This window comes from Lasioglossum baleicum, chromosome 17, assembly GCF_051020765.1.
Source record: "Lasioglossum baleicum chromosome 17, iyLasBale1, whole genome shotgun sequence".
NCBI lineage: Eukaryota > Metazoa > Arthropoda > Insecta > Hymenoptera > Halictidae > Lasioglossum > Lasioglossum baleicum.
Window position 1 is genome coordinate 5274716 of NC_134945.1, and position 144179 is coordinate 5418894.

The window sequence follows — 144179 nt, forward strand, 5'->3', positions numbered from 1 at the left end:
AATCGAAACGTCAAAATAAGTTGAAGTTTGCTAAACAAACTTGTGTTACTAGCCTCGACATTCGCGATTTAATAGAACGGGAAAGGAGTATTCAGCTGCGGTCAGATGGGACGTGAAAGTATTATGATTTGAGGTGATATTATAAGGGCTCTTTCGGAATAAGGGAATAAAATAAGAGTCCAGGAATAAAATAGGTAACACGTGTATTCGCTTCAAACGTCCGACAAAAAGTGCCGATCGCGCCTTCGCCGTCGTCGCTCTGTCGTTTTAGACAAGCGACGATCGGTCTCCGTTGCCAACAGCGTGGTCGTTCTTTACCGCACGCTGCCACCAACCTTACAGTTCGGCCAATCCTGACCTAGGTCCGCCCTCGGACCGATGACTGATACAAAATAACTATAGCGCACACACAGGGCACATATAAAATAAGTATAAAGTAATTGTAACGTAAATACAAGGCACACAGAGTAAATATAAAGTAATTATAACCTAAATCTAGGGCACACAGAGTAAACATACAGTAATTATAACATAACTAAAAGGCACGCAGAGTAAATATACAGTAATTATAATTTGCTGACAATAATATGTAATATAATAATTTTAACCTTTTCTTATTCGTAACTAATTGCGCGCCACGGTCGCATATTGCACGGTTCCCACGTACCTTGATAGGCTCTCTGAGAATGTTGGAATCCGGCTATATCTGCGACTACATATCGGTTATTTCTTAACGCTCTCTTTATAACGAAAGGTCCTTTAAACTGAGGTATCCATTTCCTAGGCGCGCCCGGGGTACAATCGAAATTACGGATCATGACGAGATCCCCTTCTTTATAACTATGCGGCTCTTTTCTTCTCCGGTTTGTTTGTTTTTCATTCCACTTTTGAGTCGCAACAATTTTTTCGGATGCCTTCGCACGAACCGCCTCTATGCTCGGTATCGGTTGTCTATTCTCGCTTTCTAAATATTCGGCTACTGTATCTTGTACCTTTCCGCGCTGATTAATTCCAAACAATAACTTACTCGGCGTTTCGCCGGTGCTCTTATTTGTACTGTTATTAATAGAAAATTCAATTTCCTGTAATATGTGATACCAGTACCTTCCGCTATCATTATCCACCGACTTGGCTAACATTGGAGTGAGTACGCGATTTACCCGCTCCACCTGTCCATTCGCTTGCGGTGATCCCGTGGCTATCAGTATGTGCTGAATATTATTGTTCTCGGTAAAATCGCGAAATTCCTGTGAAGTAAACGAGGAACCCCTATCTGAAATTAATATTCGTGGCCGACTAAAATTTCTAAAATAATCGTTTAAACAATTTATGGCCTCCGCACTTTTGGTTGTTTTGGTGGCATATAATTTTACGTATTTTGTAAACGCATCCACTATCAAAAATACATATTGTTTCGCCGCTCGTTTTCTATCTACCGGGCCGTAATGGTCGACATGTATGGTATGAAATGGAACATCCCCCTTCGGTATGCTTTGCAATAAACCCTCTTTTCTCCCTGTGTTCGGCGAAAATGAGATGCATTTCAGGCAGTTTTTTATGTGGTTTTCTACCTTCGTTTTTAATTGCGGAAACCAGTAATTCTTTGTGATATTATTCACTGTCTTTTCTACCCCCAAATGCCCCATTTCATCGTGATTTTTATGTAATACATGGTTCTTCATGGAAACGGGCACATAGAATAATATTTCCGAATTTTTCTTTCGATACACTAACCCATTTCTCATTTCGTAGAATGGGTGCTCCCGTTCCTCTAATTTTTTCCGTAATTCCCTAATTACGGGATCTCCATTTTGGCATATTGACAAATTTACTTCTAACGCGTTATCCTCGACATCTAATATATTTGTCATTCTACTAAGCGCATCCACATGCTGCATCCGCTTACCGGGTCGATGCTCCACTTCATAGTCATAACATTGTAATTCTAAAGCCCATCTTGCGATACTTAACATCCTTTTTCTATAGCGCAAGCTTTAAGGATTCGCAATCGGTAACTATCTTAAATTTTAATCCGTATAAATAAACTCTGAAACGGCGCAGCGCATAAATTATCGCAAGTGTCTCCAGCTCGAAACTGTGGTAACGACTCTCAACCTCGGTAGTGCGCTTCGAAAAATAGAAAACCGGATGAAATTTCATGTCCTATTTCCGTTGTAAAAGTACTGCTCCGAACCCTACGGCACTAGCATCGCAGTGTAATTCTATTGGGTCGTTCGGACTATAAATAGCAAGTACCGGGGATGAGATTAATTTTCTTTTGATTTCCTCAAACGCCTCCAACTCTTTTAAACCGAAATGGAATGGAACTTCATTCTTTAGGAGATCGTAAAGTGGTTTAGCGATTATAGAAAATTTCTCGATAAATTTACGAAAATAAGAGCTCAATCCCACAAAACTTTGTATGTCCTTTGCGTTTTGAGGTATGGGGAATTTTTCTACCGCGGCGATACCGTTTTCCGTCGGCCGTATCCCGCTCTCTCCAATAACATAACCTAAATATTCTAATTTAGTTGCCATAAATTCGCACTTGTCCATCCTCAGTTCCATCCTATTTTGCACGAGTAAGCGGAAAACTTTCTTTAAAATTTTCAAATGGTGCTCGATTGTGTGTGACATAATAAGAATATCGTCTAAATAAACCGTGATATCGCCGGAGGCAATTTGCTCGTGGGAAACCTCCTGTACGAATCGTTGGAAAGTTGAAGGACCCACCTTTAACCCAACTGGCATTTTTAGATATTCAAAATGCCCCAACGGAGTCACAAAGGCCGTAAATTTAACCGACTCCGGTGCCACTTTAATGTGATAAAAGCCGTTTTTTAAATCTAATCGTGTAAAATATTTTTTTCTGTCTAAAATCATTAGCTGGTCCTCTATCACGGGTAATGGATAGTTGTCCCGAGCCAATACTTTGTTTAGCGCCCGGTAGTCTACACACAACCGAATTTCACCATTCTTTTTGTGCGTTAATACGATCGGCGACGCGTATTCGGAACTGCTACGCTGAATTATTTTCTTACTCACTAAATCATCTAATATTACCTTAAGCTTTTCCTTTTCAACACACGACAAGCGTCGCGGTTGGAAATGAAATGGTTCCGCGCTATTTACGATTAACTTTAACTCCGTTTTGACCGTTGGTGTTTCCGGCCGTTCCGGTAGTAGATACTGTCTTACAACTAATTGCTTCGCCTCTTCCTGAATATCGAAAGCTAACTCGGTATTAATTTTAATTGTATCTACTATGCTGTCCTTCTCCGTTTCTATCTCAATATTCATAATGTCGGGAATCGGTTCGTCTTTGTCCCTCCTCGCACGATCCACGAAACCTAGCTGGAACGACTGTAGCGCATCCCGACCTGGCACAACGCACGCAGACATTGTATCGTCCGGCACCACGCGCAACTCGATCTCTTTCTCCGCCTTCCCGTACAACGAAACCGTCGCTTTCACGAGACCCGTAACGACTAATTCAGACCTATATATTAATCCCGCAATATCTATTTCGATTATTCTCAACCGGACGAACCTTTATTTTTTTCACAAATTTCTGTTTAATAAAACTGATCGGGCTACCCGTGTCTAATAGAGTCATCAGCGATAAAATGTACTTAACTTCACCGTCGTGGATCTGGTAGGTGAGTTCCCGCTGGAACTCGTCGCTTTCTGCTGCTTCCTCGAGATTTCCGACATCCGTTCTGCGAATTGGTTCCTTTTTCGGGCAGTTCCTACTCAAATGCCCAAATTCGCCGCAACTGTAACAGGACCCTTTTTCCCGTCTTGGTAGCCGACATTCCGATACGCCGTGGCCAATCTGGTTACAGTTGTAACACCGAACGACCTTCCGGGTGTATCCCTCTCGTACGGTCCCCTCTTCCTTCTTCTTGGTCTCGCTCTTTTCCGCGTCTTGTCTCGGTTGGACCTTCGCTGGTTGCTTTGTCGCTCCTTCCGCTTTCGTCGGTAGAACGACGTTTTTGAACGCACCCAACAAAGCCGACGTACTTCCAAAATTCTGCATGTACGCCTGGTTTCTCAGCTGAAGATTTGGAATGCCACTGATAACATAATGCATTAACTCGTCACTCGGAACTGGCACTCTGTTTGCTTTCATCACTTTATCGTGGAAATAATCACTAAATGTTTCATCGCCCTGCCACTTGCGATCTTCAAATTGTTTCCGTAACGCGCATTTATCCGGCCGATGATTATACATCTTTTCCATCTCCCTCAATAGCTCGTTCAAGCTCAAGCTCACTAGTTCCTGTTTCGATTGCAGCCATGCCTGCACTTTTCTTTTCGCCCGCGTCCCGATCAACACCTTCGCGTGGTTGTCGTCGAGCTCATACGTCGCACATAACAACCGTAAATGTTTTTCCCACACTTCAAAGTCCTCATTTTCCCCATTAAACTCACTCAATAACTCTCGGAGAGAATTCATATTAACACGTGGCTTAACGGCTTCTCTCGATGGCGTCGAATAAGATGGCGTCGACCGCAACGACTCGTTCTCCCGCCGTAGCCATTGCAACTCTTGCTGCATAAGAGCCATTTCTCGTTGCCTGAGCTCTGCTTCTCTGCGGTTCAGCTCAATTAGGGCCATTTCCGGACTTCTCGGATCCGATCTCTCCTCGGTATCAAAAAACGGTTCCGGTCGGTCCTCCTCCTCGTCATCGGTGGCCGGAATATTTGTTGGTATTTTTCTCCACTCTTCCGAGGGATCTGCTGCATTTAACCTTGCGATCAACTCGGCCTTCCTCCCTTGCGTCGACAGACCTTTCTGCTGTAAAATCGCTTTCAATTCCACTGCTCTCAGCTCACGATCCATGGCAACTTTTCTTTATTTAAAATAAAACTCTGCTTGGAATAAAATACGTTTTCCTTAACACCGCACTGATTCTAATCACGGTTTCAATCCCACTTCTGAATTTATAAGGGCTCTTTCGGAATAAGGGAATAAAATAAGAGTCCAGGAATAAAATAGGTAACACGTGTATTCGCTTCAAACGTCCGACAAAAAGTGCCGATCGCGCCCAGTGATGCCAAGGCTGTGGTACTGTGGTACCAGTGCTGCCAGATGAGGGGAATCACGCCGATATGAGGTACCCCCTCTCTGATGATCAGAGTAATATGTGACACGTTGCGCGTGTGCGACGGGGATTGAGTGAGGCAAATGGGAGACACGTTGAGCGTGCGCGATGGGGACGCAACAATGGCATGACATTTCGCAGGTTTTAGGTTATTGCCGCGTAAAATTCACCCATTTACTTATTTCACATACTATGTAATTATTGATCCCTTTATGCCTATGTTGTGAGTTGTATTTCTTTAAAATATAACGTTACAAATAAAACGTAATTTGTCAATTTATCGTGTAGAAGAAAAATGAGTGAATTTATTATCCCAGTCTCTTTTATGCAACTATTTTTGAGAAGCGTATGAGGGTTAACAGTGTTAAAATATATTATGATTTATTGATTTTACTGGAATGTAACTCAGTACTACATACATACAGATTTCAAAATTTTTTCAATTGTACATATAAAAGAAAGCATTCATACTTCGCTTCACGACTGAAACTCCCACATGTTACAATTCATTTTATTTATTATATAATAAAGAATGTTTACAATGTCTATTTAGAACGAACCATATGATTTATTTCATTAAGTACGTATATGTCATGTCATCTCATCTGTCATCGTTGCGTCCCCATCGCGCACGCGCAATGTGTCTCCCATTTGCCCCACTCAATCCTAAAGCGATGGAATAGGATAGTGGAAGGGGAAAAGGAGGAGAGTACCTGGTTGCAATCTTACAACCATCTGGCAGCACTGTGTGGTACTAAACCATACCCCCACCATAGCCTACTATTGCCCCTACGTTGTTTTCCAACGCGCCCGCGCGCTACACTCACCAGCGTACCTCTACTGTATCCATAGAGGTACGCTGGTGAGTGTAGCGCGCGGGCGTGTTGGAAAGGATACGTAGGGGCAATAGTAGGCTATGGTGGGGGTATGGTTTAGTACCACAGTACCACAGTCTTGGTATCAGTGATCGCGCCTTCGCCGTCGTCGCTCTGTCGTTTTAGACAAGCGACGATCGGTCTCCGTTGCCAACAGCGTGGTCGTTCTTTACCGCACGCTGCCACCAACCTTACAATATTGGATATCACGAGGCGACAGACATAAAATTTTTTCATCAAAAATTAAATAGTAGAAGTTACATTGAAATTATAGACGATGAAACAAACAAATATGCAACAACAACAGAAATGAACTCAAATTCGTCGTAAATATCTGAAAAAATTATTTAAGTCGTTACCCAAGCGCATGTAGGATGTTGTGTGAAACCAACGCGTAGATGTAAAACATATCAAAAATATAGTTTTATCAATTTTTAAAGAAGTGTTGTCGATATTTTATTTCTGTAAGTACATATTGTTCTTATAAATCAGATTATTACTTTCAACTTTTTATAGCGATAGGTTGCATTTTTCAATTATAAATAGAGTATATGCAGCACTAAAAACTCAGTACTCCACTGCGTTAAAATTACGAAGACATTAAATCAATCAGGTGTGCCACCTTTTTGTCGCAGAGTGTCCGTATATCTTATTATTATTATTCAGTTAGCTTATACATATGTAGAGTAGTTCGAGGCATATCTGCATGAAAAAGTGTTAAAAATTCTTTTGAAACCCCTTCATTTGACTATTTAATCAAACATAATGAAAAATAAAGGAGTTTTGTAATTGGATTAGTAGTGGTTCACACCGATATATCCGAGCCGAGATCAGATTACGCGGCATCTTTATACTGCTCGAAGACCGAGGCAGCTCGAGCTTCGTGGCCCCTTGCGATGTTCCCTACAGTCGAGTGGGTAGGCATAGGGCCAATTTTTCGTGGAGACTCGTAGTGATAAATATCGCGACTTTACGTAATTAGTAATAGCGAAAATTTCAATAACGTCGTATAACATTTCCATAGGTGATAAGTTAGGTAAGAATATCTGCACAATGGAAAATTGTTTTTATAAATTAAACGTGATGTAAGTAAAATAACAGCATATAAACTTCAGAAAAACTCTACTTTCCTTTCTGGTATATGCTGAAGTATTTCATCTTGAACGACGCGAGCGTGTTAACTTTTTATAGGGAATGTCGTTGTAATTTCTAATATAAAACACATTCGAAATAACTTGTCACTTTAATTGAAGGTTCTATGACTAATTAAACCTTAGCACTTGAGTAGTGACTCACCAGAGTCGCCCCTAAAGATTGCTATACCATTATTTAAAATATTGTTTAGATTATTAAATATGTTGGTATCTCATCAATCACTAAACTATTTAATTATTGTATCAGGTATAATATCAATTTTATAGTAACACTAAATCTACCACGGGAGGTCAAATGACCCATTTTATAATAGATTTTTTATTTGATAATTATTGAAATTGTAAAGGTGTTTTTATGGGAATTTATTGAATATATTTTCTGACTCCAGTATATATGGGGTGTCTCAAAATGACCTGACATTTTTAATTGCACGCCATTTTTTTTGTGGCGGACATAGAGTACTAATCTTTGACAATTGGCATCAGGAAATATAGAGGTTTAATCATGGAGAATTGCACGATCGAGGAATGCATAGAAATTGTGAAAATTCACTACAAAAATGGCGAAAATTTTGCAGAGACAGTTCTAAAAGTCTTTTGGTCATGATAACGCATCATCTCGAAACACTGTGGTGCATTTAATCACAAAATTCGTCAGTTTTGTTTATTTTTTTTGTTTATTGTATATTTACGTAGCCACTAAGTTGAAAATGCGCCTCATCGCAGAAGATGATTTTCTTCGAAAAATCACCATCAATTTGTTGATGCTCCAATATCCAATTGGCGAATGTACGGCGCTGCGCATGGTCTGCTGGCTGCAGGTCTTGTATCAATTGGATCTTGTAAGCATGCAAATTCAGATCTTTCATCAAAATTTGCTGCTCAGAGCATCTTGAAATGTTCAATTGCCGAGCACGACGGCGAATCGAGGTGGAAGGACTTTCGTCAACACTTGTACTCACTGCGGCTGTTTTCATTCGACCGACCGACCGGTACGAGGACGGCCACTGCTTTTCGCGGTTAGAATTGATTATGATGATCAAAAGACGTGCGCGGACTTTTCGAACCGTCTCTGAAAAATTTTCACCATTTTTTGTAGTGAATCTTCACAATTTCTATGCATTGCTCGATCGCGTAATTCTCCATGACTAAACCTCAATACTTCCTGATGCCAGTTGTCAAAGATTAGTACTTAATGTTCACCACAAAAAAATGGCACGTAATTTAAACTTTCAGGTTATTTTTTGAGGCACCATATATTATATGATAGTAAAAATCACACTAACTATAAATAAATTTAACCTTGTTATTTCCATAATACTATACACATCAGTCACTTTTGATAATCGGTAGGTTTAGTGTTAATACAAAGAAGAAAATTAATATAGTATGGAATTATTCTAGTTCGAAATAAATGTTTAATTTCCGAGTTGAAGTAGCTCCGAGTGCACAAGTTTAAAAGTAAATCAACAGTAACGATATTCGTACCTTATCCGTCTGGCAGAGAGTGTTTCCATCTTGTCATTCAAAACAAAAATGACTACGTTAACTTGTGTCTTCAACTATTTCTTCGTATATTTTCCTGTATTTAAACAGATCCGTACTCGAACAACTCCGAACGACGACTGTGGCTCTTGGAGTCACAGCAACATACCCCCACTTCCGCAAGTGTATTCATCGATTGTCAATAACCGCGCAAGTGCCTTTTCACACGAAAAGTGAAAATACGAGAGATATCAGAAATCCGAGGATTATGACTGACAATAGCCTTTTGTACTTCAACCCTGTCTTTGCAATTTGCTTCCTGGAATCGGTAATCGTTTTCAAATTGTTCGAAGGTACTTGACGCGTGTATAGACGTTCGCCAGCATTTACCACGTGAAACTACCTCTTGGTAAAATTTATGGGATATCGGAAATTATAGGTTGCAATCTTAAAGAGAGAACGCGATTTCATCTATAGAGTGGGGTGAAAATGGATAAGCGAGTCTCCTCGCAACAGTTGTGTCCCACCGTCCGTTCATGAATGGATGTCTTCAAGACTAAGTATTTCAAGTACTGCCGGTTGCAGCTGTTGTTCGTTGGTATGTGGCCATACCAAAACAAGTTAGCTGCAATGTCCATAAAAATGGGTATAATGGTACTGACAGCAGTTTTTATAAACGGCGAGGTACAATTGAAGTTTATATGAACATGTAGTGAGAAACACATTGGAAGACTGAGTAATGTACTCATTGTCAGTGATAACTGAATTTGTTGCAAGAAGGAATACTTAAATAACCGTTTTTATTAATAATCTCACTCGTTCATCGAATCGTAACTACAATATTTGTGTCTAGCAATATTTTTAAATAATAGAGATAACGTGAAATGTTTTCTTTAGAATAAGTTTCAACAGATATATTCGGAAGAATGCTGCAGTTGTATGAAAGGATTAGTGGACGATTAAGTATTCTGCGAATGTAAAAAGATTCATGATTTATTCACAACTAGTAAATGCAATTGTGGCTTTTATAGAATAAAATCAATTAGCCCACATTTAGTAATGTTGATTGATGAAATCGTCATTGTCAATTTACTGTGAACAGATTCAACGCATCATCAAAACAAGGAACCAACTTCGACTATTTATAGAGCCCATACCTTATCTTCTGACAGCATGTGGGATTGGCATAAAATATTTAACCATCTGGATCCGTTCCGGAACTGTAAATTTATTTCACCTCTATAGTGCATTCAATCCTCCTGTAAGACGGTTCATTCGTTCCGTGGTGTACCGCAACCGTGTGGAGCGAAACTTATATGCGGAGAGTATCGTATTACAAAAGGATTGTTGTTATTTTTGCACCGTGTTATAGGAGGGTTGGGTATACATTAGGATGGCTCTTATTTATACTCTTGACGAAAATTCTTTTAAAAATTTCTTTTACGTCACTCCCAGGATCGTTCCAAAATTTTGTTTAATTATTTGGAACAATCCTGGGGGTGCAGTAAAAGAAATTCAAAACTTGAAAGTAAGAGCCACCCTAGTGTGCGTTCTTGAAAATTTTAATGTCAATAGCAGTTTGGATGCTTTACCGATTTATTTGTATCTAATTTTGTTACACCCATGTTTCAGATGAGGAAAACGATGAATAGAATACAATACGATTGGCATAACGCGGCACTAAACAACGAGGATCACATTCTCAAAGCTAACGCCGAAAAGGGGTGGAGTTTTTGTAAGCTGTACATACGTAAGCAAACAATTATGCTTGGAACCTGAGACAGATGGGTTTGGGGGAAAATTCGTAGGTAGTTGAACCCCTTATTCAAACATTCGCCGTTTTATAACGAGATAGAGGAATGAAAATGGTGATGCAGAGGGGAAAGGGGAGAGGGAAAATATCCGATTGATTCACTCTATGTTCAGAATACAGTAATGTCGCGTTATGTTGCAAACGGTTGTGTTCTGCACAGTGGGTAAGGATGGGGTCGATAGGTTCAATATGTACTCGCGAATACGAGTCAAGTTCAATAATCAAATTTCATTTCATGGGTTTCGATTACTACTAAAAAGCAATAAAAGTGTCAATGATTATACTTGAAAAGTATTCATTGTATACAAGTAGTTATCGAACCTCGGAATGAGTACAAACAAGTTTCGAAAAGATACTTATAAGTACTTCGATGTTGAAAGTAATTGAAACTTTCACAAGTAGTGCTCGAATCTTGGAAATCAGAACTGCATCGTAGGTTTTAAGCACTTTCTTTATTAAATTCGTAACTATTTTAGAATAATATTTCATTTACAATACTTCGTTTTATCCTATTTCTTTTCGTATCCATGATATTTCCTACTTTTGAAAATACTCTTTCTGAAGGTACAGAAGTGGCCATTATACAAAAACAGTCATGTGCAATTTTTGATAAAATGGGGTAGTTGATTGAATTTTCACGCCAAAATAATAACGAGTCTTCTTTGCGTTCTATATATTGTGATTTTAGATAATTTTCCACTTCTAACACAGCAGACGATGTGATAGGTATCGTATTATTTGTAATTGCTATTTCATTGTCAAAGGATGACCAAATTGATAATTTGCTATTGTGCCGATTTTCAGGCATCTGCGTCTGTGAACTATCACATGTTGTAGATGAATTATCATTATTCATATAATTAGTGGCTATTTCAGTCAAGGCATCCCGTGCTCTAGGGATAGATTCATCTTTAGAAAAAGCTAATGTTTTGAATCGTGGATCCAATAATGCAGTTAACATATACAAATGATTGTTCTCGACATCACCTAGATAATGTTCGATACATTATCTCAGTTTTTGTCGCAAAGTACATTCCAAACTAAAATCATCGTTAGAAGCATGTAAAATTATGAGACCCCGTTTTTTCTCTCATCTCTACAGCGTGTTTACAGAAAAAGTAAACAGACGCCGCGCCGGAACAGCCTTACGTTGCCACGGAGTGTGCAAGAATACGGAAATTCATAACGATATTCATAAAAATTTCGAACGTTTCGAAATTGTTCGACCAAGATTCGAGTATACTTGCAAGTATTATTTATGTTGACCACAGTACTTATAGAGAGTTCGAATTCCATCAATTAAGGTTCGAAAGTTCGAACCTGTTTGCGAGGTATTTACTTGATCCCATCCCTAACAGTGGGAAAGAAGAAAGGAAAAAAAGTTGGGAGAAAAGAAAATTTGGTAATTATACAGAACTGTACTGCCCACTCCGATTTTGATAAAATTTAAATATGTTATAGATATTGTCATTTTGAACAACTTTTTCCGTTTCCAATATAGGGGGGTCGCTTTTAGTTTTCAAGATATTTGCAAAAAACTATCGCGAATACTGTATTGAATTTTTCGTATTCCTGCACGCTCCGCTGCAACGTAAACCTGTTTCGGTGCGGCGTTTGTTTACATTTTGACTCTGTAGAGATGAGGTAGAAAACGGGAGGGTGGAAAGAACCGGCCTGACACCGGCTAGATTTGCAGGAGAATTGGCTATACATACTAGTCGGTACCCTTACTCCGCCGCGGTAATTAGCACCGCGTCACGCTGGTACCTGCGCCACCTTCTTTAGCTGCTGATAAAACAATAAACGACATGTAATCCAGTGGTATTGTTTAAAATACTATATACGTTTATACTAAATGCTTATATTTCGATAAAACAAGCCAGAATTCCCCCACACGCCAGGTGCAAGACTATATTCCATTATGCATAATTATTGTTAAATGGCAAAAAAAAAGAAAATCCTGAAACATGTATCCCCTATTTTGGATTAAAGATCACGCACCCAAGTTTACATTAAAATCAACTAACAATAAATAAGAGAAACTACAAAAAGAAATCAAATTTTTAATATATTGTTTAAACAAAAAATTTTTGTTAAAATCTTCTTGCGCGACTACATTGCCCATTGAAAAACACACAATTTAAAGAAAAATTCAAATTTTTTCGATCTCTGGTTTCCGAGATATCTCAAAAAGTATGGTTTTGACCCCCAACTTTGAGGGCTGTTTTCAACCCTTCAAAGTGGATGGTTGCCGATAAAAAAAAATACGTGTCAAATATTTTTCAAAGAACTATAAATTCCCAAAGTTTTATCAAAATCCGAATTTCGTATCTGAATATGTTCCCTTGTTAGTGTGTTCCCCTTCCATACGTCCGATCTGCTCTGAGAGCATACGGGGAGCAACTTGGGAGCACGGGAGCTGCTCTGAGAGCAAAGAGCTGTGCATGCCTGCTGTACATACTGTATATACAACCTTATCGATTTTTTATGTATTAATTGTTTTAGCGCTGGTTAGTTGTGTCTAGCCACCAGTATTTTTTTGTGTTGTTTCTATGATCGTCTTCTGTGTCGTATTTTGTGAGCTTATAGTGGAATCGTATGTCTGGATCATCTATTCTTATGTTGTTGTCGTATGTTATTGCTTTATTGTGCTTTTTTCTGTTGAAGTGGTATATTATTGAGTGTCCGTGCTTGTCTTGAATGAGTCCTGCGTTGTCTAAGTGAATGAATGATTCTGGTGGTGTGTAGCCTGTGTGTCTTGTTTTTCTAGGTATAACGGGTTGGGGTAGGTTGAACTGAATGTTAGACTATTGTTCTGTATGTTTCTAATGTTAGCCCAGTGGTTTCTGGTTAGCTTTAGCATAAAAATGTCTATTCTAGTTATTTTTGCTTTTTTTAATAGGTTGTGGTTACTGATGTTTTTCGTGTAGTTTGATTCGGGGGTTCGGTATGCGCTTAAACAAGCTCTAAGGCACCTTCGTTCGAACAAACAAATTTTCTCCATTGTGCTGGCGCTGATATTAAACCATATGGGAATGCCATATGTTAGTATCGGTCTTATTAATAGCTTAAAACAAAGTAGTTTCACTTCTGAGTCAAGGTCTTTGGAGTAAAAGAGTCGCTTGTTCGCCGCACATGCCTTTTGCGCTTTGTCTAGTTGGATGGTTACGTGTTCATTGTAATTTAACTTAAAATCTAGGTGTACGCCTAAATAACGAACAACCTTTTTGTGTGGGATTTTAATGTTTCTGTCTTTGTTGTCCTGTAATTGAAAGTGTCTAGCGTTTTTTTGTACGTCCCTGTTTGCGTCGGATTTCTTTGTGATTGATGGTCTGAATAAAATTGTTTCGCATTTGTTAATGTTTATTTTTAGTTTCCATGTGAAAAAGTAGTTTTGTAATTTGTCGAAAAGGTCTTGTAATTATGTATTTATTATTGACGGTTTATTGCCGCTTATATAGATGAGAAGGTCGTCGGCGTAGGCTATTGCACCTTTATGGTTGTCGTCATTTAGGTCGTACAATGATAATAAATCACTTATATATAGACTAAATAGGATGGGGGAATTGACCGCTCCTTGTTGTAAACCATTTCCGCCCTGAAGGTTCTGGGGGAGGTGTTTTGTCCTTCTGTGACCTGGAACTTTTTGTTGTGAACAATGCACCAAATCATTTTGATGAGGTGAGAGGGAAACTTCTTTTTGAGTAATTTAAAGAAGAGGCCATCCAGCCAAACTGTGTCGAAGGCCTTTTCGAGGTCAATGAAGATTGCCCCGACGCAGTCACCCGCATTTCTTGCCCAGCAGATATCTGCGGTGAATTTTGATATTGCGTGTACTGTTGAGTGCCTTCGTCTAAATCCGAATTGAGTTTCGGGTATGAGGTTGTTGAGAGAACAAAAAGACTCTATTGAATTGTTAATGACTATTTCGAAGACTTTACTGATGTTCGGAAGGAGACTAATAGGACGGTAGCTGGCTGGATCGTTGCTGTTTTTGCCTTTTTTCTTTAGTGCAATTAGTTTAGCCGTTTTCCATGCTGTGGGAAAATACATTCTGTTTAGGCAGTTGTTGATTAATATGGAATAATTGTATATGTAGAGAGGGGGTAGGTGTTTCAGTATGATATTAGGTATGTTGTCGAAGCTGGATGATTTTTTGTTATTTAGATTTTTTAGAATGTATCCTAGATTGTATACGGAGGTGAAGTAGTTTTGCGGGGATTCGGCGGTGTTAGGATTTTCAGCTCTGTTTACGTTGGAGAAAACGCAAACTGTCTTGTCGTTTTGTCTGTCTTCGTCTATTTCAGATTTTAGTGAGTTTATTTTTTGATCGATTATGTTTGAGAGTTGCTGATTACCCATGTGATTGTTTTGAGTGTGGGCTTTTTCGAAGTGTGCCCCAAGGATGTTTAATTTATCATTTATGTCTGTTATTAGTAGGTTGTTATCTTTGTCTGTGTGTATGTTGTCGGGGTTTATGTCGGCGGTTGTGATAATTTCTGTGTTTGAGTTGTGAATTTTTAATGTATCTATTGTGTTATGATCTTTTGGGCGGAATATTGTCGTTATTGAAGGGAATAGGTCTTTTGGTTTATGTGTTGATATGTTGGCAATTTTGTTTTTCCAGTGTGTGCTGACTGATTTGCAGAATTCCTTTTTGATTTTTTGCCTTATTTTTTTAAAGAGGTATTTTAATAGTGTTATATGTGTATCGTTTGCATGTGTGTAATTGTTTGCTGTGGACAGTCTGTTGAGTCTTGTTTGAAGCGCTCCTTTTGTCTTTCTTAGGTTTGTTATTGTCTGTGTGATGTATCTGTCAGTTGAGTTGTAGTCGTTTGAAATGCTGGGTATTTTACGGGCTATGGCTGTGTTGATGTTTGTGTTTAGTTTATCTATGTAGTTGTCGATTTCCTGTATTGTTAGGTTTATGTTGTTAGGAATTACTGTGTCGTCTATATTTATTAATTCTGTTTGGAATTCTTGCCAGTCTGTCTTGGAGAAATTGTATCTGGCTGTGGAGGTAGGCATTTCTATTTCTAATGGTTCATCTGTGTCAAGAGAGATTATCATCTCTAGCGCTCTGTGGTCACTGTCATACTCGTATGTGTTTAGTCTACCGGGGGCGGGAAGTCTGTGGAAATTCAGTCTATCGTCAGTCAGGCAGATATCAATGAATGAACCGCTAGCTGGGAAGGATGGTTCTGCGGAGTTTAGGAGGGTAACTCTGTATTGGATTTCGTTATTGTGCAGCCAGTTTTTTAGGGTGGTACCTCTATTGTTATTGTTGTGGTTGTGCCAGTCCGTGTGTTTCGCGTTTAGGTCACCGGCTATTATGTAATAATTGCTAGTTTTATGTAGGTCTAGTTTACTGAAAATTGCTGTTAGGTCTGGGGTGAAATCTTTATGTTTGCTGCCTGGCGCGTATGCTGCTATTAAGTAGAGATTTTTTTGGTTTATTTTGAGCTGAACTATAGTTGTTTCTAGTGCTGTGTTGTGGGCACAGTTTGGCTGGATTCTCTTGAATTTCATGGTTCGTTTTAATAAAATGCCAGTCCCCCCACCCTGTTTAGAGTTTGGTCTGTCGGACCTTATAAAATTGTAATTTTTAAAACTAACGTTGTGCCTATGGTTTAACTTCGTTTCGCAAAGGAGGACCGCATCCGGGTTGTGCTCTTCCAGAAATTCGGTTAGTGCTGCTCGTTTGTCGTTTGAAATGAGTGAATTTGCGTTTATTTCTAAGATCTTTAAGCTTTGTTGTGGTGTTGTGCCTGTGATGTGTGTGTTTGTAGGACTATTGATTGAGGAGTTGTTAAATGTGTATGGATTCATTTAAATGTTTATGTTATATGATTGTGCTATTTTGTTGATGTTATTGCTATTTAGTTGTATCAGTGATAACAAGTGTTCGTTTTGTGTTTTTATTGATGATTCTATTTGTTTTAATTGTGTTAATAACGTGTTTTGAGTTTGTGTTTGCTCGTTTGTATGGATTTGTGGTGTGTTTTTTTGGTTTGTGTGTATTTGAGTGTTGTTTTCTATATTTGCTGTGTTATTTGATAATATTTGACTGAATGAAATGCCTGCCTTTGTGAAATTTGAATTAAATTTGTGTTTTAAGTCTTTTTTTTCTTGAGTTTCTATTTTTCTAGCTTCTATTAGCTCTTTGAACTCTTTGAGTTTTGGGCAGCCTCTATATGAAGCCGGGTGCCCGTAGTTTTTGCAATTTACGCAATATGGTTGTGTCTTTTCTATCTCGGATGGGGACGCGGTGGATCTAGGACATTCGCCCGGGTTGTGATCATTTTCACATTTGACGCATCTGTACTTTAAATTGCAGTTTACTGCTACATGGCCTATTCTTTGACATCTCACACACTGGATGCGGTCTCTCTTTGTTATTGTTTCCCATTTCACAATCGTATGTAAAATAGATTTTACCTGACTCAGATTCTTAATAATACTACACGCCGATAATTGCACTAAAAATATAGGTAGACTTCTGCCTTCATCCGTTGCTCTTTTCGTCGTGAATCTCTTTACCGACATGAAAGTTAAACCTTCTGTATTTGACTTTCTCAAAGCATCAAGGATTTCTTCCGATTCATAGTTACCTTCTATGTTTTTTAGAATTACTGTAATATTTTTTCGGTTTTAGGTGTGTAGGTGAAAAATTGGACTTGAAGGTGTTTTAGTGTGTCATATGCTGTCTTGTAATCGTCTAAAGAGTGTGTTTGTAGTATCTGTTTGTTGGAGTTTATCCGTTTAATGTTGAAATCGCTTATTGAATTAGAGAGTTGTGCTACAATGTTTTTTGTTGTGTTTGTGTGGAGTGTTATTGGGGGCGGTTTTGAATTTTTCGCGGATGAAGGCAGACTCTGAGTATTTTTATTTATGACTAACGGTTGGTGAGGATTACCTGGTCCCTTGTTCTGAGAGAGCATTGGGTATGCGTGGGAGCTGCTGGGTCCTGCTATGTGTTGGGGTGTGAGGTTTCCTTGCTTGTCCTTTGAGTTGATGCCTGCTGTATTGTTCTGTGTCGGGTGTTTTCGAGGTTGGTCTTACAAGGAGAACCCCCGCTCTGTCCCGCACGGATTTTGTTCAGACTCTACAGAGTTATAGATCTCGTTCTCCTGATTACGAAAATACCCCATTATAGGCGCAGACGCTCAATAGTTTTCGAGATATTTGCAATTAAAGTTTCATAACAGTAAAATATCAGTTTTGTTCAGATTTTTACCAAGCAGTGGTCTGGTGTAACAGCAGTGAGCTGAACTGTTACGCCGCAGGCCCGGGTTCGAAACTCTTCGAGGTAGATTATTTTTAATTGTTTTTTTTCATGGAAAAAGCATTTTCAATGTTAAACAAGTTTTAAATAAAATATTTTTATTCGCTAAAGGACTAATTGAAAATGATACTTATTATTTTATAGAAGAAACACTAGATCTATTACTACATATTTACATATACAAAAGATAATAATTATAAAACAATAATAATAATAATAATAATAAATAATACATAATACACAAACAACAAATATAAGAACAACACATACAAAACACAAAATGGAATAAATATGAAAAATACAAAACACTAAATGCTACGACTATAAAAAGAAACTGACTGACGAACGAGATATGCATTTGGAATTTGAAAGATGCAAGAGGCAGAGCTAGTATCAAATCTCACGATAACGTCAACAGTTTACAGAAAGTTCTAAAGAGCGCAAGCCCCATAACTCGTTGCCAGATCGTAGCCAATAGATCTCTACACCGAAATCTTCGTCGACTAACATTACTGTCTTTTACAATAAATACCATTGTTGCACATAACAAAAATTATAAGTATTTGATTTCTATATTTACTCTACGTAACGTATATTGTTTATATTATACAAGCTACAGGAAGCGTGATGGCAAGCCACATTAACCGCTCTGATTACTATTCATTGCATTTATTCTATTTTGTATTTGTATTCATATTTATATTTGTTGTTTCTGTGTGTTATGTATTATTTTAATATTATTATTGTTTTATAATTATTATCTTTTGTATATGTAGTAATAGATCTGGTGTTTCTTCTATAAAATGATAAGTATCATTTTCAATTAGTCCTTTAGCGAATAAAAATATTTTATTTAAAATTTGTTTAACATTGAAAATGCATTTTCCATGAAAAAAAAAATAAAAAATAACACTGTCCAACAAATTTCAACTTTTTTTTGTGATTTCAATATACTGTTGGGTCCTTCTTATAGAGTTTTTTGCGCTGATTCCGAATCTGGTTTTAATTTTTTTCCTATACGTCCAGTTTTTGAAAATCATGGCTTTGAAAAAAAAACATATTTTTCAACTTTAAACAAATATTGTGATGTTATTATAAAAGATATTGAATTGTTGTTTACAGCAAACGATTCTGTAGACTTTCCTGAATACAGTGACATCCAATATTAATACATTATGATTGTTTAAACATGTTTAAACAATGATTAAAGACGGAGATGCACCACTTTTGCACCAATTTTTGCGGATATTTTCGAATTTATCTCAAAAAATAAGGGTCCAGCGAAAAATTGAACTATACCACGCGAAAGAGCAGACTTTTATCTTGAGAAACCCCCCTGTGAAGTTTGCATGGTCGACGTTTTTACCGAACCAGAAAGCAAAATATCTTCGCCCGACATGCGTTGACGCCAGTGGTGCTCTTCCACTAGCGCGGTCGTTCGTCGGGATACGGCGCGGCGCGCTGCGGTGAAACGGCGCGTGGCTATAAGCGCGCAATTATGTCAGCTTACTTAAATGTAATATTTTATTAAATGTTATACTATTGTTATTTATTATATATTAGTATATTTATTCTGTATAAATTATTTTATGTATTTTTTAATGTTAGTCTCTCGTTTATAGTATATTTAATACAAAAAATACCTTTTGTAACAAAAAAATAATTTATTCACACACTACACTATTACACTATTTACAATGCTAATATATATGTGTACACTATTCAGATATAATACACTACTAAAATACATATATTATATACAGAACAACTAAAATACTATAAATAACTATAAATGTTTTTTATGAAGTTTTATACGTAGCAATGCAGATTTGAAATGCTTGACACGACTGATGTCAACAAACACAAAGCCGAAACTGAACTCTGGCATCAGTTTTCTTTGGAACCAACACGATATTTTGAAATAAATGACGGTCTACGGACAACGGAATACATACAATGTAAGGAAAGTCTGCAATGCGGTGACTGAAAAATTTTATTTTCAGTAATTGTCGTCTTATCTATGTATTGTAATTATAGTGCCAATAAACACTCGAGATTCTTCCGAGTAAAATAAGTCCAAACACAATATAAACGGGACTATTTTTATTGACTTAAATACATAATTAAAATAGTTTGCTCCATATTAAATCGATATAGTGTATTATATCTGAATAGTGTACACATATATATTAGCATTGTAAATAGTGTAATAGTGTAGTGTGTGAATAAATTATTTTTTTGTTACAAAAGGTATTTTTTGTATTAAATATACTATAAACGAGAGACTAACATTAAAAAATACAAAAATAATTTATACAGAATAAATATACTAATAAATAATAAATAACAATAATATAACATTTAATAAAATATTACATTTAAGTAAGCTGACATAATTGCGCGCTTATAGCCACGCGCCGTTTCATCGCAGCGCGCCGCGCCGTATCCCGACGAACGACCGCGCTAGTGGAAGAGCACCACTGGCGTCAACGCATGTCGGGCGAAGATATTTTGCTTTCTGGTTCGGTAAAAACGTCGACCATGCAAACTTCACAGGGGGGTTTCTCAAGATAAAAGTCTGCTCTTTCGCGTGGTATAGTTCAATTTTTCGCTGGACCCTTATTTTTTGAGATAAATTCGAAAATATCCGCAAAAATTGGTGCAAAAGTGGTGCATCTCCGTCTTTAATCATTGTTTAAACATGTTTAAACAATCATAATGTATTAATATTGGATATCACTGTATTCGGGAAAGTCTACAGAATCTTTTGCTGTAAACAACAATTCAATATCTTTTATAATAACATCGCAATATTTGTTTAAAGTTGAAAAATATGTCTTTTTTTAAAACTCCATTTTCTCAAAAACTGGACGTATAGGAAAAAAATTAAAACCAGATTCGGAATCAGCGCAAAAAACTCTATAAGAAGGACCCAACAGTATATTGAAATCAAATTTGGTGTTGGACAGTGTAATTTACCACGAATGGATTCGAACCCGGGCCTGCAGGGTAACAGTTCAGCTCGCTGCTGTTACGCCATACCATTGCTTGGTAAAAATTTGAACTAAACTGTATATATTTTACGGTTATGAAACTTTAATTGCAAATATCTCGAAAACTATTGAGCGTCTGCGCCTATAATGGGGTATTTTCGTAATCAGGGGAACGAGATCTATAACTCTGTAAAGTCTGAACAAAATCCGTGAGGGACAGAGCGGGGGTTCTCCTTGTTAGCTGTATTTGTTTCCGATGTGTCCTGATTTTTTATTGGGGTTTGACTGTCCTTGCTTGGACAGGGTCTCTTTTGACCTGCTATTGTGAAGTCCTTTGGTTTATTACGGTCTTTGGCTGTTGATGTTGATGTCGTTGGCTGAGGGGCTGGATCTTCCATGTCCGTGTCTAGCACTGCGAATCTGTTTTTCGTGTCAATTATGCTTGGAGTGTTGGTGCGGTTTTTTTTCTTTCCTCTTCCAGTTCTTGGGTGAGTTTTAATATTATTTTGTTTAATTCATCAATTGTTTCTAAGAGCTTATCTAATTTCTTCTCGTTCTCCATATTTTTTTTGCTTCCTCTGATGTTTGTGCGTCGTTTGATTGTTTTTTTTTTTATTTTACCCATCTCTTGGGCATTTGTGGGTGATTTCACATTCGCGACTCCTCTTTTTATTAAGTTCGGAACAGGGTTGATACGTTTAGCTTGTTTGTTGATTTTTATCAGCTGATTTAACCGCTGTGCGGTTTGGGTTTCTATAGAATTATTGTCTATGTCGATGCATTTTGAAATGAGACACTTTGTGGGAACTGTAGTGGACTGTATTTGTTTATCACTTGCTGCTGTTGTAATTAATGGGATCGATGTGATTTTATCATCTTTGGTTTGATGACTCTTTTCTATTTCTGATGAAACGGGGGCTTCAGCCCCGCTTTTCGAGGCACTTTCGTGCTTAATTGTTTCGGAATTTGACAATCACTCAATATGAATTTTTGGTTTTTCTTGGTATCACTAGCGTCTTACACTGTATAATCACTCTGGTGTTTATCGCGCGTTTCGGCACTTAACGAAAACTTAGGGGTGGGTTATTTTTGGTACCCGAGACGCAGGCAGCAAACCGAGCACGTCTTACCCCTGCGAAGGTTCAGTGAGAACTGCGACTCTTTAGCCGATTGGCCCACCGACGATCTTATAAAACCATCGAAAATTTTGGTATACATATGTATCGCAAAGAATGACTCTCGTATAGCTTCTGGGCGATAGGCATACGCACGCAAAAACTGCAGCGACACCAACGCCGCCTGTGTCCCGAGACCGAAAAATAGTGGTCGAGCTATTTCCATTACAGCTTAAGCCCCCTGGTCACTGCTCTGAGAGCACACGGGAGTAACTTGGGAGCACGGGAGATGCTCTGAGAGCAAAGAGCTGTGCATGCCTGCTCTACAGCGTCAAAATGTAAACAAACGTCGCACCGAAACAGACTTACGTTGCAGCGCAGCGTGCAGGAATACGAAAAATTCAGTACAGTATTCGCGATAGTTTTTTGCAAATATCTCGAAAACTAAAAGCGACCCCGCTATATTGGAAAAGGAAAAAGCTGTTCAGAATGTGTTGCTGCATAACATATTTAAATTTCATCAAAATCGGAGTGGGCAGTACTTTTTTGTATAATTACCGAAAATTTACCTTCACCTCACCTTGGAGTGTCCACCGGGAAAAGTAGAAGTCCCACCACATAATGTCCCCCTCGGTACTGTAATTGTTGCGTATAATCAATATTTTTAGAGATATTCGTCTGTAACGCATTATAATGTTCACCCTGTATATGGATACACTGTATGCAGGGTCATCGCGTTAAATTATGTCACCATTTTTTAAGCATTTTCGGTAGTGAAATTAAAAAATGTTTTAAACAAAAGTTTATCAGTACTTGTTGAGCTACATGTTCGCAAAACAATCCTATGACGTCCAAAACATAAGTTGCCATTTAAAAAAATCAAGGTAACCTTCACTTTTTTATGTGAAAAGCATTTTCTCAGATTTAAGAATATGCGAACATGTAGCTCACCAATTACTGATAAGCTTTTGTTGAAAACATTTTTTAATTGTACCACTGGAAATACCTAAAAAATGGTAACGTTAAGTAGACCCTGTACAAAAAACTGATGAAAGGATTTTCTTTCTGACGAGTTTAATAAGAGATAAGATGAGATTGTTCTTTCATTTGTTTCAGTAACTAATTACGTGTATCTGTCTTGCGTATTAAGCTTTCAAATCATACCAGAGGTCTTGAACATGTCGATATCAAACAGCATCACTCGTTTTGTATATCATATTCGAGGTGAACTTTTTCTCGACCAGGATAAATATTATCCACTTATCTTATCATATTTGATTGTGATATTCATTTATGGAATGGTTGTGGTTACCGCCATGACTCTGCAGTGGATTATGATCATTAATCACGCATGCGGAATGTTCGCTATCTTTGGGTCAGTATTCAGGTGTATGTAAAACTACCTGTTATGCATTAAAGTAGCATGATTGTACCGATTCTTCCGTAGATATCGTTTGGAGCACGTGTTCCACGTCAGTTCGAGAAAACGTGACAGAAACGACAGTGTAAAAAAAATTCTCGTTCACACGGTCGAGTATCATAAACAGATAATTAAGTTAGTATGTCGGCGTTCTAATAGTTGTAAACAAAGTAAACAAATATTGCAAACAAACAAATATTGTGCGCATAATACCGCACGACCGAAGTGGAAACTTCTATGGCGATTGCACGCCTATTTCTTTCTCGCTCCGAGTTTACGCAAATAGCGTTTCACGCCGGAGCGTGACAAATCAGACTCATTCACATCACACCGATTGTATACGCGTTGCGTGCCTAAGGGTGCGCCTACAGTGCATCCTACGACCGACAGACATGGTGACGTCAGAGCCGTCTGGCAGACATTTCAAATGTGTGGGTAGGCCCAGGTAGGCCCGTCTGTGAGGCCCTTCTAGTTTCGTCCTGCATCAACCGACAGGACGGCCCTCACGCCATATATTTCGGTGCAGCGTTCACTTCAAATAATTTTCATGTCGCCAATTTTGAAGTATCCGTATTTTTAAAAACGGGTCCGTAAAGAGGACACTTGGGGCTATATTATTATTATTTTTTAAATTTTCTGGTGCTTTCATAGCAATGCACCTGTTTAAAACAATTGCAAAATAAACTATGAAAACAAATATTTTCAGAACTGAAATAATTTTTATTAAATACTCTAATGGTTTCACTATGAGTACCCAAAACTAAGTTTCATCAATTTGCTAGTTTAGCCGTTATAATTTAATGATAAACTTGTGACACACACCTCATATTACACGTCTGTAAAACCAACAGTTTTCAAGATTTCAAAGAATTCTTCGAGATACGTCTATATTTTGCTAAAGACTGCAACATATTCAAATTTGAACAAAATTCGAAACAGTAGTCCTATCTCGCATGGAAAGATTCATGTGCACTAATTGTATACATATAGATCAACTCTCATGGAAGTATGGATACTCGAAAATAATTAAAAATTAAAACAATTAGAAGAAACTGCGATTTACATAGATCAATCGTAAGCAAAAAAATTCAAATTGCAATTTTTGAGAGAAAACCTCTTTTAAATCCATTTAGTTCCTCATTACTTTATTGTCGGAGCCGCGAAGAAAGACTCAGACATCTCTCTATATCTCAATAGCAATTATGTGCTATAAACCTTGCAGACCTCCACGGTCAGTTTTGGGCTGCAGCTAATCATCTTGGGGTTTCCCGTCAAACCCGCACACCATGTGCAGTGACTCTTTTATCTGTCTTCCACCTGGAAGACACTTTTGGCCAAGTTGAGATGGGACACCTTTCATGTAGTGAAAAAACATTTTCAATTTGTTTATGTCCAACAAGTAGTCCAATACAATGCCCGTACGAAGCGATAGCGGAACAGCAGTGGGTTCAAAGTTGTGCAGAATTACAATTGAATTACTCGAGGAATCAGAATTATTAGGCCGAAACGAAAATTCTCGCGGTTTTAATTAAAATCAAAATAACAAAAACCGTAAGGACTTTCTCTCCGACCTAATACAAACTAATTGATTACATTGTAATTCAGTCATATTGTAATTTATAATTCATATCTTCATTCAATTAAAGTACAATGTAATTCGTAATTGCAATTGGAGTACAATTATAAAATAGCGGTACGTATTCTGAAGGAGGACGAGGAATAGAAACTACACCGCATGGACAGCAAACAAGAGCATAAGAAAGAAAAACATAAAAATATATCCGCACTTCTTCAAAGTTCTGACTATAATTTGGAGAGCTGTAGTTTAATGTAATATGTAATTCAGTGATGACGTAGATGAATTACTATATAATTGATATACAATGTAATTCAATTGTGTAATTGAATTAGGAAAACTCTGAGTGGGTTAAGATATTACACCGTTACCCGCCCACTACTACGCGATTGTCGGGGGTGGCAAGACGCCATCTCGTATGGGTCCGAACTGGTGACATTGTATTGATGCGAGCGTGAGAAGAAGGTTACCAGGCAGGACTACGGTGACGTGTCTCTAGGAACGAATGAGCGGCCGATTGGATCAGAGCGGAGGAGGCAGACCTCTTTTCACACGCATTTTCGGCTGTCGACGAAATATTGGCTACAGCGGCCACACATACCATGTAGAGTGCAACCTCGAAGTCAAAGCATTGGGATTGGGACTACGGGCGCGGCTGTGGTGGGGATAGGCAGACCTAGCGATCATAGGCTCGACTTGTTTATGTGCCGTTCCCGGGGCTGTTCTCTATGGAGAGGTTTATGACAGGTCATTACTATTGAGCTGGAAGTCGACACTTTCTCGGACAACTCGTGTTGACTTGTGTTAACTTAAAAATTACTTTACAGTAAAACATTATGAACAGGACGCGCTAAAAACAGCTTTCTGAAAAATAGCTTCGCTGTCGATCGCCCAATAATCGTACGTCGCACAGTGGTGCAAAATCCCCAAGGCATGGCAATAATTCGTTTATTATGTCATTTTTAAAAATCTATGTGTATTGAAATACATTACAGTATTAATGCATCGATCATAGATTGTAATAGAACCTAACCCAAACACTGACATTGGAAAGAACTGTGACATACATTTGAAGGAAAAAATTTTGTCTCATTTCTTTGTTGTTTTTGTGTATATGCACTCCTTGATTTTCGAAAGTTTCATAGTGCAGATATTATTCAGTGCGGTGAGTACATTACTTTAAATTATAAAAAATATAAAGCTAATTATTAATTTTTTTGTATGTTATTGAGTCTCCGAGTCCCACCGATTTTTATTTGTTTATAATCCAAAAGTTCGCGACTTTTTGTGACTTTCCGACAAAATAAAGTCACGATGGTTTTGGAAAGAGCGAGGTAAACGATTATTTCGAATCTACATTTATTAAGATTAAGATTTTTAAAACTAAGAAAATATGAAAACACTATCCGAATACCCAAAGTCACAAGTTTTTCATTAAATTATATCATAGTGTAACCATAAGAGTATTTAATAAAAATGATTTCAGTTGAAAAAATATTTGTTTTCATAGTTTATTTTGCAATTGTTTTAAACAGATACATAGCTATCATAGTACCAGAAAATTGAAAAAAAAAATTATGATAATATAGCCCCAAGTGTCCTCTTTACGGCCCCGTTTTTAAAAATACGGATACTTCAAAATTGGCGACATGAAAATTATTTGAAGTGAACGCTGTTTCGTCCTACGCCGGACGAAAATCAAAATTATTTGATTTTCCTCCTACGTCATCAGACGTCGAGGCCCCATGGGGTTTGTCCATTGTTACCCTTCTCGAAGTACCTGAAAAAGTTTCGGCTCCCCGTGATTTTGACCATTTCGTCAGACGACGGGCCCACTGTAAGCACATTTTCCGGCAAAGTCGGCCGTACTGGCACCAACACATGCCTCTCGAGGCGCTCGAAACTCTCGTCTGTGTGGTCGGTTGTAGGACGAAGGACGAAAACGGCTCCACTGTAGGCGCCACCCTAAGGAAGTTTTCACTTCAATAATACTCTACTGTTCTAGCTATGATTTTTACAGGTATATTGCTACAGTGAACTCTAATTATACAGTTTATTATGTGCCCCTCATGATCGTGGCAATTATTGTTCTCAGCACATTCTTAATTCAAGTAAGTTGATTTGAGTGTAATAACTACTCTGCGGATTTTATGCATTTATGACAAAAACGAATACATTGGATGTATCCAAGCAAGAAAAACATCTGAACAATCTAAAAATGTTATTGCAAATGTAAGAAAGTAATGTTACTACTTCCAACTCACGAAAGTTATTAAAGCTCCAAAGAAATGTTGTATGTAGCTCATGTATCTTACAATTAGTTTCGATAATTTTTATTTTGTAACTTATTAACATTCCAATGAAAAAGTTACGTCATTTAAGGTGGTATACACCCTGTAAGCCTGATAAAATGGAGTAACACTGTTTCTACATATAACGATATTGTAAAAAAAAGATTTTGGTAATTGTTTAGAAAGAGGGTTTCCTCTCAGATTTGGATGAAATTTAAGTATGTTATAGATTTCGACGTTTTGAACAACTTTTTCCTATACACGTTACCGCCGCTCGATTTTAGTTTTCGAGATATTAGCAAAAAACTATCGCTTATACAGTATTGAATTTTTCATATTGCTGCATGCTCCGCAGCAACGTAAGGCTATCCCGGCACGGCGTTTGTTTACATTTTGCTTCTAAACACGCTGCGGAGATGAGAAAGAAAACACAGTGTCATTCTAGTCATATACAGAGTGAGTGTACAAAGTATTCGTACACCTTTTAAAAACTAATAACTTTTTTATAATTGTACCAAACGACCTGATTTTTTATAATAAATTAGAAGCATTAGTTTACGAACTGATATGCAAAACAGATTTTCCAAAAATTACAATTTACAAAGTTGAATGCAAAAATGAAAAAGGCATTTTTTTAAACTTTTTTATTTGGGCCCTTAATGTGAAAATTTTAAATATTTGTTTTCTAGATCTATGTTCTTTATACACATGTTGAAAATTTCATCGAAATCGATTGACGCAGAAAAAAACAACAGGCATCGAAGGATGTACAATTCTGCGGATTTTAAGCAGAAACTGATCAAAAGACGTGGAAAACTACGATTTTCACCATTTTCAACTGCTTGTAGATCGTGTGTATGCTAATCGATTTCAATGAAATTTTCAGAATGTGTTTGACTAACATAGATCCACAAAAGATATATTTTAAATTTTCGTTAAGGACCCAAATAAAATAGTTTGAAAAAATGCCTTTTTAACTTCCCGATTTTATAGGGAAGTTATTGTAATGACCCCGAAAATCGAAAATCGATTTTTTATGTGTGTGTGATTTTTGTGTGTGTGTGTGCGTATGACCGTTTGTATGTTATCAAATTTTTCGTTAACGTTTTCAGAAAAAGTAACAACGCGATCAGGATGATGAATGATGCAATCGATGTGCCCCGCTGTAACTTAGAGCTAATTAGATTTTGGTCCATTTTGGTCAAGTAGTTTTTTAGTTTTTTTAGTTCGTTTTAGTTAGTTTTTTTCGAAAGAAGTTCATTCAACAATGCAATTTATACGAGAGAACGGAAAGTTTCCACCGAAGAAACAAACGTAATTACACAAAAAATTTTTTTTGTACCTTATGGTGATGTTTCCGCTTACAATAATCGAAAATTATCCCAATGCAAGTGTGAGTTAATCGTCTCTACTCCCGAGAATACATTTTCAAAGAATATCGATGAAAGTACAAAAAAAATTTATATTACAATCTTTAAAAAAACAATCAGTTCAAAACGAATTATTAACTGAGATTAAATTGAAAATTATTATAATATAAACTATATGATAATTATTAATAACATTGATGTTGAAAACGGATTGGTTAATGGAGCACACACATGCGGAATATTAAAATTTATTACTTTTCAAGAAAATACTAAAATTCCGTCTATATTGTGGTTAGATTTTCAATTGGCCAGAGTAGGAGTGAAAGTAAGAACTCGTTATCGTGATTATATGAAAAATGCAAATATTGATCAAAATTTAACACCAATAATAAAAATATCGAATCAAGTAAATATGTCGAGTGAGGAAAAATATCAAATCACACGTAGTCAATTTCCAGTGGTTCCTGCTGAAGCGATTACGATTCATAAAAGTCAGGGACAAACATACGAGAAAGTATGTTTGGATTTTAAAAAATCAGAAAGGCGAACTTTACCAATGTTGTATGTAGCACTGAGCAGAGTTTCAAAATTGAGCGCGGTTTATACATATATTTTGGGACAATTTAAATTAACAGTATCGAAGAAAACCAAGATCAATACTGCAAACCCGGATAATGAGGAGTTGTATCGTTTGCGAAAAACTAATTAAGACAATTTATTTTGCAACATTAGTATGCTATAACAAGGAACCAAGCGAGCAACGAGCCTGCGATGTTCGTTTAATGCGACGCCATATAGCAAACATTTTGATAAGTAGAAAACTATTGAATTTCCTTGAAAACGTATAATCTTCTTAAAACGTACACTTAATAATGATAATAATATACTGCAACTAACGAATCGGGAAGTTCTTTGTGTGGCTCGTGGAGAGTCACACACCAAATCAAAAAAAAACATTAATAGCTATAGGTACTACTAGCCATGCGTACCACTAACCCTTTCGCAAGAGCAGTCCTATATCTGCGAGCTCGCGAAGCGAGCGAGCAAAAACAAACCTACTCGCGAGCGAGCGAAGCGAGCGAGCAACAATAACCCTCTAGTTCATTTTTGCATTTAACCTTGTAAATTATAATTTTTGGAAATTCTTTTTTGCATATCATTTCGTAAACCAATGCTTCTAATTGATTATAAAAAATCAGGTTGTTTGATACAATTATGATATAAAAAAGTTATTAGTTTTTAAAAAGTGTACGAATACTTTATACACCCACTGTATATACATATAGGGTGCTTCTGGATTTTCATATGCCTGGTCGGACCGGCCTGACGGCCAGCCCTCTCCGCCCCCCACCGCCTAGTAGTAGTAGTAGTAGTAGTAGTAGTCGTGGTAATTGCCGGGGAAAGGCGGGTCGGCCGCCCCTCGCTTCCTTAGGGCACACCGGATCTTAAAGGTCGTTGCCCACTATGACTGCCCCTCTGTATACCTGCGCCATCGCTCCGTCCCCGTTTTGGGTCTCTTCTGTGTATTTCAATGGGACTGCACCTACTATACCTGCCATGGCGCAGCAATAGCGCAGCCCCAGCGTGCCTACTCGTCGCCCCGGAAAAAGTGCACCCACTAGACTCTAGCGCGGATTGACCGCTCTGCTGCACCTCGCCGTTTTGGGTCTCTTCTGTGTATTTCAATGGGACTGCGCCTACTGTACCTGCAACGGCGCAGCAATAGCGCGCCTCGACAGAAGGAACATTCTCGGCGAGAATGTTTAGCTCGCCAGCACCGTTATTTCAAGGTTTATAATATTATATTGTTATAGTTTGTTGAATTCGTCTCGATACCAGTTAGAATATTATGAAATAAAAAATATATGTTAATGTTTAAAAAATTGAGGTAACCTTCAGTTTTTTATAAAAAAAAATTTACTTTTAATTTTTGATATCGAGATTTGTACAAAAGTGAATACTGATCAACTTTTGTTGGAAACATTTTTGCAGACACCATAAACAATAGTCTCTTTTTAATTTAATAAAAAATATCATTTGTAAAAAGTTTATATTTTATCACAAGGAATGCAGTAATCGTTGACTTTCATAGAAATTATTCGGGAAATCTAGTTTATTAAAAATATTAATTTGCATATGTTCTAGTTACAAATAATCATTATCGATGATGATCTGACTTGGACCTTATCGATGATAATTTGACTTAGACCTAATCTGACTCTCGCATGATCAGTAGCACAAATAAATTTCTGTCCTCGACAATGCGATTACTAATACTAATAGCCAAAAATTATTTCCATCATCGATAACGGCTCCTTATGACCACAAAGAATTGTTGTCGTTTATAACGGATATTTATCAGTCAAAGATAGTCTGTCATCGATAATAATTATTTGTAAGTAGAACATATGCAAATTAATATTTTAAAACAGTGGTCGGCACGGAGGAGACTCTGCAGGCCGGTCTCGGCTCGCGCCGCCTCCTTCTCCCACCGCACGTCTCGCTCTCCGTAACGGCCCTAGTCCTCAGGCCCGTACATATCCCAGACTGTATGAACTGCGCGTGGCGCATTAGGGTGACACCCGTATCAATAGGTTTCCACATTACCGTTGAGGTACTATTGTCAATGCGTTTTTTTTATGTGGTTTCCCCTGTAGGCCTATTCCACTCTGCTGCATGACAATTTCTGAAACTAACTTTGAACAATAAATGCGGAAGAGAGAGAGAGAGAGAGAGAGAGAGAGAGAGAGAGAGAGAGAGAGAGAGAGAGAGAGAGAGAGAGAGAGAGAGAGAGAGAGAGAGAGAGAGAGAGAGAGAGAGAGAGAGAGAGAGAGAGAGAACTACTTCTTAATTCCATTGCCAAAATCTTAAACAGTCATTCAGACAAACTTCTTCGTGGACGTTTAGATGTACTCGGAATATCAGATATATCAAATGAAAGATTAGATGTCGCGGCTCGCATCGCAGACGATAAAGAAGCGTCATTCAACCGGGTGCGCTTTTCCGATTTAATATTCCGCATTTTATAAAACGAACATACGCACAGATATGTCGATCCGAACATTGAAAAAATTCTCAGTGCGAAATTTCTGAGGAGAGGATATCTTGATTCATTTAATATTTTAAAAAATTCGACACTGTTTTCTTCCCTAGTCTTCAGAGGAACTTTTTGATGAAAATGGCGAAGTTCCTCTTGATACTCGGAAGCTTGTTCTTCGATTATGGCCGCGAGGGGGTTCTGAAATAGTCTGAAATCATTTTTAAGGGAATCGAAATCAGTGAAACGGTTATCGAAGTATTTGTCAAAGTTTTATATATATATATATATATATATATATATATATATATCTCTTTTCCGTGTTTATTGTTCAAAGTTCAAAGTTTATTGTTCAAATTAGTTTCAGAAATTGTCATGCAACAGAGTGGAATAGGCCTACAGGGGAAACCACATAAAAAAACGCATTTACAATAGTACCTCAATGGTAATGTGGAAACCTATTGATACGGGTGTCGCCCTAATGCGCCACGCGCAGTTCATACGGTCTGGGATAGGTACGGGCCTGAGCTGCCTCGAGGACTAGGGCCGTTACGGGGAATGGGACGTGCGGTCGGTGAAAAGAGGCGGCGCGAGCCGAAAACGGCCTGCAGAGTCTCCTCCGTGCCGACCACTGTTTTAAAACAACTAGATTTTCCGAATAATTTCTGTGAAATTCAACGATACTGCCTTCCTTGCGATATAATAATATGAACTTTTTACAAATGATTTTTTTTTTATTAAATTAAAAATAACTATTGTTTATGGTGTCTGGATAACAATTATCGCAAAATTGGCAGTATATTTTAAGTTATGTGAATACAATTTCTTTTATAAGTATTTAAAATTTGAAAATTAGTATAACTAAAATGGTCATTGACTGACAAATATACGAAATCGACGAACCAATTCTAGTGTTTGCGATCTTCATTTTAGTCGTTTTTACGAATCGTTAAGATCGTCTCTCGCATACCGTACGAACAGCACATTCAGCAACCGGCAAAACATTCTCGCCGAGAATGTCCCTTCTGTTGATGGAAAATTGCGGGAAAAAAATAAGATACGAAAACCGCGGGAATTTATTACACAACCCAATAGTTGCAAATAATCATTATCGATGATAGACGTTATCTTTGACTGGTAAACAACCATTATAAATGACAACAATTCTTTTTGGTCATAAGGAACCGTTATCGATGATGGAAATAATTTTTGGCTATTAGTAGTAGTAACCATTGTCGAGGACAGAAATTTTATTGGGCTACTAATTATGCGAGAGTCAGAATAGATCCAAGTCAAAATCATGTTTGTGGATATATCCGAAATAGCACGTTGATGTGGAAAACAAAGGAAGGACTCGCGCGAGCTTCGAAAATTTTCTTTTCGTCCCTCTAATGAAATCGTAGTCGTTACAGTTGTAACAGACCTGCAACGGGCAGGCCTGTTACTAGTAGAACCGGGTATCAAGGCGCACCGAAGGGAACCGAACCGAGCCGAAAGAAACCGATCCGAACCGGCGCGCACCACCGATACGCGTCACGCGCTACGCGACGACCGCACGACGAAACAGTACCGACGGGAGGACGAAAAACGGTTGTCTAGCACGCGGACGAGAACAGTCAAGAAGATTCGCGAAGTTTAGCGCCGCACCGCCGCCCGGCCCCGCCGAACGAATAGTGATAAAAGCTGCGACGCGACCGCGGGAGCGGCTTCTCCATCGAGACTCGAGTCGTATCGGTTCATTCCAGTAAGTATCCCTTGCAGTGCCGAACTACGTAGACAGAATACGGCGCACCGCCATCTTGTTAACCAACGTTCCTGTCCCATGGAGGTATCCCGACGGTGACGAACTACGTTCCACCAAGGTAGAGTAAGGCGTACCGCCCCTCGGAACGAGTCAAGGTGTAGCCCCGGCTACCTCGTCACGACGTACCGTCGACGGGAACGAACGTCGAGCACGATGAACCATCGCTCGTCGCGGTAGAATCCCCTGAGAGGACGTAAACGCACGGCGTCCCGCCACGTTGAAATCCAACCGACCAGACTCAGGCCGGGAGCCCTCCTCCTTCCTGAAAACGCCCTGTTTCCTGTAGCACAGCCAGAGCACGACGTACCGTCACTCTTTCTCTTGCCAAGGTGCACCACTGGCGAGCCCGTTAAGGTGTACCGCCGACGGGAACGAACGACGAGCATGACGAACCGTCACTCGTCGCCGTAGACCCGCCCGAGAGGATTATGGCGCATGGCGAACCGCCACGTCGCATATCCGAATGCCCAGACTCGGGCAGGGAATTTCCATGCTGTCCTGATTTCCCAGTTACCGGTCCCGAAATACGTGCGCGTCGTACCCGAGAAAGTAACGCGTCCTGTACCTGAAAACCGCGACGTACGCGCCCGAGAAAATAACGCGTACCCGTACCCGAACGCCGCGGTTACCGAGTGAACCGTCGCGAAAACGCGATTCCGAAAACCCGCGAGCGCGGACTCGCCGGCAGCGAGCATGTCAGTGAAAACGCCGGTGTCGTTATTTTGAACCCGTGTACCACGTCCAGTTCCCCATCGACATTTTCCTCTCGTCGAACATCGAACTCTGGATCGGCGAGCTATATTGACGAAGCAGGACATCTCCGACGTGACGACGGAAAACAGGTTGTTACACAGTAAAATAAGAAGCGATTGTGTAGGCAGTGCTAAGTGCTAATGTTCGCCACTCGAAAGTAACTGCGCCCAAACCCCGGTAATCCGCAATAACCAAATCACTTCAGCGTGTCTTTAGAATACATTAACTATCGCCAGAAAACTCCGAAAAAGTCCACGATGTCACCGGTCATAAAGCAATAAAAACTCGACCGTACGCCCCAACATTATTACTATTGTCGGACTCGCACCTGGACCGTCTACCTGCGTATAGTGAACTGGTGCCCTACCGTCGAACCTACAGAGGTGTCTTGGCAAAATATCTTCGCTCGACACGAGTTGCCGCCAGCGCAGTGGTGTTCACCACTAGAACGGTCTGGATTAGCTCGTTCGACGGGTTACGGCGCGACGAACGACCGCGCTAGTGGTGAGCGTCACTGAAAGTTCTGGCGCGGTGCTGGCGCGGTGCTAGAGCAGTCTAGTAGGCGGAAAAACTACCAGCGCAGCGTCAACTTGCGGACGGAGCGATGGCGCAGGTATACAGAGGGGCAGTCATAGTGGGCAACGACCTTAAAGGTCTTTGCCTACTAGACGCCTCCTCTGCCTACCTGCGCCATCGCTCCGTTCCCGTTTTGGGTTTCTTCTGTGTATTTCAATGGGACTGCGCCTACTATACCTGCGCCTGCAGGTATATGGCGCCATTGCAGGTATAGCAGGCGCAGTCCCATTGAAATACACAGAAGAGACCCAAAACGATACAGAGGGGGCGTCCTAGTGGGCAAAGACCCTTAATCACCAGTATCACAATTGGCGCTGCCGGCACTCGGCCCTTTTGCGGGTTGCAGTTATCCACGTTTTTCAGCCGTCCCCTCTGTTTTATTCGGCCCGGGCCATTTTCAGAGTCGTCGACCTACTAGACAGGTCGGTCATCATTGATGAGACGGGCCATGCTACCTAATTTGTCAGTTTTTGAGCTGTTTTACGGCTCGGTATGAACGTCGGGCCCCCTCACCTTCAGACCTGCAGGGTGTTTCGCCTGCCCTTTCAGACTCCCCCCACTTCACCATATTTTCATGTCGAATGTGTCAAGTTTTGAAGCCCGTCCCTACTCTGTTTCCGGATAGTCCAGAAACCTGCCCACACCCTTCCCTAGGGCTAATCCCTCCGCCTGTGCTATGAGTCTATTGGGAGTACAAGTGCAGAGGACCGCGTATTATTTGACCATTGGGAAGAAGTTACTGCTACTTCGGATCCAATCCGACTTCATCGAAATCACGGCTGGGCCGAGATATCAATTCCATTCGGTCTTCACCTGCCGAACCTATTTCGCGATGGGGTTGAGAAGAAAGGGTTCACCAACTTCACCGAAATCTGTCTCCTGAGAGATTTTGATATAAGGTTCATCGAGATCTTCCTTCTTGGGTGGGCTTGACACATCCTAGAAAATATGGCTGATTGTTTGGATGTGACCATCATCCTCGGTTCTGGTCGGTGTTCAGCTATTAGCTCCGTCCACCCACCTTTCCCTTAAAGGTTCTTAATTCCGTTTGCGTTTCTTGATTCCATTTTTTAGTAGGGTCCGTGCCCAGTTTCCACAGTGGTACCACCATTTGTTCGCTGACCACCCCCCTTTCCTTACTCTATTCCCCAAACAGGGGAGATTGAGCAGCGGCGGGTGGGTACCCGTAAGGGTTTATGAGGCGGGATGGCCAACTTGGGCTTCCAACAGTTCACCGATTCCCTGGATGAAGGGGAAATTGTTGCCATTGGTTGCCCTATGACCCCGACAGTAGGTACTGAGCCCGTAGCAGGAGAAAAAACCACCTTGGAAATTTATGCCACACCCGAGAATCGAACCCTGGCCTTCCTGCTACGATCAGACACTCTACCACCTGAGCCACTGACCCGCCTCCCCCTAACTAATTCTGATCTCATGATTTTTCTATTGCTAGTTCAAATTCTGTATGACGGCTATATAGAATGAAAAAAATTATGCGATCAGAATTAGTTAGGGCTAGGCAGTGGGGGGCGGAGAAGGCCGGCCGTCGGGCCGGCCCGACCACGCATACGGAAATGTATTAGTAGTCTTTCAAAATTGAAAGCTCGCCCTATACAGGGTGTCCCAAATGTGGTATACTTAATTGAAATGGGAGGTTCCTGAGACCATTCTAAGAGACATTTTCCTTTGCACCAATGTCAACTGCGGCTTTGTTTAGGAGTTATTAACGAAAAACACGGACCAATCAGAGCGCGCCCTAGACGCGCGATGGCACGTTCAGCCCGGCGCGCCGGGAGACGAGCGCGGTGTAACGCCGCGATGCCGTAACGAACAAGAGTTTCTCGAGATTATGTGAATCTTCCCCGATTTGGATGAGCTTTGGATATGTTGTCAAGACCATGATTCTGAACAACATTTCCCTTTACAGTTTTTGTCGGCCGGCTTTAGTTTATGCGATAAGTAACTTGTAATTGTAAATCGATCGATGTACTATCTGAACTATCTCCTCTCCGATTTCGATGAGCCTTGAATATGTTGTCAAGACCATGATTCTGAACAACATTACCCTTTACAGTTTTTGTCGGTCGGAAGAACTTTACTTGTCAATTCATATGGGTGGATCTCTTTACCCTACTTACGGCAACTTTACCCGAACGAGGGAAAAAGCAGAAACTGATTGTATTAAAACCTCACTTATTCAGCCGTAAATCCATTTGCTGCTTCGAAATGTGTGTCACTGGGTCACTCGGTGACGAACTGCACAGATGTCTTCAGGTATACGACAGTACCGAAAGCTAAGGGACGTACGGCCAGGTCGACGAACTGCACAGCCGGTGGTAAAAGGCCTAAGGGATGCGCGGTCAAGTCGACGATCCAGAATTTCACTTTCACTTTCGAATCGATAAATAATTCGTATGTTTATTTCACACAGATGCCTTGAAATTTTTCCACACTCACAATCACTGTTCACATTTGTCAACACATAGTTATGCACTAATAGTAATTGCCATATCCCTTGTACTGCTGCACAAATCACAACAATCAGGTAATGCAATCACTAGACTGCGGATTTCATGCATTTGCAGCAAACATGAGTAGGTGCATTTTAAGACAGTAGAGAGATTAAAATAATTTCAAAACACCATAGTATTATTTTCAACTTCTTAAAATGATCACAGTGAGAATCAAATATCTGTCTGGCTCCTGTCCCTTGTAATAGCGGCAGCCAACATTAATGTTGCATAAAGATCCGTAGTCTAGTGATTAGTTTAAATATTACTATCAAAAACACAGCTAATAGCAACCGTTAGCTTTGAATTGACAAGTCTTTGGAGATGTTCTCTCTATCGCGGCTCGAACGACACTGATTTTCCGCAAGATTTTTCTAAAGAATTTAGGAAGGGCATTTAGAGTGTCGAAATTCGAAATGTGCACGCTGTAGCACGAGAACGACGGGACGGTTATACGAAAAACAGAATGCGAGAAGGACCGCTGTAAGCTTTGTGGCAAACACATGTTTAGTTTTTCCTGCAGGTTGGTACGCAGAGTCGATGGGTAACTGTTCGAAAACGTCATCCGTCCTTTTAGCCAGCAAGGGGTAAAAATGTCAGGTCAGCGTAGCATCCCTATTGTCCTATACCTTCCTTAAGAAACTTTCTAAGAGAAGGACAGACGACGTTTTCGAACGGTTACCCATCGACTCTGCGTACCAATCTACAGGAGAAACTAAACATGTGATTGCCAGCGGTCCTTCTCGTATCCTGTTTTTCGTCCAACCGTCCCGTCGTTCTCGTGCTACAGCGTGCATTTCGAATTTCGACACTCTAAATGCCCTCCCTAAATTCTTTAGAAAAATCTTGCGGAAAATCAGTGTCGTTCGAGCCGCGGTAGAGAGAACATCTCCAAAGACTTGTCAATTCAAAGCTAACGGTTGCTATTAGCTGTGTTTTTGATAGTAATATTTAAACTAATCACTAGACTACGGATCTTTATGCAACATTAATGTTGGCTGCCGCTATTACAAGGGACAGGAGCCAGACAGATATTTGATTCTCACTGTGATCATTTTAAGAAGTTGAAAATAATACTATGGTGTTTTGAAATTATTTTAATCTCTCTACTGTATTAAAATGCAACTACTCATGCTTGCTACAAATACATGAAATCCGCGGTCTAGTGATTGCATTACCTGATTGTTGTGATTTGTGCAGCAGTACAAGGGATATGGCAATTATTATTAGTGCATAACTATGTGTTGACAAATGTGAACAATGATTGTGAGTGTGGAGAAATTTCAAGACACACATTTCGAAGCAGCAAATGGATTTACGGCTGAATACGTGAGTTTTTAATACAATCAGTTTCTGTGCTTCTTCTCTTTTTTTACGATAATCTCGTAAACTAAAGCCGATCGCCAAAAAGTCTAAAGAGAAATGTTGTTCAGAATAATGATCTTGACCACATATCCAAAGCTCATTGAAATCGGAGAGCATTCACATAATCGAGAAACTCTTGTTCGTTGCGATGTCACGGCGTACCACCGACACTCGCTTGTCGGCGCGGTGTGGCGCGGCCGTCCAGGGCGCGCTCTGATTGGTCCGTGTTTTTCGTTAATAACTCCTAAACAAAGCCGCAGTTGACATTGGTGCAAAGGAAAATGTCTCTTAGAATGGTCTCAGGAACCTCCCATTTCAATTAAGTACACCACATTTGGGACACCCTGTATATGTGTAGGATTTAAATCGTAAATTGAATAATACGTTCGTAAACTCGAAATGTTTTAATACGAAATTTGAATTATAACAAATACAACTAATTAAATTATCCCGTCTGAATCTCCGTCTGAGATCAAACACGTCTTTTCGTTTTCGTACGTCGAACCGGAATGACAAAGAAATCGCATATTACAAATATGAATAACGAAATCGATAAACATAATAACAGATATCGAATCGTCGCGTCGTTACAGTTACTAACGTCGTGACATTCAACGGAATTCTCGCCGCTCAGAGATGGTATCTCCCTACATATGTATACATCGATACGGCGAGACAATCATGTTCCTTCACGGTGCATACGATCACCATTTAAAAATCGCGAACAAGTGATACACAAAGATCTGATCGTGAAATGAGTTAATGAAAATAATAATGGATGAATTAGTAAGCAGACTTCATTCCAATTTAGTTCATCTACTAAAAACATTGATGTTTAGGTGTATATTGCGATCAACGGCACTTCATGTTTTCAAGAAGTATTTCTACTCGCAACGTATTTTGCTATATGTCTATGCTATATTTTCGTCGATGCTGTTGTGGCGCAGAAGCTCATAGACGCCAGCTCCAATGTTTTTCGTCAAATGTGAGTACATAATTAACCAATTTGCTTTGATTTTTTTTCATACGAACCTTATTATACAGGGTGTCCCAAAATTCGTGAAAATCCCGGAAGGGGGTGGTTCCTAAGACCATTTCAAGCGACATTTTCCTTTTGCAAAAATGTTATCCGCGGCTTTGTTTAGGAGTTATTAACGAAAAACACGGACCAATCTGAGCGCGACCTAGAAGCGAGTTGCCACAGTCGGCCAATAGACATTTGTCGCTCCGGGCCACTGTGGCAACTCGCTTCTAGGTCGCGCTCTGATTGGTCCGTGTTTTTCGTTAATAACTCCTAAACAAAGCCGCGGATAACATTTTTGCAAAAGGAAAATGTCGCTTGAAGTGGTCTCAGGAACCACCCCCTTTCGGGATTTTCACGAATTTTGGGACACCCTGTATATAGTATAAAAATTGTGTAATGCGGCTGCATAATTATTTGTCTAGTACAGTAAAGTTCCATTTTAAGTTAATACTCGGTTGTGTTGTGACATAGATCGGGACCGGACACTATTTTTTGTGGCTTCGTCGACCGCGCCGAATGTAGAAAAGAACAGCATGTTAAAACGGCAAATAACTACGTAAAAAACTTCTTTATTTTTTACTTGTTTTTAATGAAATTTTACCAATATATTTGCGACATTTTTCTGATTAAAATGACACCAAACAAGACACAATTTAGCCCATATTTACTGTACATGTAAAGCATAACTTACAATTTGTCTTAACATCTTGAAAATTATGTTCTCAAAGAATTAGACTAAGAATTTTGCAAATTAACGGAGTTACGGCCCGTAGGAGGTTTTTAAACGACTCATTTTAATCAGGAAAATTATTAAAAATAAAAATAAATTTTTAAAAAATACCGCGTTTTTAAAACGGACTAAAAAGTATAAAATAAATTTTTAAAAAATGGACTAAAAAGTATAAAATAATTTTTTATAGCCCCATACAGATTCCTAACCCCGTACAGATATAGTCCTGAAAATTTGTGATTGTGAATTTTTAGTAGCTATGAAAATACTTGTAAGATTTAAAACGAAAAACGTGGGGCGCATGAAATAGATAATTGATGCATGAACACCTAAATCACTAACAATTCTAATGCACTGCAAATGATATGAACTGTTGTGCGAGTTTTCTCAGCGGTAGCTACTTTCTATACTCCTTATTATGTATGTATTATCTTGCGCTCCACGTTTTTCGTTTTAAATCTTACAAGTATTTTCATAGCTACTAAAAATTCACAATCACTTTTCAGGACTATCTGTACGGGGTTAGGAATCTGTATGGGGCTAGAAAAAATTATTTTATACTTTTTAGTCCGTTTTTTAAAAACTTATTTTATACATTTTAGTCTGTTTTAAAAACGTGGTATTTTTTAAAAATTTATTTTTATTTTTAATAATTTATATCTCCTAAACGCATAGGCTTTAAAAAAATTTTTTTTTTAATATTGCATTGTCATCCAGTTCTGAGCTATGTTTAAAATTTCAAGCCTCTAGCTCATCGAGAAGTTAGTTTAAAACATAGACATATAGAGATAGACTGCGCGGCCTGAACGAAGCGCTGAAGCCCACAATGGCGGCGTGCGAGAGAGAGAGAGCATTAGCCGGGGTCCATAGCGCTTTCTTTCTAATTGATGTGTCGACACATCATATAGAAAGAGAGCGCTATGGACCCCGGCTAATGCTCTCTCTCTCACTCTTTGTACCGCGCGCCGCCATTGTGGGCTTCAACTCGCCCATAAGACGGCGCAGTCTATCTCTATATGTCTATGGTTTAAAATCAATTGCAAAATTTGCCACCGAACAGACAAACAGAAAAACAGACAAACAAGAAAGCGAGCTAATAAAAACGTGGCAAAATGTGACAAATATCTGGAGAAAGGTTGTAAAAGAAGAAAGTAAAAATAAAAAAGTTAGCATCGCATTGGTATTTTAAACAATATAATAAGTTTTGAATTTTTGCCGAACGTCTTGGTCGCTGTTTCTATTTCTTTTTCACTCGCCATCCTCTTCTATGTCCTAAAGTTACTCTATACAGTCGATTAAACCACTAAATACAGTTGAAATTATATCGTCTTTAGTGTCATTCTAATCGAAAAAATGCCACAAACAAGTTGGTGGAAGCCCCATAGAAATATAAAGAAGTTTTGTATTAGATTCCGCGGCATGTTTACACTGCTCGGTGACCGAGGCAGCTCGAGCTTCTTAGCCCCTCGCGGGATATGCACCCCAGTGGAAGGGGTAGGCGAAGTGACTTAGAACAGCCATCTCCGTCGTGCTTAGATAGCGACTTTACTGTAGTAGTACCTATATTACTGTAGTGTAATAAAGACAAAATAACGATACATGTCTCAGTTACTACGGTGAATGGTACAATGCATCGATCTCAGACCAAAAGACGTTGCTGCTCATTATGCAAAATTGTATGGAACCAATCACCATCACAACCGCCAACATTCTAACAGTATCGATGGAGAAGTTCGGCATGGTAAGAGATACCGCATAATTAGTCGTGCTGTTGACTACATAACATTGTTAAATACATTACGTCTTTATTTATTGAAGGTTGTCAGAGTTTCGATGTCCTGTTTCACGATGCTCTACTCACTTTCATGATCACTAGTTGACCATTGGAGATGTCAAAGTTCTTGGGTTTCGATAGGATACATGTTGTACTATGCTATTACGGGTGAAATAAAAGAAACCAAACGGTAGCAAACGTTAACGATGCGACGATACAGCCATCGTTCCAGGCTTATCGCCGCCCAGCATGCTTACTCTAAATTTTGTGTCATTATATTGATGCATGAACTATATCGTTTTTTTTACTTTGTATTCGTCTTATCTGATGTATTATTATTTCATGATTTTTAGTATAAGCAAATTCAACTATTGCCCAGTAAGCAAACATGGTCGATTTTGGATGGACATCTACGCGCGCATAAGTAACGCATTCTGTCGGCAGAAAAACCGGGCATCGGCCCGCAGCTTGTGCCGGCTAGAAGACAGGACCGAGCGGCCAGAATTGTACCCAATCAGCTTCTCTGCTTTCTACCCGGTCTTTTTAGTGTCTAGTTAGTTTGGGACAGGCTCCGTCCGGCACCAAACTAACTAGACCTTCACCCGGCTTATGCGCGCGTAGATACCCGTCCGAAATCGAACATTTTGCTTACTGGATAGGAGACAATTTCATATCTATAACACTGTCCAACAAATTTCAACTTTTTTTGTGATTTCAATATACTGTTGGGTCCTTCTTATAGAGTTTTTTGCGCTGATTCCAAATCTGCTTTTAATTTTTTCCCTATACGTACAGTTTTTGAAAATCATGGCTTTGAAAAAAAAACATATTTTTCAACTTTAAACAAATATTGTGATGTTATTATAAAAGATATTGAATTGTTCTTTACAGCAAAAGATTCTGTAGACTTTCCCGAATACAATGATATCCAATATTAATACATTATGATTGTTTAAACATGTTTAAACAATGATTAAAGACGGAGATGCACCACTTTTGCACCAATTTTTGCGGATATTTTCGAATTTATCTCAAAAAATAAGGGTCCAGCGAAAAATTGAACTATACCACGCGAAAGAGCTGACTTTTATCTTGAGAAACCTCCGTGTGAAGTTTGCATGGCCGACGTTTTTACCGAACCAGAAAGCAAAATATCTTCGCCCGACATGCGTTGACGCCAGTGGTGCTCTTCCACTAGCGCGGTCGTTCGTCGGGATACGGCGCGGCGCGCTGCGGTGAAACGGCGCGTGGCTATAAGCGCGCAATTATGTCAGCTTACTGAAATGTAATATTTTATTAAATGTTATACTATTGTTATTTATTATTAATTAGTATATTTATTCTGTATAAATTATTTTATGTATTTTTTAATGTTAGTCTATCGTTTATAGTATATTTAATACAAAAAATACCTTTTGTAACAAAAAAATAATTTATTGACACACTACACTATTACACTATTTACAATGCTAAAATATATGTACACTATTAAGATATAATACACTATATCGATTTAATATGGAGCAAACTATTTCAATTATGTATTTAAGTCAATAAAAATAGTCCCATTTATATTGTGTTTGGACTTATTTTACTCGGAAGAATCTCGAGTGTTCATTGGCACTATAATTACAATACATAGATAAGACGACAATTACTGAAAATAAAATTTTTCAGTCACCGCATTGCAGATTTTCCTTACATTGTATGTATTCCGTTGTCCGTAGACCGTCATTTATTTCAAAATATCGTGTTGGTTCTTAAGAAAACTGATGCCAGAGGTCAGTTTCGGCTTTGAGTTTGTTGAAAAATCAGTCGTGTCAAGCATTTCAAATCTGCATTGCTACGTATAAAACTTCATAAAGAACATTTATAGTTATTTATAGTATTTTAGTTGTTGTGTATACAACATATGTATTTTAGTAGTGTATTATATCTTAATAGTGTACATATATTTTAGCATTGTAAATAGTGTAATAGTGTAGTGTGTCAATAAATTATTTTTTTGTTACAAAAGGTATTTTTTGTATTAAATATACTATAAACGATAGACTAACATTAAAAAATACATAAAATAATTTATACAGAATAAATATACTAATTAATAATAAATAACAATAGTATAACATTTAATAAAATATTACATTTCAGTAAGCTGACATAATTGCGCGCTTATAGCCACGCGCCGTTTCACCGCAGCGCGCCGCGCCGTATCCCGACGAACGACCGCGCTAGTGGAAGAGCACCACTGGCGTCAACGCATGTCGGGCGAAGATATTTTGCTTTCTGGTTCGGTAAAAACGTCGGCCATGCAAACTTCACACGGAGGTTTCTCAAGATAAAAGTCAGCTCTTTCGCGTGGTATAGTTCAATTTTTCGCTGGACCCTTATTTTTTGAGATAAATTCGAAAATATCCGCAAAAATTGGTGCAAAAGTGGTGCATCTCCGTCTTTAATCATTGTTTAAACATGTTTAAACAATCATAATGTATTAATATTGGATATCATTGTATTCGGGAAAGTCTACAGAATCTTTTGCTGTAAAGAACAATTCAATATCTTTTATAATAACATCACAATATTTGTTTAAAGTTGAAAAATATGTTTTTTTTTCAAAGCCATGATTTTCAAAAACTGTACGTATAGGGAAAAAATTAAATGCAGATTTGGAATCAGCGCAAAAAACTCTATAAGAAGGACCCAACAGTATATTGAAATCAAATTTGGTATTGGACAGTGTAATCTATAGCTAGTAAATTCTGAATTTGTGACCAACGAGACAGTTTTTGGTGAATAGGTAATATCCACTTTAAATCATGAAATAATAATCCATTACCTTCTTGAAAAACTTGTGTTTTAAGTACCAAGAAATCAGACATATCACTACATACAAATATGCAAAACTATCTTTTCGAATTTGTTGTTTCAATACTACAACGGTTTGAAATTACAAGCTTTTCTTCACAATTGCTTTATGCTTGCTTAAGGAATCGCTAATTAAATCAAGATCAATAAATTCTCTAACCAAACTTTTATGGTTTTAAATAATTCTTTCTCTGCGCTCTACTGAACTGGGAGAGATGTTGCCTTAGCCTTTAGGTCTTTCCTCGATACCTGGTTAGTAAAAGTATGAGCTAGTGTTGGTATAAATTGCACACCCGCACGTAGTTTATAAGCATCCGGAAATTTATTCTCCACAAACAATATCAATTCCTCCGCGGTCACCTGAAAATTACAATAAGCTCTTATGTTCAACTTGTGAATTTCTTTTACGGTACCTCCAGGATTGTTTCAAATAATTACGCGGCATCATTACACTGCTTGGAGACCGTAGTGGAGTGGGTAGGCAAGGGAGAATTTTCGTGGAGAATCTCAGGGATAAATATCGCGACTTTAGTGTAATTACTAATTAGTAATAGTGAAACTTTCAATAACGTCGTATGTCATTTCCATAAGAGATAAGTTAGGTAAGAATACCTGCACAATGGAAAATTGTTTTTATAAATTAAACGTGATGTAAGAAAAATAACAGCATGTAAACTTCAGAAAAACTCTAATTTCCTTACCGGTATATGCGGAGGTATTTCATCTTCAACGACGCGAGCGTGTCAACTTTTTATAGGAAATGTCATTGTAATTTCTAATATAGAACACATTCGAAATAACTTGTCACTTTAGTTGAAAAGGTCCTATGAATAATTAACCCTTAGCACTTGAGTGGTAACTCGGAGTCGGCGCTAAAGATTACTATGTATATCATTTTTCAAAATATTGTTTAGATTATTAAGTATGTTGATATCTAATCAATTACTAAACTATTTAAGTATTGTATGAGGTATTATATCAATTTTATATTCACACTAAATCTACTACGAGGGGACAAATGACCCATTTTAGATTTTTTATTTGATAATTATTGAAATTGTAAAGGTGTTTTCATGGGTATTTATTGAATATATTTTTTGACTCTAGTATATACATACTATAGTAAAACTCGTACAAAATATATAATAAATAAATTTAATATTGTTATTTTTATAATACGTATTATGTATATATTTCCTTATTATACTTCATTTAACTATAATAATACTTATTATATCTCAACTCTGTCTTTGCAAGTTGCTTCCCGGAATCGGTAAACGTTTTCAAATTATTCGACGGTATTTACTAGACACGTGTATACAGGGTGTTTCGTACTTTTCCGGCAAGATTGTAGGAGCATGATCTACAACTTAAAATACGAAAAAAATGTTATATGAAGTTTAATTATAAACGCTTTGTACAATATTACAGGGAAATATTGAATGTAGCCTGAATACATAGTGAATAATACGGAAGGTCGATTGTGTTTACTTTGCCTGTAAATACTTAAGAGATATTTCTTGATCAGAAATCTGCCGTACTCAGGCTACATTTAATATTTGCCTATAATATTGTAATAAAGCGTTTATAATCAAACTTCATGTAACATTTTTTTCGTATTTTCACTTGTAGATCATGCTCCTACAATCTTGCCGGAAAAGTAAAAAACACCCTGTAGATGTTCGCCAGCGTTTACTACATAAAATTACCTCTTGGTAAAATTTACGGTATATCGGAAATTATAGGTTGGAATTTTAAAGAGAGACCGCGATTCCATCTTTGGAGTGGGGTGACAACAGTTGTGTTCCACCGGCCGTTCATGAATGGATGTCTTCAAGACTAGGTATTTCAAGTATTGCCGGATGCAGCTGTTGTTCGTCGGTATGTGGCCGTACCAAAACAAGTTAGCTGCAATGTCCATAAACATATGTCTAATGGTACTGGCAGCAGTTTTTATAAATGCCGAGGTAAAATTCAAGTTCATAGGAATATGTAGTGATAAACGCATTGGAAGATTCAATAATGTACTCTTTGTCAGTTGTAATAACTGAATTTGTTGCAAGAAGGAATACATAAACATATCCGTTTTCATTAATAATCAGTCGTTCACATCGAATCGTAACTACAATATCTGTGTCTTACAGTATTTTTAAAGAATAGAGGTAACGTAAAATGTGATCTTTTAGAATTAGTTTGAACAGATATACAGTAAATCCTGATTTACTGTCCAACAGCTGTGTTCTGCACGGAGAGTGACCGTATAGGGACACTAGCTTTTTATGACTGCGTCTACCGCGCCGAGACTTCAATAGAGAACCAAACATAGACAAACACAGAATGAAATACGGATCGCGTGGCCGAAGCGTGTCGCCGTAGCCGGCACAGTTCAAAGAATGTCGCATACGCTGTTCTTCGTTGCATTTGAAACTTTCATCGTTGATTGAACCACTAAATACAGTTGACATTATATCGTGTTTGGTCTTGTTTTAATCAGAAAAATGCCGGAAATAAGTTGGTAAATGTCCCATAAAAAAGTAATGAAAATTAAGAAGTTTGAACATTCAATTAATGGTATCAATGTAATAGTATTCACACTGATATACTCGAGCCGGGATCAATCATCGCCGCCGCGCGGCGCGGCGCACAGTGGGGTATTTGGCCCGAAAAAGTGGAAAAAATTCGATTTCTAAATTTTTGCGTATGGCATAAAATTTTTGCTGTTCGTTGTAGTTAAAGGTCTGAAGAATAAGGCTGCAATATTATTTTTTCTATTTGTACACCCGTGAAGTAGTAAACTTTATCGAAAGTCGAGAGATTTTAAGGCGCGCTGGGCGTTCTTAAACAGTCTCTAAGACAGCGTCTGTTCATTGGCGATTTTCAAGTGTTTGGAGGAAAATTCTGTAAATTCTTGTATTACAAAAGTTGTTTAGGTAGGTATACAGAGCACTTTCGCATAGATTTTATTTTGTTATCATCTAGATTAGTATAGTTATTAATATTTGAATATTACCAATCATTCTGTAAACTTTTTAAAAATTACAAAACTTTATTGACAATTTTGTTATAGTATAAAGCGATATTGAGTGCTCTTTTTGGTGTCATTACATTCGGTAAAGATTTGTGATTATAAGCCAACAAAGTTTGATTCCGGATATGTCCGGATTCAAATTTTATAGCTAATTTAGTATTAAGCGTTTAGCAGCGTTTCGCGTACGCCTGCATGTTCGGCTACGCTTGGCCTCAAATGAAGAAGAAATATTATCCGAGGTAGAAATTTCTGATGTGTTTTCGGATGAAAATTAATGGTAATAATTTTAAAATGTTCTTATAATATATATGTATATACCGGGTGAGTCATTCAAAGTGAAACAGACGTATATCTTCGAAATTAAGCATTTTGGTTAAAAAATGTTTCTGACGAAAGTTGTATGGTTTCGAGGGGGCCATAAAATGGCGTCATTGATTTGACCTTGGATAGTCGTTTGAAAATCACGCGAAGGTCATCTTCAATTTCTTAAATAGAAAACCCTATTTTTTATTGCATATTCTTCTAGCTTGTTTTCAGATCTTTCCAAAACGCTATAATAAAATATTTTTTTCTTAAATACTTTTCAAGTTACAATAGTGCAAATATTCCACTATCGCCTCGCTTTTTCAGGGGTTCTCGATAATCTGAGGAAAAAATGTTTCGAACAAAAGAGGAACAGTATTCAGTCGTCTACAAATTTCAATATAAAAAAGTTAAAAAAAAATTTTTTTTTTCAATTGAGGTAAATTTGATTTTTCAAATACTAAAATGTATATTGGATTTCATAATGTTGTAGCTGATCTTAAGGCGAATCCAACGATATATAATATTATAACCTTGAGCCTATAAATAACGCTACAATAGTTTTTTCCACTTTTTCAGGCCAAATACCCCACTGTGCGGCGCACAGTGGTCCAAATCGAGAAATCCAGTGACTTTTTGTTATAACTTTTGTACCATAAGCGATATCGGGATGAAATTTGCACTAAAATTCATTAAAAAAATAGTCAATTTGAACTAAAGAAAAATTAATATTTTTAAAATTTTTTAAACAATAATTTTTAATTAATTTTCATTGATATTTTTCACTAAAAAAAAATTGTTTAAATATAATCTTCCAAACTATTTTTTCTTTCTAAGTGTGTATTTTATATTTATGTTTCACACATGAAATGTTTAATGAATTGGGAAAAATGTAAATTTGAGGAGTCGGGTAAGGTAAAAACGTCACGTAACTGTGTCAAAAGATATTTTTTATAATAATTGATAATATTTGCAATATTGTATACAGGGTGTCCCAAAATTCGTGAAAATCCCGAAAGGGGGTGGTTCCTGAGACCATTCTAAGAGACATTTTCCTTTGCACCAATGTCAACTGCGGCTTTGTTTAGGAGGTATTAACGAAAAACACGGACCAATCAGAGCGCGCCCTGGCCCGGCGCGCCACGCCGCGCCGGCAAGCGAGTGTCGGTGGTACGCCGCGACATCGCAACGAACAAGAGTTTCTCGATAATGTGAATCCTCTCCGATTTCGATGAGCTTTGGATACGTTGTCCAGACCATGATTCTGAACAACATTTCTCTTTAGACTTTTTGGCGATCGGCTTTAGTTTACGAGATAATCGTAAAAAAAGAGAAGAAGCAGAAACTGATTGAATTAAAAACTCACGTATTCAGCCGTAAATCCATTTGCTGCTTCGAAATGTGTGTCACTGGGTCACTCGGTGACGAACTGCACAGATGTCTTCAGGTACACGGCAGTACCGAAAGCCAAGGGACGTACGGCCAGGTCGACGAACTGCACAGCCGGTGGTAGAAGGCCTAAGGGATGCGCGGTCAAGTCGACGATCCAGAATTTAATTTTCACTTTCGAATCGATAAATAATTCGTATGTTTATTTTACACAGATGCCTTGAAATTTTTCCACACTCACAATCACTGTTCACATTTGCCAACACATAGTTATGCACTAATAATAATTGCCATATCCCTTGTACTGCTGCACAAATCACAACAATCAGGTAATGCAATCACTAGACTGCGGATTTCATGCATTTGCAGCAAACATGAGTAGGTGCATTTTAATACAGTAGAGAGATTAAAATAATTTCAAAACACCAATGTATTATTTTCAAATTCTTAAAATGATCACAGTAAGAATCAAATATCTGTCTGGCTCCTGTCCCTTGTAATAGCGGCAGCCAACATTCATTTTGCATAAAGATTCGCAGTCTAGTGATTAGTTTAAATATCACAGTCAAAAAAACAGCTAATACATAGCAACCGTTAGCTTTGAATTTACAAGTCTTTGGAGATGTTCTCTCTACCGCGGCTCGAACGACACTGATTTTCCGCAAGATTTTTCTAAAGAATTTAGGAAGGGCATTTAGAGTGTCGAAATTCGAAATGCACGCTGTAGCACGAGAACGACGGGACGGTTGGACGAAAAACAGGATACGGAAAGGACCGCTTTAAGACTTATGGCAATCACATGTTTAGGTTTTCCTGTAGATTGGTACGCAGAGTCGATGGGTAACCGTTCGAAAACGTCGTCTGTCCTTCTTTTAGAAAGTTTCTTAAGGAAGGTATAGGACAATAGGGATGCTACGCTGACCTGACATTTTTACCCCTTGCTGGGTAAAAGGACGGATGACGTTTTCGAACAGTTACCCATCGACTCTGCGTACCAACCTGCAGGAAAAACTAAACATGTGTTTGCCACAAAGCTTACAGCGGTCCTTCTCGCATTCTGTTTTTCGTCTAACCGTCCCGTCGTTCTCGTGCTACAGCGTGCATTTCGAATTTCGACACTCTAAATGCCCTTCCTAAATTCTTTAGAAAAATCTTGAGGAAAATCAGTGTCGTTCGAGCCGCGGTAGAGAGAACATCTCCAAAGACTTGTCAATTCAAAACTAACGGTTGCTATTAGCTGTGTTTTTGATATTGATATTTAAACTAATCACTAGACTGCGGATCTTTATGCAAAATTAATGTTGGCTGCCGCTATTACAAGGGACAGGAGCCAGACAGATATTTGATTCGCACTGTGATCATTTTAAGAAGTTGAAAATAATACTATGGTGCTTTGAAATTGTTTTAATCTCTCTACTGTATTAAAATGCACCTACTCGTGTTTGCTACAAATGCATGAAATCCGCAGTCTAGTGATTGCATTACCTGATTGTTGTGATTTGTGCAGCAGTACAAGGGATATGGCAATTATTATTAGTGCATAACTATGTGTTGACAAATGTGACCAGTGATTGTGAGTGTGAAATAAACATACGAATTATTTATCGATTCGAAAGTGAAAGTTAAATTCTGGATCCTCGACTTGACCGCGCATCCCTTAGGCCTTCTACCACCGGCTGTGCAGCTCGTCGACCTGGCCGTACGTCCCTTGGCTTTCGGTACTGCCGTGTACCTGAAGACATCTGTGCAGTTCGTCACCGAGTGACCCAGTGACACACATTTCGAAGCAGCAAATGGATTTACGGCTGAATACGTGAGTTTTTAATTCAATCAGTTTCTGCTTCTTCTCTTTTTTTACGATTATCTCGTAAACTAAAGCCGATCGCCAAAAAGTCTAAAGAGAAATGTTGTTCAGAATCATGGTCTGGACAACGTATCCAAAGCTCATCGAAATCGGAGAGGAGATAGTTCAGATAGTACATCGATCGATTTACAATTACAAGTTACTTATTTCGTAAACTAAAGCCGATCGCCAAAAAGTCTAAGGAGAAATGTTGTTCAGAATCATGGTCTTGACAACATATCCAAAGCTCATCAAAATCGGAGAGGGTTCACATTATCGAGAAACTCTTGTTCGTTGCGATGTCGCGGCGTACCACCGACACTCGCTTGCCGGCGCGGCGTGGCGCGCCGGGCCAGGGCGCGCTCTGATTGGTCCGTGTTTTTCGTTAATAACTCCTAAACAAAGCCGCAGTTGACATTGGTGCAAAGGAAAATGTCTCTTAGAATGGTCTCAGGAACCACCCCCTTTCGGGATTTTCACGAATTTTGGGACACCCTTATAATATAAAATAATTTAGTAACATTTTTGTAAATCTTTTGTGATAAAAATGTGATAACAATGATGGTTTTATAATATTATAATAATAACATGACATATAAAAAAATAATATTTGTTTATACTTTGTCAGTCTTCATTCTCAAATGGTTTTGTCTAGCATTATTTTTTATAGTCCATCCATTTCAAAGCCTGCCTCTTCTATTAGTTAATTATTAATAATTCAGCTTCTGGTAAGTAATACAAAATAAATAATATCTAAACTACACAGAAGAAAATGTCAAATTTGGAAAACAACATACGTAAGAAATTTTTTAGTCATTTGTACTTACCAAAGAGAATATTAAAATTATATATTATATGGATGTAAAATTAAATAGTCCAAAAGAGTACAAAAAACACTAAATAATATAACTAAAATTTAAATCGCACACAATAAAAACACTAATAAAACTTAAGTTTAGTTTATAAAGTAAATTAAAACACCACGAATTATTAACACAAAACATAAAGTGATTAAAACGAAATAAAAATCAACAGCGGAAAAATGCTCTGAGAAGTCTCACTGTGGCAGCTCGAATGGTTCTGTCTAAACTAAATGCAGACAGAAAGTCGAAGACTCATTTGAAGCCTTATCTGCACCATAGCATAAACATTTCAAGTCCATTTCTAATCCAAACAGTTCGATGAAAAGAACTCTGTATCGCTTTGGAAGTTTGGTCGGAGAATACAAGTGTAGTCCGTAAAACGTAAGGGGACGCGACGCGACGTAACATTGTCAGTTTTAAACTGCTATAATTTGAAAAGGCGGAAGAGTGCGGAAATGATTTTTATACCATCATATAGAGGAAGGTGTACTGAAAATAGTCCAATTTGTTAGAAACTGGGACTTCCCGGGACTTTAAAGATATCCCTTACCGATTATAAAAAATTTTTTTAATTTTCTCCATTTAGTCCAGCATTAACTTTTAATACATTGTGCAGACTAATTAATAATGTAAGATACGATTTCTTATCGCAAAAATCTGCTCTTTAAATTAAAAAAAAAGCGCGAGAAAATATTAAATAGGAACGTCAGGGCATCGCATCAAAGTGAAGCAATTTTTCTCGTGAAAAATACTCTTCTGAAAATGTCCAACTTTCAACATTTATTACAACTATAATATTTAATAAATTGTACTAATTTCTCCATTCCCGAGGTCTATGGACATTTGGGAAGCAATGTTCATTGATCAGGTATCGATACAAGAAAGTTCATTTTCGAGCCAAAAGTCACTGGATTTCTCGATTTGGACCACTGTGCGGCGTGGCGTTGGTCGGCAGTGGAGTGGGTAGGCACTGGTCATTGATCGCACTGGTCAGTGAACGCACAGGCGACCCTGGACAGTAAATGAGGATTTATTGTATTCGGAAGAATGCTGCAGTTGTATGAAAAGATTAATGGTCACTACACGATTAAGTATTCTGCGAATGTAAAAAGATCCATGATTGATTCACAACCAGTAAATGCGATTGTGGCTTTTATGGATTAAAGACAATTAAGCCCACATTTAGTAATGTAGATTGATGAAATCGTTATTGTTAATTTACTGTGAACAGATTCAACGCATCATCAAAACAAGGAACCAACTTCGACTATTTATAGAGCCCATACCTTATCTTCTGACAGCATGTGGGATTGGCATAAAATATTTAACCATCTGGATCCGTTCCGGAACTGTAAATTTATTTCACTTCTACATATAGTACAGTCAATCCTCCTGTAACACGGTTAATTTGTTCCGTGGTGTACCGCAACCGTGTTGAGCGAAACTTATATGCGGAGAGTATCGTCTTACAAAAGGATTGTTGTAATTTTTGCACCGTGTTATAGGAGGGTTGGATATACATTAGGATGGTTCTTATTTACTCTTGACGAAAATTCTTTTAAAAATTTCTTTTACGTCACCCCCAGGATTGTTCCAAAATTTTATTTAATTATTTGGAACAATCCCGGGGTGCCATAAAAGAAATTCAAAACTCGAAAGTAAGAGCTGCCCTAGTGTACTTTCTTGAAAATTTTAATCTCAATAGCAACTTGGATGCTTTACCGATTTATTTGTACCTAATTTTGTTACACCTATTTTTCAGATGAGGAAAACGATGAATAGAATACAATGCGATTGGCATAACGCGGCACTAAACAACGAGGATCACATTCTTAAAGCTAACGCCGAAGAGGGATGGAGATTTTGTAAGCTGTACATACGTAAGCAAACAATTATGCTTGGAACCGGAGGTAGATGGGTTTGGGGGGAAATTCGTAGGTAGTTAAACCCCATATTCAAACATTCGCCGTTTTATAACGAGATAGAGGAATGAAGACAGAGAAGCAAGGGGGAAGGGAGAGGGAAAAAAATCCGACCGTTTCACTCTACGTTCAGAATACAGCAATGTCGCGTTATTTTGCAAACGGTTGTGTTCTGGACAGTGGGAAAGAAACAAGAAAGAAATAAGAGTTCGGAAAAAAGAAAATTTACCTTCACCTCACCTTGGAGTGTGCATCGGGAAAAGTATTTACAAGTCCCACCGCATGATGTACCCCTCGGTACAGAACAACTTTTATCTGAAACATTTTTACGTATAATCAATATTTTTGGAGATATTCGTCTGTAACGTTTTATAATTTCCACACTGTATATACATATAAAAACTGATGAAAGGATTTTCTTTCTGTCGAGTTTAATAACAGCTGAGATGAGGTTGTGCTTTCATTTGTTTCAGTAACTCTTTACGTGTACGCGTTTGGCTTATTAATCTTTCAAATCGTACCAAAGGCCTTGAACATGTCGATATCAAATAACTCGATTATAAATCATTTCGAACAGCATGTTCGAGATGAATTTTTTCTTGACCAGGATAAATATTATGCACTTATTCTATCATATTTGACTGTGTCATTCATTCTTACGGTTGTTGCGTCTATGGCCATGACTGTGCAGTGGATTGTGATCATTAATCACGCATGCGGAATGTTCGCTATCTTTGGGTCAGTATTCAGGTGTAAAACTACCTGTTATGCATTAAAATAGCCCGCTTGAACCGATTTTTCCGTAGATATCGTTTGGAGCACGTGTTCAATGTCAGTTTGAGAAAACGTGACAGAAAAGACAGTGTAAAAGAAATTCTCGTTCAGACGGTCGAGTATCATAAAGAGATAATTAAGTGAGTATGTCTCATTAGTATGTTGGCGTTCTAATAGTTGTAAACAAAGTAAACAAATATCCCTAGTAGCATTTATGGTTGGCGTTTTGTTGGGCCTACGTTGGCGGTATGCGTTGGGCAACCACAGGCAACCGTTAGAAATGTCGCTCTTTTTTTGCAGTTGGGCCAACAGTCAGGGCCAACGTTGGGCCAACGTTCAGGCAACATTGCGCCAACGTCGGGCCAACGGTAATACCCAACGTAGGGCCAATGATCGCGCACACGTAGGGCCAACAATCATACCCAACGTAGGGCCTAAATTACTATAATATGAAAAGCCAACAAAAAGATTCTTTCTATAGGATCAATTAATTATATACATATACATATACATACACACACATATATATATTGTAACGTTGCCCGTATTCGACCGGCTTGTTGACCGGTGGAAACGGTCAACCCCGAGAATTTACAGCCGCTGAGGACGGGCCGTGCGCGGCCGCGTGGACACGGTCCTCTCGGGACAAAGGTAATTGGCGAGGAGAGTCGAATAGAACGCTAAATATTGTTCGGGCGCCAGGTACTCGGGAGTACCGCACTAAGGAACGCTAAAGTCTCGTGTTCGAGGACGTCGAACCAGTGATGATATATTCGTGGGCCGTGGGCCGTTCCCCTGAGTCGCTGATCAATCTCGCGACAGTCCGTCGAAACTGCGCCGAACATCTGCGTTCCGCGAATTCCCGTCTCCGGTGAGATGTGCATTGTGCCGTCGTACCGTACTGTTCTAGAATCGCGAAATCTCGACTAACGCGCTCCGCGATCGAAGATCCATCGCAAAAGTGTACTAGGAGCGCGGGCTCCCGGGTTGCGGCCACGTGGCCGCCCACCTGTAATTTACCATTTGACACCGAATAAATTCATTCGAGCCCTAACCGTTTCGAGTTTATTTCCGACCTGTGAGATCCGTCCTGCCGCGAGGGCTGTCCCCGTTATTCCCTGTGTCCGAACTCCTGGCCGTTCGTGCCGTCGAATTTTCTTCATGATCGCGAGAAGAGTCGAAGCTCGTGTTCGACGCAGTGATGGTATATTCGTGGGCCCTTCCCCTGAGTCGCTGGTTTCCCCTTCCCTGACGTACCGTCGCATCCGTGTCGACCGCGCATGCGTACCTCTACTCTGCTGTGTGACTACCTGCTCGACTGATCGACGCTGACGCGTTCCTTCGGTTTTCACTGGTTTTCACGTTACCGAAGTTTCGAAAGCATGAGGCGAAAAGTCGGAATCTGGAGACGGCGCGTATTTGAATCCCGGCACAGCGCGGCGCGACGCGGCGCACATTTTGCTATAACTTTTGATCTAAAAGAGATATCGAAGAGAAATTTGGACTAAATTTTTTTTGAGAAATCGGGTTTAATGATATAAAGAGAATAATATATATTTTGTATTTTTTAAATAATGTTTTCGTCGATTCTTAAGGTATAGCCGGATAAGATGGTCAAAAGTATCCATCCAAATTGATTTTTAGTCGCGTCATGTTCAACAGAAAATTATGAAAAAATTAATGAATATTTCACCTAATAGCATACGCGACTGAGATTTTTTTCAAAATTTTTGGTTGCAAAATCGATTTTTAAATAACTCGGAGAACATAAAAATGCCGATTTTATGTAAAAGTCTTCAGTTGACCACATTTATATTATTACGTTAGTTGTGTCTCATCCTGATTATTAATGTGTTTATTTTTTCCGATTTAGTAATGTAGGCTAAATACCGAACTTATCCTTTTCCGACGCGGCTCCTAGAGGAAGACTTCCGACTAATCGAAGGGGGAGACTGTTCGCGAAGGCTCAAAGCGTTTCCGAGAGTACGCGAGCACCAAAGAACGAGGCCAAAGGCCTCGGCAATCACCAATGGTTCGAGGACGATACGCACTCGTCTCGTCCTCGCACTAAATATTGAGCCAACACGAAATACGACCAAGGATCACTTCGTCGACTTACCGTGCTGTAATCAGCTAGCCGGATTTCTACAATGTGGCCGGAACTCTTGGCCTTCGCTCGGGAATCGTACTCGAACAACGTCGCGAAGAACCACCCGCGACGCGTACTACGTTCAGTTCGACGGAACACGGAAAGTATCTCAAGCGAAAATGCGGAAGCACGACCAATCTGCTCGATAACCAGCGCGACAGTGATCCTGCGTCGCATCGACGGAGCGCTTCGATTTTCGATCTCCCCACTCCTTTCGTCTTGCCGAAATTTCCTATGGGCGCACCCGCAACGCGACTACGCAAGTTGCAGGATCGACCTATCAGAACAGGTCGTTGGACCCACGACCTTTCAAATCACCAATGGCCGATCGTCGAAGACGATCGGCGAGGATTAATCCTCTCAGGCGCTCCTCGGCACCACCCTTGCCTGGGCCGACTGTAGGCGGGTGAGACGCCGGCTGGACCACCAAAATGCCGATGATATGCAATTGCAGCCCCATTGTCCTAGCACGTCGTCTTCGAGTTTACGGGCTCGTGTGCAGCGGTGCCTTTTGCCACTTCTGCGGATCCGGATTGGTTTTGGTTGGCGGCCAATATTTCGTCGTCGGGTGATCCTTTGATGCGGGGCGCCGTGTCGGTATTTGTCGCTTCCTAGGCACGCTCCTGAGAGTAACCGCTCTCGGGGCGTGCAACAGATGGCATTAGAAGCGATCTTCGATTTTGATCTCTTCCTTAAGGAGTGTTCAAAGTTGCGGGTGGTTCTTGCATTCACTAACGGTCGGTCCGGTCCACTCCCGATACGGTTCTTTTCCCGTTTATTAAACAGAGAAGTGACGTTGCAGGCTTGCAACGTCACAACTCCCCCCCCCCTTAAAATTGGACCGGACCAACCGGTAGAAGTCGACTTCGTGACTCCCCGGCTCGCGATTTCTGAACAGTCCCCTCGGAAGTGCAACCTTTACATTACGAGCCTTCACCGACATAAACACGAATAACTCACACTCAATCCTTACCTTGTTTTTCCCCTTTTGACGAAACACGAAGTTACACTGCACCTCGGACGAGAGTTACCTATATCTACTCTACGGGGGGGAAGGTTCTCTACTAGTCCTGCTAAATAAATGTCTCATAGGCTCTGGATACGAAACTATATTTGTTTTTATTACTTTTCCCGGATTTACAAACAACGGAAACTTTTCTTATTCACGGGACTACACCTTCTCTGGACTACCCTTGTGCAACCAAATTGGGCAGCGGTCCAGTACATTGGAACTGAATGTTGAAAAAAAAACGGAACTAAATATTGAAAAACCAGAACTATAAGAGTGAATGGGACGGAAGTTACGTCCCATCTAACCGGCGGAATTTATAACCCGTGCCGCTGGAGTCATTCTTTGTATGGCCTAGGCGGGGCCCCGATCTTGGCCCTATACTCGGAATTCATCTTACGCCAGTACTCGGCGCAGTGATGCCAGAATCGGGGACGCGAGGACGCTTCCCCTCCAGCACAGGTTCCCCCTCTCTGACGGACCGTCCTCGCCGTAGCTTCTGCTGCGCACTTGCTACACACGAACGTACTTTTACTCTGCCCGTGTGAGTGCATGCTCGATTGCCCGCGCGCTACACACAAGCGTACCTCTACAATGTCCGTGTGACTACGTCGGCGACGCGTTCCTTCGATTTTCACCAATTTTCATGTTGCCGAAGTTTCGGAAGCACGAGTCGGAAAGTCGGGATCTGGAGACGGCGCGCATTTGAATCCCGGGACGGCGCGGCGCGGCGCGGTGCACATTTTGCTATAACTTTTGATCTAAAAAAGATATCGAAGCGAAATTAGGACTACATTTTTTTTTTAAAAAACCGGGTTTAATGGTTCATCCTAAAATATGTTTTGTATTTCTTAAAAAATTTTTCTCGTTGATCTTTAAAGTTAAGGTAGTCCAGAAGGCCCCCAACACAAATTGATTTTTAGTCGAACCATGCTCAATAAACAATTACGAAAAAATTTATAAATATTCCACTTAATAGCACACATGATTGAGATTTTTTTCAGATTATGCAGACATGTTTAAAAAAATTGAAAATCTCGAAACATTCGAAGAAAATGCATATTTCGTATTGAACTTTTCGAGATACCAGAGATATTTCAATATACATATGTGCATCACTCCTAACAATTTTGGTAATCACATAATTATTGTAACGACATTTTACATATATCAGGTCGTTAAGTATGAAACTAGACAAATAAAACACAAATTTCAAACACATTTGTCAAGTTTCATACACATCCGGTTACGAAAATCGATTTTAAATGGTCCCTGCCTTTCTGTAACATATATAACAAAAAAAAAAAATTAGTTAAAGTCATGATTGCAAAGTATAGAATAAAATATTAATGTATAACTTTATAGTATAGTTTATACTTATCTTTTCTTTGAAGTCATTCTCTTGAATCTGCTAATATTGATTTTACGTTGTCCAGAAAGTCCACTTCAGCTGACACACACGCGATTTTGAATGGGCCTCTGCCTTTCTATAGCATAAAAAACACATAGTTAAAGTTATAATTATACAAAGTACAGAATGAAATATTAATGTAATCATACACTTATCTTTTTTCTTTCAAGTCATTCTTGAATCTGCTAATATTGATTTTACGTTACCGCGATTTTAAATGGTCCTCTGCCTTTCTACAACATAAAAAAACACATAGTCAAAGGTATAATTACAAAGTACTTACAGAATGAAATATTAATGTAACGATACACTTCTCTTTTCTTTGAAGTCATTCTTGAATCTGCTAATATTGATTTTACGTTATCGCGATTTCAAATGGTCCTCTGCCTTTCTACAACATAAAAAAAACACATAGTTAAAGTTATAATTACAAAGTACTTACAGAATGAAATATTAATGTAACGATACACTTCTCTTTTCTTTGAAGTCATTCTTGAATCTGCTAATATTGATTTTACGTTACCGCGATTTTAAATGGTCCTCTGTCTTTCTACAACATAAAAAAAACACATAGTTAAAGTTATAAGTACAAAGTACTTACAGAATGAAATATTAATGTAACGATACACTTCGCTTTTCTTTGAAGTCATTCTTGAATCTGCTATTTCATTACCGCTGACACCCACGCGTTGCTATATTCAAAGAAAAAGTAGACATAATTAAAATCGTAATTCTAATTGCAATCTTGTAGGACTCAATACATATACATAGTAACGTATACTTATCCTTTTTTATCGATGAATATGGTCACTCACTAAAATAAATTCCTAATAAGATAAAAAAATGTTAAAAACCCATTAAAAAGTATTAAAAACGCGACAAAGAAACTGTAGGCTGTTTACTATAATAATAATAATAATAATAATAATAATAATAGTATTTTATTTCCCATTTCGGGGTACAAACACGGACCTCCGCTCGGCTTACAAACTTCACCTTCCTTATCGCTTCATTCTTAACTTAAATTTACACTTAAACACGAGAGAGAGAGAGAGCACACCGTTCACTCATTCCTCACACATTCTTCTTCACTCATTCACACACTCTGGACCCCCGGTTCCGCTGCTCATCCTTTCTCTCATCTCTTCCACTCTCTTCATCCATACTGTTGGCTGTTTACTATATGAACTAAGCTATCGAACGATTAACGAAGAAAACACGACCTCACTAGTTCGAAAACGAGTGCAAAGTTAATTGATTATAACTTTGCGAGGGCGATGAATTTTCATATAAATGCTTTCCCGACATAAGGGATAAATGTCTGTCATCGACAACTGTGTTTGAAATTTGTGTTTTATTTGTCTAGTTTCATACTTAACGACCTGATATATGTAAAATGTCGTTACAATAATTATGTGATTACCAAAATTGTTAGGAGTGATGCACATATGTATATTGAAATATAACGTAAATAAAATATTTTATATTGCATTATCAAGTCTGTACATTATTTTTCTGATTATAAAAATATTCAGTATTACATAATACATCAACAAAGAAGTATCGAAAAAATTGATTTTGATTTTTTAACGATACAATTTATAAAAAATTCTGAGAAAAATTAAGGACAATTGTTTCAATAATATCGGACTAATGAATTTTTATAAAACTGGTATCTCGAAAAGTTCAATACGAAATATGCATTTTCTTCGAATGTTTCGAGATTTTCAATTTTTTTAAACATGTCTGCATAATCTGAAAAAAAACCCCAATCATGTGTGCTATTAAGTGGAATATTTATAAATTTTTTCGTAATTGTTTATTGAGCATGGTTCGACTAAAAATCAATTTGTGTTGGGGGCCTTCTGGACTACCTTAACTTTAAAGATCAACGAGAAAAATTTTTTAAGAAATACAAAACATATTTTAGGATGAACCATTCAACCCGGTTTTTTAAAAATAAATGTAGTCCAAATTTCGCTTCGATATCTTTTTTAGATCAAAAGTTATAGCAAAATGTGCACCGCGCCGCGCCGCGCCGCGCCGCGCCGCACAGTGGGCCAGAATGGCTCGGTAGCTGTTCATGAGCTAAAAAATGAAAGTCCTCATATCGATTTTTAACCAATGCACAGTGATTCTTAAATGTCCATTACATTCGAAAACAATAATATTAATTAAAGTTATTAAAAACTCTCGTCACAATAAGCGTTCAAAGATCAAACTTTTTCAGATATGATTTATCACCGAAAAAATTCCTTTTCTTCATAACGGTGTCCTGGAAAACCTACTGAAGATTAAGTGCCCAATTTTTTTTTATACGAAGAATGTATATTTTTGTTGAGGACGCACCAGGAACTAAACATTATTGTTCATAATTTGTTATAAAAAAAAATACTGAGTCAACTAAGGAAAATCGTCAAAGTTTTTCACCTTTGACAAGGAATAAGTTAAAAAATGATCAAAAATGATGGCTCTAACAACGTGGAACATTTTCAGCAACATCTCCTCTAAAAGATCCTGCAAAATTCGCGTCCCCCCTCAGACCACCGTGAAAATTATGATAGTTTAAAGCGTCGCGTGACACGCGCACAGTGGTGAGTTCGATCGAAATCGTGGCCAAATTATTCATTATTCACACGAGTTTTCAGACATTTCCGGTGGTGTGACAAAAAAATGTTTCCTACAAAAAGTAATCAGTAGTCAGTCTTCTACAAATTTCAATACAAAAAATTTCAATAATTTTTGTTTTTTAATCAAAAATGGTGTGCACCTTGAATATTTATTTATAACTATATATTTTTTATTAAATAATGTTATAGCTGACGCCAAGACTAATCCAACGATATATTTAATGTGGTCTTTATGTTTTGAAATAATGGTGAACAGCCAGTTTTCAAATATTATTCATTATTCACACGAGTTTTTAGACATTTCCGGTGGTGTGACAAAAAAATGTTTCCTACAAAAAGTAATCAGTACTCAGTCTTCTACAAACCCCAATACAAAAAATTTGAATAATTTCTTTTTTTAAATAAAAAATTGTGGTCAGCTTCAATATTTATTTATAACTATATATTTTTTATTTAATAACATTATAGCTGACGCCAAGACGAATTCAACGACCTATTTAATGTGGTCTTTAAGTTTTGAAATAATGGTGAAATAGGCGTGAACAGCTACCGAGCCATTCTGGCCCACTGTGCGCCGTCCCGGGAATCAAATGCGCGCCGTCTCCAGATCCCGACTTTCCGACTCGTGCTTCCGAAACTTCGGCAACATGAAAATTGGTGAAAATCGAAGGAACGCGTCGCCGACGCGTTCGGTCGAGCAGGTAGTCACACGGACATTGTAGAGGTACGCTTGTGTGTAGCGCGCGTGCAATCGAGCATGCACTCACACGGGCAGAGAAGTACGTTCGTGTGTAGCGCGTGCGCAGCAGAAGCTACGGCGAGGACGGTCCGTCAGAGAGGGGGAACCTGTGCTGGAGGGGAAGCGTCCTCGCGTCCCCGATTCTGGCATCACTGATTCGGCGCAGTATGGGCACGTGCGCACCGATTCTCCCCTTAGCCCGCAGCGGAAGCAATGTGGCCTCACCGGCTCTGGGCACTGGCTCCTGTTGTGGCCCCTTACCCCACAATTCCAACAGGGTCTTTTGATGACCCCTTCTTCCGCTGCCTTTCCTGTGCCGATCAGGCTCGGAATTTCTGTAGTACTGGCGTCCTGCGTGCTCGTTGTCTTGTTGGCTCCTGGGTATGTTATGGTCTTGCCGTGTCTTACTTTGTCGGGGCTTCCTTTGGCTTCTGCTGTACTGTTGGCGTCGGGGTCACTGGTGGCTTCTGTTCTACCGTTGGTGTCGGGGTCACTGGTGGCTTCTGTTCTCCGGTTGGCGCCGGGGTCACTGGTGGTTTCTGTTCTACGGTTGGCGTCGGGGTCACTGGCCGAGTACGGGGCGGGTATTTCCGGGTACGACGGAAATTCTCCCTCATCCTCCCCACTACTGCCTCCATGGACTCGAGGTCCTCTACCATTAATTGGTAGATGTCCGCGACCCAGGGATCCACCTTGAAGTTCTGCATCTGAAATTGTATTATTTGCAGTGTTGGGCCGTTCTCCTTCCCCTTCTACAGGCGGAGTGTACGTTTTCAGATCTTCGACGTGTGATTTTCCCACGTCCCGGCCCTCTAAGGTTGTAAGCCGATACACTACCGCCGATAACTTTTCCGAAATCCGGAACGGTCCCGCGAACTTTGGACAGAGTTTCGCTGCTACATTTTGTGCCGCCGATGACAATACCCGGTTCCGCCGTAGTACTAAATCTCCTATTTCGAAATTCACGTTTTTCCGTCGGAGGTTATAATTGTAGGAACAGAGTGTGGGACGTAGGAAACCTCCGATTTACAGCACAAATGAACATATATTTATTCTCAGATGCACAACTATTACGCGTTATCGCTGTCGCCGTGATTCGCTGTCGCTTGCTTTTTAATCGCTTTCGCCACACTCCAAAAAGGACGCTCTCGCTTTGTCCTCGCTCCTTATGTATACCTCGTTACATTCGCTCTCTCTTTCTCTCGTTGTTTCGTTCTCTCACTTTCTCCCAAGTACTCTTTTTCCCACGCGTCTCTCGCTCGCATTCGCACCGTTGGGTTATTCCGTTGTGTTGTCAACAAACTCGGCCTTCCTAGTTTGTTGCTCTCGTTTTTCTGGGGTCTGCGATCTTGACCATATGATCGGTCTTCTCCAGTCATTGCTCCTTACACTCTCCCCCTTGAGGAATAATGCACCCGTCCTCGGGTGCCGCTGACCCCCCAGTTCCGCAGTTTAGGTTTCGAACTTCTGTAATTATTCTATATCGCTTTCGTTTGATTCTGCCTGCGGCTTTGTCCATGGTTTTACATGATCCGCGGCCGTCGAGGTTTCGAAGGGTCCCTCATGGTTGCCTATCTTTTGTACCAAATACCGCTCATTACGCAATGCTTTTGTTATTTGGTACGGACCCATGTACTTTGCTAGGAGCTTCTGTCCTGGTCCCCTCTGCGTTTTTTTAATCGCCACTAGATCGCCTTCCTCGTATATCCGCGCTTCTTTTCTTTTCTTGCCATACGTTTTCCTATTTTCGGCTTGCACTTTCGAGATTTGTTCCCTCGCGCCATCTCGCAATTCGTTTCGTTCTTGTTGGAATTTTTCAACCCATTCTGCTTGTAGTAATTCGGTGAGGGACAGCTCTTCCTTTGTTCTCATGCGTGCTCCAAATAAAAGCTCGAACGGGGTGGTGCCGATGCTGCGATGGTACGTCGCGTTCAAGCATCTCTGTAGCGCGTCGAGGTGACGGTACCAGTTTTCGGGTTTCGGGGCGCTCACTTTTGTTAACACCGGGATAAGGGTTCGGTTAACTCTTTCGACTTGTCCGTTGCCTCTCGGGATGCCGGTCGCGATCAACACATGCTCAATACCCTGTTCGCTACAGTAGTTTTCGAACGCTTTCGAGGTAAACGCGGTGCCTCGATCGGAAATGATGCGGCGCGGATTTCCAAATGTCGTGGCTTGGTTCGTTAATCGCTGGACTACTTCCGCAGAGTCGGTTGATCTTGTCGCATAAAGCCATACGAATTTCGAAAATGCGTCGACTACCACCAGGATGTGGCGGTAGCTTTTTTTTGTTGAGGGGATAGGGCCAAGGTGATCTATATGGTACGTGTCCAAGGGCAGTTCTCCCTTGTCGATCGTATGCAGGAAGCCTTCCTGTTTACCGTGCTTTCTTTCTGCGAGGATACAGTCAACGCAGTTCTTTACTATTTTTTCTATTTTCGCCCGCATGTTTGGAAACCAGTAATCCCTTTGTACCAGCCACTCGGTTTTCTTACACGAGAAATGACCGTTTTCGTGCGCTCGCTTCACGATCTGCGTTTGCATTGTTTTTGGTACTACTAGTCGCACATCCCCATCGCACTCTCTATACAGTAAGCCGTTCCGCGTCACATACTCGTCCATTCTCTCTCGCTCGCACGCTTCGAAGATTTTCACTAATTCGTTATCCTCGCGCTGAGCTTGTCTCAGTCGCGCGGTTATGCTTTCCTCGCATTCGCTAATTACTAATGTGGAGGGAAGAGGACTGCGGCTTAGAGCATCTACGTGGGTCATTTGTTTCCCAGATCGGTGTATTATAGAGTAGTCGAACTCTTCTAGTAAGAGCGCCCATCTCGCGACTCGGACGCAAAGGTCCGCTTTGTTCATCGTGAGTGAGAAAGCTCGACAGTCGGTGACTATTTTAAACGGGATGCCTAATAGGTAGATTCTAAATTTCTTTAGTGCCTTTACTACGGCTAATACCTCTAGCTCGTAGCTTGTGTACTTCTCTTCTGCCGCAGTCGTCTTTCCGCTCGCGTAAAATACGGGATGAAGAGCTCTATCCTCGCTATCTCGCTGCATCAGGATAGCGCCATACCCGTACATGCTCGCGTCTGTATGCAATTCAGTTTCTGCATCTAGCCGGTATAACTTTAAGACAGGCTTGTTTGCCAACGCTGTTTTTAAACGCTCGAACGCTCGCTCCTCCTCGTTTCCGAAATGGAATTTGATGTTCGCTCTTAATAGATTGGACAAAGGCCGCGCGACCGTCGCGTAGTTGGGGATGGATTTCCGAAAGTAACCCGCTAGACCAAGGAAACTTTGTACTTCCCTTACGCGTTTCGGTTTCGCAAATCGCATAACCGCGTCCGTTTTTTCTTCCGATGGCCGCACGTTACCGTTTTCAATGATGTGCCCTAGGAATTCCACTCGCGATTGCAGGAAGCGGCATTTTTTCCAGTTAATAAGGAGACCGTATTCGGAGGCTAGTTTCAATGTACGCGATAATCGTTCGATCCCGTCCTCTGCAGTTAGGGCCGGTATTATCAGGTCATCCATATAGATTAGCACGATACCGGCCTTTATTAATCCGCGAAAAATTTCGTTGATGAATTTTTGAAATACGCTCGGCGAGTTGCATAGTCCAAACGGGGCTCTCAGAAATTCGTAATGGCCGTCTGGGACGGTGAATGCGGTGAATTTTCTACTGTCCTTCTCTATGGGTACGTGGAAAAACCCGTTTTTAAGGTCGACGGTAGAAAAAATTTTCGCGTCCTGCAGTCGGTCGAGCTGATCCTCTATTAAGGGGAGAGGGTAGCGGTCCTTTACGATTTTTTTATTTATTTTCCTATAATCGACGCACAGTCTTGAAGTTCCGTATTTTTTCTTCACCATTACTATCGGACTTGCGTACTCCGATAACGATGGCTGAATAACTCCGTCGCGCAGCCACTCTTCTAACTGTTTATTCACCTCTGTCTTTTCCGGTTGGGATAAACGTCGCGCCCTCTGAAAAATGGGTTCGTCATCCTTAACGATAATGGACATTTTAACGTTGCATTCACGTGTTTTAATCGGTTTGTAAGTTTCTCTCATTTTATCTACGGCTGCTCTATGTGTCGGATTCGTTATATGTGACGTGTCTACCTGGTTGATCTCAGGGTCATAATTGATTTGAAAGATGTGCGGAGTGTTCGTCCGATTGGGGTCGGTAGTTCGCGCGGAGCTACGAATGGAAATTTCTCCATTTTCTGCGACTAGCTTAACGTTGTCTAAAAAGTCGGTGCCTATGATTAATTTGTGTCGCGTTATATTCTCAGGAATCACGTGAACGCGGATATCGTATTTCTCGTCATCGAGCTGGATTTTCGCACGGAATTCGCCTAGGGTTTTATATTTCTTAAGTCCTATACCATTGAAAACTATTTCTCTCGCCTCAAGGCGAGGGGCACCTATTTCCGTATAAGTGTCTGCGCGCATTAATGAGATGTCGCTACCCGTGTCGATCAACGCGTTAACTTCGCAATCGTTTATTCTCGATTTTTTATAGTACTTGCCATTCGCCGAGCTCACTGAACTCTGCAAAAATTCCGCCACGCTACAGGAACTTCTGCTAGGCTGGGTCTTCGTCGGGCAGGCCGCTGATACGTGCCCGTATCCACGGCACTCGAAACATTTGATGCCCCTGTCCTTTGTAGGGCAGTCGAGGAGAGCGTGATATTTGGATCCGCAGCTGGGGCATCGTTTGATCCTCTCGTCTCTCGTGTTCGTTCGCGTCGTCGCTGGCGCCCGATTTTCGGGTGCTTGTGGTCGTCTGTCGCTGGGTCCTTGGGCAGGTCTCGCGGGCGGTTCCATGCGCACCTTGTGGAATGCAATGAGCAAGGCCCTGCCATTCTGGAAGCGCTGTATGTACGCCTGGTTGCGTACGGCGGTGTCGGGTATCCCGGCGATGATCTCGTCTACCATTTCGTCCTCTGGTATCGGTACCCGATTCGCTAAGAGTACTTTTTCGTGGTAGTATTCTGCGAAACTTTCATCCCTCTTCCACACGCGGCGCTCGAATTGTCTTCGGCGGTCCACCTTGTCCGATTCGTGACCAAACCTGGCACGTAGTTCGGTAAACAATTCCTCGCTGGACATCAGGAGGAATTCCGGCCTCGAGTGCAGCCACTGGAGCGCTTTTCCTCGGAGTCTAAAGCCGATGAGGATTCTGCACTCATTCTCCGACAGCTCGTACGTCGCCTTGAGAAGATTCACCTGCTTTTCCCATCTGTCAAAGACCGCCCCGCTTCCATCGAGGACTCCTCCACTCCCGTCAAAAATGCTCAGGAGCTCTGCGACCTCGGCGATCTTCACTCTCGGTCGTTGTGCGTTCGTCCTCGGCGCTGCATCGACCACTGGTCTAGCTGATTGCCATTGTCGCATCAGCGCAATTTCGCGACGGGCTAGTTCTAACTCGCGTTGTGCCAGCTCGTTTTCGCGCCTTAGAATGTCCATTTCGCGGCTTAACTCCTGTTCGCGTGCGGTCGGTGTTTCTTCGTCTGGGACCGTGTACCATTTTTCCTGTACGTTTGCCCCGATCACCGGTTGGTTGCTTCCCTGTTGCGAGGATTCACCTCCTTTCGACGCAGGCTCCTCATCCTCGCTATCGTCTGGCCCTACGTCTGATGGCAAAGGAATTCTTTCTCCTACTGCTTCCGCCAGTCGCATGAAGAGGACTGCTCTTGTACCCTCCGTTGATAGGCCTAGTTTCGCCAGCTCTTTTTTTAGATGTCCCACTTTCCATCCAGCACTCATTGTTGTGTCTATGATCGCACTTTTTCGCACTCACGGCCGCACACACTGTGCTCTACTTGAATAGATGTTTTATGAAAGATGGCTTTCAATGGACGAGCCCCCAAATTTGTAGGAACAGAGTGTGGGACGTAGGAAACCTCCGATTTACAGCACAAATGAACATATATTTATTCTCAGATGCACAACTATTACGCGTTATCTCTGTCGCCGTGATTCGCTGTCGCTTGCTTTTTAATCGCTTTCGCCACACTCCAAAAAGGACGCTCTCGCTTTGTCCTCGCTCCTTATGTATACCTCGTTACATTCGCTCTCTCTTTCTCTCGTTGTTTCGTTCTCTCACTTTCTCCCAAGTACTCTTTTTCCCACGCGTCTCTCGCTCGCATTCGCACCGTTGGGTTATTCCGTTGTGTTGTCAACAAACTCGGCCTTCCTAGTTTGTTGCTCTCGTTTTTCTGGGGTCTGCGATCTTGACCATATGATCGGTCTTCTCCAGTCATTGCTCCTTACATAATATTTGGATTGCGTTTCGTACGCTCTATCCAAATTTTCCGCTACCCAATGTCGCAGAGTTGGAAGGTGTGAAACGCGCTCCTTCCACTCCCCGGAATTCGCTACCTCTAATTCTACTGGTGGCTCTACTTGTGCCCTACGACAAGCCGCTGGCATAGGCTCTCGTCCGAAATTCAGAAAGGCCGGGGAAGCCTGGAGTACTGTATGGTGCGCTGTGTTGTAGGCGAATCGAAATTTAGAGATATTCTGATCCCAATCCCTATGGTCTTTCCCTATGTAGGATACGATCATCGTTTTCAACACCCTGTTCACCCTTTCGACGGGATTCGCCTGAGGGTGATACGGTGGTTTTGTCGATATCGTAATTCCGTACTTTCCCGCTAGTTCGTGAATTGTTTTATTAACGAACTCGGTACCGTTGTCCGTTAATAGTACCTCGGGAGTTCCCCACCGCGAAAACACCAAATTCTCGAGAGCTTCCGAAATTTTTGCACCCGTGGTCTTTCTGAGAGGGCAGCATTCCACCCACTTTGTGAAGAGGTCTTGCATTACCAGCAGATAGGCGAATCCTGCACGACTAGGTGGAAACGGGCCCATTATGTCTGCCGCGACTACCATCCAAGGAGCCGAAATGCGACGCCTACCCATTAGCCCGGAGAGAGAGGAGGGATTGTTCCACCTTCGTCATTTGGCATGTGGGACAACGTCGCACGTATTCGACGACAGTTCTAAACATACCCGGCCAGAAATATTTTGCCGCTATTCTGTGGTAGGTCTTTTCCACTCCCAGATGACCCGCTTGCACCTCGTCGTGCGATTCTTTCAAGATCTCATTTCTCCTATCTGCTGGAATTACTAATTTCCATTCGCTAAGATCACCTCCCAAAATTTCTGCAATAAGTGGATCTGTACGTCGGTAATAAAGCTGACCCTCTCGAATTGACCACGCGGGGTGTTGCTCCGGATTTGATTCAACTGCACGAACTTTTTCGTCAAACCAATCTAATCGCGTCGCGGCTACTATTGGCAATTTCTCCCCTTCCGGTTTTATCCCTTCGAACATTCGAGATAACGCGTCTGGAATGTTATTCAGCGAGCCTTTTCGGTATTTTATCTCGAAGTCATATTCGAGTAATTGCAACGCCCAACGTGCCAGTCTGCCCGATGGGTTGGTTAGCTGTCGTAACCACCGAAGGCTGCTGTGATCCGTAATGATCGTGAATTTATAACCTTCCAGATACGGCCGGAATTTCTGAACGGACCACACGACGGCCAGGCATTCTAATTCCGTCGCGGAATACTTCCGTTCTGCCGAATTCAGGGAACGACTCGCGAACGCTATCACCCTTTCCTCCCCCTCGATTTCTTGAACTAATACCGCACCGAGCCCCACCATACTTGCGTCTGTCTACAGACGAGGCATGCGAGGGTTGGCGCGGTAGCTACTAGTGACCGTAATTTTTCGAAGGCGGATTGTTGTCCGTCCTTCCACTCCCACGCCCTGTCTTTCCGCAATAAGATGTTCATTGGCTCCGCTACTGTTGCGAAATCCGGAATAAATCTTCGATACCACGAAGCCATTCCGAGAAATCGTCTTAATTGTTTTATATTCCGCGGTGCGGGGAAAGACAGGACGGGTTCAACTTTCTCCGCGTCTACTTTCAGCCCTTCGCGGCTCACCACGAATCCAAGGTATTTTACTTCATCCCTGCAGAATTCGCATTTTTCGGGATTCACGATTAACCCCGCCGCTTTGATTTTATCTAAAACTTTCTTCAGCCAGACTAAATGTTCTTCGTAAGTGGCGGTAGCGATAATTACATCGTCTAAATAGGCAAATACGTGGGGTTCCATTTCCGGCCCTATTAAACGATCCAATAAACGTTGGAACGTTGCCGGTGCCCCCGTGAGTCCGTATGGCATTCTTCGGAATTGATATAACCCTTTGCCCGGAACTGTGAACGCGGTAATTTCTTTACTGCCCTCCTCTAGTGGAATTTGGAAGTACGCCTGTTTCAAATCGAGGGTGGAAATATAGCGTGCCGCGCGCAGTTTATCTAGAATGCCTGTCATCAACGGGAGCGGGTACGCGTCTCTTTTTGAAACTGCATTGACTTTGCGGAAGTCTAAACAAAAGCGGTACTTGCCATTTGGCTTTTTTACCATCACAATGGGGCTTGACCACTCACTTTCCGAAGGTTCTATTATTCCTTCCGCTAATAACGAGTCTACCTCTTTGTAGATTGCTTCCCGTACTATTGGTGATGAATTATACGACCTCTGTTTAATAGGTCTCGCATCGCCTACGTCAATTCGGTGAGAGGTCAATGTGGTAATCCCCGGTATTTCCGCAAAGTCCCGAAGTTCCTTCTCCAAAAAATCGCGTAACCGCTCTTTTTCTCCGTCAGATAGAATTTGTAGTCCGCAACAGAGTGGCTCGTTTGATTGGGAACCGAAAGGGAATTCAACGCTCGATCGCGAGGCGAAATGCCATGCCGCTCTATGGTACTCGACAACGATACCGAATTTCGCTATTGTATCTATTCCCAGTAACAATGGGTTCACCAAATTATCGAGAACGCGGACGAGAATTTCTCTAGTTTCGCTTTTGATCTTTACCCTAAGTTTTGCCTGTTCCGTTGCCCGATCCACCGCGCCTATGGCTAAGAGGAAATAACAAGGTTTCTCGGCGAGAGAAACTTCCGCTTGATTTCCTACTGCCCGAATTACTTTCCGACTTGCAAACGAGATTGACGAACCGGAATCTATTAAAGCGCGTGCTCTGTATTTTCCAATATTCGTTTCAATGATTAATAGTGGCGGTGTTTTCCTTTGATCCGAAATGGAATTTATTTCCGAAATTCGAGCCGATATTATTGTTTCCGGGATCGATCCGGCCCCTGCGAGCGGTCCCGTTTCCAGTTTCCCGGTTTTCGATCACATTTTCGACATTCTCGAATAGTTACTCCCGGTTCTCCGCAATTATAGCAATGGATTACTCTTTTTGCTCTACAGTGCCGCGCATTATGACCTACTTCCCGGCAATTCCAACATCTGCCTTTGGCCGACGGTTCGTTTACCGACGGTGTCACTACGCAACCGGTGTGTTTCGCGGCGTTTTTTTCCGCAGGATTTGTTACGCAGTCCCTTTTGAGAGCTACCGTACTTATTCGATCTATCGTTTGAACGCGCTCTACGGCCTCGATGTTCGGACGATCCCTTTTCGCTATTGTCGCTGTCGCTACTATCGTACCATTCTACAGCGTTTACGTGCTCGTATTCCCGAAATTTATACTGTTTTTCGTTCCCGTGATTTTTCGGATGCTTTTTATAATCCGCCGGATTGTATGCGAAATATTTATTTGCCAGCTGGGGCGATCGGTAGTAATCCGCGTTTCCGGGTGAAATATTACTCTCCGCGGCCCGTAACTTTTTCTCTAGTTGGCTCAAAGTCATATTATCAATGAACGCTACTGCATTCCGAAGTTCTTCTCGCGCGTTATAATAGATTCGTTCCACCGCTTTGTCGGCGGACCACGGTCTTTCTAATCGATTGATCATAGCTTCCATACAAGCTATATAGTCTCGTATTGGTTCGTCCGGACCTTGTTTCCGGACTCGCAAATCGTGTTCAAGCAGTTCTTGGTAATTAGGATCGAAGTAATTTTCCCGCCATTCATTCACGAATTGCCTCCACGATCTAAATCCCCCGCGATTTTTATACCAGAGCGCGGCTTTTCCAGACAGGCACACCGGTAAACAGCGTAAGAGATCAGCATCATTCAAATTCGAACTGGCTCTCAGGTCTTCTAATCGGGAGAGGAACGTTTCCGGATCCTCGTCCGATTTGCCTGCGAATTTCAATCGCCATTTCCGAATTAGTTCGAATGGTGCTGTTGATTTCGGTCTTTCTACTGGAGACGTTGGTCTTCCGTCTTCCTCTGTTTTTATGGCTGTACCAGATGTGCCTGCTATGGGATTCCCGTGGGTCCTCGGAACACGCAACCATACTACCGAATTGTCGCTACCCGGTTGAGGATCACTGGACATCCCTTCCCCCGGGTCTCCCTCGCAGTCATTATACAGGGAGACATTGTCTGCCTCCCTCTCTGTGACACCCAGCATTTTCGACGCGGCCTACGGCGGTTTGTTTTTGTATCCGCAGTACCGAACTCTCGAGGCCCCTCGGCCGCGCGATGTTTACGTGCTCGCCCGGGCTCTCTGTTCCCCCCGACCGGAGTCGCGTTACGGTTTACGAAACTCTTAGCCGTGAAGCGGCTCGAAATTCCTAGTCTAATCTCGATATTATTCTCCCAATGTCACGAACAAGGGCTCTTTCATTAACAGCTTGCCTCACCATACAGTACCCTAACACGAAAGCTATTTATAAACCAGACTAATATACGACTTGTGAGAAAAAAAATTTTGAAGTCCTGAAATCGCGAATGGAATAACTAACAACACGAATTATGGAGAACAGGATTCGACTAGACCACGAATATTCGCCCAGCACCGAAAACGTACACTCCCCTCACCAAGGGACACAATGATATAACATACAATAATTTATTAACGTTGAAATTTTTAGTATTCTACTCTGACAAAAAAAAACAAAAAAAAAACATGAAAGAACAAGAAATGTGTCGCGCTGGCTCTCGAAAATCTGACTTGAACGGTTTGGATTGAGCGTGGTTCCGTCGAAAAAGGATATTCGCTTTGCACGCGCGTACTTTTTCCTGCCTGATCGTCTCGCGCGATGCGTCGTTTCGTTCGAGTCGTCTCCCGTCGGATCGGGATTTCCGTAGATTTTACTCGCGTCGTCGTACCGTAATCTACCTGCGAGAGTCCGACGTTATCCCTGCGTCTCTCTCTGCTTTCCGAAAAAAAATTTTGCTAGAGAGAGGTCCCTGTTCGGGCAACGTTACAATACAGGGTGTCTCAAAATTAGGTCCGGAGCCGAAAATGGGAGGTTCCTGGGATCATTTCAAGCGACATTTTCCTTTGAAAAAATGTCGTCCGCGGCGTCGTTAACGAGTTATTAACGAAAAACACGGACCAATCAGAGCGCGAGCTAGACGCGTGCAGCCCGGCGCGCCGGCAGCTGAGTGTCGGTGGCACGCCGCGATGTCGTAACGAACAAAAGTTTCTGGATGATGTGAATCCTCGCCAATTTCGATAAGATTTGGATATGTTGTCAATACCATGATTCTGAACAACATTTCCCTTTACGGTTTTTGTCGGTCGGCTTTAGTTTACGATATTATTGTAAAAATTTGTAATTGTATGTTAGCGTGTCAACGTGATAGCGGCAACGCAGTTTCGGGAAGGACAACCGAACACATGTTTGGTTCCTTCACATAATTATGGCAAGGTATTTATGGCGTGTATGGCCGTGAATCTAATAAATAGCCCCAATGCCATAAAAACTGGGGACCGCTTAGGGTCTCTCAGGTATCGGTATAGAACCATTGACTGTGTATTGAAAGCGAGACCTTTAGAAAAGGCAAGCGACCCGACGTCGTATTGTTAAATAATAATAACACATGGTTCTGAAGGATCTGGCCACGGAGTGGGGAAGGCTATGCCTTTTGGTAAGAGGACTGTGAGGAACCGCACGGCACTTACCCCAGAACTATGGGACAAATATCATCGTTTTTCAAACGTGTTTCTAACATGTAAATCGATCGATGTACATACTATCTCCTCGCCGATTTCGATGAGCTTTATTTCAAAAGAAAAAGATATTTAAAACATCGAATTTATAACATATTTCAAAGTCATCGAAATCGGTGAGGACCAACATCATCGGCAACTTTACCCGAACGATAGAAGAAGCACAAACTTATTGAATTAAAAACTCACTTATTCAGCCGTAAATCCATTTGACTACCACATACAACCACCACACTTTCACATAATTGTTGAACTCGTAGCACACTTTTATAACTCGTATCGATATCGAACGAAATTACTTACTCCGACGCGGAAAGAGTTCGATGCTCTTCGCGATGCCGCGCGAAACTGTGCTCTCCCAGCGTACAATGTTTTCGATGAAGGCGTCGTTTAAAACAAATGAAATCGTTCCCAAGGAGATATTGATTCTTCGAGAACCATATGGCAATCATATGATTCTCGAAAACACCGATTCTTGACAAACGAACGATGCCATGGACGAGATATCTCGTGTATCCTTATGCACACACCGCTAGATCACGTATACGTACGCGAGGACTGCAGGAGTCCGGGATTAGACTTCTGATTTCTCAATAATGCAAAGACGGGGTTTTTTAGTAGTCAAAATCGCTAGACGAAAGATGAATCTAGGATGCGATCATTCTCAAAAGTCCTATTTTTACGATTACGAGCAATGGTTTTGCAATATTCGGCTGCATGTTGACCGTCGAAGAGGCTAGAACGCCGTACAGTGGGACCTTTCGTCCAAATCGGAGACAAAATCAAAGAACTTTCGATAGAAATGAGGTAGAGCGATGAAATTTTTTTTAAATTAAAGCTGAAACTTTGCAGAACACGGGAAAAATAGGGAGATTATGGTACGAACGTTTTTTAACTTTGAGAACATTCATTAAACATGTAGAATTTCAAGAAATCTATTTTGCAATATCCCGAGGTCGTAGAAAAATTTTGAGACCAGATTTGAAATCAGCGTGAAAAAATCTACGGGAAATGAAGTACAGCATGTTCAGTAAAATTTTTTCCGCGCGTGGTATTGGAAAAACCACAATTTTCTCGAAATTCTGCAAGTTTAACGAATTTTCTCAACGTTAAAAAACGTTCTTACCATAATCTCCCTATTTTTCCCGTGTTCTGCAAAGTTTCAGCTTTAATTTTTAAAAAATTTCATCGCTCTACCTCATTTCTATCGAAAGTTCTTTGATTTTGTCTCCGATTTGGACGAAAGGTCCCACTGTACGGCGTTCTAGTCTCTTCGACGGTCAACATGCAGCCGAATATTGCAAAACCATTGCTCGTAATCGTAAAAATAGGACTTTTGAGAATGATCGCATCCTAGATTTATCTTTCGTCTAGCGATTTTGACTACTAAAAAACCCCGTCTTTGCATTATTGAGAAATCAGAAGTCTAATCCCGGACCCCTGCAGTCCTCGCGTACGTATACGTGATCTAGCGGTGTGTACATAAGGATACACGAGATATCTCGTCCATGGCATCGTTCGTTTGTCAAGAATCGGTGTTTTGGAGAATCATATGATTGCCATATGGTTCTCGAAAAATCAATATCTCCTTGGGAACGATTTCATTTGTTTTAATCGACGCCTTCATCGAATACATTGTACGCTGGGAGAGCACAGTTTCGCGCGGCATCGCGAAGAGCATCGAACTCTTTCCGCGTCGGAGTAAGTAATTTCGTTCGATATCGATACGAGTTATAAAAGTGTGCTACGAGTTCAACAATTATGTGAAAGTGTGGTGGTTGTATGTGGTAGTCAAATGGATTTACGGCTGAATAAGTGAGTTTTTAATTCAATAAGTTTGTGCTTCTTCTATCGTTCGGGTAAAGTTGCCGATGATGTTGGTCCTCACCGATTTCGATGACTTTGAAATATGTTATAAATTCGATGTTTTAAATATCTTTTTCCTTTGAAATAAAGCTCATCGAAATCGGCGAGGAGATAGTATGTACATCGATCGATTTACAATTACAAATTTTTACAATAATATCGTAAACTAAAGCCGACCGACAAAAACCGTAAAGGGAAATGTTGTTCAGAATCATGGTATTGACAACATATCCAAAGCTTATCGAAATTGGCGAGGATTCACATCATCGAGAAACTTTTGTTCGTTGCGACATCGCGGCGTGCCACCGACACTCGGCTGCCGGCGCGCCGGGCTGCACGCGTCTAGCTCGCGCTCTGATTGGTCCGTGTTTTTCGTTAATAACTCGTTAACGAAGCCGCGGACGACATTTTTTCAAAGGAAAATGTCGCTTGAAATGATCCCAGGAACCTCCCATTTTCGGCTCCGGACCTAATTTTGAGACACCCTGTATATGTATACAAATATACAATACGATATACAATATATATGTTATAACATGTTTTTAGTTGCAGCAACATTTCTGGTGTCTGTTAGACGAAATATGTAAATGTTGGCAGATTTTCGTTGGGCCAATGTAGTATAATTGTTGTAAATTCCACGTTACTTAACCGACTATAATATCTGTAGGCCCAACGTTGGGTGTTCGTCGGCAAATTGACATAATTTTTCGTCGTTGACCCTACGTTGGGGATTTGGTCGGAAAACCACGAACCATTCCCCAACAAACTCCCAACCGTTGGCCACCGTTGGCCAACCGTAAATGCTACTAGGGATTGCAAACAGACCAATACTGTGCTTATAAGACCGCACAACCGAAGTGAAAACATCTATGGCGATTGCACACCTGTCTGTTTCTTGCTCCGGAGTTTATGCAGATAGCGTTTCACTATGCGGGGCGTGACGGATCAGACTCATTCACAGCCCAGCGATGGTATACGCGTTGCGCCTAAGGAAGTTTTCACTTTGCTTAGTATTGAGCGTAGAAATAAGTTAGTTTTCAGATGTCGATGTCGAGCGATACGGTCCTCAATAGCCCCCCGCGTTACCTGTACCCAGGATTCACGTTCCTGCCATTCCGCTGTACGCGACGTCCGTGTTTTTGGCGATTCGCGGTATCGCGTTCGTGATGCCTGATCACGTGACTACCGAGAACCACCGTTAATCGCTCGCATTACCTCGCTCTTTAGACTTGTTCTAACAACCAACCGATTTACACGCTTTATATCGCGCCCAGTTCTTGTGACTAGCTTTTGTACTGCCAATCGGGATAGATATTATTATCGACTCGATTGCGCGCCCTTTCTAGTTTACGCGATTTAACGCAATAAATCACGATCTCTCATCAACGTGCGGCGCACAGTGGTCGGAAATCGCCAAAACGTGGTCAAAATAGGAAGGAGTACTCCAATCTAGTTCAAAATTGATACTCATAGGTTTTTCGGGTCGCTGATTATAAATCTGAGGTCACAATTACAAAAAACAAAATGGCGGATTCAATATGGCGGAAGCGTAACCCAAAAAATTATTGGACTCTCTTGAAAATTAGTATTCCCATATTTCTCGTGCCGTTGAATATGAATCAGATGTCAAAATTACAAAAAACAAAATGGCGGCCGGTTATGTGAAAAAATTATTTATTTCCACAAATATTAAATTATTATCAGGTGACTTCAGATAGCAAAAAATGTAAGATTTTAGTGTTAAATATTGCATGCGAGGTAATTATTTAGTACTAAAATGTAATAGAAGTTTCTCAGTTCTGTTTCGTTCCGATATTTCACTCACCTCTAGTAAAACTAGAGGGTTATTGTTGCTCGCTCGCTTCGCGAGCTCGCGGATAGGACTGCTCGTCCGAAAGGGTTAGTGGTACGCATGGCTAGTAGTACCTATAGCTATTAATGTTTTTTTTTATTTGGTGTGTGACTTTCCACGAGCCACACAAAGAACTTCCCGATTCGTTAGTTGCAGTATATTATTATCATTATTAAGTGTACGTTTTAAGAAGATTATACGTTTTCAGGGAAATTCAATAGTTTTCTACTTATCAAAATGTTTGCTATATGGCGTCGCATTAAACCAACATCGTATGCTCGTTGCTCGCTTGGTTCCTTGTTATAGCATACTAATGTTGCAAAATAAATTGTCTTAATTAGTTTTTCGCAAACGATACAACTCCTCATTATCCGGGTTTGCAGTATTGATCTTGGTTTTCTTCGATACTGTTAATTGTCGAGTGGCCGGCGAAGGGTTATTACCCTAGGAATGTGATATAAATTTGTTAGTTAAGGGACGCGGACGAACCCAATGTGAAATTGGGGAGCCGCTAGGATTATTGACAGCGAGGACGAACCTGACGCGAAGTCAGGGAGCCTCTAGGAATGGAGTCAAACGCAGACGAACCCGATGCAAAACCGGGGAGCTGCTAGGAGGTTGTATAATAGCACAGATGAACCTGATGCGAAATCAGGGAGTTGTTAGGATGCGGACGAACCCAATGCGAAACTGGGGAGCTGCTAGGTTGAATAAATCTCTGTTTGGACAATTGGAATGAAGCGAAAGAACCTGATGCTTAATCAGGGAATCGCTAGGATAAACGAGCGGTAAGATTGTATCATGTGGGGACGTTCAATTACTTGACTAGGATATTGGACAATAATTATGGGTGTTACGTCCCGGAGTCTGACTTTTGCGAAAACTATCGTTCCGCGACCCATTCCCCTTACTGGACGCTCTCAAATGCGATACAACCTTTTGTCCACGCGGCACGTTACGTCCGACGTCTGACTGGGAACCACGACTTTCGCGAACATGCGTATTCTACTTAACGCTTACAGTAGATTCGCCCCAAAGCGGCGGACGAGAACAGAGATAACTGAGACGGCACGAATCTTCGCAGGGAAATATCTAGCAACTTATCGAACAGTTGAGTATAGCGATCGGTGAAGACAGGCAGGCTTCCTTTATGCGAGCTGCTTCCGTTGCTCGCTGACGGCTGCAGTCGAATCAGGCTGGATCGTCGTAGGAAGGACGATGATCCTCACTCGTCCTGGGAAGATCACGTCGTCGGTGATCCTCGGTTGGCGGGAGATACCCCGCTGTTGTCCTTCGTCTCGCGTTCGTTGACGCGCACGAGCTTTCGTAATTGATAGCGACGAACGCGAATTGAATAGGAGAGTATTGCAAGCGCGAGGATGTAGGGAGAAGAACTAAGCGAGACTCACTTATTAAATTAATAACTGGGAATATATTTGTAACGTATGAAATGAAATTATAATGAACTAGAAGCGCGTGTTATAGCAGGACCGCTCAAAGGCGGATGAGAGCGAGGACTCGTCGGAGTCTGGACCGGGACATCCAGGAGGCGGCGAGCCTCGCTGGAGTCTTGAACGAACGTATCAGACTGGCTGTCCGAATTGAACTGAACTAACTGAACTCTTTTTAGGATCGTGAGGTCGAATACATAGGTGTCTTATTTTCTACCGGATGTCTCGTTAGACATAACGCTATGGATGTTATGAGAAGCGCGCGATTAATGATTACGGTGAATGCTACGTGATACTGCTACGGGGAATACATTAAGATATGATTATTATACAAGGGTTAAGATAAGAATGGGTATATGGTATGAGGTGAGAATCGGATCTGATGAACGGAGCGAAGTATGACTACTTATAACTAATCAATGTTCTTAATAATGACGGTTACAATATCCTACTCTTATTGGCTATGCTTATAACCTATGGCAACACGTCGGCAGACGTGACATCTCACCCCTTGGGGAAATAATTTTCGGCACGAAAATTATTTCTCATCCTCGGAGTCGAACGTCGCGGTTCAACGTAACGTTTCATAAAATGTCGTCTTGGACTCGCATCGTCAAACATGTCGGACGAGTCGTAATCCATCGTAGAGGAAATAGGGAAGGGTTGACGCGTCATCGTCTTCGCTGAAAATGTATATCGCTTGCGGCTTATCGGTTGTAACACAAACGTCTTAGATTTCGGAGAGTTTACAATATGCATGTTACGCTTCGCAGCTATCGCTCTAAATGTAAACGTTTTTGATTTCACGGGTTTCGGTTTCGTGCGAATGACTCGGTCTGTCTTGTATAAGCGGTCGCTGGAGAGGTGAGATTTATCGTGATTATCGCGCGTTGAACTTTGAATATTTCTCTTCTTGCTGAGATGGTCGGTACTAATTATGTCCGTGACCTCGTCGCAGCGGGAATCGAGAGAATATGAATTGGAAAGAGAATTAGATGAATTGGGACGAAGATTTAGGATTTTTAGATTTGGATTGGACTTGGGATACGCGTTGGTATCTAAAATGGAAGAATCGAGATTCAACAATGAATTCGGTTTTGAATTCGAAATAGAAATTGAATCTGAATTTGAATGATACTTGTTCGTGTCGGAATTAGTAGAATTGAGATTCAACGATGAGTTCTGCTTTGAACTCGAAATAGAAATTGAATCTGAATTGGAATGATACTTGTTCGTATCGGAATTAGTAGAATTGAGATTCAACGATGAGTTCTGCTTTGAACTCGAAATAGAAATTGAATCTGAATTGGAATGATACTTGTTCGTATCGGAATTAGTAGAATTGAGATTCAACGATGAGTTCTGCTTTGAACTCGAAATAGAAATTGAATCTGAATTTGAATGATTCGCTCGCGAATCTGGATGCTCATGGGCATTTGATATAGTAGACTTAGAATTTGAAATTGGGATTGAATTTGAAATAGAATTCGTAAATCCTGACTCCGGATCGGCGATTTCCACGATACTTTCTACTTCCTCCAGCTCCATGTTCGGCGTGGAGAGTTCGATCGGTTCAATCGTGGTGTTGACGCTCTGTATGTACGCTTTACCGTCGGAGATGCGCTTTGAACAATTCGGAATTATAACGCCGGGCGCGATTTCGCATTTTCGCAGGTAACCTATCCTAGGTACGGCGGCGTTCATCGCTGTGTATACCGCGGCTCGCGGTTCGGTATGGCAACTCTCGCCTGAGATAAAAGGAAACTCGTTTCCTTGCCATGTCATGCACCGGTTTCTATACGAAATGTCTGCGCCTTGGACTAAGAACGCAGATCCAAGAACTCCATCGGATGGAATTGCAGATGAATCTGGCACAACTTGAAATTCTACGGGCGTACCAGATATTGTTAAACATACGGATCCTACAGTCGACACGATTTCGTCGGTAATGCCAGACATTAGAATTTTATTTCCCGTGTCGATTACAATATCGGGCTTTAATACTGAGGCTCTGATCAGGTTCGGTTCTGATCCTGTGTCTAGCATGATCTTAATATCTTTCATCAACTCGGGGATCATAACAATTATATGCGGGATTGCGGTATTGTCGCTGAGAGTTATTCTCGTTACTCTCTGGCCCTTTCTGTGCTCGGCTCGGTCGCGATTATTCAAGCGAATCGTTTGAGAGGTGCCTCCTGTCGTGGACTCGCGGCGGACAGGAGGCTTGGTCCGTTTCCCGACCGTTCGGTTTCGCGTTTGCGGCATTCGTAAATATCATGCTCGGACGTCTCGCAATAATTGCAGTACTTTGCTGGTGCAAAAGAGCTCGCGTAATCATCTTCGCGGCGTTGGGAGGAGGTGTACGCATCGTGATATGACTCGAGATGACATTCTCCGCGTGGTCTGTTTGAAAACAGGTCGGCACGCGTGCGATAAGGAGAGTCGTCGCGTGGCCCATCGTGGTATCGGTCCGGGCGATAACGGTCGTCGCGATAGCGCTCGGGTGTCGGACTACGGTCGACTCTGAAGTTGCGATATTGTTGTGCCGAAGAATCCCTATCGTATGAAAATGCGTATACGTCGGATTGGCGACTTCGGTAGGAAGAATATGATTGATCGAATCTCGGGTTCGACTGTGGGTGCTGCGGCGACGTCATCCTATCGGGGGTTCTGTCGCGTGACGCGTCCGAAAATGGTATTCGTTCGTCGAATCGTTCGTAACGGTCTCTGTCTATTTCGGCCTCTTTATATAATTCTATCGCTTTATTGAATACGTGATTCAGTGATCCGTGTCGAAGGCGCCGGATTTCACTTCGGAGGTTCGGGATTAACCCGCGGATGAAACTATCTATCGTGAGATCGTCTACGTTCGCTATGTTCGGTCGATCGCGATCGCAGTCGAGGATCGCGGCGCGGAGATCTTTTACGCGGCAAATGTAATCGAGAATATGCTCGTTTTGCCGCATGAAAATATTTGCCATCTGACCTCGGTAGTGGTCGACGGTGTGACAGGTGCCGAAAACGTCTTTGAGACGGTTGCACAGTTCGGTTACTGTTTCGACGTTTTCGTCTTCGATTGCGGTATACGCGATTCCGCGGAGTTTAATGATAATCAATTTCGACAGCGTTCTTTCCGCATGTCGAGGAACGAGATCGCGGGCGCGCTTGCAGGCTCGCGTGAATTGCAGCACAGAAATGTTCGTGCCATCGAATGAAGGAATCGAATCTATTGCGGCTTTTATAACTAGTCGCGAATCTTCTCGCTCAGGCGAGTAATCTCTACGAGTTGGCATCGGATCGTCTTGAAGAGGCTTTGCTAACAGGTGCAACGGAAAGTTAATCAAATTTTCTGTTCGCTGAGAACGCGTGTTTCTCGTTGGGTTCGCCCTTTCGTCGTGGTGGTTGATCGATCCCACCGCTGCCACCAATTTGTTACGTCCCGGAGTCTGACTTTTGCGAAAACTATCGTTCCGCGACCCATTCCCCTTACTGGACGCTCTCAAATGCGATACAACCTTTTGTCCACGCGGCACGTTACGTCCGACGTCTGACTGGGAACCACGACTTTCGCGAACATGCGTATTCTACTTAACGCTTACAGTAGATTCGCCCCAAAGCGGCGGACGAGAACAGAGATAACTGAGACGGCACGAATCTTCGCAGGGAAATATCTAGCAACTTATCGAACAGTTGAGTATAGCGATCGGTGAAGACAGGCAGGCTTCCTTTATGCGAGCTGCTTCCGTTGCTCGCTGACGGCTGCAGTCGAATCAGGCTGGATCGTCGTAGGAAGGACGATGATCCTCACTCGTCCTGGGAAGATCACGTCGTCGGTGATCCTCGGTTGGCGGGAGATACCCCGCTGTTGTCCTTCGTCTCGCGTTCGTTGACGCGCACGAGCTTTCGTAATTGATAGCGACGAACGCGAATTGAATAGGAGAGTATTGCAAGCGCGAGGATGTAGGGAGAAGAACTAAGCGAGACTCACTTATTAAATTAATAACTGGGAATATATTTGTAACGTATGAAATGAAATTATAATGAACTAGAAGCGCGTGTTATAGCAGGACCGCTCAAAGGCGGATGAGAGCGAGGACTCGTCGGAGTCTGGACCGGGACATCCAGGAGGCGGCGAGCCTCGCTGGAGTCTTGAACGAACGTATCAGACTGGCTGTCCGAATTGAACTGAACTAACTGAACTCTTTTTAGGATCGTGAGGTCGAATACATAGGTGTCTTATTTTCTACCGGATGTCTCGTTAGACATAACGCTATGGATGTTATGAGAAGCGCGCGATTAATGATTACGGTGAATGCTACGTGATACTGCTACGGGGAATACATTAAGATATGATTATTATACAAGGGTTAAGATAAGAATGGGTATATGGTATGAGGTGAGAATCGGATCTGATGAACGGAGCGAAGTATGACTACTTATAACTAATCAATGTTCTTAATAATGACGGTTACAATATCCTACTCTTATTGGCTATGCTTATAACCTATGGCAACACGTCGGCAGACGTGACAATGGGTTTAATGAATTTGAGTTAATTATCAAAGAAGACAAATATATTCTTACTATAGAATTTCGTATTACAAGTGTATTTGTGTCGCGAATGGACTGAATTTAGAATAGCAAAGAAATTGAAATGTGATATTACCTAAGCTAAGATGCACGGTGTTGATGCACTGGCAATGCGGGGGACTCGGAGCAACCTTGTCACCGCCCAACAGATTTTACACCGAACTCGCGGAATCTGTATGCGGTTAAACTTTGATTCAAAAGGAACGAACGTCCGATCTCACTGATAGTTGACTTCCGAGAAGCAGCACGACGCGACACTATTCGTGATTACGACAGTACTAGCCCACGAGAGTAGAAATGTAAGGGCTTATATAGCCCTGCAATGACGGGTGGTACTTGTCAGTACCCCTCAAGTGAACATTCGTATTTTGTCAACGACCAGTTGGTCGTGCGTACGTTTGGGCACTAAACTAACCTAAACAGTTATGTAGATTTATCCAGGGTAGCTCTGTTCGTTTATCTAGGACGGTTCCTGCCAGAGATGATATTGAACACCTGTTCGTCATCCGTAACATGATCTTGGTTTTCTTCGATACTGTTAATTTAAAAATACTTCTCAGTGCTACATACAACATTTGTAAAGTTCGCCTTTCTGATTTTTTAAAATCCAAACATACTTTCTCGTATGTTTGTCCCTGACTTTTATGAATCGTAATCGCTTCAGCAGGAACCACTGGAAATTGACTACGTGTGATTTGATATTTTTCCTCACTCGACATATTTACTTGATTCGAGATTTTTAGTACTGGTGTTAAATTTTGATGAATATTTGCATTTTTCATATAATCACGATAACGAGTTCTTACTTTCACTCCTACTCTGGCCAATTGAAAATCTAACCACAATATAGACGGAATTTTAGTATTTTCTTGAAAATTAATAAATTTTAATATTCCGCATGTGTGTGCTCCATTAACCAATCCGTTTTCTACATTAATGTTATTAATAATTATCATATAGTTTATATTAATTTTCAATTTAATCTCAGTTAATAATTCGTTTTGAACTGATTGTTTTTTTAAAGATTGTAATATAAATTTTTTTGTACTTTCATCGATATTCTTTGAAAATGTATTCTCGGGAGTAGAGATGATTAAGTCACTCTTGTATTGGGATAATTTTCGATTATTGTAAGCGGAAACATCATCGTAAGGTACAAAAAAAAATTTTTTTAAATCGAAAAAAAAATTTTTTTGCGTAATTACGTTTGTTTCTTCGGTGGAAACTTTCCGTTCTCTCGTATAAATTGCATTGTTGAATGAACTTCTTTCGAAAAAAACTACAAAAACTAAAAAACTACTTGACCAAAATGGACCAAAATCTAATCAGCTCTAAGTTACAGCGGGGCACATCGATTGCATCATTCATCATCCTGATCGCGTTGTTACTTTTTCTGAAAACGTTAACGAAAAATTTGATTACATAGAAACACACACACACACACATACGAACATTTTGCTGAAAATAGTCTAAAATGACTGCAATGACCATGAAACGTGAAGATCTGCTAAAAAATCGATTTTCGATTTTCGGGGTCATTACAATAACTTCCCTATAAAATCGGGAAGTTAATAAAGATATGTACACTGTGGGAGAAAAAGTTGAAAGTGCCAGAAAAAATTGGCTGGAAAAATCTGCGAGCGTCATTTAATTATGGCCTGGCCATTATTGCATTTGTCACATCAGCTTAGTAAGCGTTCACTGTTCACCGTAACCGTATAATTGAAAATTTGTGTCACTCTTATATATCATTATTGACTTTTATATTACTATTTTGTAAATTATTATATTATAAGGTATTATGGAAGTACCTGGAACTTCACAAGCAATATACAGGGTGTCCCAAAACTCGTGAAAATCCCGAAAGGGGGTGGTTCCTGAGACCATTCTAAGAGACATTTTCCTTTGCACCAATGTCAACTGCGGCTTTGTTTAGGAGTTATTAACGAAAAACACGGACCAATCAGAGCGCGCCCTGGCCCGGCGCGCCGCGCCGGCAAGCGAGTGTCGGTGGTACGCCGCGACATCGCAACGAACAAGAGTTTCTCGATAATGTGAACCCTCTCCGATTTCGATGAGCTTTGGATATGTTGTCAAGACCATGATTCTGAACAACATTTCTCTTTAGACTTTTTGGCGATCGGCTTTAGTTTACGAGATAAGTAACTTGTAATCGTAAATCGATCGATGTACTCTATCTGAACTATCTCCTCTCCGATTTAGATGAGCTTTGGATACGTTGTCAAGACCATGATTCTGAACAACATTTCTCTTTATACTTTTTGGCGATCGGCTTTAGTTTACGAGATAATCGTAAAAAAAGAGCAGAAGCAGAAACTGATTGAATTAAAAACTCACGTATTCAGCCGTAAATCCATTTGCTGCTTCGAAATGTGTGTCACTGGGTCACTCGGTGACGAACTGCACAGATGTCTTCAGGTATACGGCAGTACCGAAAGTCAAGGGACGTACGGCCAGGTCGACGAAATGCACAGCCGGTGGTACAAGGCCTAAGGCAGGCCTGGGCGCGGTTGGCTCGGGGAACACATGTTGCAGCTTCTCCTCTTCGTTTGGTCGGCAAGTCAGTCCCCACCACGGTCACTCCGACTCTTCCCTTAGCCTTAGCCTTAGCCTTAGCACGAGCACCCCCACGAAATTAAAGGAATTGGTAAATGCCGCTAGTTCCACAGCTTCGGGCAAGGGTCTTATGTGCGTGTACATGTTTACATAGTAGTGGTGAGTAACCTGCCGGTGCAGCATCGTGGGGGTGCTCGTGCTAGGACTAAGGCTAAGGCTAAGGGAAGAGTCGGAGTGGCCGTGGTGGGGACTGACTTGCCGACCAAACGAAGAGGAGAAGCTGCAACATGTGTTCCCCGAGCCAACCGCGCCCAGGCCTGGCCTAAGGGATGCGCGGTCAATTCGACGATCCAGAATTTCACTTTCACTTTCGAATGGATAAATAATTCGTATGTTTATTTCACACAGATGCCTTGAAATTTTTCCACACTCACAATCACTGTTCACATTTGTCAACACATAATTATGCACTAATAATAATTGCCATATCCCTTGTACTGCTGCACAAATCACAACAATATGGTAATGCAATCACTAGACTGCGGATTTCATGCATTTGCAGCAAACATGAGTAGGTGCATTTTAAGACAGTAGAGAGATTAAAATAATTTCAAAACACCATAGTATTATTTTCAACTTCTTAAAATGATCACAATGAGAATCAAATATCTGTCTGGCTCCTGTCCCTTGTAATAGCGGCAGCCAACATTCATTTTGCATAAAGATCCGTAGTCTAGTGATTAGTTTAAATATTACTATCAAAAACACAGCTAATAGCAACCGTTAGCTTTGAATTGACAAGTCTTTGGAGATGTTCTCTCTACCGCGGCTCGAACGACACTGATTTTCCGCAAGATTTTTCTAAAGAATTTAGGAAGGGCATTTAGAGTGTCGAAATTCGAAATGCACGCTGTAATAATGCTCACCGAAAAGGAAATAAGAAGTATGGATGAAATGTGTGGAATATGCCTAAAATCTAAACAGACCAGACGCAAGTTTGACACAGTGAGAAAAAGGGCCAATAATCCATTAGATATCATATACACAGATTTATGTGGCCCGATAGAACCGCCAACATGGGACAACAAAAGGTATTTTTTGACTCTTCTCGACGACAGCACCAACTTCGTTATGGTGTACCTGATAGCAAGAAAAGATGAAGTAGCCAATCTCATAAAGACATACGCGAACTTGGTGGAAACGCAGCAGGGAAGAAAAATAAAAATACAATACAATAGGGATGCTACGCTGACCTCACATTTTTACCCCTTGCTGGGTAAAAGGACGGATGACGTTTTCGAACGCGCGGTTACCCATCGACTAAATACCCTTCCTAAATTCTTTAGAAAAATCTTGCGGAAAATCAGTGTCGTTCGAGCCGCGGTAGAGAGAACATCTCCAAAGACTTGTCAATTCAATGCTAACGATAGCTATTAGCTGTGTTTTTGATAGTGATATTTAAACTAATCACTAGATTGCGGATCTTTATGCAAAATTAATGTTGGCTGCCGCTATTACAAGGGACAGGAGCCAGACGGATATTTGATTCTCACTGTGATCATTTTAAGAAGTTGAAAATAATACTATGGTGTTTTGAAATTATTTTAATCTCTACTGTCTTAAAATGCACCTACTCATGTTTGCTGCAAATGCATGAAATCCGCAGTCTAGTGATTGCATTACCATATTGTTGTGATTTGTGCAGCAGTACAAGGGATATGGCAATTATTATTAGTGCATAATTATGTGTTGACAAATGTGAACAGTGATTGTGAGTGTGGAAAAATTTCAAGGCATCTGTGTGAAATAAACATACGAATTATTTATCCATTCGAAAGTGAAAGTGAAATTCTGGATCGTCGAATTGACCGCGCATCCCTTAGGCCTTGTACCACCGGCTGTGCATTTCGTCGACCTGGCCGTACGTCCCTTGACTTTCGGTACTGCCGTATACCTGAAGACATCTGTGCAGTTCGTCACCGAGTGACCCAGTGACACACATTTCGAAGCAGCAAATGGATTTACGGCTGAATACGTGAGTTTTTAATTCAATCAGTTTCTGCTTCTGCTCTTTTTTTACGATTATCTCGTAAACTAAAGCCGATCGCCAAAAAGTATAAAGAGAAATGTTGTTCAGAATCATGGTCTTGACAACGTATCCAAAGCTCATCTAAATCGGAGAGGAGATAGTTCAGATAGAGTACATCGATCGATTTACGATTACAAGTTACTTATCTCGTAAACTAAAGCCGATCGCCAAAAAGTCTAAAGAGAAATGTTGTTCAGAATCATGGTCTTGACAACATATCCAAAGCTCATCGAAATCGGAGAGGGTTCACATTATCGAGAAACTCTTGTTCGTTGCGATGTCGCGGCGTACCACCGACACTCGCTTGCCGGCGCGGCGCGCCGGGCCAGGGCGCGCTCTGATTGGTCCGTGTTTTTCGTTAATAACTCCTAAACAAAGCCGCAGTTGACATTGGTGCAAAGGAAAATGTCTCTTAGAATGGTCTCAGGAACCACCCCCTTTCGGGATTTTCACGAGTTTTGGGACACCCTGTATATTTCATTAACTCGAAATGAGCTTGTTATCATTCTTAGAAATTGTTCTTCAAATGATTTTAAAGAAAAGTGTAATTATCTTTACGAGCATATAAAAGAAACTACCCAATGTGATGTTTTATCAAAAGAAACGAAACAAATTTTGGCTTATTTTACGTCACAATTTAGAGGGAAATGGAATGCATCTGCTAGAAACTATTCTAAATTTAGCAATAAAAATCGGTTATGGCTGAAAATAAAATTGAATTTCCGTCTCATACAATTTGTAATCGCAGTGTAAGACCATCAACTGATTTTTCTGAGGTAGGCGAGAAACTCTTTAAGGGGGCCGTCTCCTAGCAGATGACGGTCGCGCGTGAACACTCACACATCGCTAGAGTACACTCACACACCGCTAGACCACGTATACGTACGCGAGAATTGCTAGGATCAGGGAAATGCGTTCTGATTTCTCGATAATGCAAAGACGGGGGTTTTTATTAGTCAAAATCGCTAGATAAAAGATCAATCTAGTGCGCTGTTTGCTTCAAAAGTCGTTCTTTTACGTTTCCGAGCAATGATTTTGCAATATTCGGCTGCATGTTGCCCGTCGGAGAGGCTAGTACGCCGGCGTGACTGCAGCGCCATCTAACGGGCAACATGCGACGGGCAACATGCAGCCGAATATTGCAAAATCATTGCTCGGAAACGTAAAAGAACGACTTTTGAAGCAAACAGCGCACTAGATTGATCTTTTATCTAGCGATTTTGACTAATAAAAACCCCCGTCTTTGCATTATCGAGAAATCAGAACGCATTTCCCTGATCCTAGCAATTCTCGCGTACGTATACGTGGTCTAGCGGTGTGTGAGTGTACTCTAGCGATGTGTGAGTGTTCACGCGCGACCGTCATCTGCTAGGAGACGGCCCCCTTAAACAACTATTACACGTAGAACAAATTTTTTAAAATGTGGAATTGTATTTTACTTAAGGTGAGTGAAAGATCGAAGCGAAGGAGGACTGAGGAACTTATTGTTAGATTACATTTTAGTCCTGAGGAATTATCTTATGCCAGTCAGATGCAATTTAGGAAAGAACACAAGTTGGATATGGCTAATATCATAAAGGACATTGCATTTTCTTCATCGTGTACTGAAAAATATAAGGAAGTGTATAAGAAGAGCAATGAGAGTACTAAATCGTCGCATACCCCTGATAAGGCTCTAGCAATATTAATAAACGCAAAATTAAGTAAATATCAATATACTATTATTCGGAATGCAGCCATAGAAAACAATAGTACAGTATATCCAAGTTATGAAGCCATTCTAGAAGCAACGAAAAAATGTTACCCTCAAAACATTAGCATTAGCGAATCGAGTACAGAGGTTTCATTGCAAAGTTTATTAGATCATACCGTTAATAGACTATTTCAGGTCCTGGAAGAGGTCTTGAACACTTTGACTCCCGCCTTTTTAAATAATATTCATTTAATAATAAAATGGGGTTGCGGTGGTACTTCCGGCTTTACGGAATATAAACAAAAATTTCAAGACCAGACCGTATCTGATGCGAATATGTTTTCTCCATCTATCGTTCTTGTGCAGTTAATCTCCGGTGATATAAATTCGAAGAAAAAAATTGTATTATGGCAAAACCATCAACCCTCCTCTACAAGATTTTGCAGACCCATTCGCCTGTGTTCATAAATATATGAGATGAACAGATGTAATATATGAATATATTATGAAACAACAGATATCATAATAAAACACACAAGTACAAGACATTCAGAAACAAATACAATCCCTAAATCCAACGGTTGTTAAGTGCAAAGGCATCGATGTATTTGTAAGACACAAATGATTATTAACGATGATTGACGGCAAAGTGTGCAGTGCCATTTCAGAAAATTCCTCCACACAAAGATGCTACCTATGCGGATTAACGTCCAAAGATTTTAATAAAATTGAATTGGTAATGAGTCAAAGTATCCAGGACGAATACAAATTAGAATTTGGAATATCTCCATTACACGCCTACTTACGATTTTTTGAGTGCGTATTGCACTTGTCGTATAAATTAGTTATTTGCCAATGGTATATTCGTGGCGATGAAAATAAAAAAAAGTAGCAGATAATAAACGAAGGATACAAAAGTTATAATATTTAAATCTGAAACGGGCTTAATTGTCGACAGACCAAAACCTCGATATGGTACGACAAATGACGATCCTAATAGGTCAGCACAAATTACTGGAGTAGATCAGGAGAAAATACACCGATTTCGTACCTTTTACTAACTATATCAAGCACATTGCCCACAAAAATAGAACTTTTCCAGAATTTCTATGAAACAGCACAAGAATATATTCGATTGTACCCATGGTACAATATGCCTCCTACAGTGCACAAAGTACTGTTTCATTGTGGAGATATAATGCGACACGCAATTTTGCCAATAGGACAGTTGGGAGAAGAAGCTCGAAATAAAGATATCAAGAATTTTCGAGAATTTACTTTTAATCGATTACTAGTTTCATCTGATCCATACATAAGTAGTATGAAGATGTCATGTACAAAAAAGATGAAATAATATCCCCCCGAAGTCACACAATTTTTTGAAGAACCGGACATAAATGAAGATATGTGTTCCGTCGCGCAGGAACAGGACTCGTAGGTTTCCTTCGGACAGGATTTATGGTACGTTCGTGTCTAGATCTCCTGTTATAGGATTAAACAAACGAGGGTCATTCGGCGACCAGTCAAGGCATCTGTTTAATGTTCAGTTTTTATACACCCTCGAAATTACAAGGTGTCATAAATTTAGTCCCTCCGAAGGACCGTCCGCGACCGTTACGCACGCTGTCGCTCCCTAGGGGAGCGTTTATAGTTCGGTTCTGCGAGCGGATTACCGCATACTTTGTCATGCGAGCAGAAAAATGTCATAAATCTCGAGCGGGTCGACGGGCCCCCCGCTGTGCGTGGCACAAAAAAAGGTCTCTACGGCTTCACGGTTCGTTTAGGTAAACTACCGATAGCTTTCCTTTAAGGCGGTGGGATATCCTCGGATTGTAAGTAGCAAATAACTAGAATCTTACGAGAAAAACTGGGTTTGCGAATTTTCGCTTTATGTCCGTATACGAGCAAACACACCATCGAAAAATTTCATACGGTGTTGCTTCATTTGAAGCAACATTTTCCTTTGCCAAAATGGCGTCCGCAGCTTTGTTAAGGAGTTATTAATGAAAAACACGGACCAATCAGAACGCAGCTCAAGGAACCTTATTTTATTGAGAATTGGCAAAGGAAAATGTTGCGTCAAATGATAAAATATGTATATGTTTTTAGCTGTGACATTAAAATAATGTATTCAAAAACATTTAAACAACATATTTTTACTGTGATTTACTGTGAACAAATATATTTAATTCAGTTGCCCCTTTCCGAGGGCTCCTTTACACCGAATACGAGTCTACGCTCCCTAGTCTCGCGGATGACACTCGCACACTTTTCGACTCACGCGTGGCTTCCGCCGTTTAAGGTGTGCGCATACTAGAGGGCTCGGGAAGGCCGCGGATCGTCTCGGGAAAGCCAAACCCACCGATGGAAGACCATGCGGCAAGGGAGCAGGGCTACCTGCTGTGCGTGGCAGAAAAAAAGGTCTCCGTGGGCTCCCTACCTCTTTTAGGGAAAGGGACCTTTCTTTTCGGGAGCCCTGCTCCCTGCTGTGGAGCCGTCGGCCCGCTAGAGATTTCTTGCCGCATGGTCGTCCATCGGTGGCTTTGGCCTTCCCGAGACGATCCGCGGCCTTCCCGAGACCGTCTAGTATGCGCTCACCTTTACGCGCTCACCCACGGAAACAGGCATGCTGCTCTCAGAGCAGCTCCCGTGCTCCAAAGTTGCTCCCCGTGTGCTCTCAGAGCAGATCGGACGTATGGAAGGGGAACCCACTAAGCGTGACTTGTAAACAGAGCACGAGAGAAGACGAGTGGGAGGGGCGTGGGGAAGTGGAGAGCGCGCCGGAGTGGTCAGACTACAACAACGTAGACGCCGCCGCCACTCTCATACGCTCTTCTTCTCGTCTTCTCTCGTGCTCCGTTTACAATTGGTGGGTTCCCCTTCCATACGTCCGAGCGAGGTCACTGCTCCGACCCTGCTCAGGAGCAGGGTCGATTGCTCCTGCTCCCAAATCGTCCACCTGTGCATGCCTGCACGGAACCCTCCCATTCTTCCCAATCTCCTACAGTACACTTGATCTGGGGGTCCTGTTCCCACATGTATATGTACTTCTACGCCACCTATGCCGACCATGGCAATTGATTGATCGCTCGCTCTGTCTCGTCCGTTTTGTATACATCGGACTCGCTCTGTCGCTCTCAAAATGGTGAAATAGCGCTTTGGGACCATGAAAGCGTGTGAGAGTGGGGGCAGCGTCTACGTTGTTGTAGTCTGACCACTCCGGCGCGCTCTCCACTTCCCCATGCCCCTCCCACTCGTCTTCTCTCGTGCTCTGTTTATAAGTCACGCTTAGTGGGTTCCCCTTCCATACCTCCGATCTGCTCTGAGAGCATACGGGGAGCAACTTGGGAGCACGGGAGCTGCTCTGAGAGCAAAGAGCTGTGCATGCCTGATCTAGAGTATAATTTAGAAACAGTGGGTGCGTGTGAAACATTGGGTGGGTGTGTGTGGTGTCAGGCTGGCCCTTTCCGCCCCACTGTTTTCTCTTTTATCTCTACAGCGTCAAAATGTAAACAAACGTCGCACCGAAACAGACTTACGTTGCAGCGCAGCGTGCAGGAATACGAAAAATTCAATACAGTATTCGCGATAGTTTTTTGCAAATATCTCGAAAACTAAAAGCGACTCCCCTATATTGGAAAAGGAAAAAGCTGTTCAGAATGTGTTGCTGCATAACATGTTTCATCAAAATCGGAGTGGGCAGTACTTTTCTGTATAATTACCGTAATTTCAATTATGGTTGAAAATGCCGGTCTTGTAGAACTACTAACTTTGAAGTTACGTATCTCCGACAGAAGTACTATTAAATATTGGCTGTAACAAAAAACGTGCTCTGTAACCTTATAAATAAAGTAGTATTACATAGACTTTTAAACAACGGAGAACAATTTTCGACTTTTGGCCACGATTTGGCGATTTCCGACCACTGTGCGACGTCTCTCCACCATTTCTTTCTTCTACCACTTCCCGCTCACGCTTCCCACACAATTTCCCAATCCGGACTCCCTTCTGTGTTTGCACCCGATCCTTTCGTTTTCCCATATAGTCCACTCCTCATATATTCGTCCCGGGTTCCCAAACACACTTCAATAATACTCTACTGTTCTAGATATGATTTTTACAGGTATATGTCTATAGTGAACTCTAATTATTCAGTTTATTATGTGCCCCTCCTGTTCCTGGGAACTATTATTCTCAGCACACTCATGATTCAAGTAAGTTGATTTGAGTATAATAACTACTCTGCGGATTTTAGGCATTTATGACAAAAATGAATACATTGGATGTATTCAAGCAAGAAAAACATCTGAACAATCTGAAAATGTTATTGTAAATGTAAGGAAGTAATGTTACTACTTCCAACTCACTAAAGGTATTAAAGATACAAAGAAATGTTGCATGTAGATCATGTATCTTACAATTACTTCAGACAATTTTTATTTCGTAACTTATTAACATTCCAATAAGAAAGTTACGTCATTTATGGGGATATGAACCATGTAAGCCTAATAAAATGAAGTAACATTTTTTTTACATATTACAAAGATACTGTAAAAAAAAGATTTTTCAAGGAAACATTAAGCAACATTTTGGCTTTATTTTTAGATGAAATTATAATATGGTCGACTTATACATAATAACGTTATCTAACTCCATGTCCAGAAAAATCTTAGTCGCTTGCCCTCTGCGGTACAAGTGACTCGGATATAAAATATTGTTGAATTAACTTAAACAAATACAGTTTATCTTCAATGTAGCGTTCGATTGTTTTGATATCTTGATTTGCTGATTTTCTTCAGCGAAAAAGATATTTTTAACTTCCAGATTTTATAGGGAAGTTATTCTAATGACCCCGAAAATCGAAAATTGATTTTTTAGCAGATCTTCTCGTTTCATGGTCTCATTGCAGTCATTTTAGACTATTTTCAGTAAAATGTTCGTATGTGTGTGTGTGGGTGCGCGCGCGCGTATGTATGTCCGTTTCTATGGTCTCAAATTTTTCGTTAACGTTTTCTGAAAAAGTAACAACACGATCAGAATGATGAATGATGCAATCGATGTGCCCCGTCGTAACTTAGAGCTGATTAGATTTTGGTCCATATTGGTCAAGTAGTTTTTTAGATTTTTAGTTTTTTTCGAAAGGAGTTCATTCAACAATGCAATTTATACGAGAGAACGGAAAGTTTCCACCGACGAAACAAACGTAATTACACAAACAATTTTTGTTTTCATTTTCTTAAAATGTAAAAAAATTTTTTTAATTTAAAAAAAAATTTTGTATTTGTACCTTACGCTAATGTTTCCGCTTACAATAATCGAAAATTATCCCAATGCAAGAGTGAGTTAATCATCTCTACTCCCAAGAATACATTTTCAAAGAATATGGATGAAAGTACAAAAAAAAGTTTATATTACAATCTTTAAAAAAAAAATCAGTTCAAAACGAATTATTAACTGAGATTAAATTGAAAATTAATATAAACTATATGATAATTATTAATAACATTGATGTTGAAAACGAATTGGTTAATGGAACACACATGCGGAATATTAAAATGTATTACTTTTCAAGAAAATACTAAAATTTCGTCTATATTGTGGTTAGATTTTCAATTGGCCAGAGTAGGAGTGAAAGTAAGAACTCGTTATCGTGATTATATGAAAAATGCAAATATTAATCAAAATTTAACACCAATAATAAAAATATCGAATCAAGTAAATATGTCGAGTGAGGAAAAATATCAAATCACACGTAGTCAATTTCCAGTGGTTCCTGCTGAAGCGATTATGATTCATAAAAGTCAGGGACAAACATACGAGAAAGTATGTTTGGATTTTAAAAAATCAGAAAGGCGAACTTTACAAATGTTGTATGTAGCACTGAGCAGAGTTTCAAAATTAAGCGCGGTTTATATATTTTGGGACAATTTAAATTAACAGTATCGAAGAAAACCAAGATCATATTACGGATGACGAACAGGTGTTCAATATCATCTCTGGCAGGAACCGTCCTAGATAAACGAACAGAGCTACCCTAGATAAATCTACATAACTGTTTAGGTCAGTTTAGGGCCCAAACGTACGCACGACTAACTGGTCGTTGACAAAATACGAATGTTCACTTGAAGGGTACTGACAAGTACCACCCGTCATTGCAGGGCTATATAAGCCCTCACATTTCTACTCTCGTGGGCTAGTACTGTCGTAATCACGAATAGTGTCGCGTCGTGCTGCATCTCGGAAGTCAACTATCAGCGAGATCGGACGTTCGTTCCTTTTGAATCAAAGTTTAACCGCGTACAGATTCCGCGAGTTCGGTGTAAAATCTGTTGGGCGGTGACAAGTTTGCTCCGAGTCCCCCGCATTGCCAGTGCGTCAACACCGTGCATCTTAGCTTAGGTAATATCACATTTCAATTTCTTTCCTATTCTAAATTCAGTCCATTCGTGACACAAATACACTTGTAATACGAAATTCTATAGTAAGAATATATTTGTCTTCTTTGATAATTAACTCAAATTCATTAAACCCATAATTATTGTCCAATATCCTAGTCAAGTAATTGAACGTCCCCACATGATACAATCTTACCGCTCGGATTGTATCAATTAAATTATACTAGTTACGAGGCTTACTAATTATCCTAGCGATTCCCTGATTAAGCATCAGGTTCTTTCGCGACATTCCAATTGTCCAAACAGAGATTTATTCAACCTAGCAGCTCCCCAGTTTCGCATTGGGTTCGTCTGCATCCTAACAGCTCCCTGATTTCGCATCAGGTTCGTCTGTGCTATTATACAACCTCCTAGCAGCTCCCCGGTTTTGCATCGGGTTCGTCTGCGTTTGACTCCATTCCTAGAGGCTCCCTGACTTCGCGTCAGGTTCGTCCTCGCTGTCAATAATCCTAGCGGCTCCCCAATTTCACATTGGGTTCGTCCGCGTCCCTTAACTAACAAATTTATATCATATTCCTAGGGTAATAACCCTTCGCCGGCCACTCGACAATTAACAGTATCGAAAAAAACCAAGATCAATACTGCAAACCCGGATAATGAGGAGTTGTATCGTTTGCGAAAAACTAAATAAGACAATTTATTTTGCAATATTAGTACGCTATAACAAGGAACCAAGCGAGCAACGAGCCTACGATGTTCGTTTAATGCGACGCCATATAGCAAACATTTTGATAAGTAGAAAATTATTGAATTTCCCTGAAAACATATAATCTTCTTAAAACGTACTAAAAATAATGATAATAATATACTGTAACTAACGAATCGGGAAGTTCTTTGTGTGGCTCTTGGAGAGTCAAACACCAAATAAAAAACATTAATAGCTGCAGGCCCTACTAGCCATGCGTACCACTAACCCTCTCGCAAGAGCAGTCCTATCCGCGAGCTCGCGAAGCGAGCGAGCAAAAACAACCCTACTCACGAGCGAGCGAAGCGAGCGAGCAACAATAACCCTCTAGTTATAAGTTCTTATATGTTATTGTTTCTTACGACAATGTAATAAATTGGTAGAATTGCAAGTGATACACAAAGAACTGATCGTGAAATGAGGTAATGAAGATATTAAAGGATTAATTAGCAAGCAGATTTCATTTCCATTTAATTCATCTACTGTAAACATTTATGTTTAGGTGTCTGTTGCGATCAACGGCACTTCATGTTTTCAAGAAGTTTTTGTACTCGCAACATTTGTTGGTATGTGTCTATGGTATATTTTCATCGAAGCTGTTCCGGCGCAGAAGCTCATAGACGCCAGCTCCAAAGTTTTCCGTCAAATGTGAGTACTTAATTAACAACCAATTTCCTTTGATTTTTTTCATACGAACCTTATTATATAAAAGTCCTGTAATGCGGCTGCATAATTATGTATCTAATACAGTAACGTTGCATTCTAAGTTAATTCTCGGTTGTGTTGTGACATAGATCGGGACGAACACTATTTTTTGTGGCTTCATCGACCGCGCCGAACGTGGAAAAGGACATCATGTAAAAGCGGCATAAAAAATAGAGTATCGGTAAGACACTACTAGTGCAATACTGAAACTCCTTTATATTTTACTTATTTTTAATAAAATTTTACCAATATATTTGCGACATTTTCCTGATTAAAATGATACCAAACAAGACACAATTTGGCCCATATATACTGTACATTTAAAGCATAACTTACAATTTATCTTAACATTTCGACAATTATGTTCTTAATGAATTAGACTAGAATTTTGCAAATTAATGGGACTACATCCCGTTGGAGGTTTTTAAACGATTCATTTTAATCAGGAAAATGTGACAACTATCTTGAGAAAGTTTGCATAAGAAGTGAAAATAAAAAAGTTAGCATCGCATTGGTATTTTAAACAATACAATAAGTTTTGAATTTTTGCCGACCGTCGCTGTCGCAGTTTCACTCGCTTTCATTTTTACTTGCTGTCCTCTTCTTTGTCCTAAAGTTACTCCATATCATCGATTAAACCACTAAATACAGTTGAAATTATATCGTCCTTAGTGTCATTTTAATCGGAAAAATACCAAAAACAATTTGGTGAAAGTCCCATTGAAAAATAAAAAAGTTTTGCAATTGGATTAGTAGTGGTTCACAGCGATATATTCGACTCGGTATTAGACTCCGCGGCATGTTTATACTGCTCGGTGACCGAGGCAGCTCGAGCTTATTAGCCCCCTACGGGATATGCACCCCAGTGGAAGGGGTAGGCGAAGTGACATAGGACGGCCACCTCCGTCGTGCTTAGATAGCGACTTTACTGTAGTAGTATCTATATTACTGTAGTGTAATAAAGACGAAATGACGATACATGTCACAGTTACTATGGTGAATGGTACAATGCATCGATCTCAGACCAAAAGACGTTGCTGCTCATTATGCAAAATTGTATGGAACCACTCACCATCACAACCGCCAAAATTGTAACGATATCGATGGAGAAGTTCGGCATGGTAAGAGATCCGCATAATTAGTCGTGCTGTTGAATATATTATTATACATTGTTAAATACATTACGTTATTGTTTATTGAAGGTTGTCAGAGTTTCGATGTCCTGTTTCACGATGCTCTACTCACTTTCATGATCACTAGTTGACCATTGGAGATGTCAAAGTTCTTGGGTTTCGATTGAATGCAAGTTTATACATGTTGTACTATGCTATTACGGGTGAAATAAAATAAACCAAACGGTAGCAAACATTAACGATGCGACGATACAGCCATCGTTCCAGGCTTATCGCCGCCCAGCATGCTTACTCTAAAGTGTCATTTTATTGATGCATGAACTATATCATTTTTTTTTTACTTTGTATTCGTCCTATCTGATGTATTATTATTTCATGATTTTTAGTATAAGCAAATTCAACTATTGCCTAGTAAGCAAACATGGTCGATTTTGGACGGACATCTTCGCGCGCATAAGTAACGCATTCTACCGGCAGAAAGACCGGACATCGGCCCGGCAGCTTGTGCCGGGCAGAAGAAAGGACCGATCGACCACAATTGGGCCCAATCAGCTTCTGCTTTCTACCCGGTCTTTTTACCCGGCTTAGGGTGCGCTTACAGTGGACCCGTTTTCGTCCGGTTTGGGCGACGTTCGACGCATCTGTCTCCTTTACTTTATTTACTTTTACTTATATTATGACCAGACCCGTGTGTGATGAACCTTCCTCTTTCGAATGAGCCCTCACCCAGCCCACAATTAGCTCAAATAAGGACAAACAATCGATTCGCGCAAACCCACGTTTCGAGCCATTTTTCTAGTAAAATTCTAGTAATTTTCTAGTTACAAATAGAGCCTATACTACCCCCTTAAGCTATGGGAGCTTCTAGTGCTTCTAATTGGTAATGTCGTTGCAAAGCGAGCGTGTAAACAATCAGCATGTTTGTTATTGTAACCAAGAGTGGTTACTAATATTATTCTCCAGGTATAAATAGGGTTATTTAGTCGAATACAGTCTGCTGGCATTTTCTTGAGACCAGCGATATAGACAACGGACCATAATAGCCATGCGCTCGACTCGCCTCTACCAGAAACGGAGGTACACGGCGTCCTTTACCAGCTCATTGTGACGCCAATTTTAAAGATACCATCTTGTTCGAGGGCTCATTTTAAAGGGGAAACTTCAAGGAATATAACCATATTTTTCCAAAATTCAAATCACTCCGCCCCATCATCGAAAAAAACGCAAAAGAAGAATTTGTTTAAATTTTTCGACATTATAAAGTTGATTGTCGAGGTTGAAAAAATTATTTTGTAATAGCCCAATCCTTTCCGAATAAAACAAAAAAAATTTAGCTCAATCGGACCAACCGTTCTTGAGATAAAAATTCGTAAGTGAGACCTGTTTTCGCCGAAATGGGCAAAAATTGAAAACTTTGAAGGCCTGCTATTTCTAAAAAAATTCGAAATCGGCAAAATAATGACTTAAACCCCCCCTAATTTCGCATGGACTACAACATATTTCAGTTAGAACAAAATCGGCGATGGTGCCTGCAAAAAGTGATCGATTCGGCATGGAATGACCCTTATACAGGGTGTCCCAAAATTCGTGAAAATCCCGAAAGGGGGTGGTTCCTGAGACCATTCTAAGAGACATTTTCCTTTGCACCAATGTCAACTGCGGCTTTGTTTACGAGTTATTAACGAAAAACACTGACCAATCAGAGCGCGCCCTGGCCCGGCGCGCCACGCCGCGCCGGCAAGCGAGTGTCGTGTAGGGTTAATGGAAGGATGGATAACCGGAATGGTTATCACTGGTGGGCGCCCTACTCGCCAATCGGGATCAACTGGGTATATCAGAAGAGAATCACTCGGACTAGTTTTACGTCCGCTTCACTCAGCGGCCAGAGCAAGAAGCATGAGTGGGACTCGGCGTCGCAACATGGCGGCGCCGATCCCCACTACGCCGCGCGAGGAGCGGGGGAAACCAAGTCCCCACATCACTCCCCCCCGAGTGAAACGAAATTTTTTTATTAACACACAATAACTTACAAACTATATTTACAAAACAATATGTACAAGAGATACGCCCACGTCAACACGCCGTTTTACATCGACGTTCTTGGCGTGAACGAGACCGACCTCCGAGCATATGTCCGCAACGCAGGACCATGCCGACTCGAAGAGTCTAGCGTATCGGAGGTACCGGTTGACTCCGCCTCCGGAAAATCCGGAAGAAAAAACGCCGGCTTCAATAAGTCGGTTGAAACCGACCGCTCGACGCCGTCTACGTCAATGGCGTAGACGTGCTCCGAGATCCGCTTCACAATCTTATGCGGACCGGAGTAGGGCTGCTCCAAAGCCCTTTTCGCCATACGGCGCATAAACACATGCGTACACGCTTGTAACTCCTTAAATATAAACGCGCGTGTACGGTCATTATGTACCGCCGGTATCGGACGAACCTCGCGCATGTATTTTTTAAACTCATCGAGGAATACATTAGGTTCCGGCGCGAAATCCCCTTGGAGGAAAAATTCCCCCGGTAATCGCAGGGTCGTCCCAAACATAAACTTCGCCGGAGACGGACCGACGTCAACGCGCACATGCGCACGCAGACCCAACAACACCATTGGCAATACGCGCGACCACTCGCTGCGAGTGTGGCATATGATCGCTGCCTTCAGCACGCGGTGCCACCGCTCGATCATCCCATTCGACGCAGGATGATATGGGGTAGTTCGTATCCGGTCGCACCCAATAAGTGACAATAATGCTGTAAAAAGCCTCGAATCAAACTGCGCCCCCTGATCCGTAGTCAGAACCACCGGAGCGCCGTATCGCGAGACCCATGTCTCGTAGAAGGCTCTCGCGACCGACATCGCGGAAATGTCCCGTAAGGGAATTGCCTCTACCCAACGAGAAAACCTGTCTATCAACGTCAGACAATAAGAAAATCCTTCGGAGGGCGGTAACGGACCGATAATGTCCAAATAGACATGCTCGAACCGCCCGTCCGGAGCAACGAAATGCTCAGGAAGGTGCCGGGAATGTCGCGACACCTTGGACTGTTGGCACTTTGTGCAAGATTTGCACCACTGTGTAACATCCCTTGTCATATTCGGCCAGACATATCGCTGCCGTATGAGACGATCACAGACCCTCGCCCCAGGGTGGGCAGGGTTATGGAACAGATCAAAGACCGTTCTACGAAGGGAACCGGGGATATATGGACGAATGGCCTCTCCCGAGATCTCGCAAAATATTGCGACGTGCTCCGGGCCCCAAAGCAGCTTTCTCAATTTCAAAGGAAACTCAGGAGAATCACATATGAGCTTCAATTGCTCGTCAGCAGCTTGCTGACTAGCAATCTCCTCGAGGCTAATCTCTAGAGGAAGTCTAATAGCGTCAACTCTGGAAAGAGTGTCGGCAACGACATTGTCCGATCCTGGAATATGCAAAATTGTAGTCGTGAACTGCGCTATATAAGATAGTTGACGACACTGCCGGGGAGATGCCTTCCCCGGACGCTGAGAAAATGCGTAAACAAGGGGCTTGTGATCGGTTAAGACGGAGAACTCACGTCCCTCACAGAAGTGTCTAAAATGCCTGATGGCCTCAAAAATGGCCGTGAGCTCCCTATCGTACGCACTGTACTTGGCCTGAGCCGGTGAGAACTTCTGAGAAAAGAAAGCAAGAGGCTCCCAGATTGAGTCGAGACTCTTCTGCTCTAATACCGCGCCCATCGCAAAATCCGACGCGTCAGTTACCACCCTGAGCTCGGCCCCCAAACGCGGATGAACCAACAAGGTCGCCTTGGCAGGGGCATCCTTGGTTCTCGCGAAAGCTTCCCTAGAACCATCCGTCCACGGCACCTCTCTCGTATCGTTCTTTCGAGAATCACGAAGAAACTCGTTCAGTGGCGCCTGTAGGTGCGCAGCACGAGGAACATTTCTACGATAGAAATTGACCATTCCGAGGAACTTGCGAAGGTCCATGATCCTCTTTGGTTCAGGGAATTTTAATATGGCATCGACCTTTGAAGCCAAGGGCTTTATGCCCGAAGAATTGGTCGCGTAACCGAGAAACTCGATTTCTTTCACACCGAACACGCATTTACTCGGGTTAACGCGTAAATGATGCTCTTGGAGCCGCTTAAGAACCAAACGAAGGTGGTCTGCGTGCTCCTCCTCAGAGCTTGATGCAATCAATATATCGTCGATATATATAAACACAAAATCTAGATCCCCAAGGATCCTATTGAGGAAACGTTGGAAAGACTGGCCAGCATTCATGAGACCAAAGGTCATAAATAAAAATTCGAAAAGCCCGAAGGGCGTTGTGACTGCAGTCTTCTCCACGTCCTCGGGAGCCATGGGAACCTGATTATACGCCTTAAACAGATCCAGCGAGGAGAAAATACATTTCCCATGCAAGTTTATCGAACAATCGTGTAAATGGGGAGTGGGATAGGTATAGTCTGCCGGTTCAATCCCCGATAATCCCCGCAGATACGCCATGTGCCGTCCTTCTTGAGTACCATATGCATGGGACTCGCCCATGGACTAGAAGAAGGACGGCAAATGCCTGCTTCAACTAAAGCTTTAAATTCCTCCTTCGCTGCCCTCAATTTCTCCGGATTGAGGCGACGAGGCCTCTCCGAAACCGGAGGTCCGGTGGTCAATATGTGATACACATCAGCCGCCTTCGCAGGTCGAAGTTTGGACGCACCGGATACGTCCGGAAATTCAGCGAGAATGCTCGCGAAACGCGAAGAAGACACGACCGTGCCAACAAAACTACAGGGCACGGTACGCGGGGTGGCAACTGCAAACGCGCTCGTAGCTGAATCAACCAAACGATTGGACCGAAGGTCCACTACCAGACCGTAATACTTGAGCAAATCCGCTCCTATGATAGCATGAGGCACCGCGGCTATACAAAAATTCCATTTGATGGGACGCCGCACAGTGGGACGAATGTACGAAAACCCGCGACATTGACTAAAATTTGAAGTTTATTATAAGACTTTGGTGGCGTATATACTTGCTTTAGTGCATCTTGACGAGCGTCATCCACATATAGCAAATCGAAAAAAAAATTTTTTATGTGCTTTAAATTCTATATTTTTCTTACGTTTCTATTACAATAACCGTGAATGGAAAGAAAAAAAAAACTTTGACGAATTTTTTTGTTCTACATCTATGAAGCAATAAAAAATTTTTTTTCGTTTTTTTCTTTGCAAATTTTTTTTATTTTTCGAAAATGGTCTTTTTTTCATTTTTAAAGAGTCTGCCAGGATTTGCCAAAAAACGGGCTTCATGGTCTTTTTCCTTTGGTATTATGTGAGAGAAATTCGTTGAGATTACACCCGACCACACCCGACCGCGATCTGCATTTGGGTTTAAAAAGTGGCGGGAACCTCCAAATAAGCAATACTGCTTTTAATACCGGCTTAACTGACTCCGATCGGGTTTAAATTTGATACAGGTACTTATTGATAGACACTTAACACTTTACCGATCGGTAGCCTATTTATCAGCTTTTTGTCCCCGACCACAGTGGGACGAATGTATCGAAATGCTGGACATCGCGTTTAGCATCCCTTTCAGTTTTTGTATCGCCTTGAGATTTTAAATATTCATGTTTTCAGTAGCATAGAATACGAATCTGAAGTCAACAAATTTTTTGACCAACCAAAAAATTTTTTTTCAAATTGTTGGAAATAAGGGAAAATTCGCTAAAAACAGGATGTATTTTTATATCCTATAATTTTTCGGACATGTTCTGTTGACAATTCATACTATTGAACCTCAGAAAATAATTTTTAAGTTAATATCATCAGATATCACTGATTCATTACATTTGTAGAATTTAATTTTTGTCAGATAGGTTGTTGGTTTTAAAAAAATCATGATTTACTATAAGTACTTGGTAGACCGCCCATTTTTCTTATTTCGTCAGAATCTTCAGGGTTGTTAAGAATTTTTTCTATTATTTTCGCCTTAAGCGTTTGGCCTTCGTTCCTTAAATTGAGTTTAGCCGCAAAAAGGAGTTCTTCGCTCGAAAAATTTCTTAATTCGTCCACTCGACGCATTTTGTGTCTCATTGAGCACTCGCCAAATGACTTGGGTGCTGTTTTACCTTCCGAACCACCAAAAAACTTATCAGGGTACGGAAACATTTGCGACAGACATTTGTCATTCTTCTTCAAAAAGTGCTTTTTATTATTAAAGCTATTTGTCCATCTAAATTTTAAATGACTACAGAAAGTTGATAATTTCTCATCCAGAATTTCGAGTTGCGTTTCGGTAGCCAACGTTTTTTCCAACGTTTTTTTGATTTTTTTAAAACCAACAACCTATCTGACAAAAATTAAATTCTATAAATGTAATGAATCAGTGATATCTGATGATATTAACTTAAAAATTATTTTCTGAGGTTCAATGGTATGAATTGTCAACAGAACATGTCCGAAAAATTATAGGATATAAAAATACATCCTGTTTTTAGCGAATTTTCTAAATAAATGAGTCATTTTTCCTTATTTCCAACAATTTGAAAAAAAAATTTTTTGGTTGGTCAAAAAATTTTTTGACTTCAGATTCGTATTCTATGATACTGAAAACATGGATATTTAAAATCTCAAGGCGATACAAAAACTTAAAGGGATGCAAAACGCGATGTCCAGTGTTCCGTCGTACCGGAATAGAATTCGTAGGTTTCCTTCGGACAGGATTTATGATGCGAACGTGCCTAAATATCCTCCTCAAGGATTAAACAACTAGGGTCATTCGGCGACCAGTCAAGGCATCTGTTTAACGTTCAGTTTTTCTACACCCTCGAAATTACACGGTGTCATAAATTTTGTCCCTCCGAAGGACCGTCCGCGACCGTTACGCAGGGTCTCGAATTACCTGGAACCGTCGCGTCGTCGACCGAGTAAGATCTCGCCCCACTCCTCCTTCCCAGGGCCTCATTCAGAGCTACGGGAAGGAGGTCCTAGAAGCCAAAGTGTGTACTGATTGGGAAATGCAACTTTCTGCAGGAACCAATCAGTGCATCTTATTTCATATTCAAGAATCCAACGAGCATCGCGCTAGGACTGGAAGACGAAGTCGCTCAGTTGAGTTTTACGTTCTAACGCCGTGACATTCTCCAGTCCTCGGGTAGACAAGTACAACGCACGAGCCGTTGTATTGTCAATCGTTTATAACATGTGCAAAGTTAGCATCACGGTAGTTCGTCGTCCAGTGATCAGGACACCCGACAAACCGGGATCGCGTCGGTCGAAATCCCTCGCGAACCGGATCAAATCAATCGAGATCCCTCGCGTGCGTTCAATCACAAACGCGAATCTTCATACCATCATCTGCGCGCGTATAAGGCAGGGCCTGCTAGATCAGCCTTACTGACGAGTCCACTAGCAGGTCCGGGACGAAACGCTTCCATTAACGTATTCATGCGATATCAAGTCAAGCGAATCAATTATTGTCTTTTGCGATCATTCTATCATTTGAACTAGCTGCCCAAGATTAACTTGGCGGGCAGTGATCCGGAACAGTCGCGAACCCACAGTTCCGCGGCTAAACATCCAGCATTTCGATACATTCGTCCCACTGTGCGCCGCAGACCCAGATCCAACGATCGAAACGACTCCCCGTAGGTGTCGATCGTTGACTCGTTCGCCGTGATCAATTTAAAACCCGTCGGTCTACACTTTATCGAGGGGTCGGCAGGAACCAGCGAGAGGTCCGCCCCGGTGTCAATAAAAAAAGACATCCCCGATACACGATCGCGAACATGAAGACGGGAAGTGCCCTTAGAATTCTCCGTGCCTGTCTCCGCCACGGAGGGCTTACTTAGTTTCCCGCTATGAATGTGGCGTATTTATCGCACCATTCTTTACATTGCCTCGGGCTCTGCGGGAACCTCTTGTGCGCATAACATAGCCTAGGACCTCCGGATGCGTCCCGGGACGCCGAACGCGCCTGACCGCCCGGGGTCTTGGAACGCGGACGCCGCGATCGCTGCAACTTGTTTACGTCGACCCGGAGCTTGGCGAGCTCCGCCGACATGCGCTTTAACTCAACCTCTACAGAAGAAGATATCGATGGCTCTTTACACACAGCCATAATATGGTGGTCAGAGGGACCAGATGACTCTGCTATTTTGTCAGCGGTGTCCGCCAACGTGTTGAGGTCTGTGACCCCCGAGGCAGCCAGAATGGCGCGATGCGACGCAGGAAGGTGCTCAAGAAAATCTAATTAAGATTGCGTAACCTGCTTAGGACGAGGGAAGGCTTGCCATCTGACATAACCTGACCCTTTAACAATTTTCGCAGGTTAGATTCCGCGGAAGGACCGAAGGTCGCGATAATACGCCGCTTGATTAACTGAAAAATATCGGGCGGCCGCGGATCCAATGACAGAATGTCCTTCACGCAAGAAATAACGTCATAGTCCACCGCCGCCAGGACTATGTCGGCCATGGTAGCCTCGGAAATAATTCGGGCCGCGCGCATGGTCCCTTCAGAGTGAAGGAACCATAAAGCCGGGTCGTTCTTATAAAAAATGGGCACCTTAGGGATGCGGTAATTGTCCACGTGCCCGGTAGAATCGGGGACGATATTCCCCCCCGCCGCATTGCTCCCGCCGCCTTCGGCCATTGTTCACGCTCTAGGCTCGAGCTCTTACCGCGCTACCGACAGCGCACGCGCAGTGAACGCAAGCACGAACACAAACAACCGATGTCGGTGCCTGAAGATGACCTTCAGAGCACATACGCGCCTATCGCGCGGAAACGAAAGAAACGGGATTAACCACACGCGTACAAGACGGAAGGGAATGCACGAACTCTGCGCGCCTATCGAATGAAAACGGACGGACTATGCGCGCCTGTCGCATGAAAACGAAAAAAAAATATATTGCGACTATCGCACGAAAACAAACGTAAAACGTCGCCTACGAAACGAAAGGATTACCCGCGCAGAACGCACAAACATTTGTCAACCGGTTCGAACGCACCGCGGGCACACACAAACACTAGGGACACAAAATGGCGGCTACCCACGCCAACGTCCCGCGAAGATCCCACGACGCTTCCAGGAGCGGTGTCCAAATCCCGATGCAGGCAGCTCCGCACTGGAACAGGACGAAATTGCTCGGGTTTCCTGTAGAAAGGCGCCGGTGACGGTGGCTTCACGCAAACTCTCACAAGGCACCCAGGAGGATCCCGCGTCGCTGTCCAAGATGGCGGACCCACGCCGCAACACCGGCGAAACCGCCAAAAATCCAGTAGCTAATGGACTGGCTAAATCCAACAGGATTCAACGGCCGTCGATCGCCTGTCGACCTGATCGAACAGCAAATCTTCCCAGCAAGGAAGGCTTCTTCTTCCTTCGACGTCAGGAGTGTGACGCCGCCTTTCAAACGGGTAACCAATGGCTGACACCGTCAATCCGCCGCAACCCAGGATAATTTTTCCCGAAGAATCCCAAAGGAATCACGTCGGGGTCACCAGTTGTAGGGTTAATGGAAGGATGGATAACCGGAATGGTTATCACTGGTGGGCGCCCTACTCGCCAATCGGGATCAACTGGGTATATCAGAAGAGAATCACTCGGACTAGTTTTACGTCCGCTTCACTCAGCGGCCAGAGCAAGAAGCATGAGCGGGACTCGGCGTCAGTGATTCCAGACGGGATACGTTTTTTCGCGCATGCGCGTCCAAAACAGTAACGTATCTATGATGAGGCGACCAGGCGACGATGTAGCAGAGCCCTGAGGCCTGAGGCAGCTAGGGAATGTACCGATATAATTGACGGGACGCACAGTGGTCCAAATGGACGACTTAGCTTAGGATTGCAAAAGTCAAAGAATCAAGCATGGAGAAGGCATTTAATACGATTTCTTATATCAACACGCATGTCTGTAGAAGTTATCGACAATTTTACTCCTCAAATCAATTATTGTTAAACGTGACAAGCGTTGAAAATAGCAGTATGAAAAATTGTATCGAAATAAAGGACATCCTTTTCACCTGTAATTTATTGTTTAGAACGTTAATATTGATTTTAATTATAATAGCTATAGATATAAAAATAAAATGAAACGATTTTTAGGAACTGTTTAAATAACGCTTCTCAAGGAAATATTAAGAAATTTATTTTTTAAGTTTGTTGTAGGAAATACTATATATAATATATATAATATATATGATATATATGATATATCACATTTCAATATTTCATATGTATATACGGTTATATATACAAATACACTTGTCATACATTCGTTTTTCAAAATCAGATTATATCAATTTCTTAACGTTCTGTGTGGGGCGCTCAAGGTGCCACATTTCCTCGAGAAGCACACTTTACTGAGGCTGAAAACGCCGCGCATGCGCGAAAAAACGTATCCCGTCTGGAATCACTGCTCGGCGTCGCAATATGGCGGCGCCGATCCCCACTACGCCGCGCGAGGAGCGGGGGAAACCAAGTCCCCACAGTCGGTGGTACGCCGCGACATCGCAACGAACAAGAGTTTCTCTGTAACAGACCTGCACCGAGCAGTCCTGTCACCAACGGTTCTTTTCGAATACAGCCCCAAAACAAGGGCGGACGCGACCGAAACGTACCGAAAACAGTACAAACCCTCTACCGCACCACCAACCCTCACCACAATGTTAATGGTATATAAACCGAGGCAAAGAAGACAAATTACCGCATTCCGTCTAGAAGTATTCTAGACTCCTGTCCTGTACTCCTGCCTGAGACGAGCCGTCACAGCGATCACCAGGAAGCCGACACATCTCCTATCCAGGGTGAGTATCCACACCGAAATCCGTTTCGCCGAGCCGCCGAAACCTCCTGTTGGTATTCCTGATCGCACACATTATTGGGAGTTTTTGTTTATATGGTATTGGCAATAGAGTATAGAGAATGTATCAAAACAAAGAACGAACATGTAATTTTTCTATCTTATTTTGTAAGTGTTATTATCCATATATGAATAAATAAGTATATAAAAGGTAAAAATGAGTCGCTCCTAATCACTCTCTACAACAAATGGTAGCAGAGCGTGGTTCTAAAAATAAAGAATACATAGAGCGAGAGAGTACCGAGTACATAGAAAGTTTGTGAGGTTAAGTGAACCACTAACCACGTGGCGAGTAAAATTAGAAAGACGTTTATAGAAATACCAAGAAAGAAAGGCCACAGAAATGACGGACAATCTGGGAATAAATAAAATAGAACTACTTAATAATAATAATTATCCAGTTTGGGCGTTAAAAGTAAGTACCATTCTTAAACATAAAAGGTTATATGACGAGGTTATAGAAAATAATGAACCACGGCGCATGGTCGGAGCGGGAACAAGTGAGGAGCCGACTGAGAGTAAGCAATGGATAGCATGGGAAAGAAAGAATGGAGAAGCATTCGCAATTATTATATTAGCAATATCTGACGAGCAAGCAGGACAATTTTTGAACGAAAGAAGCGCAAAAGTAGTATGGAATAAACTGAAGGAAAGACACGCAGGTAACATAAGTGTTAGAAAAATAGATATGGGATTAGAATTAAGAACCTTGAAAATGAAGGAGAAAGAATCTATCAAGGAATATATTACGAGAACACAAAATATCGTAGCGCGTAATGCCACATTAGGCCAAACGTTCGAGCAAAGAGAAATTACGTATCATGTAGTTAGAGGATTACCTAAACATATGGAAAGAATTGCAGGAATTTTAAGAACACAAACAGATAAATCTCTAAACGAAATAGAACAGTTATTGTTAGAAGAAGAAATGTTCGTAAGTAACAAAGCTGAAGAAACCCATGAACATATACAAAGAGGAGAAACTGCATTTGGAACGTCAAGAGGCAGAAATAGACCCCATAGCGTTAAATCTTGTTACATATGTGGAAGAAACAATCATTTGGCAAGGGACTGTTACCACAACCAAAGTAAGCAACCAAATTACAATAATTATAGAAATAATAATAATAATCCGAATAGATATTCAAAAACGTATCGTGGAAGCTATCAAAATAGACAAACAAATCATGAGGTAAAACCCAGGGGTAAGGTAGAGCATACACATTTAGTACGAGAAGGAAGAGTAACACACTCTTTTAGAACAAATAGTAATAGTAATTTTCAATATGATAGCGACAAAATGAAAGAGGTATGGACAGTGGACTCAGGGGCAACTTCACATATGACGAGAAATAAAAATTGGATAATGAATTTGCAAGAATGTAACACCATTATTGAACTAGCTGGAGAAAACAAAGCAGTAATGGCCAGAGGAATAGGCAATGCAGAAATACATACGGTAATAGATAAAACAACCGAGTTTATTAATATTGATGGAGTATTTTATGTCCCACAGTTGCGTGCTAATTTATTATCGGTTAGCGAACTAAACAAAAATGGATATAAAGTGATATTCGATAAAGGAGTCGAAATAAAAAGAGATGGAAGAATTGTAGCAAAAGGAGAAGAAGTGGACGGAACATATATACTGTCGTCTCAACCACGAAAACATAACCTAAACTTGGCGGTGTCATCAGAAAGCGAAAAAGAAATAAGATATGACAAAATGGATAAAATGCTATGGCACAAGAGATTGGGACATGTTTGTGAAAACTATTTAGACAATATGGAAAAGGGAGCGATAGTAAGAGATTTAAAGTATAGAACAGGGAAACTTGATCAATGCGAAGCATGTATAAGAGGGAAACTCGCTCAACGACCACATAAAACAGTTGATGTACGTATGACGAAAGAACCTCTAGAATTAATACACATGGATGTGTGTGGGCCAATGCCTGTTAACTCTTTGGCCGGAAATAGATACATGTACGTACTAATAGATGATTTCAGCAGACTTACCTTCGTATACTTTACTAAAACTAAGGATGAAGTATACGACAAGTTCCTAGAATTTATGAATAGGTATGAAAATGAATCCGGGAAACGGATAAAAAGGGTAAGATCTGACAATGGTACGGAATTTATAAACAAGAGATTTCAGGAGTTGTTCATACAAAAAGGAATTCACCATCAAAGAACGGTTCCGTATAACCCACAAAGTGACGGAGTAGCAGAAAGGGCTAACAGAACCTTGTTAGACAAAGCAAGAACTATGCTACTCGATGCAGGCCTTCCACTCAAATTCTGGGCTGAAGCGGTGGCAACGGCAACATATTTAAAGAATATGACAATAACCAAATCGGAAAAACATACCACACCAATAGAAAAATGGAGCGGAAGAAAACCAACGGTGTCATTCACGAAAGTTTTCGGATGTGTAGCATACTATTATGTGCCAAATAGGGTACGAAATAAATTAGAGCCTAGAGCAAATATGGGTATATTTGTAGGATACAGTCAAGATTGTAAAGCCTACAGAATTTATAACCCGGAAAATATGAAAATTTATATGGAGAGGACACTAAAATTCGACGAAAATAGGAAAGGGGCGACATTATTAGAAAACAATAAAGAAAGAAACAGTATTAATGTATCCAGTTTAATATACGTAAACGCCGATCAAGAAAATGAGGAAGATGAAGAAAACGAAGAAGAACCGAATCAAATAGAGAAACAACAAAGGGACGAGAAAGAAAACGAAGAAGAACTGAATCAAAGAGAGGAACAACAAAAGGATGGGCAAGAAAAGGAAGAAACTCGAACAAAAGGAAGAAAGAAACAAGGTAAAGAGGCCGGAGTAACAAATGAAAAGATGCGGAATTTATATCTAAATAAACTGAGAAGTAGTGAAAATAGACAGGGGGAAGAAGAAGTAAGGAGATCACCAAGATTAAAAAGCAAAGAAAGACATCGAACGAATCAGGTAATAGATAGGAAGGAAGTTATACCGAAGAATTTTAACGAAGCGATGAAAACGCCAGAAGTAGAATCTTGGAAACGAGCTATGGAAGAAGAGTTAAAATCTATGAAGAAACATCAGGTATGGAGACTAGTACCTCGAAGGGAAGATATAAAAGTTATAAAAAGTAAATGGGTTTATACTCAAAAAGAAACGGATGATGAAAACATGAAGAAATTCAAAGCGAGACTAGTAGCAGTAGGATGTATGCAAAGAGAAGGAATAGACTATAATGATTCATTCGCACCAGTATTAAGATTAGAAAGTCTACGTGCACTGATATCGTTAGCAGTAACAAAAGGATTGAAGATAAGACAATATGATGTAAAAACAGCTTATTTACACGGAATAATAAATAAACCAGTTTATATGGAACAACCAGAAGGATACAAAGACGAGCAGGGTCTGGATATGGTATGCGAATTACAGAAAAGCATATATGGTCTTCCATAATCGGGACGACAATGGAATGAGAAGTTAGACAAAACATTGAAAGAACTTGGATTAGAACAGACACCAGAAGAACCTTGTATATACAGGGTGTCCCAAAATTCGTGAAAATCCCGAAAGGGGGTGGTCCCTGAGACCATTCTAAGAGACATTTTCCTTTGCACCAATGTCAACTGCGGCTTTGTTTAGGAGTTATTAACGAAAAACACGGACCAATCAGAGCGGGTCCTGGCCCGCCGCGCCGCGCCGCGCCGGCAAGCGAGTGTCGGTGGTACGCCGTGACATCGCAACGAACAAGAGTTTCTCGATAATGTGAATCCTCTCCGATTTCGATGAGCTTTGGATACGTTGTCCAGACCATGATTCTGAACAACATTTCTCTTTAGACTTTTTGGCGATCGGCTTTAGTTTACGAGATAATCGTAAAAAAAGAGAAGAAGCAGAAACTGATTGAATTAAAAACTCACGTATTCAGCCGTTAATCCATTTGCTGATTCGAAATGTGTGTCACTGGGTCACTCGGTGATGAACTGCACAGATGTCTTCAGGTACACGGCAGTACCGAAAGCCAAGGGACGTACGGCCAGGTCGATGAGCTGCACAGCCGGTGGTAGAAGGTCCAAGGGATGCGCGGTCAAGTCGACGATCCAGAATTTAACTTTCACTTTCGAATCGATAAATAATTCGTATGTTTATTTTACACAGATGCCTTGAAATTTTTCCACACTCACATTCACTGTTCACATTTGTCAACACATAGTTATGCACTAATAATAATTGCCATATCCCTTGTACTGCTGCACAAATCACAACAATCAGGTAATGCAATCACTAGACTGCGGATTTCATGCATTTGTAGCAAACATGAGTAGGTGCATTTTAATACAGTAGAGAGATTGAAATAATTTCAAAACACCAATGTATTATTTTCAAATTCTTAAAATGATCACAGTAAGAATCAAATATCTGTCTGGCTCCTGTCCCTTGTAATAGCGGCAGCCAACATTCATTTTGCATAAAGATTCGCAGTCTAGTGATTAGTTTAAATATCACAGTCAAAAAAACAGCTAATACATAGCAACCGTTAGCTTTGAATTTACAAGTCTTTGGAGATGTTCTCTCTACCGCGGCTCGAACGACACTGATTTTCCGCAAGATTTTTCTAAAGAATTTAGGAAGGGCATTTAGAGTGTCGAAATTCGAAATGCACGCTGTAGCACGAGAACGACGGGACGGTTGGACGAAAAACAGGATACGAGAAGGACCGCTTTAAGACTTATGGCAATCACATGTTTAGGTTTTCCTGTAGATTGGTACGCAGAGTCGATGGGTAACCGTTCGAAAACGTCGTCTGTCCTTCTTTTAGAAAGTTTCTTAAGGAAGGTATAGGACAATAGGGATGCTACTCTGACCTGACATTTTTACCCCTTGCTGGGTAAAAGGACGGATGACGTTTTCGAACAGTTACCCATCGACTCTACGTACCAACCTGCAGGAAAAACTAAACATGTGTTTGCCACAAAGCTTACAGCGGTCCTTCTCGCATTCTGTTTTTCGTCTAACCGTCCCGTCGTTCTCGTGCTACAGCGTGCATTTCGAATTTCGACACTCTAAATGCCCTTCCTAAATTCTTTAGAAAAATCTTGAGGAAAATCAGTGTCGTTCGAGCCGCGGTAGAGAGAACATCTCCAAAGACTTGTCAATTCAAAGCTAACGGTTGCTATTAGCTGTGTTTTTGATAGTGATATTTAAACTAATCACTAGACTGCGAATCTTTATGCAAAATGAATGTTGGCTGCCGCTATTACAAGGGACAGGGGAGCCAGACAGATATTTGATTCTTACTGTGATCATTTTAAGAAGTTGAAAATAATACTATGGTGCTTTGAAATTATTTTAATCTCTCTACTGTATTAAAATGCACCTACTCATATTTGCTACAAATGTATGAAATCCGCAGTCTAGCGATTGCATTACCTGATTGTTGTGATTTGTGCAGCAGTACAAGGGATATGGCAATTATTATTAGTGCATAACTATGTGTTGACAAATGTGAACAGTGCTTGTGAGTGTGGAAAAATTTCAAGGCATCTGTGTAAAATAAACATACGAATTATTTATCGATTCGAAAGTGAAAGTTAAATTCTGGATCGTCGACATGACCGCGCATCCCTTAGGCCTTCTACCACCGGCTGTGCAGCTCGTCGACCTGGCCGTACGTCCCTTGGCTTTCGGTACTGCCGTGTACCTGAAGACATCTGTGCAGTTCGTCACCGAGTGACCCAGTGACACACATTTCGAAGCAGCAAATGGATTTACGGCTGAATACGTGAGTTTTTAATTCAATCAGTTTCTGCTTCTTCTCTTTTTTTACGATTATCTCGTAAACTAAAGCCGATTGCCAAAAAGTCTAAAGAGAAATGTTGTTCAGAATCATGGTCTTGACAACGTATCCAAAGCGCATCGAAATCGGAGAGGGTTCACATTATCGAGAAACTCTTGTTCGTTGCGATGTCGCGGCGTACCACCGACACTCGCTTGCCGGCGCGGCGTGGCGCGCCGGGCCAGGGCGCGCTCTGATTGGTCCGTGTTTTTCGTTAATAACTCCTAAACAAAGCCGCAGTTGACATTGGTGCAAAGGAAAATGTCTCTTAGAATGGTCTCAGGAACCACCCCCTTTCGGGATTTTCACGAATTTTGGGACACCCTGTATACATTAAGGAGAGGTAAGAGACTAGTAATAATAGGTGTGTATGTAGATGATTGTTTAGTTCTAGGTTCAGATGACGAGATAATGGACGAAACGATGGATAAATTAAAACAACATTTCGAGATGGTTCAAAAGGACAGTAATATGAAGTTCTTAAACATAAAAATAGAAGTCGGTCCTGAATGTATTGAGATGTCACAAGGACCATATATTGATACGATATTACACAAATTCAAAATGAACGAATGTAATGCGGTAAAGTCACCGATGGAATATCAAAGCAATCTAGACCAATATGAAGATTCACAGCCAACAGATAACACGGAGTACCAAACTATGCTTGGGGCCCTGATGTACATAGCAACAGGAACCAGGCCAGACATATCGTATGCTGTCTCAAAATTATCGCAGTACAGTAAAGATCCGAGGAAAATACACTTGAATGGAATAAAACGGGTATTTAGATACTTAAGAGGAACCTCACACTATAGACTGAAGTACACCAAAGGGAATCCTAGGTTAAACGTATCCACTGATGCAAGCTGGGATTCAGATAAAGATTCCAGGTCATATAGCGGATATATAGTAAAATTAGGCGATAACGTAATAGGGTGGAAAAGCCAAAAACAAAAGTTGGTAGCGTTATCCACATGCGAGTCGGAGATTATATCCATATGCGAAGGCGTAAAAGAATTGAAATGGATGAGCGGACTACTGTCAAGCCTTCAATTAGACGAAGCGGTTGTACCTCCACTCATATTGAAAACCGATAGCAAGTCAGCAATAGACTGGATTCACAAGAATAACGTTACTAATAGGACAAAACATATAAATAGGAAGTATAATTTTATTAGAGATGAGGTAAGAGAAGGCAATATAAAACTAGTCCACGTAAATTCCAAAGATATGGAGGCTGACATGCTAACGAAAGGACTAACACCCGACAAACATTTAAAGAATTTAATTTTACTCAATATAAATAATTAAAGGTGTGTGATCAAAGAGGGGATTTGTTGGTATTCCTGATCGCACACATTATTGGGAGTTTTTGTTTATATGGTATTGGCAATAGAGTATAGAGAATGTATCAAAACAAAGAACGAACATGTAATTTTTCTATCTTATTTTGTAAGTGTTATTATCCATATATGAATAAATAAGTATATAAAAGGTAAAAATGAGTCGCTCCTAATCACTCTCTACAACACCTCCTCACCGAAATCCGTTTCGCCGAGCCGTCGAAACCTCCACACCGAAATCCGTTTCGTCGAGCCGCCGAAACCTCCACACCGAAGTCCGTCTCGCCGAGCCGTCGAGACTCCTACACCAAAGTCCGTTTCGCCGAGCCGTCGAAACTCTCACCCGAAACCCGTCTCACCGAACCGTCGAAACCTGCACTCCGACCTCTGTTTCGCCGAGCCGTCGAGACTGTCCCTCCGAAATCCGTTCGCCGAGCCGTCGAACTCTCCGCATCGACCTTCACTTCGCCGAGCCGCCGAAGACTCCACCGTTACACCCTTCCGTTCCACAGCACCACCGAAACACCCACCGATTTCGCCGAAACACCGAAATCTCCGACAACCACCGCCGGTCCCGCCGACCCACCGAACTCCCCGCCGCTACCGCCGAAGCCACCGAGTTCCGATACACCGTTCCGCTCCGCCGAACCGCCGGAATTCGCGCCGCTAACAATCGTTCACCGTCCGAACTATTTTGCCGCGATACCGATGCACGCCGTATACCGCCCCGACTCATGCATGTCCGCTGCAACTATGCACCTACGTCGCGCCTAGGAAGCAGCACTGTTTACTCGTTTGTATTCGTTTACGTTCGCTAAATATAATACGTCATTTAACGTAACTGTTGTTTCCGAATTCTTTCCGAACCTTCGCACCTCGTCTTCCCGCACCGGCCGATTCCCCTCGTCAACTAACGAACCTTGGTCCGACGAGCTGTCCAAACACTGAGAGGTCAGCACCGCGAAGATTTCGATTACCGCCGGAATCGACGACCGTTACATCTCGATAATGTGAACCCTCTCCGATTTCGATGAGCTTTGGATATGTTGTCAAGACCATGATTCTGAACAACATTTCTCTTTAGACTTTTTGGCGATCGGCTTTAGTTTACGAGATAAGTAACTTGTAATTGTAAATCGATCGATGTACTATCTGAACTATTTCCTCTCCGATTTCGATGAGCTTTGGATACGTTGTCAAGACCATGATTCTGAACAACATTTCTCTTTAGACTTTTTGGCGATCGGCTTTCGTTTACGAGATAATCGTAAAAAAAAGAGAAGAAGCAGAAACTGATTGAATTAAAAACTCACGTATTCAGCCGTAAATCCATTTGCCGCTTCGAAATGTGTGTCGCTGGTTCACTCGGTGACGAACTGCACAGATGTCTTCAGGTATACGGCAGTACCGAAAGTCAAGGGACGTACGGCCAGGTCGACGAACTGCACAGCCGGTGGTAGAAGGCCTAAGGGATGCGCGGTCAAGTCGACGATCCAGAATTTCACTTTCACTTTCGAATGGATAAATAATTCGTATGTTTATTTCACACAGATGCCTTGAAATTTTTCCACACTCACAATCACTGTTCACATTTGTCAACACATAGTTATGCACTAATAATAATTGCCATATCCCTTGTACTGCTGCACAAATCACAACAATATGGTAATGCAATCACTAGACTGCGGATTTCATGCATTTGCAGCAAACATGAGTAGGTGCATTTTAAGACAGTAGAGAGATTAAAATAATTTCAAAACACCATAGTATTATTTTCAACTTCTTAAAATGATCACAATGAGAATCAAATATCTGTCTGGCTCCTGTCCCTTGTAATAGCGGCAGCCAACATTCATTTTGCATAAAGATCCGTAGTCTAGTGATTAGTTTAAATATTACTATCAAAAACACAGCTAATAGCAACCGTTAGCTTTGAATTGACAAGTCTTTGGAGATGTTCTCTCTACCGCGGCTCGAACGACACTGATTTTCCGCAAGATTTTTCTAAAGAATTTAGGAAGGGCATTTAGAGTGTCGAAATTCGAAATGCACGCTGTAATAATGCTCACCGAAAAGGAAATAAGAAGTATGGATGAAATGTGTGGAATATGCCTAAAATCTAAACAGACCAGACGCAAGTTTGACACAGTGAGAAAAAGGGCCAATAATCCATTAGATATCATACACACAGATTTATGTGGCCCGATAGAACCGCCAACATGGGACAACAAAAGGTATTTTTTGACTCTTCTCGACGACAGCACCAACTTCGTTATGGTGTACCTGATAGCAAGAAAAGATGAAGTAGCCAATCTCATAAAGACATACGCGAACTTGGTGGAAACGCAGCAGGGAAGAAAAATAAAAAAAACAAGGTCAGACAATGGAGGAGAGTACGTAAACAATAACCTCAAAGAATGGTGTGTCAACAAAGGTATACAGATGGATTTCACAATTCCATACACCCCGCAACACAACGGAAAAGCTGAAAGACTAAACAGAACCTTGGTGGAAAAAGTGAGAGCTCTCCTGCTCGAATCGAAAATGGATAAATCATTCTGGGGAGAAGCATTATATACTGCAGCCTATCTCTTCAACCGAACACCATCTGCAGCGATAGAAACCACGCCTGTACAAAAGTGGACAGGACGAAAGCCCGATTTGAAGAGAATAAGGGTGTTCGGAGCAACAGCCTATGCAAAAATCCTAGGACCCTTAAAGAAATTAGAAGACAGAAGTAAAAGCTACAAAATGATAGGATATCTAGAAAATGAATATAGATTGTGGGATGAAGAAAAACACAAAGTGACAGTGGCAAGGGACGTGATAGTGGATGAAAAAGAGAACTATCAGTCGAAAGAAAGCGAAACAGAACCCACACAAATCGAAATAACAGTAGAAACAGAAGAAAACCTGGAGGACAACGACAACTCAACTACAACAGAAAAAGAAAAGAAAATCGACAGAAACTCAGAAGAGCCCACAAATAAAGAAGCAGCAACAAACAAATCAGAAAACACGGAAGGCCTGAGAAGATCCCAGAGACTGAGAAAAATCCCAGAAAGGTATGAAGCATTTCTAACCTATAGTGACGCAGTTTCAGGTCCTGACAAAGAAAAGTGGCTGGAAGCCATCCAGGAAGAAAAGGAGGCAATGGAAATAAATAAAACATGGGAGATAGTAGAAGAAAAACAATGCAAGACTGCAAAACCTATAACCAGTAAGTGGGTGCTAAAAATCAAGGATAATGGAAAATACAAGGCGAGACTGGTAATAAGAGGATGCCAGCAAAGGAGGAGTATTGACTACGAAGAAACATACAGTCCGGTAGCCAATATAAGCTCATTAAGAGCTTTAATAGCACTTTCAACAATTAGGAACTACCATGTAGTAACCATGGACGTGAAGACTGCATTTCTCTATGGGGAACTAGAGGAAGAGATTTACATTTATCCACCTGAGGGATATGAGGAAGATGGGAAACTGTTCAAACTGAACAAGGCTATATATGGACTGAAGCAGGCACCGCTAAAGTGGAATAAAAAATTTACAGCTTTTCTAAACCAGAGTGGACTTGAACAACTTGTATCTGATCCATGTATCCTGAAGAAAAAGAATAGCAATCTAGTAATGGCTATATATGTGGATGACGGATTGCTGGCAAGTGACAATATAGAAGAAATTTTAGGTTTAATCAAGGAACTGAAAAAAGAGTTTCAGATAACTGAATACAGAGAACCAACATCATTTCTCGGAATGGAGCTAGAGAAAGATCATGAAGGTATAAAAGTAACACAATCAAATTGCATAACTAACTTATTACAGAGATTTAACATGGGAGACTGCAAACCAAGGAGCACACCTATGACGAAAGAAGAAACAAGTGATGGAGATTCTGAGACAAATTTTCCCTACATTGAAGCAGTGGGAAGTTTATTGTATCTGGTTACCAGAACTCGACCTGATCTTGCACAGGCAGTTGGCTGGTCAAGCAGATACGTAGAAAATCCAACTGACATCAATGTCACAGGTCTTAAAAGAATTTTCAGATACCTAAGAGGAACGATACCCAATGGAATAAAATATTGGAAGCACAGTGATGACGAAACCATAACGGCATACAGCGACTCAGACTTCGCAGGGGACGTACAAACAAGACACAGTACAACCGGCTATGTAATATTCTACGGAGGAGGTCCAATCATATGGGCATCAAAAAAACAAAAACTAGTTGCCACCTCAACAACGGAGGCGGAATACATAGCTGCAGCAGGGTGCTGCAAGGAGATCATATTCATGAAAATGCTCTTAGAAGAAATCACGGGAAAGTGCATAAAAATCGAACTGAACATGGACAATCAGAGTGCTATTGAACTAATAAAAACTGGTGCAGTAAATAACAGAACCAAACACATTGACGTAAAGTATAGATACGTTCATGAATTTGTGAAAAATAACTGTGTAAAATTAAACTACTGTCCTACGGAAGAACAAATCGCGGATATGATGACAAAGCCTGTAGATGCTAAGAAATTTGAAAAATGTAAACGCGAACTGGTAATGTGACAGAGAGTTTGTATGAGTGTATGCACGGTATGGAATGGTCTGGAATTAAGGAGGAGTGATGTAAATAATTCCAGAGAGTTTGTATGAGTGTATGCACGGTATGGAATGGTCTGGAATTAAGGAGGAGTGATGTAATAATTCCAGAGTGTATAAGAGTATGTGCAATATTGGATGTTCAGGAATTAAGGGGGTAGTATAGGCTCTATTTGTAACTAGAAAATTACTAGAATCTTACTAGAAAAATGGCTCGAAACGTGGGTTTACGCGAATCGGTTGTTTGTCCTTATTTGAGCTAATTGTGGGCTGGGTGAGGGCTCATTCGAAAGAGGAAGGTTCATCACACACGGGTCTGGTCATGATTTTAACGAGATTATGTTTATATCTAATAATATGAGTGTCCAAAGTAGAGTAAAAATCTAGGGAAAAAACCAGCAGATTTCAATGCATTTTTCTGTCTCTAAAAGACTTTTTGACTTATATGATGACCAGACCCGTATGTGATGAACCTTCCTCTTTAGAATGAGTCCTCACTCAGCCCACAATTAGCTCAAATAAGGACAAACAACCGATTCGCGCAGACCCACTTTTTCGATTGAAAATCTAGTAAGATTCTAGTAAATAGCAAATATCTAGCAAATAACTAGAATCTACTAGATTTTGGGTCCGAAACATGGGTCTGTGCCATGTAGTTGTTTGACCTTATACGAGCATATTTTGAGCTGGATGAGGGCTCATTCTAAAGAGGAAGGTTGATCACACCACGCTCTGGTCATCATATAAGTCAAAAAGTCATTTTGGAGACAGAAAAATGCATTAAAATCTGCTGGTTTTTTTCCTAGATTTTTTCTCTACTTTGGGCCCTCATATTATTAGATATAAACATAATCTCGTTAAAATCATGACCAGAGCGTGGTGTGATGAACCTTCCTTTTTAGAATGAGCCCTCACCCAGCTCAAAAGATACTCGTATAAGGTCAAACAACTACATGGCGCAGACCCATGTTTCGGACCCAAAATCTAGTAAGATTCTAGGTATTTTCTAGTTACAAATCGAGCCTATACTACCCCCTTAAGGGGCTAGTATAGGCTCGATTTGTAACTAGAAAGGAACTAGAATCTTACTAGAAAAAGGGGTCGAAACATGGGTTTCGTACTGAACGTTGTTTGACCTTATTAGAACAAATTGTGGGCTGTGTGAGGGCTCATTCGAAAGAGGAAGGTTAGACGCAGCGCGCTTTTCTCACGAGGTTAACGAGATTATGTTAATAACTAATAATATGAGGGCCCAAAGTAGAGAAAAAATCTAGGAAAAAAACCCGCAGATTTCAATGCATTTTCTGTCTCTAAAAGACTTTTTTGACATATGAGATGAGAAAAGCGCGCTGCGTTGAACCTTCCTCTTTAGAATGAGCCCTCACCCAGCTCAAAATATGCTCGTATAAGGTCAAACAACGTTCAGTACGAAACCCATTTTTCGACCCCTTTTTCTAGTAAGATTCTAGGTATTTTCTAGTTACAAATCTAGCCTATACTACCCCCTCAAGGGGGCTAGTATACCCTCGATTTGTAACTAGAAAGGAACTAGAATCTTACTAGATTTTGGGTCGAAAATATGGGTTTGCGCCCAGACGTTGATTGACCTTATTAGAACAAATTGTGGGCTGTGTGAGGGCTCATTCGAAAGAGGAAGGTTAGACGCAGCGCGCTTTTCTCTCGAGGTTAACAAGATTATGTTTATATCTAATAATATGATGGCCCAAAGTAGAGAAAAAATCTAGGAAAAAATCCCGCAGATTTCAATGCATTTTCTGTCTCTAATAGACTTTTTTGACTTATGAGATGAGAAAAGCGCGCTGCGTTGAACCTTCCTCTTTCGAATGAGCCCTCACACAGCCCACAATTTGTTCTAATAGGGTCAATCAACGTCTGGGCGCAGATCCATGTTTCGACCCATTTTTCTAGTAAGATTCTAGTTATTTGCTAGATATTTGCTATTTACTAGAATCTTACTAGAAAAATGGGTCGAAACATGGATCTGCGCCCAGACGTTGATTGACCCTATTAGAACAAATTGTGGGCTGTGTGAGGGCTCATTCGAAAGAGGAAGGTTCAACGCAGCGCGCTTTTCTCATCTCATAAGTCAAAAAAGTCTATTACAGACAGAAAATGCATTGAAATCTGCGGGATTTTTTCCTAGATTTTTTCTCTACTTTGGGCCATCATATTATTAGATATAAACATAATCTCGTTAACCTCGTGAGAAAAGCGCGCTGCGTCTAACCTTCCTCTTTCGAATGAGCCCTCACACAGCCCACAATTTGTTCTAATAAGGTCAATCAACGTCTGGGCGCAAACCCATATTTTCGACCCAAAATCTAGTAAGATTCTAGGTATTTTCTAGTTACAAATCGAGGGTATACTAGCCCCTTAAGGAGGAGTGTTGAGCGAATGAATAATTCCTGAGGGTTGGTATGAGTGAAAAAGGTTAGGTTGGTGTGAGTGAAAAAGGTTAGGTTGGTGTGAGTGAAAAAGGTTAGGTTGGTATGAGTGGAAAAGGTTAAGTTGGTACGAGTGGTTTTTGAACAGAACACGCGAGAAGAACGGCAATGAGTGAGCACGTGTATTGAGAAGCGTTAAGAGAGTTATCACATTGTACTGAGCAACAGAAGTCATTAAAGTTTTATATTAGATTTAAAGTTAATAAACCAAGAGTCTCATTTATTTAAACATAATCTGATAGTTAAGAAATTCCAACATAACTATGTGTTGACAAATGTGAACAGTGATTGTGAGTGTGGAAATTTTCAAGGCATCTGTGTGAAATAAACATACGAATTATTTATCGATTCGAAAGTGAAAGTGAAATTCTGGATCGTCGACTTGACCGCGCATCCCTTAGGGCAGGCATGCACAGCTCTTTGCTGTCAGAGCAGCTCCCGTGCTCCCAAGTTGCTCCCCGTATGCTCTCAGAGCAGACCGGACGTATGGAAGGGGAACCCACTAAGCGTGACTTGTAAACAGAGCACGAGAGAAGACGAGTGGGAGGGGCGTGGGGAAGTGGAGAGCGCGCCGGAGTGGTCAGACTACAACAACGTAGAAGCCGCCCCCATTCTCATACGCTCTTCTTCTCGTCTTCTCTCGTGCTCCGTTTACAATTGGTGGGTTCCCCTTCCATACGTCCGAGCAAGGTCACTGCTCCGACCCTACTCAGGAGCAGGGTCGATTGCTCCTGCTCCCAAATCGTCCACCTGTGCATGCCTGCCTTAGGGTGCGCCTACAGTGGAGCCGTTTTCGTCTTTCGTCCTACAACCGACCACACAGACGAGAGTTTCGAGCGCCTCGAGAGGCATGTGTTGGTGCCAGTACGGCCGACGTTGCCGGAAAATGTGCTTACAGTGGGCCCGTCGTCTGACGAAATGGTCAAAATCACGGGGAGCCGAACCTTTTTCAGGTACTTCGAGAAGGGTAACAATGGACAAACCCCATGGGGCCTCGACGTCTGACGACGTAGGAGGAAAATCAAATAATTTTGATTTTGGTCCGGCGTAGGACGAAACAGCGTTCACTTCAAATAATTTTCATGTCGCCCATTTTGAAGTATCCGTATTTTTAAAAACGGGGCCGTAAAGAGGACACTTGGGGCTATATTATCATTATTTTTTTTTCAATTTTCTGGTGCTATGATAGCTATGGACTTGTTTAAAACAATTGCAAAATAAACTATGAAAACAAATATTTTTCAACTGAAATCATTTTTATTAAATACTCTTATGGTTACACTATGATATAATTTAATGAAAAACTTGTGACTTTGGGTATTCGGATAGTGTTTTCATATTTTCTTAGCTTTAAAAATCTTAATCTTAATAAATGTGGATTCGAAATAATCGTTTACCTCGCTCTTTCCAAAACCATCGTGACTTTATTTTGTCGGAAAGTCACAAAAAGTCGCGAACTTTTGAATTATAAACAAATAAAAATCGGTGGGACTCGGAGACTCAATAACATACAAAAAAATTAATAATTAGCTTTATATTTTTTATAATTTAAAGTAATGTACTCACCGCACTGAATAATATCTACACTATGAAACTTTCGAAAATCAAGGAGTGCATATACACAAAAACAACAAAGAAATGAGACAAAATTTTTTCCTTCAAATGTATGTCACAGTTCTTTCCAATGTCAGTGTTTGGGTTAGGTTCTATTACAATCTATGATCGATGCATTAATACTGTAATGTATTTCAATACACATAGATTTTTAAAAATGACATAATAAACGAATTATTGCCATGTCTTGGGGATTTTGCACCACTGTGCGACGTACGATAGCGTAGCGGCTATAAAACATTGGGCATGCAAATGGTCGGGTCATTATTGGGCGATCGACAGCGAAGCTTGTCACGCCGGTTATTTCCCTGCGATCAGAGAGATAACCGACTTCGAGAAATTATGGCCTTGCGACCGGGCCACGCTCGGTCGCGCGACACGTGGTCCTCTCGAGACAAAAGATCTTCGCAGATTCGAACGGAACGACAAAATTGTGCACGAAGTGAACGGGCGCCATGTACGATACCGTACCACGCGAAACTCTCGAACGATTCGCTCGGTTCTCAAAATGACGTCGAATCTGCGAACATCGTTTAGGCCGGTGACGGCCGCGAACGGGTCCAGGGAACCACGTGAGGAAAGGAATGGGGCATTCCCCGCGACGGGAACGTTTCTCACGAGGGATGAAATTACTCGATCGTCTTCAGGCAAAAGTACGTCGTTTATTGAAACGAGATAGTCATACAATCCGCCGGCCGATGCCGGCGGTAGTCAATAGATTTGCCGGCGCGAACACGGAAGTGACGGCGGCTGTTCGGCCGATCGCGCGGAATAATTTCTATCGCGTCGAGCTCGGTCGTCACAGGACTTCGCGTGAATTTACAAGCCACGAGGGCACGAATTCGACCGAGCTCCGGTAACGTACGCGTCCCTAATTCGAGACTGGGCGAAACGTGCGAACGGTGAACGACACGAAACGAAACGGCGCGTTATCCTCCCGAGGAACAATCCGAGGGTAACCCGAAGAATTACCGGGCGAATATCGTGGTTCCCGAATTGCTCGTGCACGAGGATTCGGCGACACACGATCCGCGGCCTCGCGAGCCTCTCAGGAGAGCGACTCCTGGTCAACGGTAAACGCGGGGAAACACGCGGTACACCGCGGTACGAACTTTCGCGAACTCAAATAACGTCCCCGAACCAACACGAACTGGTCACAAAATATATCGAACTAAAGCCTGACCGGCACTTACCAATTTCGTTGTAATGGCGGCTGTCGCAAAATACTTTCTTAACTCGCGGTCTAATGGTTCGCACGTCGTTACTGTAAACAGTCCTTCGAACCAGTGGCCCAGTTCGAGATGGTTCGGAACGCGGAAGCGAGTTTCCCCCCACTATCGTCTTCGGCGACGCTCGGGCCAATCACGTGGTTTCTGGGCGCAGGGACGACTCGATGACATGTCGGCCCTTCGGTATTTTCTATTTTCCGAAGCCCGGCCGATATAAGGCGGTTAGTCGGCATCCATGGATCCGAGCCGTTTCGGTGTAGCTCTCATGGCATTTTGCGGATGAGACGTCAACGAGGGTGGACTGCTGATCGTCCTTATGTTTAACAGCCTCGTCGCTTTCTCCGGGTTGACAGATCCGGGCTCGGTCCAATCCTCGCCGTCTTCCTCGCCAGCGGCGCCCTGTGATTGGTGTTCCGAGCGTCTCCGCTTGCGGCCTTCCGCCAATCGGCGGCCGGAGACAGGTATCGGGCTCCTCGCCGATTTCGGTGGTTTCTGTAAACTTTTGTCGCGCCCGGGGGCGCGACATTCAAATGCGATAATTCTATTCTTTGGGCGTTCGGATGTCCCAGGGAGAGCGCTCGTTATAATCGTTTCGTTATTATGCCGCTTTTCAGTGACCCGGTCTTTCGCTTAAGGTTCGGAGTGACGTAGGCGGAATCTGCCACGTCACAAGCTATTTTTCAGAAAGCTGTTTTTAGCGCGTCCTGTTCATAATGTTTTACTGTAAAGTAATTTTTAAGTTAACGCAAGTCAACACGTGTTGTCCGAGAAAGTGTCGACCAGGCTTGCCATATTCCGCGCGTGCCAGGCCCCTTACCGCTGCGCCCCTCGCCGCGCTACTACGCTGAGCTCACCCCACTCTTCCCACTACACTGACGCGTACCGCGTGGGGCAAGCTGAGTAGCGGTACGCGTCAGTGTTAGTGGGAAGAGTGGGGCGGGCTCAGCGTAGTAGCGTGGCGAGGGGCGCAGCGGTAAGGGGCCTGGCACGCACGGAATATGCCAAGCCTGGTGTCGACTTCAAGCTCAATAGTAATGACCTGTCATAAACCTCTCCATAGAGAACAGCCCCGGGAACGGCACATAAACAAATCGAGCCTATCATCGCTAGGTCTGCATATCCCCACCACAGCCGCGCCCGTAATCCCAATGTTTTGACTTCGACGCTGCACGCTACATGGTATGTGTGGCCGCTGTAGCCAATATTTCGTCGACAGCCGAAAATGCGTGTGAAATGAGGTCTGCCTCCTCCGCTCTGATCCAATCAGGCGCGCATCGTACCTAGAGACACGTCACCGTAGTCCTGCCTATTTAGGAACCTTCTTCTCACGCTCGCATTAATACAACGTCACCAGTTCGGAACCATACGAGATGGCGCCTTGCCACCCCCTACAATCGTGTAGTAGTGTGCGGTAACGGTTTAATATCTTAACCCTCTCAGAGTTTTGCTAATTCAATCACACAATTGAATTACATTGTATTTCAATTATATAGTAATTCAGCTACGTCATCACTGAATTACATATTACATTAAAATACAGCTCTCCAAATTATAATCCAGAACTTTGTAGAAGTGCGGATATATTTTTATGTTTTTCTTTCATATGCTCTTGTTTGCTGTCCATGCTGTGTAGTTTCTATTCCTCGTCCTCCTTCACAATACGTACCGCTATTTTATAATTGTACTCCAATTGCAATTACGAATTACATTGAACTTTAATTGAATGAAGATATGAATTATAAATTACAATATGACTGAATTACAATGTAATCAATTAGTTTGTATTAGGTCGGAGAGAAAGTCCTTACGGTTTTTGTTATTTTGATTTTAATTAAAACCGCAAGAATTTTCTTTTCGGCCTAATAATTTCGATTCCTCGAGTAATTCAATTGTAATTCTGCACAACTTTGAACCCACTGCTGTTCCGCTATCGCTTCGTACGGGCATTGTATTGGACTACTTGTTGGGCATAAACAAACTGAAAATGTTTTTTCACTACATGAAAGGTGTCCCATCTCAACTTGGCCAAAAGTGTCTTCCAAGTGGAAGACAGATAAAAGAGTCACTGCACATGGTGTGCGGGTTTGACGGGAAACCCCAAGATGATTAGCTGCAGCCCAAAACTGACCGTGGAGGTCTGCAAGGTTTATAGCACATAATTTTTATTGAGGTATAGGGAGATGTCTGAGTCTTTCTTCGTGGCTCCGACAATAAAGTAATAACGAACTAAATGGATTTAAGAGAGGTTTTCTCTCAAAAATTGCAATTTGCATTTTTTTGCTTACGATTGATCTATGTAAATCGCAGTTTCTTCTAATTGTTTTAATTTTTAATTATTTTCGAGTATCCATACTTCCATGAGAGTTAATCTATATCAGGCGTGGGCAATTTTGCCTCAATTGAGGCAAAACTGTCCCCACCGTAGCGCCCACTGTCCCCCACCAAGACCCGTCGTTACTATGTAAGAAGAACGCGTTTCGCTTGTCGCAAGCAGTGCGCAGCAGGGCTTGAAACGGGCCCGGAAATAACTGTTTGAAACTGTTTCATTTCGGGCTTGATCGAAACAGTTATGAAGGACCGATATTCTGAATAACTGTTATGAAGGCCCGAAATTTTGGTTGATATCGGTTTCGATTACGGTCCTTCGTACATGGATATCGGTCCTAGCATAACGGTCTAAGACTGACTAAGACCGATATTTTTTCGGTCCTATATCGGTCTTCATATCGGTTCTAATACTTTGTTGCTCAGCCGATGCTTTAGGCACAGCGACTTCTAAGAGTCGGCCGATGCTTTGTAATCGGTGGCAAAGAGACCGGCACCTTATTGTCGATTGCCGACGCGACTGTTGACTCGACGTCATCGGTGACGCTTTTGCGGGGATACCAATCAGAATGATTTCTGGTAAAACAAAACACATCCTCTTGGACACAAGACTCACCACTCTGCAAGCGAAAACCTAGAGCCTAGAGAGAAGCTCAGCAACTTTCGTAGTGGCAAGTGGCAATTTTCGTTTTATACACACACCATCTATTTTTAATATATATATATTAGTTAGTTACAAAGTGCAAGTGTTATTTTCAACGTCACCATCACCATTGTCTAAAACTAGCCCTCACGAACAATCGCAAAACATTGATGTTTTATTACTTGATCCCGAAGGAGAAGGATGTGATGTAGCAATTTTTGATACAGTAAGGGAAACAGAATTTGTTATTACTACTATTAGATGTGCTGCCCACACATTACAACTTGCTATATGCGATTTTTTAAAGAGAAGAGAGATAGCTGAGATAATAGGAAAATGTAGGGAAATTGTTAAAAAATTGCGAACACCAATTTTAAAATCAACGTTATCTGCATTATGTAAAAAAAATGCAATTTTGGATTGTTCAACAAGGTGGAATTCAACTTTGGACATGTTGGAAAGACTGGTCGAAATAAAACAATTTTACACACAGATTGATGATGAAGAATTGAAGTTCTCAGACATAACGTGGAGTAAAATTATTGAATTAATTAAGGTTTTGACACCTGCCCGAATTGCGACTAAGAAATTACAACGCGAACATTTAACTCTTGGCGATCTTTATGAAATCTGGGAGAGATGTATCATAGAAACAAGTAAACACGAAAATGAATTCAATCTACCTATAATTAGTAACATGCAACATAGGAAAAAAAAATTATTTCAAAATGATACATTTTTATCAGCTATATTTTTGGACCCAAGATATAATGTTATATTATCTGATGAGGAAATAGGGAAAGCAAAAAATTGTATATTACTTACATTTCAAAGAATTAACAAAATGTGTAGTAATTTAGCAAGCACATCAAATCACGTTTCTACTTGTAACTTAAATGAAGCCACTGATACATATAATGAAGAGGAAGATGATTTTGAATTGTTACTGCAAGATGCGGCAGCGAAACGCATATCGAGCAACACATTGCAATGCTTAACAATTGAAAATGAACTTAATGAGTATTGCCAAGAACCTCGAGTTCCGAAGACGATGGATATTATCCAGTATTGGGAAGGAAAAAAAATTAATTTACCTAAATTATATAAGGTGGCCTGTGTAATTTTGGCTGTTCCGCCAACTCAGGTTAGTGTGGAAAGACTATTTTCCGCACTAAAATTTAATTTATCTCCACACCGATCGAGCATGTCGTCGAATATTGTAGATGATATTTTATTAATTCGTTTGAACATGCCAAAGCTACATAACGAAAATTAAAATTACAATAAAAAAAGTAAAAGTAAAAACTAAAAAATGCTATGAACTATGTCTTTTTCTTTCCCATACGCTCTCCTTCTTTGCGTCGCAATTTTTGATAGTTCATTATTTTTTCTATGATTTTCTATGATTCTGTCATTGAAACAATTGGCTTGTGATAGCTAAAATATGATATAAATATTTGTGATTCAGTTTTGTCTAAATGTCTTGCAAATACTGCACCGAGAGTTGTTCCTGATCTTATTGTCGTTTCATTAGGATTATTTACCATTTCCAATCTTAATTTACTTCTAAACATTACTAGACTGCAAGAAGTTTCACTTTTGCCGCGCGTGGCTTTTTTTGAAAAATTCAAAAGACTACGTATGTCATGTGGTAGGGCGTACCCTATATGCTTCGGGGTTGGGCCTTTCGAAAATTTCGTTATTTTTGCGGTAGGACGCACCGTTCTCGAGATACAGCCATTTTTTATTTAAGACTAGCTCGGCCTACCATCCCCACCACTTCCGTTACGCATTTTCGTATCGCGAATTCCGTGACGCGAATTAGGCCTACACCCTGCCAAAAGAAGTTTTACTTCAAAAATAGTCAATAATGTATACATTTATTGTTATAATAAAACAACTTTCAATTATGACCAAAATATAACCGTTTTTAATGTTGGTAGTTATTTTCGGACCCGTTTCAAGCCCTGATTGCTATAACTTGAAACTTAGAACTTACAATTAGAACCGATATGAGGACCGATATAGGACCGAAAAAATATCGGTCTTAGTCAGTCTTAGACCGTTATGCTAGGACCGATATCCATGTACGAAGGACCGTAATCGAAACCGATATCAACCAAAATTTCGGGCCTTCATAACAGTTATTCAGAATATCGGTCCTTCATAACTGTTTCAAGGACCGAAACCGATATCATAACTGTTTTCAAGCCCTGGTGCGCAGGCCTCGTGCATCGGAGCCACGAGGAGCGCCACCGAAAGAAAGCTTGGTGGGGGAAGCAGGCATTTGAGGGGCTCCACCCGTGCTCACGCCTGATCTATATGTATACAATTAGTGCACATGAATCTTTCCATGCGAGATAGGACTACTGTTTCGAATTTTGTTCAAATTTGAATATGTTGCAGTCTTTAGCAAAATATAGACGTATCTCAAAAAATTCTTTGAAATCTTGAAAACTGTTGGTTTTACGGACGTGTAATATGAGGTGTGTGTCACAAGTTTTTCATTAAATTATAACGGCTAAACTAGCAAATTGATGAAACTTAGTTTTGGGTACTCATAGTGAAACCATCAGAGTATTTAATAAAAATTATTTCAGTTCAGAAAATATTTGTTTTCATAGCTTATTTTGCAATTGTTTTAAACAGGTGCATTGCTATGAAAGCACCAGAAAATAAAAAAAATAAAAATAATGATAATATAGCCCCAAGTGTCCTCTTTACGGCCCCGTTTTTAAAAATACGGATACTTCAAAATGGGCGACATGAAAATTATTTGAAGTGAACGCTGTTTCGTCCTACGCCGGACGAAAATTGAAATTATTTGATTTTCCTCCTACGTCGTCAGACGGCGAGGCCCCATGGGGTTTGTCCATTGTTACCCTTCTCGAACTACCTGAAAAAGGTTCGGCTCCCCGTGATTTTGACCATTTCGTCAGACGACGGGCCCACTGTACGCACATTTTCCGGCAAAGTCGGCCGTACTGGCACCAACATATGCCTCTCGAGGCGCTCGAAACTCTCGTCTGTGTGGTCGGTTGTAGGACGTAGGACGAAAACGGCTCCACTGTAGGCGTACCCTTAGGCCTTCTACCACCGGCTGTGCAGTTCGTCGACCTGGCCGTACGTCCCTTGACTTTCGGTACTGCCGTATACCTGAAGACATCTGTGCAGTTCGTCATCGAGTGAACCAGTGACACACATTTCGAAGCAGCAAATGGATTTACGGCTGAATACGTGAGTTTTTAATTCAATCAGTTTCTGCTTCTTCTCTTTTTTTACGATTATCTCGTAAACTAAAGCCGATCGCCAAAAAGTCTAAAGAGAAATGTTGTTCAGAATCATGGTCTTGACAACGTATCCAAAGCTCATCGAAATCGGAGAGGAAATAGTTCAGATAGTACATCGATCGATTTACAATTACAAGTTACTTATCTCGTAAACTAAAGCCGATCGCCAAAAAGTCTAAAGAGAAATGTTGTTCAGAATCATGGTCTTGACAACATATCCAAAGCTCATCGAAATCGGAGAGGGTTCACATTATCGAGAAACTCTTGTTCGTTGCGATGTCGCGGCGCAGTGGTCTGAGAGCGGCAGAAAACGGCAAAAACCCTAGGAAAACTTTATTTCGGGGAAAATCTCGACAAAAATGTTTGTAACCATTCTTGGTCACGAAAAATAATAAATACATTAAAAAATAAGCAATAAATTAATAATAAATAATAAATTTTACACTTAAATTGTGAATATAAAATAAATTTAAAATGAAATATAATTCAATTTAAATTAAAGATAATAAAAAATGATTCCTCTCCATATAAAATAACTACTTAATTTAAAACACAATAATTTCATGTCAATTAAAGTAAAATGAAATAATTTCATGGAAATGTATTATGTACAGTATACAGGTAAGGTTTATTTACATTTTGGTCACGAAAAATAGTAAATAAATTAAAAAATAATTAATAAAATAATAATAAATAATACATTTTACACTTGTTTTTACATACAGTGGGTAACGGGTTCGCACAGGTTCTTTCAATAGTATGCATTGTGAGAATTGTTAACACGATTTTTCAAATATTTCCGATGATCTGACAAAAAATTTTTCAAGCGAAAGTTTATCAGTGTTCACTTCCTTACAAACTTCAATACAAAAAATTAAAGAAAAATCTCTTTTTCTATAAAAAATGAAGGTCATCTCAATTTTTTAAACATTAACATATATTTTTTACTTCATAATATTTTAACTGGTATCAAGACAAATCCAACGACCTATAATAATATAACATTAAACCTTCAAATAATGCTACAATAGTTTTGTCAACGTTCGGAACGTCAAGTGTTCCAGAAAGCGGAGCGTTCTTTGACGCGTTCTCACCGACATTTCAAGAGATAAAACCCAAAGCCGCAGGTTACCGCAGATGAACTTTGCATTTATTGTTTACTTAGACATCTACAAACGTTATTTTTCCATTGGCACCTTGGCGCAGTTTGGCGCAAGAGAGATATCGTCTTTCAAACTTCGTTAACGTTGCTCTTTTCCCCGGTTAATAGCATTATCTGCAAAACTACTCGAAAAAATTAAAAATAAACATTTTTTGCAATTTACTCCGGGTCTTCGTACTTGAAGGAAGTCAGAAAAGAAAACATTATTTACATTACTATTTTTATAGGCTCATACGGTTTCTTCAAACATGCGCTTGAATTTATGCTGAAAACTAGGTATGCTTAGCATGGCCAACTTTAAGACGTTCTACAACAAAGTGAATTTGGATTTTGAACTGATTCATCCTAGAAATGTTTGAATTTACTCACCTACTAGTCAAAAATATAAAAAATTTGGTTTTTTAAGAAACTTGAAAATATGGGGTTTTTGCCGCTTTCAGACCACTATGCGGCGTGGCGCGCCGGCCATGGCGCGCCCTGATTGGTCCGTGTTTTTCGTTAATAACTCCTAAACAAAGCCGCAGTTGACATTGGTGCAAAGGAAAATGTCTCTTAGAATGGTCTCAGGAACCACCCCCTTTCGGGATTTTCACGAATTTTGGGACACCCTGTATAATATCAAAATATACTATCTTAGGAATAGACACAACCAAAATCACCGATACGTTCGGATACGTTTTTTTTTATCCTCTGGTAAAGATTAGGAAAACCTATAAAATTGTATTGTTTCATTTCAGGTCAATTATTATGTTGCATATAAGTATTACAAAATTTTTAAAGTTGAATTACAATTAGCCAACCCTTAGCCATTATTTCCTAGAAACGTGTTTTGTTTTTATCACAACGTAAACAAGTTACGCTAAGAATTTATGTACTATTTGATCTTCCTAATATTCGCTTACAAGATTCCCTGCAACTAATTTTCTACCGCATTTTTTTAATTTTTGTTTTCAAAAAATGATTATTTGGACATTTTAACATAGTATGAACACAGTTTTAAATCGATATGAAGATGTGACTTTTTCGATTTTTGTCCATGGTTTGCGACACTGTGCGGCGCGCCGGGAGACGAGCGTGGTGTAACGCCGCGATGCCGTAACGAACAAGAGTTTCTCGAGATTATGTGAATCATCCCCGATTTGGATGAGCTTTGGATATGTTGTCAAGACCATGATTCTGAACAACATTTCTTTTACAGTTTTTGTCGGCCGGCTTTAGTTTACGAGATACATAATTGTAAAAACCTGTAATTGTAAATCGATCGATGTACTATCTTCTACCCGATTTGGATGAGCTTTGGATATGTTGTCAAGACCATGATTCTGAACAACATCACCCTTTACAGTTTTTGTCGGTCGGAAGAACTTTACTTGTCAATTCATATGGGTGGATCTCTTTACCCGACTTACGGCAACTTTACCCGAACGAGGGAAGAAGCACAGAAACTGATTGTATTAAAAACTCACTTATTCAGCCGTAAATCCATTTGCTGCTTCGAAATGTGTGTCACTGGGTCACTCGGTGACGAACTGCACAGATGTCTTCAGGTATACGACAGTACCTAAAGCTAAGGGACGTACGGCCAGGTCGACGAACTGCACAGCCGGTGGTAGAAGGCCTAAGGGATGCGCGGTCAAGTCGACGATCCAGAATTTCACTTTCACTTTGGAATTATATATATTATATAATGGAATTATTCTAGTTCGGAAGAAATGTTTAATTTTCGAGTTGAAGTAACTGCGAGTGCACAGGGTTAAAAATCAATAGTAACGCTATTCGTACCTTATTCGTCTGGCAGTGTTCCATCTTGTCATTCAAAACAAAAGTGCCTACGTTAACTTGAGTCTTCAACTATTTCTTCCTATATTTTCCTGTATCTATTCAGATCCGTACTCGACCAACTCCGAACGACGACTGAGTCTTGGAGTCACAGCAACATACCCCCACTTCCGCAAGTGTATTCATCGATTGTCAATGACCGCGCAAGTGCCTTTTCACACGAAAAGTGAAAATACGAGAGATATAAGAAATCGGAGAATTATCACTGACAATAGCCTTTTGTACTTCAACCCTGTCTTTGCAATTTGCTTCCTGGAATCGGTAAACGTTTTCAAATTGTTCGACGGTACTTGACACGTGTATAGACGTTCGCCAGCGTTTACCACGTGAAATTACCTCTTGGTAAAATTTACGGGGTATCGGAAACTATAGGTTGCAATTTTAAAGAGAGAAAGCGATTCCATCTATAGAGTGGGGTGAAAATGGATAAGCGAGTCTCCTCGCAACAGTTGTGTCCCACTGTCCGTTCATGAATGGATGTCTTCAAGACTAAGTATTTCAAGTACTGCCGGTTGCAGCTGTTGTTCGTCGGTATGTGGCCGTACCAAAACAAGTTAGCTGCAACGTCCATACAAATGTGTTTAACGGTTATGGCAGCAGTTTTTATAAATGGCGAGGTAATATTCAAGTTTATATGAATAGTGACAAACACATTGGAAGACTCGGTAATGTACTCGTTATCGGTGATAACTGTATTTTTACAAGAAGGAATACCACTCGTTCATCGAATCGTAACTACAATATTTGTGTCTAGCAATATTTTTAGAGAATAACGTGATAACGTGAAATGTGTTTTTTAGAATTAGTTTCAACAGATATATTCGGAAGAATGCTGCAGTTGTATGAAAGGATTAGTGCGAATCGTTGTATTATGATCGTTGGGTATACATTAGGATAGCTCTTATTTACTCTTGACGAAAATTCTTTTAAAAATTTCTTTTACGTCACCCCCAGGATTGTTCCAAAATTTTGTTTAATTATTTGGAATAATCCCAGGGGTGCCGTGAAAGAAATTCAAAACTCGAAAGTAAGAGTTGCCCTAGTGTACGTTCTTGAAAATTTTAATGTCAATAGCAACTTGGATGCTGTACCGATTTATTTGTACCTAATTTTGTTACACCTATATTTCAGATGAGGAAAACGATGAATAGAATACAATGCGATTGGCATAACGCGGCACTAAACAACGAGGATCACATTCTTAAAGCTAACGCCGAAGAGGGGTGGAGATTTTGTAAGCTGTACATACGTAAGCAAACAATTATGCTTGGAACCGGAGACAGATGGGTTTGGGGGAAAATTCGTAGGTAGTTGAACCCCTTATTCAAACATTCGCCGTTTTATAACGAGATAGGGGAATGAAGATTGAGAAGCAGTGGGGGAAAGGGAGAGGGAAAATATCCGATCGATTCACTCTATGTTCAGAATACAGTAATGTCGCGTTATTTTGCAAACGGTTGTGTTCTGTATAGTGGGAAAGAGAAAAGGAAAAAAAGGTTGGGCAAACAGAAAAATTACCTTCACCTCACCTTGGAGTGTCCATCGAGAAAAGTAGAAGTCCCACCGCATGATGTCCCCCTCGGTACAGAACAACTTTTATCTGAAACATTTTTGCGTATAATCAATATTTTTGGAGATATTCGTCTGTAACGCATTATAATTTCCACCCTGTATATGTATACTGTCACGTCCGGTGGTTCAGCCATTATTAATAATTGATATAATCAATGACATATAACATATACCTTTTTGAATTTCTTATTATTCCTAAACTAATAATGTTGTACGAGAAACCAAATATTAAATATTAGGCCGTCCACACACGGGTCGATTGTAATCGCGTCGTGAAGTTCGTACGTCTTGCTCGTCATGTACGATTCATGCGGCGGACGCGATTTCGTCCACACATGGGTCGATCGTCAATTCGGTCGACGCGATTCCAGTCGCATACGGGTCGATTCGTGGTCGACTGAAATCGGCCCGACTGAAATCGCCGCGATTCCAATCGCGTGCGATCGGAAACGAAGCAGAACAATCGCGTGGATCGTATACGATCCGCGCGACTCATGGAGGTAAGTTTGTGCAGTTCATGTAATTTGCGACCCCGAAAATCGAAAATCGATTTTTTAGCAGATCTTCACGTTTCATGGTCATTGGAGTCATTTTAGACTCTTTTTATCAAAATGTTCGTATGTGTGTGTGTGCGTATGTCTGTTTCTATGGTATCAAATTTTTCGTTAACGTTTTCTGAAAAAGTAACAACGCGATCAGAATGATGAATGATGCAATCGATGTGCCCCGTCGTAACTTAGAGCTGATTAGATTTTGGTCCATTTTGGTCCAGTAGTTTTTTAGTTTTTTTATTTTTTTTCGAAAGAAGTTCATTAAACAATGCAATTTATACGAGAGAACGGAAAGTTTCCACCCACGAAACAAACGTAATTACACAACAAATTTTTTTTTCATTTTTTTTAAATTTAAAAAAATTTTTTTAATTTAAAAAAAAAAATTTTTTTTGTACCTTACGCTAATGTTTCCGCTTACAATAATCGAAAATTATCCCAATGCAAGAGTGAGTTAATCATCTCTACTCCCAAGAATACATTTTCAAAGAATATCGATGAAAGTACAAAAAAAAATTTATATTACAATCTTTAAAAAAAAATCAGTTTGTAGCATTAAGTAGATTCGAAGTAGAAATCAACTTTGCGTGTCCTATGCTTGACAGGAGTGAACTCTTTATTTGTTCTCAGTAGCTACAAGTTGTCTCGCTATGCGCTCGGGCTAGACTGACTTTTTGCCGTCTGTCTTCGATTCTCGGTAGCTGCGATTTTCTTCAAATCGTCCTGATAGGCCGGGCCTGCATTCGCCTTTTTCGGCCAATCGGATATTTTCTCGGGGACTCTCCTTGCGCCTCCCTTATTCCTTGCGCCCTTGGCGCGCTTTGTCTGAACGCGGGGGCGGTCCCAGAAGTTTGGTAATGTAACGGAATTTCCTACGGGCCCGCGGTTCATGACGTGTCCGGCTATCGCCTACCTGCCTAGCTTCGCGGTCCCTTCGGAATCTCGAGATTTACGGCACTCGCACTAACTGTTGGGGCCGAAGGTAACAGGGTCTAACTACCAAAACGTGATACAATAAAGACTCTAAAACGCTCGCTAAGACGAGTAACGGCTTTCTCAAAAACAGCTGTGTGCCAACGGGTTCCATAAATTCGCTCGACCATTTGCACGCCAAATGTTGCTAAATGTACGTGCCGATGGCCGCTACATCACCCCCCTGCCAGTGCAAACGTCCTATTACGCTTAATTATCTTATAACTAGCACTAAATTTATTAACTAACTTAAGTATAACTGTTTATCTATGTACATTACTATTTACATTGCTTACCTATGTACTTATAATCGAGCTACCGACCAACCTGTAAACGCGTCGGGAAGTTAATACGCCTACCTGAACGCGTCCTTACGGGCTCCTGCGCGGAAGTCGGCCTATCATCCCTTGTCATTGTCTGATCGGTAGGTAATGACGTCTGCATTTGGATCTGACTTGACCCCTCAATATCTTCTAATACGTACGCCGGCTTGAGTCTATCAATAGAAATTGCTACGTCCCTGCCTCTAAACCGAACGACGTACGTCTTCTCCGAACGGGAAATAACAGGGAATGGTCCCTCATATGGATTTTCTAACGGACCTCTTACCGAATCTACTCGTACGAACACATGTGATGTCGTGGACAAATCTTTGAAAACGAAAATTTTCTTCCGTCCATGACGTGATCCCGCTACCGGTCTCACATCACGAAAACGATCACGGAGTTGTTTTACAAGTTCTACCGGTTCTGTGTTATTTCCTGTTCCGTTAATGAAAAATTCTGCTGGCAAGCTTAAATTCTCGCCGTACACTAACTCAGCGACTGATGCTTCTAAATCTAAACGATACGCTGCTCGGATGCCTAACAAAACTATGGGAAGCACATCAGACCAACGCTCATCGCCGTGACATTTAATCGCTGCTTTTAATTGTCTATGGAACCGTTCAACCAAGCCGTTCGCTGCCGGGTGATATGCTGTCGTACGCAAATGCGTCGTGCCTAGTAGGACGTTGAGCTGTTTAAACAGTTGGGATTCAAATTGTCTCCCCTGATCGGTAGTAACCCTTAAAGGTGTACCGAAACGTGCAACCCATCCAGCAACGAACGCTCTTGCGACGGTTTCGGCCTCTATGTTTTCGATAGGGAAAACTTCTGGCCATCGCGTATACCGGTCCACACATGTTAGACAATATCTGTTCCCGCGTGATATCGGTAACGGGCCCACTAGGTCGACGTGAACATGCTCGAACCTAGCGGACGGTAACGCGAATGTTCCCACAGGACTTGCTACATGCCTGCTTATCTTGGCGCGCTGACATTCGATGCAACTTCGGGCCCATTCGCGACAATCCCTCTCGATAGACGGCCACACGAAACGTTCTTTAATTAGTCGCACGGTGGCTTTAACTCCGGGATGCGAAATCGCGTGTATGGATAAAAATGCCTGACGTCGAAAAGGCTTCGTGACGAACGGTCTGACCTTTCCCATCGAAATGTTGCAATAAATATCAGCGTCGCTGTCCAATAATTTTACGCGTTCTAATTGTAATGAGGTGCCAGACGCAGTCAGGAACTCTTCTAATTCCTGATCCGTATCCTGTGACCGCGCTAACTCGTCGTAATTCAACGATGCGACTACGGACTCGATTCTAGACAAGGCGTCTGCCACTTCATTATCCTTACCACTAATATGCCTTAGGTCGGTTGTAAATTGGCCTACGTAGTTGAGGTACCTAAACTGCCGGGGTGTACATTTGTCCGTCTTTTGACTGAATGCGAACACCAGGGGTTTATGATCGGTGTATATCGTAAACGTTCGGCCCTCGACCGCATGTCGGAATTGCTTTACGGCAGCATATACAGCTAACAACTCGCGATCGTACGCGCTGTAGTTGCGTTGTGTAGGAGACAAGGCTTTCGTATGAAAAGCTAACGGTTTCCATGAACCTTTTTCTCGTTGTTGTAATGTCGCACCTAACGCAAAATCTGACGCGTCTACCATGATCGCGAGGTGCGCGTGATTTGACGGATGCGCTAATAATGCCGCGTTTGCTAAAGCTTCCTTGGATGCTTGAAAAGCTTTTTTCGCTTCAGACGACCACTCAATCGGAGCGTTTCCGTTAACTTTGCGACCACAAAGTAACCGATTGAGTGGTGCCTGCACGATTGCCGCGTTAGGTATAAATCTCCGGTAAAAATTTATCATCCCTAGAAACCTTCGGAGTTGTTTGACGATCTCCGGTTTCGGGAAATCTACTATCGCTTTGACTTTATCGGCTAGTGGTCTAGTGCCATCTTTATTTACGATATACCCGAGAAACTTTACCTCTGCCGCGGCGTAGACACATTTGCTCGGATTGGTTATAATGCCATATTGATTCAGGCGTGAGAAAAGCTGCTTTAAATGTTCCCTATGTTCTGTTTCATCTCTTGATGCCACTAAAATGTCATCGAGATATATACATATAACAAAAATCAAGACCTCTTAACATTGTATCTATAAAGCGCTGGAATGTTTGTGCGGCATTTCTCAAGCCGAACGGCATCACGGTGTACTCAAACAATCCGAACGGAGTGGTTATCGCTGTTTTCGGAATATCGTCTTCATTTACCGGGATCTGATGATACGCTCTCACCAAATCTATTGTCGAAAAAACCGTTTTCCCTGCTAGCATTCGTGAAAAATCCTCTATATGTGGGATCGGATACCGGTCTGGAATCGTGCGCGCGTTAAGAGCTCTATAATCACCACAGGGTCGCCATCCGTTATCCTTTTTGGACACCATATGTAGGGCCGAAGCCCACTGGCTTTTGGATGGACGGATGTGACCCAGGCTCTACGATACAGAACTCCGCTCTTTGTATTAGATTTTTCGTTGCCGCCATAATTAGGGCGTCTCGGTTTATGTTATTACACGCAGTTGTTATGAGATTCCAAAGTTCTTGAACATTATTGATTGTAGCACCTCGAATTCTGTTCGCGCGACCTGATACATTTCCGCGGATAGCCTACGCGTTTTACAATAAATCGGGGGCCCGTCAGTCGTGTTGATGTAATGTACAACGTCGTGTTTTACCTTGCGTGAGGTCGCTGTCGGTCGCGTGATATCGGGAAACTGCGCCAAGATCTGGTGATACGGCGAATTTCCCACGACGGTCTTGATTGACCCGACCTCGTAAACAGCGATCCTGCCGGTCGAAAATAGTGACGTAGCCTGGTCTAGGAGGCGTCTGTTCTGCAGGTCCACAAGTAGTCCATAGTGGCTCAGGAAATCTGCTCCAATAATGGGCTTGTCGACGTCTGCTATCACGAACCTCCACTGGAACGCTCGTCGGAGCCGCAGGTTGACGTTGATTGTACGTATCCCGTACGTACATATGGTGGAACCATTTGCCGCAAACATCTCGTACGACGTCTTCTCCAGTTTGCCTTTAACGCGTGTGCGTGGATATACACAAAGGTCCGAACCGGTGTCGATCAGATATTCTTCTTTGGTTACTTTATCCGTAACGACAAGGCGGCTGGTTATCGGGCCGTCACTGCTTGCCGCGTTCAGTGTCGGTCTGGCCCATTTCCCGACGACTTGTAACTGCATGGTCCACGACATTTGGTTGACCGTTCTTTGAATACCTGATGATATCAGCATATTCGTTCCTTTCCAAACTGCGACGATGGCTGCTGCTCCCGATGTTTGCTGCTCGACCGCGACCTGCGTCTAAAAAACGCCCCTCCGCGTTGTTTTGGACGTGAAAATGACATTTCCGCTATACGCGTCTCCAATTGTTCCAAGCGTTGTAGCATCATCTCTGTCCCGCGGTCCGTC

The 144179-nt window shown here is 41.1% G+C and overlaps 1 protein-coding gene and 1 long non-coding RNA gene across 2 annotated transcripts; both read left to right on the forward strand.

The window, feature by feature from the left end:
- The first annotated feature begins 32515 nt into the window (after positions 1-32515).
- Positions 32516-42968, forward strand: LOC143217519 (uncharacterized). The gene is made up of 4 exons (XR_013010832.1): positions 32516-33266; positions 39370-39515; positions 41893-42025; positions 42103-42968. It is a non-coding gene; the product is annotated as an uncharacterized LOC143217519 (long non-coding RNA).
- A 3614-nt stretch (positions 42969-46582) lies between these two features.
- Positions 46583-98858, forward strand: LOC143217518 (uncharacterized). The gene is made up of 6 exons (XM_076441903.1): positions 46583-46890; positions 53581-53700; positions 54112-54229; positions 54745-55009; positions 55078-55185; positions 98702-98858. Exons 1-6 carry the CDS (start codon positions 46747-46749, stop codon positions 98817-98819), a joined length of 873 nt encoding a protein of 290 aa, XP_076298018.1. The 5' UTR covers positions 46583-46746; the 3' UTR covers positions 98820-98858.
- Positions 98859-144179: the final 45321 nt, after the last annotated feature.

Coding starts and splice junctions, on each gene's coding strand:
- LOC143217518 (XM_076441903.1), top strand. CDS start 46,747: ATGGATGTCTTCAAGACTAGGTATTTCAAGTATTGCCGGATGCAGCTG. Junction 46,891..53,580: donor CAGTTTTTATAAATGCCGAG/GTAAAATTCAAG, acceptor TACTGTGAACAG/ATTCAACGCATCATCAAAAC. Junction 55,010..55,077: donor GGAATGTTCGCTATCTTTGG/GTCAGTATTCAG, acceptor ATTTTTCCGTAG/ATATCGTTTGGAGCACGTGT.